The sequence below is a fragment of the Lethenteron reissneri genome, chromosome 20, assembly GCF_015708825.2.
Source record: "Lethenteron reissneri isolate LAM-NWPU_2019-01 chromosome 20, ASM1570882v1, whole genome shotgun sequence".
Classification (NCBI taxonomy): domain Eukaryota; kingdom Metazoa; phylum Chordata; class Hyperoartia; order Petromyzontiformes; family Petromyzontidae; genus Lethenteron; species Lethenteron reissneri.
Genome location: NC_083798.1, coordinates 7,270,367 through 7,412,571, shown reverse-complemented (window position 1 = coordinate 7,412,571; position 142,205 = coordinate 7,270,367). Strand labels below are relative to the sequence as shown.

General features: G+C 45.5%; 5 protein-coding genes across 7 annotated transcripts; 3 read left to right on the top strand and 2 right to left on the bottom strand.

The window, feature by feature from the left end:
- Positions 1-2,593: 2,593 nt before the first annotated feature.
- SLC40A1 (solute carrier family 40 member 1) lies at positions 2,594-13,283 on the bottom strand. Its single transcript, XM_061554731.1, is given in 11 exon segments — positions 2,594-3,839; positions 3,841-3,869; positions 4,600-4,849; positions 4,851-4,934; positions 4,936-5,231; positions 5,878-6,135; positions 7,355-7,481; positions 8,542-8,657; positions 10,688-10,847; positions 11,854-11,921; positions 12,144-13,283. Coding segments are annotated over 11 exon segments (1,782 nt in total). The 5' UTR covers positions 12,214-13,283; the 3' UTR covers positions 2,594-3,515.
- Positions 13,284-15,402: 2,119 nt separating this feature from the next.
- On the top strand, positions 15,403-20,438 carry OSGEPL1 (O-sialoglycoprotein endopeptidase like 1). Of its 2 annotated transcripts, none has more exons than XM_061554729.1 (8): positions 15,403-15,835; positions 17,847-18,078; positions 18,752-18,913; positions 19,277-19,481; positions 19,628-19,776; positions 19,872-20,002; positions 20,103-20,174; positions 20,259-20,438. In XM_061554729.1, exons 1-8 carry the CDS (start codon positions 15,546-15,548, stop codon positions 20,335-20,337), a joined length of 1,320 nt encoding a protein of 439 aa, XP_061410713.1. In that variant the 5' UTR covers positions 15,403-15,545; the 3' UTR covers positions 20,338-20,438. The 2 variants fall into 2 exon arrangements, with proteins under 2 accessions (XP_061410713.1, XP_061410714.1); XM_061554730.1 differs by having other exon boundaries at positions 15,407-15,466.
- Positions 20,439-21,452: 1,014 nt separating this feature from the next.
- LOC133344673 (uncharacterized) lies at positions 21,453-37,312 on the bottom strand. Its single transcript, XM_061554727.1, has 18 exons — positions 37,229-37,312; positions 35,310-35,419; positions 34,679-34,866; positions 33,579-33,697; positions 33,099-33,248; positions 32,501-32,971; positions 31,445-31,676; positions 30,998-31,078; positions 30,817-30,883; positions 30,522-30,691; positions 29,941-30,183; positions 29,746-29,844; positions 28,806-28,999; positions 27,890-28,064; positions 26,471-26,627; positions 25,426-25,579; positions 24,343-24,454; positions 21,453-23,805 (listed from the first exon to the last, which is right to left on the bottom strand). Exons 1-18 carry the CDS (start codon positions 37,247-37,249, stop codon positions 23,621-23,623), a joined length of 2,928 nt encoding a protein of 975 aa, XP_061410711.1. The 5' UTR covers positions 37,250-37,312; the 3' UTR covers positions 21,453-23,620.
- A 3,561-nt stretch (positions 37,313-40,873) lies between these two features.
- On the top strand, positions 40,874-60,166 carry LOC133344672 (rac GTPase-activating protein 1-like). 2 transcript variants are annotated; one of them, XM_061554726.1, is made up of 17 exons: positions 40,874-41,212; positions 43,621-43,733; positions 45,152-45,354; positions 46,452-46,594; positions 46,992-47,070; positions 47,831-47,884; positions 48,850-48,948; positions 49,297-49,456; positions 51,059-51,183; positions 51,864-52,031; positions 52,814-52,909; positions 53,982-54,180; positions 55,673-55,778; positions 57,529-57,661; positions 58,345-58,501; positions 58,895-58,991; positions 59,101-60,166. In XM_061554726.1, the coding sequence occupies exons 2-17, from the start codon at positions 43,643-43,645 to the stop codon at positions 59,174-59,176; spliced, it is 1,986 nt and encodes a 661-aa protein (XP_061410710.1). In that variant the 5' UTR covers positions 40,874-41,212; positions 43,621-43,642; the 3' UTR covers positions 59,177-60,166. The 2 variants fall into 2 exon arrangements, with proteins under 2 accessions (XP_061410710.1, XP_061410709.1); XM_061554725.1 differs by having other exon boundaries at positions 40,875-41,314.
- Positions 60,167-62,905: 2,739 nt separating this feature from the next.
- LOC133344671 (anion exchange protein 2-like) lies at positions 62,906-131,397 on the top strand. Its single transcript, XM_061554724.1, has 25 exons — positions 62,906-62,946; positions 63,395-63,443; positions 72,232-72,493; positions 72,992-73,062; positions 103,006-103,189; positions 103,645-103,985; positions 104,084-104,217; positions 105,214-105,419; positions 107,208-107,335; positions 110,339-110,522; positions 111,342-111,477; positions 112,373-112,565; positions 114,071-114,185; positions 114,550-114,734; positions 115,293-115,512; positions 115,886-116,152; positions 118,551-118,699; positions 119,050-119,244; positions 120,141-120,377; positions 120,893-120,982; positions 122,770-122,936; positions 124,628-124,881; positions 125,562-125,731; positions 126,297-126,470; positions 127,600-131,397. Exons 4-25 carry the CDS (start codon positions 72,994-72,996, stop codon positions 127,678-127,680), a joined length of 3,879 nt encoding a protein of 1,292 aa, XP_061410708.1. The 5' UTR covers positions 62,906-62,946; positions 63,395-63,443; positions 72,232-72,493; positions 72,992-72,993; the 3' UTR covers positions 127,681-131,397.
- Positions 131,398-142,205: the final 10,808 nt, after the last annotated feature.

Here is a 142,205-nt window from a genome sequence, read left to right as displayed (position 1 = left end):
TTGTTTTATTGTAAACCTCAGAATGAAAAACAACAACAACATATGCTGCAGTACTGAGAGCATATCTCAGTTAATTGACCATATAAAGAAATTGGTCCCACTCGAGTGTTTCCACCTCTAGTTGTATCGATGCCTAGGGGCTATGAGATTAGCAATTGAAAAACCACCGAGTCTTCGCCCCCATGCCCGTCACCTCTTTCTTAGCCAACCTTAGTTTTCTTTAAATCGTGGTCTGCTCAGACAATATGCATGTAAGAATGAGTGCGAAAGTGCTACCCCCTTATAGAGGCCCCTCGAGAATCTCCGAGATCACTCCGTGATATCCACTTCTGTGGGATGTTCTCGAACATGAAAGGTCACACTGCTCTCTTAATAGATCCGAATAGATGCTGCAGCTCATTATATAATGCCGATAGCACAAACAGTAACACATTTTGAGAAAATTACCCGAAAAAAAAGATAACACTATTGTTTGTGATAAAATCCATAGAATAGCTATGTAGTGATCCAAAAATAAAATTGCTTGACGAGGATTGTTTGAACTGTGGTGTTATTTTTTTTTTATAAAGGTGAGTGTTTGGGTCAATGTTGTAATTGTTTGGGCTGGGGTCCAAATGTTAAGTTCTAGAGTAATGACTCCCTTGCAGTGCCATCGTGACAAAAAATTAACCCTAGAAATGTGTAATGCACAATTAGTTGAGCAATGGACTACTATAACGCAATACAAATGCAAACATAGCAATTAAGATTTATGGTTGGGTTTTACAGCTGAAAGTAAATTGAATAAATCACCATTGTCCCCTTAGTGATAGCATATATTTGACAGAAAATGGGACGAAGATGTTTCTTTACAGCACACCTTCATGTAACTTGCCGAGTGAAAACAAATATTTGTTACAAAGATTACGTTTTAACTCATGGGTTTTTTTCAGCAAACACTTTATTATACTAGCATCATGAATTTTTCCATGATTTATTATATACTTGTACTGCAGTCGCCAGAATAAATGCTGTGCTTAGTATTAACCATACCCCTGTTTTGGCATGCACAGTTTATTGCAGGTGAGTGTTGCGAAGGTGCAGAAGTATAAATGGGTACACAAAATTGTGTGGTTCGGGTATAGTGGAGGTCCTCCCACCGATTCCAACACGTCTGGTTGAGTGTAAAAGAGTAGACCAAACATTTCTCTCAAGATGAGCCCTCTGGAGCCTCATCTAATGGAGGTCTTCATGCCAACAAGTAATGTGAGCAAGACATTTGAAGGGTGACACCTTTACCGACACTTTGGTATTATCACATTAATTCACTGCTTGAGCGTTGCTGCTTCAATTGGTACCGATGGTAGTTTAGGCCCATACGTTACGTGGGTCTGCTTTGTTTGAATTATTTTTCATATAAACAGTTGAAAGCGCGTGATTGTTCAGTTGTTTTCATGATGCATGTGCATATGATAAATCTTCTTTCAAAAATAAACCGTGACCCGAGAGCCCAAGGCGACTTTATTTTGAGAGAGATTCACAATTGGTCGTGCCCAGACATCAGAGGCAAGATTTCCTGAGGCCTCCCGCATGACCACGATATAAACGCGCTTCGTCCAATCGCTTACAGACCAACTATAGTCTTGCTAAATGTATGAATATAATGCGTGTTCTCCGCACCCAGCAATGGCAAATTGAAATAAGTGACTCAATTATCCTCGCTTTATTGGTGCTTAAATAATTGGTGAAATACTCATCATCTGCTTTAGCGCATTAATGTATAATTTTAGAAATCCGGAATTAATTAGCTCTCTCCTGGTTATTACAGAAAGGACATGGGTTGTAATTGGACGCACACCTGTGCACAGAAAGTCACAGCGTATTTGCGGGCATTGAAAAAATAGGGCCTTTTCTGAACGCAAACCATACACGGTTGGTACGTACAGTGCGAAAGAGTTCAACGTACACACAAGGCTCAATTTGTTTCATGCGTTGTGTGATTATAAGAGTTATGGAAGCTAATAAATAATCAAGCCTTGGGAAAATGTTCTATCAATTACCAAAGAAATTATCATTCACACGTACGTTCAACAAGTAGTACAATTGTGTGTAGTGTTATTAAGGACATTTAAATACAATACCAATACAGTTATAATGGCAATACTCTTTTCATTTAGTATTATGGTTCACCTTTGACTGAGCTATGTGCCACCTTTAGATACTGCTTCAAAATGTTATTTTTCATGACATCTTTGAAGGAAACATGCTGTGATGTTTCCATCACTGACAATACAGTAAATTCTCAAGATGGGACTCTGGCCAGTAATTTCTTAATCAATACACCATACATTGACGATATAATTACTTTATTCATATATTACATAATACTTAGAAATCGTCATATATACTGTAGTCTAAAACAGTCAAATGTACTCTATATTTTAAGTGCAATCACTGGAAACAAGTTTTTATTGTAAATTGAAGGTTATTTGTAAACATGGAGTAATATGCACCATTAATTGAACAAATTAAACTTAGTGACAAGCTCTTGTGATATTTAATGTAACGGTATCGTTCATGAACATCGATTACAATTAAAAATACTGAACCAACACCTTCTTTATTGTTTTTATTGTAAACACAAACATAGTTAAAGAGCAAGAGCAATGACTAAGGTAACAATCAGTGAGTTATTTTAGCACCATAATTGTTGATTTGATTGTGGTTAAATTAACAAATGAATAAAACAAATCTATGTTGTTGATCCATTGCTCTATGACGTGTAAATTAAAATGTTTCCTCATCGTTTGAAACTCCTTTCATACATGCTGTTCAAGTTTCAAGTTTTCAAGTTTCATTTATTAGGTATAGCCCTGTGAGCCATGCGACTCTTGAGTCAGGTGCAACCGCAACAAACAAAATATGAACAGAGAACATCTTAAAGCGACGAGGCGCAACAGAAACATCCTGGCTAAATCAGCAAATCTTTAACTCCCTGATCCTATTCTCAATTCCACGCCAAAGAGCTTCCACTTTTCCTCTGCCTATGACTCAGTTGCTTGTAAAAAATAAATATCGAGATTCTGTACAGCATCTGAAAATGTGGTCACATTTAGACGAAATATTAGTTAAAAATTGCATCATATTAAATGTTGACTTAAAACTTTCGTGACTGCAGGAATTAATATTATTTGGATCTTTCGGTAAAGTCACGTCATCCTCCTGATGACGATCGCTTGTGTTGTGATCGAAACGTCGTAGTTTTTATTTACTTTAATTTTTTCTATCTACGTGACTTTACCGAAAGATCCAAAGAATATGTATCATATTACATGAACTTTACATGCTACTGCGGTGCTGCCAATATAATTTGCAGCATAGAACACAGGGGTGCCACCAAATTCCACTCATTTTTGCACCGTTATCTTAAAGCAAGATCCACAGGCTGGTGGTTGTTTATACGGAATTTACCGATGAGCGTACTTCACCACCAACACCACCACTATTTGCTGCTGCAGCCATCCTCCTTAACCCCATCACATCCAATATCCATAGCAGATGAAGACGAACAAGCTGCTCCTGCCTGCTCCGTCTCCTGACCCTTGCCCGCCGTCGGTGCTTTGCCGTCGAGGTAGCGAGCAGATCCGAGGGCCGAGCGCGCCGTGAGCGTAGGCCAGGAAGAAAGCGTGGCCCATCACGACGAAGGCGACGGACAGCAGCACGAGCAGACCGAACGCAGGAGGCTCGGGCGCTAGCAGCACGGCGGTGAAATGCAGCAGGTCGAGCAGGTAGTTGAGCGAGCTCTGCACGCCGCTCACCACGCCGCGCTCGTGCTCCGCAACCGTCTCCTGGAGCAGCTGCTGTCACCGTCAAGTCAAACGACCACAGCCCTGCCGGTGCCGAAAACGCAGACAGACTCGTTACAATGCAAAAGGGATGTTCGGCAATTGGCTTAACTGTTGAAGTCAGTTATGCGGTCAACTCCTCAGGTCGGAAATGCTGTGTAGAGCTTGTAAGGCATAGACATAGCAGCGTCTTCACAATAGCTGTCCCAGGTTGTTTGTGTAATCAGGTGAGAACTCACGGGAGCAGAATAGCCTCATTTGCGAAAGTAAACCCAGATCGTAAAAAATAAAAAATAATAACTATGAAATGAAGCAGAACCATGACGAAACAAAATCAGAACAAAAACAACTAAACATAAATTAGAGCAAAAAACATGCATTCGATATAATAATGTTGCGGATGCCAAATGTATTTTCTTTTAGTCATGAACGAGATACTCCCCTGTTGTTGTGCTATTTTTTGTAAAAACAATTATGAAAATGTATTTTTCTGGGAAAGCCTCACATTATCTTAAGATTCTCAGGTGGGTCCTGCATTGAAATCTTTGTCCAATTCCATTCAAGGGTATTAGTGATATCACTCAAGTCTCATAATAATACATGTGGGAGTGACACCCCAGTAACATCGCAAGAATACTCCTTTTTGATCATTAATGAAGCATCAAACTTCTTTTCAGACAGCCCAGTACAAACATCTGGTATAGCTACTAGAGAAGATCTAGTTTGTCTTTTGAGATCTGATCTTTCTTTACTGATCACGCTATCGCGGACTCACCGATTCGAGCCGCAATCACTCCAGTGAAGAGCAAGGCGACGGACACGTAGGAGTCCGGTGGTGCAAAATCCGGCTCATCGTCCCACGTCGCATTGGGCGCGACGCTACTCGACATCGTGGAAGCCACGAATTCACTTTGATTGCGCTGCACGGGCGCATCTGTAGAATCCCCCGTCATGCCGACCCCGAGCGAGCGGAACGGTGAGATCGACAGGTCCAACGGGCTGCCGGGTGCGAAGACGGACACGGCAGCAGAGAGAAAGGGCCGCAAGCTGGGCCACGCCTGACAGCAGCCCTGTGCGCACCAGCCCCACGGCCCGACGCAGCTGAGTGAACTACCACCGTGCCCAGGAGCCCCGCGACCGCCGACAGTGCTATGAGAATGCCGAGCAGCGAGGCAGAGATTCCCTGGGTATAGGCATAGCCCGTGGTGATGCAGTCGAAGCCCAGCACCGTCATGTAGAGGCAGGCCAGTCCCACACCGGCCAGGTACACGGGCTGCCGGCGGTACGTCACCCAGCCACGCCACAGCGTGCGGAATGGCTCCGTGACGCGAAGCCAGCGGCTTGTGGGCGCAGGCGGCTCCTCTTCCGTGCCCTTGCCGATGAGGGACTTGGCTTCAGGTGGGGCTCCTGTGAGTCAAATCAGCAACGTGGCGATCACACAAAGCACCCAGCTGCATATTCTTAGGTTTTTTCGGTAAAGTCACGTAGGTAATTTTTTTAAAAAATTATTTAAAGTAAAATAAAAATGAAATAAAAATCACGACGTTTCGGAGGCAACACAAGCTTCTGTCTTTAGGTAGAACCGTCACAGCACGATAGCTGTATCAAGTGAGAGAAATTCCAAGAAAACCGTCCTTGTATATATACTGGTTGAGGGTGGGAGGAGCCAAGGCAGGCTCCTGGATATTATTATTATTGTGAAGTTGGTGCAGCTAAAGCCGCTGCTAGGAATGAGCCTTTGTTGTGTAGACTGGTTGAACTGGCAGGTTCCAAGAGTTGGTAAGGTGCGGCTGATGTAAAGGTGCGGCTGCTGTAAATGGGACTGAGCCCTTTGTTATGTAGAGGTGGTGCGGCTGAACCCGCTGCTAGGAATGAGCCTTTGTTGTGTAGACTGGTTGAACTGGGAGGTTCCAACGAGTTGTTAACGGTGCGGCTGCTGTGAATCCTTGCAGTCACGAAAGCTTCAAATCTATAATTAACACCCAGCTGCATGCATCCCGACCGCTGAGGCTTGGTGTGGCATCCATCGTCCCAGCAACATGACGAGTCTGACCTGTCACGTCGGCCCCCAGTGGCTGCATCTCGAGTGCGGATGCCGGGGGCCACTCCGCGTTGCCCTTGTGTGCCAGGGCGGGCACGGCGAGGTACACACGCCGCAGCAGCCAGTACTCGACGGCCATCGAGCCGAGGTTCCAGACGGCCACGAAGGCGCAGGCCACAGAGGACGAGGCGAGAGACACCAGCTGGCCCACCGCCAGTGGCGCCAACACGTTGCTAACTTGGTCGATGCGCCGCAGAATGGCGTTCATGTCTGCCGGGATAGGTAGCAGCATTAGTGTTGCATTTAGAGCAGTGGCGGCTCCTGTAAAATCTCTCAGGGGGGGCAAATGTCTGGATGATTGATAAGGATAAGGTCCACCCATGCAATGGATAAATTAACAGCTTAAGCATGTAAAGGCAACTTCACTTCTTTAATATTCATGAAAAATAAAGTGACTCTTACAATACATCTTGTTTGTTTCTATACTCACTATTAATACTAGGTGGCGACAAATTATATTGTTGGATGAAACGTGCTTACGTATGATGACGTAAGCACGTTAGTGCGAGCCCTCCCGGAAGCCATAGAGAATGCATTGGAGCGCCCGCCGTTCGAAAAAAACATCTTTGAATGTAAGTCTATGGGGCCACTCGGGGCGATTCTCAGCCGGAGTGAAATCGCCCAAAAAGAGGCGGTACTCCACAGAACGTGACATGACGCTGATTGGACTATATCCAGAGGCACAGTGACGGCTAGCGTGACTCTGTGGTTGAATGACATTGGTGGTGCGTCGCCCAATCGCCCTAATGAAGAAACCGCCCCTGATTTAGAGGGATGGGTAATGGCATTATTTCTGATTCACTAGGGGTGGAATGGCGATTTAAGCACTGCCCTTGGAACCTGGATGCCTGTGTTCGATTCCCAGCCACGGCCGATATCACTGGCAAGTGATGTCATCTCATTGTGAACCTTAAAAAATCAGCGGAGGCATTTTAGACATCCATACAGATTACCCCGAGGGTGTGCTTTGGTTACCAAACCTCCACATGGCGTTATGAGTTGCTATCCCAAGCAATACACAAGAAGAAGAAGTGGTATCAGAACTTGTCCTGGCCCTCCAATGGGTTAATTCAGCCTAGCATGGTGTATAAACATCAGCTATTGTTGCCTTTACAACTTCTCACTAACAGCACCGTAAGTGGTCAAACGGTGGTGAGCACATCGTGCTATAAACTAGACAACCTACATTTGATTCCCGGCCATGGCTAAAATCAATGGCGAATACTATCTAAACTGGTCCTGCGCACCTTCCCCACCAACCTATACCCTCCGGAGTGGTAAAGTTTGGTAAATTTCCCCATGACTGATACAATGTGGAGAGGCCCTTTAACTACCAAGTGGATTGCCAAAGGGCTATAAATGAACAGCACTAACATCAACAATATGTAAGGCTATACGGGAGGATCTATGTCTTTGTGCGTGATTGGACCTGCCAGTCGTCCGCTGTGACCCTCTGCCAGCACCACCACCCAGTCGCGCTGGATGGTGATCGTGGTGGCTGTGCTCGCGAGGTTGGCCACGTTTGCTGTGCCGATCACCACCACGTAGCAGAAGACCTTGAGTCGGTGTCAATCACTGCATGCAGGACCAGAGTAATACCTTTACACATGCAAAGCACTAGCCACCATTGTCATACATAATCGTTTAGATGGCTAGACATCCTGGCATCCTGCTTTATTCTGTGATTTGATCACTTCTAATAAAGACACTTCGCATTGAGTTGATGTTTAAATCTCCACACCTGTCTGGCATTTTTAGCTGGATGTTACCAAGCCAGCCATCTGCTGTTGAGTGGTTGGTGGTCTTGCTTTGACATCATTCAAATAGCGGTTCCACTTTGTGACATTGTCACGCCCAAATAGCGAACAGGTGACAAATACAATTAATAATGCCCTTCATCCAGGAAACCTCACTGCGTCTTGGGAGCATTTTTCATTCAGGTTTTGAATTGAGACATTTTGCCAATTCCAATGTGGAAGGAAACTGGAGTACCCAGAGAAAAAAATCTATGCATACGAGGATATACCATTCAAAGCTCGATACAGTTACATTCAATTCAATTATGTACTATCATCTCCTGACCAGCTAGCAGTCAAAATTTACAAAACTTGGTATTCAATTGCAGTCTCCCATCAAAGTACTAACCAGTCTCACTTCTGCTTAGCTTCCAAGATTAGACAAAGTCTGGTGCGTGAAGCATGATTTAGGCTTAGGTAAGTCATCCTAAATGACTATGTGTTAACATTAGTACTAAATGTTAGAAATGTCTTGTTCTAAAACAGATAATAATTACTCACAAATATTGCACCCTTTTGCCTTTATAGACTCCAAAATGCTTATTCTGTGACACTCTCTTTGAACGGACACATTGCATGCCTTCAAAGGAATTACTGACATCAGTGTGGTAATGTCAAGGAGTAAAATATTAATATGTAGTTGAACATTGTCCTCCCCATTCCCTGACCACACACATTTAAAAGTATATTGGATGAACTTTATGAAGGTGTTACCTTTACCATAAACTACAGACTTTCCATGTCTATTATTTACAAAGCTTATTTTAAACTTAAGGGCTTCATAAGACAGATATAATGTATTAATATCAAAGAACCTTACGATCAGCCAGCCATCCCATATGTTGGAGATGTCATTTCTATACATGAAGATCATCATCAAAACGATGCCACAGAAAATGACAGAGGAGTTTTGTATCACGAGCGATGTCTGCGCCACTGCAACACAGAAACAACAACACAGTCATACAATGGTGAACCCGTGTGACATTTCACTGGTAATATCATAAAGGACAGGACATGCACCACCAAAAAAGTGGGATTTTGATTTGAACACCCATCATTTTACATGTCTACAAGTGCCTGCATGTAAATTGTTGACTAAATTCCCCAAAACAATATTAATATTTGATCTCTTCGGAATAATTAATTGTCAATAATGATATTATTTGAGTCTTTTGGTAAAGTCAAGTAGATAGGTTCAAAAAATAATAAAAGAAACAAAAAACTATGACGTTTCGATCGCAACACAAGCGACCGTCATCAGGTGGAAAAAGGGGAGGGAACCCACTAAAGGCAACGCTGTTTACAAGGTTTAAAATGGGCGTGGCCCAGGCGTCCTGGCATCAGAACGAAGTGGGCGGGGCACAAGCGCCCTGGGGTCAGCACAAGCGGAGATGGTTATGTTCATGTGAAATCGTAATTAGGAGAGGGGGAGCCGCATGAGACGTGGATGAATTAAGAACTTGTGGTACGCCCAATGCAGGGGCGATACCGCAGGAACTGGAATTGCTTGTCCCATCTTTGGCAAAATAAAACTAACATCGGAAGTTGACAAGATGTAAACATCACAGCCAGTTATGACTTAAACTGGTTGATGACTTCCTTCCAATGATTTCTGAGTTTGTACCCATCCTCTCGGTTGAAATTGTTTCTGTATATATGGATGGCTTCATGAACGAATCTTTGTTGATATCCAGAGAAATCAATTTCGGGAGAGCCAACCGCATTAAAACAATGATCAGCCACGGCTGAGGTGTTGGTCCTCCCGTGTTTCAAATCTGCCTTATGTTCATGAACACGATCCGAGACATGTCGCTTAGTTTCCCCAATATAACTAATGCCGCAGACACAGCTTAGTTTGTAGAAGCCGGGTTTATTTCATGTCAGGGATATTATCCTTCCCAATTTTATGCACCGTGTTAAATCGAACCTGGATCTTGTGTTTGCGCATGATTTTGGAAATATTTTTGGTGACCCCTGCTATGTATGGCAAGGTTATGGTTTTGATTGGGTCCTCAGATGGCTCTTTCCCAATGGTTGGGGTGATAGCTTTACGGATTGTGTAGTCCAAATATCCATTCGTCTTGAGAGCTTGGTGCACGTGTTTCAGTTCACTTGCTAGGTGATGATGGTCGGAGATACATCGAGCTCTATGGTGTAGTTTTTTATGAGGGAATTCTTCTGGGATGGGTGGTGGTGGGAGTCGGAGACACATCGAGCTCTATGGTGTAGTTTTTATGAGGGAATTCTTCTGGGATGGGTGGTGGTGGGAGTCAGGTTTTAGGTAGGCATCATTACGGGTTGCTTTCCTGTAGACAGAGTAGCCCAATCATTAATCAGCTGATGTGTGGTGCTAGATTTACTTTCTTGCTACATCGCAGGACAACGAGAAATGGAGGTGGCTTGGGGAGGTCTTTATCCAGCAGTGATTTATCGTGGCTTATATTGGACCTTTCCGGCTTTCGAGAACACACATGCTGTTACACCGCTGTGAGACTACGCTTCTCTCTGCCTCACCTTCACCAACCCCCACTGACCAGCATTGTGACGTGTGGCCAAACAGGCCCTCATCCAGCAGCGGATTGACAGAAGGGCTGTACATGTAATGTAAGATATACTGCATATAAGCAGGATTCCACTCTGTGCCTCCACATATAAATACAATACGTGTTAAGTGCGGCTTATTGTAACTCCAGATCAATGGTATCGAGCAGCATTTGTTTAACCAAGCAAACTCTAGAGTGGTTCCAATCTTCTGGGTCTCATCAAAAGAGCCAGGCTTGTTATACAAATGCTGCCATGTTGCCCGATGTTAGTTGTCAAGAACAATGCAAATAAACCATAGGTCCCTATTTAACGCAAAAAAGCATTACAGAAAACATATGGACTACGCGTTATTGTCGAGCACTACGAATGTAAGCATGACACTGGGCAAATCTATGACGGCGCCGCTGATGACCGAGTACCCTTGATCCTGGAGTTGGTGTCCACCCAGTGGCCAATGAGGGCCCCGCATATCAGCACAGAGAATGCCACCACCAGCCCGTACGCTGCCGTGAGCAGCAGGCTGTTCCCGTAGAGCTCCACGAGGAAGAGAGCCACCGCAAAGTGCCACATGCGGTCCCCCTGTTCTCACGCAGCACCACCACCACCCACCACCACCACCGCACATGTGCTCTGCTCAGTGCGGTCACTTGAGTTTGGTGAAGATCTGTGCCATCCCCCCCCCCCCTTGACAAAATCTGTAGTGGTGCTAGCCCTTTAGGGATTCTAGTTCTACACAGATATCTGTGAACTGGACATCTGTGAAACCTACTGAACAGCTGTGAAAAAGAGCTTCATAGCTCATCGGATTACTACAGTAAAAAAAAAATCTGATTCTGAAAAAAAGAAATTCTGATATTATGTTTGGGTGCATGTATGTTAAACTTCTTTCGCACCGTACATAGCCAACCGTGATAATCGGAGGTGCGGGGGAAGGACAATAAACCAAATAAAAATAGCTGTTGCAAAGAAATTGGTTTCAATCTAGATTTAAAAGTGCCATAGCTCCAATGGCTTCCTAATATCGTAAGGAATGCACATATCTAAATGGTAGTACTGTTGTGTGAAACAAATAAAGTAAAAGGCTAATTACAATTATTTTAAGTGTTATTAGCATTATGGGAATGTTTCTGTTTACAAGCATCTGAGTTCCAGCTAATATTTGGAAGCACCCCTATTATGTCATCAATCCAAGGACAATTGAGTTACTTACTAGTGGCCCTAAGCTGTTAGTCTATGCCAGCACCACCAGTGGGGAACGTGCAGAGAAGATCTTATGACGATGCATTATTATATTACAGTATATATCTGACCTGTTTCATATATGAAGCTGATGCTCCCAAACTTATGAAAAAACAATCTGAAGATATAACAGATCAAATCATTAATATTGATTTAACTTAAATAATGGATATTGAATTAATACTGACTTCACTTAAATATCTGATTACACAGTATTTTGTGTAATTATAGCCTCCAATACATTATTACATGCAATTCATTACAGAAAAAAACGAGTTTTGCATTTAAGAAACACTTTTGTATTATTCATATGTACAGCAGTTCTATGTAATATTAGAGAACGCACCCATGTTGACAATGCATGACAGATGTAAATGAGAAACCTTGAGGACCTCAAGAATCTCAACGTGTTATCTGCAGACAAGGAACGTTTAATACACAACAAAGGTAAAGCATAAGCCACATACGTAAAAATGTTTTATCTGTATATCTTGTAAAAAAAATCTGTGCAAGAAATACATTATTCCATCATATTATAATACGAAAAAACTTTGCAACCGACAAAATATTCAATACAAGCATCAGTCACCACAAGGCACAATGTGGCATACAATACATCGAATTCAGAGACCTTACCCCAGCAAGTCACCGTCTCCGCATCTCCCGCAGGTAAATCTCTTTCACTATGTGTATTTCTGGAACTCATGTTGCGAGAGTTTCTCTTGAAATAAAGGTGGCAAACCTAATGTGCGGGTCTAGTGAACAGACACTATACAAAACAATCTTATATTTTATATTCGTATTGGATAATAAATTGTTACTTCCAATTATACCCCAACAGTACTCTTCACAAAACTGTGAAAACGTATACCCTGACAAAACTGTGCATGCCTACACAGGGCAGACCATCGCTGTGAAGTCGTCTATGAATCATCATCTACGTAACAGAGAATGCATACAAAGTACTGTGCTGTTGTAAACGTGATTCATAAAAAAAACTAGCATTAGTTGGTTCAAAGGTGTTCCATTTACTCCAGCGAGTTAAATATTGCAGGTGTCCATGTGCGCTCACCTTCTCACGTGTGGCGGAATCATATATTTACATCGCAGTGGACTTAGTAATAAATGTACGAATAGCCAAACGTGGCATACAATACTAAATGTACATGCTGCTTAAGCATACATTCAGATAAATAGCAAACATAATTTAACAGGGCAACGTATATCATACTGTGAGATTTAATGTGCAAACCCTCATGAATTGAACTGGCTAAACGTTGTAAATCCAGAACGTTCTGCAAAAGGTTTCAATAAATACTGATAATTAAGAATATGATTTCGTGTGGCAAGCAGTATAAACCTCTATTGGCAGTTTTCAACATAGTTACACTTCAATTTACATGATCTTATTCCTCAAGAATGTTTACTGCATGCACGTAGGTAATATATTACAGGGATGTCAACATATTGTAATTTAAAAACTAGGAGTCACTTTCAATAGACACAAATTATATATTGGTACAGTTACATTTGCATCTAGAACATCCACTGGAGTTGGTTCAGGGGCTTGCAAAAGATGAATCTGCCTATTTGTATTTGATGAGAAAATAAGCTCATCTACACAACATTAAGCTCATGAATTCTGCCTTGAGGCAACGGTTAGCACACTAGACCTGCAATCCGAAGGTCACTAGGTTAGATCTCCCAGCCACAAGTTGAAATCAACAAGTTTGTTAAATTCCTCCATACTTCTGTTCACCCAGGAGTATAAATGGGTACACCATACTCTTTGGTTTTTTCGGTAAAGTCACGTAGGTTAAAAAAGAGAAAACAAATAAATTAAACTGCAACGTTTCGAAGGCAACACAAGCCTCCGTCTTCAGGTGGCACCGTCACAGCAACGAAACGTCGTGATTTAATTGATTCGTTTTCTCTTTTTTAACCTACGTGACTTTACCGAAAGAAACAAAGAGTATGGATCCTTGCAGTCACGAAAACTTCAAATCTGGGTACACCATAGTTAGTCACTCGTGCGGTGGGGCAAAGCGTGGATACTCTCATCTCTTCCAAGACGTTAGGTCATTTTTAATCAGTAGGCCAAAAATAGCTGCTAGTAGAGACACTTATAGGTGCAACCCTGCAGTTGCTTGTTCATGCAAAAGATCAATCCTCACATTGGCACTAACCTCATAACACATGCAGTGCATCTGCCAAAATGACACAGGAGGTAGTTTATCTTTTATTGGCCTCTGTAAATTGAACTTAGCGAAGATAGCTGCATACGAGAACCTTTACCACGAGGATTAAAAGCCAGCACGTGATGGGCACGTGGTACAGGTACATTCTTGTGCTTCATGTGTGGTCACTGAGTTGCTCAATACATATTCTGCTTTCAGTATTTTGTATATATATTATGCCAACAGCGTTGCCATTGTTGAGTATATAATAATCCTTCTAACATATTATTTTGTTGTGTCATCTATTGTCATGTTGAGATCTGGATAGAGAAGTTTCCTGAAATAATGTCCAACTGTTGGCTCCGGATGATTGAGAATGGATTTTACGTATTATTTCCAGAGTTTGACAACTTTTCCATGAGTCCTGATCATTTTACAATATTGATATCTGATGAATCCAACTTATCATGTCCACTTACCACAGTTCCTTGACTATCCTAAATCGTTTTGGATTCTCCTTTCTTTGCAGATTCTTCAGCTTCAACTGTTACTTTCAGAAATCACCCGTTTTTGTCTTTAATTGTCCTTTTCTCTCTACAGTGTTTATGCTTCTGACTTTTGCTACCCTGCGATATAGCTTGTGATTAATTTACAGGGCAATTGCTTTCCATGTTGTTTCAGAAATCTCTTCTCTCTTCTAGAACTCGTGACTTCTTGAGCCACATCAATCAGGTATGGATATATGACAAGCACCACGTGACTCTAGGGACGAGATTATAATCCCACTTCCCTTGAAGAATTACCTGAGCACGATGCGTATTTTTTTTAGGTCCAGGTTTTTAGTTAACTCCATATTCAATTAAGCATTAACCACAACCAAGGGCACTTACACTTTTACTGCAACGACTTCACCTTGTGGTAAACTGCACTGTGCGTGCCTCTTTCGCTAGGGTTCAGCAGCGTCAGCACATTCAACTTTCCTCAACATTACACATATTCTGTCTATGTTCTACCTTACTCAAATTTGTAAAAGATAACACTCATCATGGCAGAAAATCCATAAAGTGTGAAAACTAAAAATATTTAACAACACACAACGGTGTGCATTGCATGTACAAACGCTCTCAAGCCTTATCCACACCACCAGTTTGAAATAACTAAATGTGTGGCCATTATCGTTTAGACCACACACTCAATACGTGAATAAAATGTGGCCACATTCCAACGGGCAGAAGTGAAACAGACGCAACTTTAGACCGGTTTTCGTTTTCATTAAGGCTCATCAATACAAGTAGAGTCATCAATGTTCCTTGTTGCATTATGCCTCTGGGTGCCCCATATATGAAATGGCTTTAATTTTCACTGCTTATTGAGTCATTGTTGCCTTCAGCTAAGTGATAATCGGACCTCGCAGTGAGCATCTTAGTATACAGTCCTGTACTATATACAGGGTGCTTCAATTTTTATTTTATACTTCTGAGAATTTGTAACAACACCACAAGAAATGTGCCTGCGGCACAAGCAGAGACTCTTTGACTTTTTGAAGCGATTAACAAACATTTGATTATCATTTCACAGTGTAGTATCCGTTCTTTTTCCATTAAAACAACCATAGTCCCATATGAGTGTGAACCTGTTTTGTATTTGCTATTTGTGGGGCTGAATGTCTCATCTCCGCCCTCTGCTGGTTTCTTGTCACAATACAATCAACGCCGCGTCCTTGGTTCAAGCAAAGTTGTCCCGGAGCAACATTTATCATTTTATCCAAATGCAGCATCAAACGTAAAATAGCCTAAAAGTTCAAACACACACACACATTCATATAATCGTAACATCACGACAACATCAGCAAAAAAAACCAATGACAATAACAACGACAACGATGAGCAACTTCACACGAACGCTACGCGGTGCGAGCCTCACGGTCTCCGGCCTCTCTCGACTAGTCGCCCCGCGGGGCTGCCGTTCGCCCTCGCGGGCAGAGTCCGGCGGAGCGAGCCGTAGGCCCCAAGCGGTGGCCACGGGCGGTGCACCTAGCCTGGTACTGGGCTTGGAAACGAGCTGCGACGAGACGGGCGCGGCGGTTCTGTGCGCTCGCAGCGGCGCGCTGCTGGGCGAAGCCCTCCACTCGCAGAAGGAGGTTCACGTGAGGTGATGGGAATGCCTCGTTCATAGATGTTTGTGCTTTATACCGGTAGGAACCTCCTGGTTGCACCAGCCCACAGGGGATTGTTGTGTCCGTCCGTCCGTCGTGAAGGGAGGGGCTGGGTGGGTTGGGAGGGGAGGGTGGGGAGGGGCTGGGTGGGGAGGGGTGGGAGGGTGGGGAGGGAGGGGCTGGGTGGGGAGGGAGGGGAGGGGAAGGGAGGGAGGGGCTGGGTGGGGTGGGGCTGGGTGGGGGCTGGTAGGGAGGGGCTGGGTGGGGGTGGGCTGGGTGGGGAGGGGCTGGGTCGGGAGGGGGCTGGGTCGGGAGGGGGCTGGGTGGAGAGGGGGCTGGTCACCCCGTGGTGCCCTTATAAAACTCAACGTTTAACCTACTCACGCCGGCTTGTGCCCGCCCTCACAGTCGGGCATATTTGCGGAATACACCACGCCGCCGTTGACCCTGCAGGCCATTGACCGAGCAACTCAACGTTCCTACCAGCTCCCTCCGCAGGAATGTGTTTTTGTGTCACGTTCGGACGCCACGGGGTTGCTATAACGCTGTGACTGTAACTTTCAATTGTGGGTTTTTCTTTCTCCTTCCCTCACACTGACTGACATCAAGACAGCGCTGTGTATTTTCAGTTTTGTTGTAAAAGTATATCCTGGAGCAGAGGGAAACAAAACACGTTTTCCATAAGTTGTAGCTATATAATAATGTCATGTTTTCACGTTTCAGTAATTTCGCTTTGCACGTACGGAAGCGGTTGCTTGCAAGTCACAGATTTCATAAATTAGCTGTAATTTTAAAATGATCATACAAGAATGTTCGTACGTTTAAAAAGTCAAAAGTTGTTTCTTGCTCAAATGAGCATTGAGGCGGTGCTCATCTGTTTGCAGCCTTGATCTCGTAGTGGTCATTCCATGTTCATATGACGGGGCGAGTCTCTCCATCGTACAGCCACTGTTGATTTCCTCACAAAGTGGTACCGATATTTTTACACAATTTTATTGTTTTGTTATCAACCCCCATGAGTGATGAGTCAATTTCCTGTAGCACTGATTCTTCACGTTCTGCCGACGTAGGTGCCACTGATTCTTCACGTTGTGCAGATGTAGATGCCACTGGTTTTTCATGTTCTGCAGATGTAGATGCCACTAGTTTTTCATGTTCTGCAGATGTAGATGCCACTAGTTTTTCATGTTCTGCAGATGTAGATGCCACTAGTTTTTCATGTTCTGCAGATGTAGATGCCACTAGTTTTTCATGTTCTGCAGATGTAGATGCCACTAGTTTTTCATGTTCTGCAGATGTAGATGCCACTAGTTTTTCATGTTCTGCAGATGTAGATGCCACTAGTTTTTCATGTTCTGCAGATGTAGATGCCACTGATTCTTCACGTTCTGCAGATGTAGATGCCACTAGTTTTTCATGTTCTGCAGATGTAGATGCCACTAGTTTTTCATGTTCTGCAGATGTAGATGCCACTAGTTTTTCATGTTCTGCAGATGTAGATGCCACTAGTTTTTCATGTTCTGCAGATGTAGATGCCACTAGTTTTTCATGTTCTGCAGATGTAGATGCCACTAGTTTTTCATGTTCTGCAGATGTAGATGCCACTGATTCTTCACGTTCTGCAGATGTAGATGCCACTAGTTTTTCATGTTCTGCAGATGTAGATGCCACTAGTTTTTCATGTTCTGCAGATGTAGATGCCACTAGTTTTTCATGTTCTGCAGATGTAGATGCCACTAGTTTTTCATGTTCTGCAGATGTAGATGCCACTAGTTTTTCATGTTCTGCAGATGTAGATGCCACTAGTTTTTCATGTTCTGCAGATGTAGATGCCACTGATTCTTCACGTTGTACAGATGCCACTTGTTTCTCATGTTCTGTAGATGCCGCCACCACCGCCAGCTATTGCGCGGCGTTTGAACTAACAACACTCAGGCCGAACAGTCAACTGGACATACGGACCAGGTTTGTTCGTATCTCTGGCGTTCCCTGTATGTTTTCCACCAGGAATGGTGGCATCATCCCGACGCTAGCGCAGCAGCTGCACAAGGAGCACATCGATGGGGTGGTGCAGGAGGCGTTGAGGGCCAGCGGTGCGAGCCTCTGCCACCTGCATGCCATCGCCACCTCCGTGCGGCCCGGCCTGGCGCTCTGTCTGGCCGTGGGGCTGGAGCATAGCGCCCTGCTGCTGGAGTGCGCCGGGCCGCACGTCAAATTCATCCCCATCCACCACATGGAGGTGCACTTGCGTGCAAACAAGGGCTGTTGGTACAAGGCATCATCACTTGGTCCGAGTGGGCATTCTACGAATGACCCCCCCCCCCAACCCGAGAGATTTGGGGAATATTTCATAATTCGTGGTCGTGATTTGATGCGAGAAGTAGCGTGTATGTCTCGTACTTCTTTGTTCTGACTAATTTGCACTGTTTTGTTTTTGTCCAATTACCTTATTGAAATACCAGCAGTTAATTTGGGGTATTAATTACATAATCTGTAATCAAACTATTCTTCCATGCATGAGCCAATGCATGTATTTCTAACTCAAGAATACATTTTAATACATCGATTGTTACATGCCTCATACCTGGCACTCTTATGAATGATTATACAGTACTATTATTGCAATCTTTGGCAGTCTACTTTTGCTCCTAAGTGTGGATTTTCTTTGTCAGTTCCCATGACCCAAAGTGTGCCTGCCTGTGGGATAGTTTGCTTGCTTTGCTTTATACCTACATATAGTAGATACTATCCAATATAAGCATTGTTGATTGACACATTCAACTGCCATTTTCTGATTCCAGAAAGGCCTCTTTGCGTCGATTCAGCTGCATTTTTTACCACAATATGACTTTGAATGTATTGCTCTCTCTCTCCTCTCTGGGTATCTGGTGCGATTGTTTCTATGTGGTCAGGCCCATGCACTGACAGTGCGGATGATGCAGCAAGTGGAGTTCCCATTTCTGGTGCTGCTTGTGTCAGGTGGGCACTGCCTGCTTGCTGTAGCGCGAGGGGTCAATGATTTCCTCCGGCTCGGGCAGACGCTGGATGAGGCACCTGGAGATATCTTCGACAAGGTGCTGACATGTGGAAATATTTTTTATATGCTGTGGCGATTTATGAAGCAATGGTGTTGCGTTTTGGTGGGTATTACATTTAGCTAGGACATGCGATAATAGATGGGTAAAATTAGCAAGGGAATAGGGGCTGATGGAGGAAAGGATTAAGAGAAGTAGAGAGAACATTTGATGGTGGGATGAGATTAGAAGATTAGGAGCTTACTGGATGGAGGTGGTAAGAGATTGTGAGGAGTGTAAGATATTGGGTGTGTTGCATTTTAAAACATTAATCTATTTATATATATTTTAAATGTACAATCATTGAAGTTGTCAACTCTTATCAAAGTGTTTTACAACACACATTATTTCTGTTTTCTGCAGGTTGCCAGGCGTTTATCGCTGCATAATATTTCAGAGCTCTCTGCAATGAGTGGTGGTCAAGCCGTGGAACACATCTCAAAAGATGGGAACAGAATGGCGTTTCATTTTAAACAGCCTCTTGAAAAGTACAGGGACTGTAACTTTTCATTTTCCGGACTTCGCACCCAAGTCAGCCAAACAATAAAGCAAAAGGAACTTGAAGAGGGTAATCAGATGCAGGGGAAAGACTAAAATGCACACTGTATGACTCTTTTTGTCCTAATAGCAGTTGAGTGAATATGCTGTATTTGGTTCATGTTCAGGAACTGTTGAATCTGTGATAACAATGCAAGTTCTTATGTATCATTACAGGAATTAAGGAAGGACAAGTATTAGAGTGTGCCAGTAGCATCGCAGCGGCTACTCAGTACACTGTGGCAGCACACATCGCCAAGCGCACCCATCGTGCAATGGTGTTTTGTCTGCAAAACTCCCTCATCCCTACGGACAATCCAACATTGGTGTGTTTGATGCAACTTTTTTGGCTTTACCACAAACGCTGCCGTCAAAAAATGTCATCCAAATGTTAAACAAGTACGTTTGGGTGGGCCCACAGGTGGTGTCAGGTGGTGTGGCAAGCAACAGCGTCATAAAGGAAGCTTTAGGGCATGTGGCTACTGCTGTAGGATTCTCTGTCATCTGCCCTCCCCCACATCTCTGCACCGACAATGGCATCATGATCGGATGGTAAGCACTTACTATTCAGAGTTATTGATTTTCAAATCTTGTCATGTCATTGAACTGATAGACAGTGCAACATTAGCCTTCAATACCGTTTTTTTTTCAGGAATGGTGTAGAGAGACTGCGTGCCAACGTCGGGATACTTCCAAATGCAAATGGAATTCGATTTGAACCCAGGTGAGTTGGCATCACTGGCACACAACTCTTGACTTTTAAAAGTAATGCATTGCGTGAAAGTGATCTTGTGATCTCACTTTACAGGTCTCCCTTAGGAGTGGACATTTCTGAACAAGTATCAAATGCTTCAATCCGTGTGCCATTGGTTAATCTCAAAATATAAGATACTTTGAAAAAAAAAACCCGAGGAGTACACGATGTAACACATTTACTTTGGAGTAATGGATTGTTGATTCTGTACTGTAATAAACATTTTTAATTCAATCTCGTGTATTTGATTTAAAGTATAGATACATGTCATATATAGCACCATTAGCCAACAGAATTGGTTATATCGGCTATGGGGATGGCACAAATGAGCCAAATTGTTGGTCTTTTATGCAATTTGTGAAATGCCTTGTAGAAAAAAGACAAGGCTAGTGTGGCACACTAATCATTCCCTGGGGTTAAGGGGGGTCCCATGAATAGCCTTTAGCCTTTCAACAACGCCAAGGCAAACATTCACTCCCAAGTACTGCGGGAATGAGTGGGGAATGAACATTTAAAGGACTCATTGACAAGACAAAACCGCAGAGCATTACAAATGACATGAATTCTGTGGCAATGCTTTTAACTCCCCGTGCCAATTATTAGACAACGGTCAGCAGGTGGCATCGCAGAGAATGAAATTGTTCGTGAACAGTGCGAAACTTGCTCAGTACACACGCAGGTGCTAAGGGGTTCGTTACTTTACAGTATTGCAACATGTCTACAGCTTGGGAATGTCTTTATCCAACAGTACTGACAGCTGCTGCTGATAAAGCTTGCTAGTGAGGCGTGTTCACGGCAATGCAGTTCCCTGGGTTTGAGCTTCCACATAGCTCATGGTCTACCCTTAACCGCATCTGCGCAAAGCATGGCAGGTGCGAATACCTGATCCACAAATGGACAATTTAAAACGCTCCAGTGTGCGACTGGTCATCCAGAACAAACCATACATTTGACGACACAATGCCCGATCCTGACACGGTTATTTGGCTTGTCTATTTGGATGTGAAATTGGAGTTGCTCTGCATCTAATCAGCCATTTGAAAGACGACTCCTGGAGCTGCTTACCTAGGGATGGGCGTTGTAAACCTTCCCACGGCTTTCAAAAGAAGTCCCATTATTGCATTGGATCAGCTACTCACGTTTCTCTCTCCACGTGCATCTATTGTGCTTTAAAAGAACTGACTCAAAAAATTAATGTTTGCACCCGATATGCAAAATTGCAAAATTATGAAACCAGACGGGGTTGACTTTAATCAGAACTGTTTTAATGTGAAGCATACTTAGTGTACTGCCTGCAGTTTTAAAGGATATTAGGGTGCAATATTGTGCATGTACATATTCTGTGTATGTATGAAATAAAAGCTGTACATTTTTTAATAGATTGCACCTGGATATCCTTTGCTCAGTATTCACAAGAATTTCTGAATCGTAACAAATGCGAAACGTATCGTGAATCTTTGGTTTATTAAAAGCTGAAAATATATTACATTATTTTTGTAATTAATGTATTCAGTTGTTACATGCATTGCAAATGCTGAAATTCTGTATCATTCTGAACTCAAGATATATATTAAAACATGCAACATTCACAAGGGTTTTTGCAATTAAAATAAGTATTGAACTATGTTGTCACTTTTATAATCACCATATTGTTATTACGGTAAATCATATTTCTGTATAAAATGTTAATGGTTGTCTAGTTTATGTGTCCTTTGTGGGCATTACAGTATTGCAGATGTGGTTTATTTAAAATGAAAGCACTTTCCAAAAGCACAATTGCTCAGAAAAATTAAATTATCTATGCATCGACTTAATGCCTTGACCTCAAACAAATATAATTCACATCAAGCAGCTTTTCCAAACTCAACCGCAAAATCAGATACGTGATATATGGCTCAATGTAATTTACTGCATATATATCTCTATCATGCATAGACTGGCATGGAGTGATGAGAGTAACATATCTTTTTTACTTTATCCATATTTGCTCCAACTTTCAAAGATCGTCAGTGCATTTGAGTTCCCTGTACAAAAATAACAAACCTTTTATGTTAGACACCAGCAGAACATGCAAGGCCCTGAGATGAATGTCTTGGATAAATGGGTCATCGATGCCATTGCTGCAAAGTATTTCAATGTGAGCATACAAGTGATTAAGAAACAAAAAAATGTAAATGTCAAAATGCAATCCAAGTTGGGGTCAGTAATCTGCGATTGTTTTAAATATAATCTTGCTCCTTGAAGCCACTTTGCTGAACAATCAACAAGTCTACGTAATTCAGGGACTGCCATGTATATTGCTCACCTGTGTAGGGACGCATCGCTCACTTGAGTTATCGACACGCAACTGAACATCACAATGCGTGCCATCTCAGTTACGCTGAAATCGACACCGACCCTGTTCAGTGGATCTCAGTGCTCACGCACATCGCTCCGCAGCAAATCTGTCGTGAAACAGCAGCCGGTCCCGAGTACAAAAAAAATTCTCATCAGCCCACACCTTCCGATACATTGGGATGTAAATCCAGCGCTGCCTGTTCACCTAAAACCATGCCACAGCTTCTGAATCACAGCAGCATCACTCCACACCACAAATGCAAATGAAGGCGAGAGATGGAAGCAAGTCTTGACTGCGGCCGACGTCAAAAATAAACATCTAATACAGGAGCCGACCGTCGAACCTCCCAATTTCAACCTTCCACGCTGCCAACGCTCGACCATCAACCGAATCAGGATCGGGCATGGCCAATGTGGCCACCTGATGCACAAATGGAGCATCAAAGATTCGGTGCGAGCACGGCCACATCCCAAACCATCAATCGCATTGTAAACACCTGCTGTCTTGATTCCTTCAAAGGAGGAATGGACGAGATCCACTGTGCTTAACAGCCAAGAGTGGATAACACATCTAAAATTACATCTTTTATCTGCTATGAATCCATACGAAAGTGACTGCCATTATACATTTCAGCTGATGTATTTCAGGTGGTGCATTGATGTCACTGTTATTATGCCAGTTAAGCTAGACTGTATTAATGGCATCATACATCTATAGACGTACGTAGATTCACCATGGCAAGAGGCCATACATTTAAGAGCTGATATTTAATAAACACACTTAACAGTGCTAGGTTATTGCTTTATGTTTCAACCACATATCTGGTCCACTTACCCTTCCAATCGGCATACTTTAAAGACACCACCACTTTTAACACTCTGAAACACGAGTTGTACATATCCTCTGAACCACTGGTCTTCCACATGAGTGCATTTTTTTCAGCCTGAAATTTTTAAAACTTCAGTGCACAACTTCCAAATTTCTGCATTTCGGTGGAACGTCTAAGGGTACGTGGCAGATAATGCACCAATGGTATATTTGCTCCATACCCAGTCACAGCCCACTCACGTCACACAGGCTAAGGACCGACCGTTGCCTCCTCCACATCGGATGCATCATTATTGCTGATGGTCCTCAGGCCACTGGCCCTGAGAGAGACGATGCTGGGGCAGGCCGTTAAGAGAGCCGACAAACCAGCGAAGGTGGCCCCCGTTTGGTCCAGGTTCAGCTGCGCGAGCACCGGCAAGCGCAGGTGTCTCAGGCCTGGGGAGGGAAGGGGGGCAGGGCAGTGCACAGCTCTTAATAAAGCCTGTGCCAAATATTTCTATACGGTACAAAACAGTGCAAAGAAATGCTATGCAGTGTCCTTGTGACACTTTAATCCATTTGTTAATTTATTCTTAAGAAAAATTAATGGAAACAATGTCATACCAAATTACCAAATGTTATGCCTTTCATGATTTTAATGAAGTGTCATTTATAAAAAGACAAAACATTCTCGGATTTGCCAAGCAATATGCAGAAATAAATGTTTAATTTAATTTACAGTCCTGTCAATCCACTACTGGATGAAGACCTCTGAAAAATGTGTCAATCACAGGGTTATTTGACAATATTTCATCAAGCTGATCAGTGCAGGCTGGTGAAGGTGGGAAGTCAGGAACAATTCAGATATCAATCGTCACTGACGTTTCGTGCACTGTGCTAAGTTCATGGCACAGTGTGCGAAACCATGCCACCACTCTGCCCTGAGTGTACTTAATTTCTGGCCAGTGTACGAATGTATAGAATGTGTCGCACCCTTGTCTGTGATGCGCGTGCGGCTCAGGTTGAGCTTGGTGAGGCGGTTGCAGTGGCGAATCCCATGCTTCAGGACACTGTTCCCCACATTCGTCTCCACCAGGCTTAGCACCTGCAGCATGAGAGATGTGGGAGTGCCACTGTGAGACGAGCAGGGCACTCTTCAACCACCATGTACATCCCTTTTGTCAATCCACTGTTAGATAAAGGCCCCCCCAATGCCTGTGTGGGTCATGGAGGGTTATTCGAGCATATGAAATAATTAACTAAATAGTTTCTTATTTTTTTGTATTAAACTTTTATTTTACCAGGTAAGGCCCAGAACTATATTAGCTCTTTTCAAAAGTGACCTGACCACAAATGATAGTTCAACAAAGTGGCATATCACGTGTAAATTGATAGCAGCCAAATACTCTAAACCCACGTTTATAAATGTGGGGGCAAAAACCGGAGGACCCAGACGAAAATCTACACGATCACGGGGAGACATTCAAACTCCAAATATATAGGCACCGTCAGGGTTGGGATCGAACACATATCCTCCTGTATACCAGGCACGCATAACACTCGTATGGGCTGGTGAAAGCAGGGACAACAGACGGTGAAGTATATACAGTAAATCAGCAGATTTTGCTGCTCACAAGCCATCATGCATGGTAGTCACCCATTCAAGCTCTATCCAGGCTAAAACCTCCGAGAACTGATGGGATCAGGTGAATTTCAGGTTAATTAATCACAGAGCTTAATACCATCATTCACCCACAAATATAAAAGTAAATGATTCAGAAGTCATTTCCATCTCTTATTGTCTCTCACACTGTATTTTCTGTAATATGTTTGGACAGAATACATCACCGCCAAGCAATTAATACCCAAGCACTTCCGATAATACATTGGCAACCGCAACCAAAATACATCTCTCACGATCAATTTGGAGGTCTACCTGTCACCCAGGAATGCATTAATGGCAAAAACATCTACAGCAGAATTTTCATAAATTATGTGATCTCTCTATTACCATAGCTATGTGGAGATAACTCTCTGTGGGGCATGAGCAGATGGCTAGTAATAGCGGCCAGTGACCTGCAGGTGTGGCAGGGAGACCACGTAGGCTGCCACACCGCGACTGGTGACGGGCGTGCGGTCCAGACTGAGTTCCTCGAGCAGTCGAAGACCACGCAGCTTCTCGAGGCCACAGTCCGTCACACGAGTGTTACTCAGCACCAGCTGCTTCAGGCTGGAACAGGGGACCAGGGTTAAAGGCAATTGTGAACAATTCATATCGTCTGCTAAAATAATTTTCAAGTCCTACGACCCAAAAATATTGTACATATCAGATAAAGGCTTCCGCACACCTTGTTGGTTATAGGTGTTGTGATAATGCAGATATTGAAGCATAGTACAATTAATTTTGGTGCAGTGCCTCCTGCTGGCAACTTAGTCCCACACCAGCCTACATCACCTATCCAGGCTGACCTCTGCATAGCTTCCGAGATCTGACAAGATCCGGTGCATTCCAGGTGACTTGGTCACAAGAAAAATATTAACTGGGCTTGAATAAGTCAGAGCTTATTTGAATAGCGGTGGTCAAATAACCATTTGCATGTATTGTTTACATCAGTGCTAAAAAATAATCCCCACTTATGCCTCAAAAGAAATCAATTACATGACATTTTAATATTGCCCAATTATTAATATTACATTTATTGTGCAGTGTACATCACCAGGAAACTTTAGAAGCAATAGCAGACTGCTGTTTATTATCCCAAGGGGACCTTTTGAGAGAACCCATTCACGTTGCATCTATATACGAAGAGGAAATGTACTTTTGTGACAAAAAATGAAAATCCACATCTGTTGTTGATCACTACAATGAGGCTTCTTGCAGTTGCTGTGTGCATGTGTGTATGCACACGTGTATCAACTCATAACACTTGGGTCTGTCCTGTGACCTCCTGTGACTTAAGACCTCAAGACTCCTTGTGGACTCGGAGTCCATCTCGCTTGGCAAAATAGCCATGGTGACATCACTGATATTTAGTGGTAAATGGAAGTTGCTGTGTGTGTGCACGTGCGGGTCCATGTGTATATGTATTAGTGGTTGTGTGTGTGTCCATGTGTGCATTACCCCTTGAGGCATGCAATGTGCTGTGCGCCGGCATCAGAGATGTGAATGTAGTCCGTGAGGTTGAGCTCTGTGAGCAGTGTGAGTCGCGTGATATGTTCCAGGCCTGCATCCGTCACGGTGAGCCTGCACGGCAGACGCAGCACGCTGAGCCTTAGCCCTGGTGAGAGGACACATGTAGGGCATGCGTGAGCAATGTTAAATGGAACACGGGTGGGATGTGTGTAGGGTGTGGACAAATAAAACGATGGCAGTGCCATACAATGCGCATTTCCGTAAAAAATATATTTTTTAAATAATCAATTTGAATATCGTTATCGTTAGCCAGATGACAGCCTCCCTAAAATTTTGCCATTGCACAAGCTACAGGGTTTTTTTTACACAGTTGAATGAAGCGGTGATGCAGCAGTTATCACATTGTGGTATGACCTGAGATTGATTTTTGGCTGCAGCTAATATCCGACATGGAATCAAGCGAATTATTAAATAATACAAATTACAATTCCTTATAGGGGAAACACATACTAATTAACTGATTACTAACGTAGCATATAATTACAATAACACACATTACATCTCATTACTAATCACAAAAATAGACTGATTACCAATCTTTTATACAATTACAATACTCCCCCCACCCCGCCTGAAATCGTCACACGTGCATGAGTTAAATGATGACGTCACCCTGCTGCTCTATTTAAGAACGGGAGCAAGTGAGGGCTTCACCATTCGGGCGAATTGCCTGATGATGCTGGATGTAATTACCAGTGAAACGCCGTACTCAAAAACTGTAAATGTTGTGGATTCACTCTTCAACACAACGGTGGGCTAAAGTAGTGAACTAGCAGTCTTTTGTCAACGTGACACTTTTTTTCTGATTGGCCGTGTCGGGTGGTGGAGGGTTACGACACATTTATAAATAACGCGATCTAACCAAACAACTTTATTATGAATATTGGTCGAGAAAGCCTACATGTTAAATGGAATCAAGAGGTCTCATCTACCAGTTGATTGATAAAGGGCCATGAAAAATAACAATATAAAACTATATATTATCCTATTGATCCAATAGTGTTTCTCAGTGCAGGCACTGTTCAGTGACTTACTTTACATGTGGATAGAATAGATAAGTAATCTTGAAAAGGTCAACCGTGAGAGGTCGCAATCGATGGGAGTTAAAAAAACACTGAGGTCAGGAAAAGTCTATTCTAATCCATGCGTCATTAAACAGGTAAATATCTAATATTTGGTTTACCAACCAATACAATCAGAGCCATAAACTGGAAAGGTAGTGCCATAACCTACTAGGTTATAAAGGCTCCACCCCGCAGGCTCTCCAGCTGATATCTACGTAGATGATAGCTGTAACTGCACAGCTTGAGCAAATCATTGCAGGCTTTCTATTGCTGTGTCACTAACCTGAGAGAAGACGCAGAGCCTGGTCGCCTTTAACTGAGCGAACACCAAACAGACTGAGATATGCGAGCGTAGGGTGGTCCGCTAGTGCGGCCAGCGACTCCTCGCTCACCGCCGTGTTGTCCAGGCTGAGTGCATGCAATGATAGCAGCTGGCACAAGCAGGACACGTCCACAACCTGGTGGATACAAATAATACATTGTGTTTTAGTTTTTTTTATGCTTTCCAACTAAGCATTAAAGGATGAGCTGTCTTTCGGAAATGTTTGGCTCACGATAACTCTCGTAATGGTCACCCAATATTAATAACATTTTAGTTTAAAACACTATAGAAAACTGATTACATTGATCTAAGGGTTGCCTAAAACCTGTTGATACATAACTGCACTATAATCATTTGCCTTACCGGCAAAGGCGATGATGTCATCACGCGACATCACACGTTTTACATTGTGTGACATCCCATTGGGCTGCTTGAAATATAACAGTATTGTCGCAAATCAAATACTTCCAAGGACAACCGTATACAGTAAAACCTTGGATTGCGACCATAATTCGTTCCGGAAACGTGTTTGTAATCCAAAGCACTCGTATATCAAAGCACTCGTATATCAGTTGTGATCATGTGACGCTCGGCAGACAAAGCGTATACGTACTACTCGTATTGCAAGACCTCGCTCGTTTATCAAATTAATATTTATTTAAAACATTTGCTCGTCTTGCAAAACACTCGCAGACCAAGTTACTCGCAATCCAAGGTTTTACTGTATTGGAAACATCACAGAATCAAAGACTACGTGTGATTTTCTTCCTTTTTTAATACTAAGAGAAGCTATTCATTTGATATGCTTAATTTTTATGCACGGCTGATCTATAGGAGCGCGCGATTGAAGAAGGCGACGAGTGACTGGGCTCCGTACCGCGGTGTTTTTGACGCTGAGTCCATGCAGTTGTGGCACGGTGCGCGGCAGCTCCCGCACGGTGGCCTCGGTGACAGCTGTCTGGTTCAGGCTCAACTGGACGAGCGACGGCGGCGCCTGCTCCAGGTACGCAAGCAAGCCTGCATCGGTCACTCGCGTCCTGTCCAACACCAGCTGCTTCAAGCTCCTCAGCTCTGGAGCATGATCAGTCAGGAAAGAAGTGTCAGAAGGTAGCATTCACTGTCTAATGTACACTTAAATCCACTGATGGAAGAATGCCTCTGCACACCATGTGGATTATTGGAATTATTTAACCATTCCACCACGATTATCTAAGTAGTTGGATGAAGGTGGGGAACATAAGTGCGGGAGCATAGATTTTGCTGTACTGCCCTCTGCTGTCCACCACTTTGACCCACAGCAGTCTGTAACACACCTGGTTTTGCATGCTGATTACCCATTCAAGCACTATCCAGGCTCAACTTTGCTTAGTTTCAGAGATCTGATGAAATCAGGTGCATTCCAGGTGATTTAGTGATCGGCTTACTTTACGATACATGATATTAATTACATAGCTGTTAGCACAGTCTAAATATGACTAATAGTATAACATTATACCTCCTTATATAAAAAATAAAAAAATCTCACGAGAAAAGAACACTCGTTAGATCAGTCTTCATTTTAAAATAAAGACTGATATCTAAAACTTCAGAGATGTCATTGCCAATGATCCATATTCATATGTAATAACTCGCTTTTATGGCAAAACAATGTGCCAGATGGCCTGCACGTGTACGTCAATGACGTTTTGAAACTTGCGGTTCAAGGTTGTTCTACATGATTATGAAAACGTCACTGTCGACTACAAGATTTGGTTTACAGTTCATCACATCAAAGAAACTATGAATGAAAAATTATGTACATCGTAAATCTGCATTACCTTTAATGTAAACGAGACACTTGTCGGACAGCATAACGCAGGACGCCAGGTTGAGGTGGTGCAACCGCGACAATGATGTAAGGCACTCGAGACTCCGGTCTGACAGAATGACAATGATACGTTTCAACTATCAACACATGCAAACTGATCTCACGTAGTGTGTCGTTGCAAGGAAGGTGGTGGATGTGCACAGACCAGTGATGAGTGAGGAGGAAAGAAGGCTTAGGCTCTTGAGGGATGGAAATAGCCGCAGCTGATGAAGCAGTTCATTAGTGGTGAGCGAGTAGCAGTCCAAGCGCAGGCACTGCAATGGACAGCCTCGGAACAAATCAAGGGTCCTCGGACGTAGCCTCTCATCCTTAACCAGATGAGCAATGATCTTCTCGGCTACAGATGGGTTCAGCCCGGCCAGGCTGCTGGTAAACTGCATGCTGGGGTCTACATTTAGAGGAGGAAGTGGGGAAGAACACATGTATAGCAATTGTTACAAAAATTGTGAAATAGTTCAGGTCACTGCATTCTATGTCTACACGTTTTATATATCACCAGATTTAGTTTCCAAATCAGAAAATATATATTGTTGTCAGTCAGAGATGAAGCTGAGCTTTTGTTTTCAGAGTAAAGTCACATAAAAATTCTATGTGACGCAAGTTGAATTTACACCAACACAATCACATATTCAGAAAATGTTGGTCTAAAAACAGAAATTCTTACATTTACATATGCACGTGCAGCTGTGCTAACAATGCACACAACATGTGGTATTCTGAGCTCACCGGTAATCAGCACACACACCGTGCTCAATGCCAACTCGCCAAGCGGTGAAATAACCCTGCCACGTGTTGGCCTCAGTCCAGGATCAAAGTTCACACTGGGAAAGGGGGGCAGCGCCATCTCAAAGTGCGGCGGCTGACGGTCAGGCCCATCACCATCTGCACCCTCATCCCTGCCAAAAGGGCCCAGGACATAAACAATTTAACATTGTGCCGCAGACGTCTGTGAAAAAAACTCACCATCTATCACTCCTATTCACATCCCAAACGCCTGTGCTGAATGAGTGCTGGTACTCACTGTAGCCGGTGTCCTTGCCCTGGGAAAAGATCGTGGTGCTGCCTGGCTCTTGGAGGAAAGCCCAGTCCTGTAACACCAGGTAGGGGTGACATCAAACACGAATGCATTAAGTGGTATTGTGTAAAGCACTTAGGTCATTTGCTGCGATTCTCTTTAATCTGTTTTCGTAGACGTAGCTAACCTTGTAGCAGTCCAAATCTCTCATGAGGATCAAAACGGTGGTCATCATGCTCCTCCATTGCATCAAAGTTGAGTCCTCTCGCTAAAAAACAGAACCAAGCCAGAAGTGTTGCCACCATTTATGCATATTGAACTTCTTTCGCACCGTAAGTAGCCAACAATGCTCAAGCAATACATATCTCTATATTACATCTAACTGTATATTTATGTAATCGATTCCTCATAGCTATTTGTAAAGAATCACTCATGCCTCCCAGTGATCAACTATAAATCACGATCTTGACTTTGATTTTTTCATCTTACGCTTGCTTTTTATTTTGCTTAAATGTAATTACAATGGAACCCGACAATACATTCTAAACATTGGTTCTCTATAATGGCTAAAGGATGGTGCACATAGCAAGCCCAAAGTGAACAGCCGTGTCAAGTTGCGTGAAGTTATGCTTACCCCAATTGTGATGGAAGCCAAACCTCTGTGGTAGCTGTCCATCCTCGTCCAAGTCTGGGTGGGGTTGCTCCTCCAGCTCCATCTGCCCAACGGAGCCGCGTGCTGCCTCCTGTGCTGCCTCCTCAGCCGCGTCCCCACTGTCGATCTCGATGTCCATGGCTTGATCCCTGCCCGATTCGTGGCTCCTTGGCTCAGTACTTCTCTCTGTATGTGCCCCGCGTCCCTGCTCTTGCTGTGTTCAGAAAATAATTAGCCGACAAGTTCTGCGTTAATATTCTAGTTCAAACAAGGATGCTTTATTCACGAAATTGCTTCCAAATTATTTTCCAGTTGACTTTAAATTACATTTTGCATAATGCTGCCCACACACAACTAATCACATTGGAAATATGGCTGTCCAGTGACGGGACAATTCCAAAAAGCTTCACACAATGATGACATACTCCAAGTCTGTCATTAATTACTTAAGAACTAGCCTATAGCCCGTCCAATGACGGGCGTATTGCAGTAAATGTGAAACATTCAAGTGAAAAGCAGACCGCGACGCCATATTAATTGAATCCATTCGTGTGCAATTTGTAAGGCCGCGGTGACAGACTTATTTCATTTAAAGGTTATAATCCCTTGTTCATCAAGATGTCCTTTTTACTTTGATGTCTCAACAGCGTTATGGAGATCGCGTGACGTGAGGGTTCTGCCTTTGTAGTGAGGGTTGTAAGTTGACGCCGAGGAGGAAGGAGGAGGCGCCTCGGCCCCCCATGTGGAGTGACGTCACCCGCTAATTATTATTAATGGAGGGGGGGGGTGTCCATTTGGAGGACGTCACCTTATAATGATTATTAATGAGGGGGGCTGTTCGATGTGGAGTGACGTCACCCGCTCATGATTATTAATGAGGGGTGGGTCCATCTGGAGGACATAACCTGTTCATGATTATTAATGAGGGGGGCTGGTTGACGTAGAATGACGTCACACGCATTACACACTGACATTCTTGAGCATAGTAGTAAATACACGTTCATTACTGTGTGCTGTATTACAAATGAGCTTAGTCACCTCTGCAGAGGAACATCCCTCACCCTCTCTGGCACCCGCGCTGCAGTCCACAGTTGTATTAACCGTCACGTCTGTCACAACAGGAGTGTCGACTCCAACAGCGTTGCCGCCCTGTGTTGTGATAGCTTCATTATTAACAGCCTCTTCATCTTGTGACACACATAAGTGGCCCTGTGTTGACTGAGTGACACCACCCTCTTCAGGCATGGGGCAGGCACAGCTTGGAGATGCATCTGCTCGGGGACTCTCCTCAGGCCGACGCACGCACAGTGTGCCATTGGGCACAAGCCCCAACTCTGCGAGCGTCAGCTCTAGTTCAGCGGTGCCAAAGTCCTGCCGTGGGTATGGCTGGAAGAGCTGCACGGGCAATGGGAGCCCAGGACGGTGTTCGCTGAGGTACGCTTGCACATTGCGCAGAGTGGACGCGCACGGGAAGCGGTCGCGCAATAACTCTCCAGATGGAAGGCGAATCTGCGTTGAACATCAAAAAAGCAGTGAGAAACATTTCAACAATAGCACAGGATTCTGTAAATGAAGCTTGTTGAACAGTGTGCTCAACACGTCTGTATGTTGTCAGTGGCGTAGGGAAAGGAATGACCTGTAGGAGGCACTGTCCAGACACACTGGTCTGGCGGCGGCCTCCAAGCACGCCGCCCCCCTCTGTGCTTGGTCCAGACCCAAGCGACGATGGCTTTTCTTGCTGCTGCTTTCTGTCCTCCTCAATCCTCTTCAAAACCATTTCACGCTCCTAAAAAAATCCCAGTTGTGAAAAACAGTTTGTCAATAGAACATAGTCCATATTAAAAAATATTCATGACATTTACAAAATGTTCCTTCCAATTTCGACTTTCCTGGTCCTTGAGTTCTCTCCTGGTTAAACAAAATAAACTTCAACTTTGTCAATACACAGGATGGCTCAAAAGTTTTTCAACCGAGGTAAAGTGAAACATTATTTTAGTTATCATCTCAGTAAAATAACTTTTGGGTTAACTTGTATGGTAATTGATATAGATGTTGACTAAGAGGGAATGTGAAATATGGATACTTGTTCTTTAGACGTGTCCTGCAGCTAGGATACCTTGATCTTGCGCTGTTTCTCTGCCTTGGCATCAATGGCTTCTTGCTCTCTCTGCTTGTCTCCAAAATTTTCTTTTTCGGGGTTCCGTTTTCTGGAAACCACCTTGAATTCTTGGCTTCCTGCGAACAAAATAAATATATATGCAGAATTTTTGTAATAGATAGTAAAAATGCTTTGTATTTAATAGTTCCCTTTATACAGGAAACTTAAATTTGGATGTTTTGCCAATTGCATTAATGCTACGCATCTGAGAAGAAACTGGATTACCCAGACAACCCAAACATATGCCGGAATAAGACTTAAAAGCTTCAGACAGATGGAATCAATTCATTCATGTACTACCATCTCCTGGCCACCTTTCAGCTTCAGCTTACAACACCTGGTATTCCTGAGTTATCTCATGCAAGTATTAACTAGCTTTAACTCTGCTTAGCTTCTGAGATTTGATGAGATCAGGTGCGACAAGGGTTATATGGCGATGGTTCTGACACTATGTTGGTCATCGTCGGTGATAAACCTTTTACACTTGTACGAGACAACTTTATGAATTTGCATACTAATATATAAAAACACAAAACCATGGCTGCACTCAAGCGTCTTGGATTTGTATTCAGTTGTTGCATCTGATTACAGTGGGGTAAATAAAGTTATAATGGATTGAATACACAATACTTACGAATATAATTGATAATCATGTACAAATGACAAACTGACAATTTTTAAAAGCTTTTGGGAATATGTACGATGGTGAGATAGCCAAGATAATGCATCATAAAGATGAAATGTCTTTTAACCGTCAACCACGACCGCAGATTACAAAACGTCACACATGCATAGTGGCCAGTGGTTCGCACGCTGCACTATGAACCCGGTCATCCGAGTTCTCAGCCATGGGTAAAATTAGTGGTGCACGATATCTGAATCAGTCACGGGACCATCATTAACGAACCCGCACACAGCACCATGATTACTGTAAATATGGCCAAACAACACACATGACTGACAGAGCTCGGGGAGGCCTTGATTCAGCAGTGGCTTGACAAGCGGCTACAATATTTATTCATACAGCAACGGTTAATCAGTAATGGGGAAAACCGCACCAGCTCCCAGCTGTGCAGAATCCATGCTCTGGGAAGTTCCAGGTAGCTCGGTTGGATGGTTGAAGGCTGCCATGGCGCCCTGGCTCACTGACGTAGCGGGCCACTTGAGGGAGAGTTGAGCGCTGCTGTCCGGCTGCCGCCTCACGCTGTCGCCAGGCTGCCGCCTCACGCTGTCGCCCTGAATTAGCCTGCAACAACAGCCACCGATCAACTTGCACGTACTCCCTATTGTTGTGGTATACGAGTTATGAAGTTAAAATGCATTCAAATTTAGCAATAAAATATGTGTTATATGGAACCAGTTGCTGGCTTTCACAGAAATAAAACTTAAACACTACTGGGTTTTGTAATATCATAATCATGTCATTTATGTATCTAGAAATACCTTTTTAAGGAAGGTACTGCATTGTGATATTTGGCCAAATTAATTAATGTCCGCAAAGATGTGCTCACAACGTACTTGCTGTACAAACACTAAATGTCAATTTTGCATCTCAGCAGGTTTTAGAGTCAGAAATCTGCCTTTGCCTCCCAAATGCTGGCTTAGTGGAATATGCCCCCCTTAGCCAGCCAATACACTAACACAAGGAAGTAATTCGCGATGTGCCAATGTAAAACATGCTGCACTGACCAGTCCACTGCATCTTGCAGTGACACGAAGCCCGCGCTCAAAGCCTCCCGCACACGGGACTCCTCAAAGCCCATGGCCGTCAGGGCCTGCATCACCTCCCCCAGTGTCTGCTGCTCAGTGAGGAGGTATAGGGGAGATACAGACACAGCAGAAGTGAGGTAGCGAAGTGATTTGTGAATTTATTATGGAGTGGAAATTTGACTGTGCCTGCCTTAGTGCCCAGACGTTAGTGTGCTTCATGCATACGGGCAATTCTAAAGTTGTGTAGATTTTAGCCACTCTATAAAGATGCGGGTATTCATTGGTATAATTAAGTGACTCTTTACTTGGGCATGGTATGCGAATTATGGTGGCGAGTAAGATCGAAACAAGGTTAGGCTAAAGTGGCACAGTATAAAAAGACTCATGGTTTACAAGGGCTCGCCGCCATCAGAGTATACATGGAGACATTTTTACTATCCACGGCTGGATGATGGTCTCCCCACGCTGTGTGGGTCCCAAAAGTTATTTTACCATACTTCACACCGCTCTGGTCAATGTGGGTTGGTGCGGGCGGGAACATAGACTCAAGATCATAGAAGTACAGTACAACTATGTATTTTTATCAATTGCCTGATGTTGGGCGCCACTGCTGAAAAGTATATATTAACAAAATAAGCGAGTGACAGTGTCGCGTGAAATGTCAGTTCTGATTGATCATATTCACGATAAACTTGCACCACATTACTTCTTCCCTCACTGGGTGGCCGAACGACGAGTGGGCTCGCTCAGGCGTGCACACCTCCCGGCCTTTCGTACCAGCAATCCTAAACTAAACTTACTCAGCTAAACAATATATTTGTTATTTTACCAAGCAAGGCCTATTGAGCTATATAGCTATATTGTGAAGCGATCTGGCCACAAATGACAGCTCAACAAAATGGATTATCATGTGGAAATGCACGCGAACACGGAGAGAAGAACATGCAAACTCCACATATACAGGCATCGTCAGGATTGGGGTCGAACCCACGATTTCCTGTATACCAGGCGAGGCGATTAACATGATTCATATAAACACCAGCTGTTATTTCTAGATTTGAAGCTTTCGTGACTGCAAGGATTCATAACTCCTAGGTTTTTTCGGTAAAGTCACGTAGGTAAAAATAAAAATAATAAAAATAAAAAAAATTATATAATTTTTACGATATAATTTTTGTTATTTATTTTTATTTTGATATCATTTGAATGATACAATTTTTATTTTTTAATTTTATTTTTACCTACGTGACATTACCGAAAAAACCTAAGAGTACCAGCTGTTATCTCAGCGCTACACAGCTCGGCTGCGTGTCCCGGACACTACTTGCCACCTGTTGAGTTTCAATATCCGCTCAACAGCGAGAAAGACAATCATTTTGTTCAAAGTTGTTACGGTGAAGGGCATCTGTGGTCGACTTTGGAATCTCTTCGCATCGTCTTTTCTCGAGTTCTCAAAACTTTGCTCAAATCAAGAGCTGCCATCTCGTGTATAACAATCTCAATGGTACCGTTTGTTGCTGGTCGCTTGCACATTTCTCAGCATTTCCTATTCTTAGCATGCGTGACATTTAAAGCAATCCCGTGGCACCCGCCAGCTCAGCAATGCGTTGTTATCACCAACTGCGGAAAGAGCTTCATAGCTCATCGGATTCACCCGAAAATAAAGAAGATTCAGCCGCAGCAAGGGGGCCCGTGATAAGTCACTTTAAAGAGTCTTGTTTTGAATAATTGACGAAGCCACGAACTCGCGCGAGGCGCACAGCGATCGTTGGTGAGAGGCCGCCAGATAAAACAAAACATACACACTTGACACGCTCCAGTCAACATCGTCTAATTTAAAAGTAATAAATTGTTTAACTTCATTTAAATTAAATCAAAGCCGTCCCCCCCCGCCTCACCTGCCCCGCTGTTGCGTCCATCGCCTTCCTCTCGCTCGGCGCACAGCACTCTGGGGCATAACTCCAGGGGGGGGGGGGGGGGTGGTAAACATTGCAAAGCGCGACGCGATTGGTCGAGAGCTCGACCAATGTAGCATACGTCACGAGGGGGGGGGGCGATCGGGCAGCAACAGCATCGCCGCACGCGATTGGCTGACGGGCCACCCCAACCAATGGGAGACTTAGTGGCGTAATCAGAAATGAGAATATTTATTCAAAAATAAGTAATATTTAAAAATACTTTTTAAAACACGCTTTAATTAAATGTACCTTCTTAATAAAACAATAGAAATAAAGTAATCAAAAAAGATTTTTTTTATTTTATTATTTCCCTTCTACGTGACTTTACCGAAAGAACCAAGAAGATGAATCCCTGCAGTCACGAAAGCTTTAAATCGAAAATAAAAAATAAGTAATATTTAAAAATACTTTTAAAACACGCTTTAATTAAGTGTACCTTCTTAATAAAAAAATTAAAATAAAGCAATAAAAAAATATTAATATTTTATTATTATTTTATTATTTCCCTTCTACGTGACTTTACCGAAAGAACCATGAAGATGAATCCCTGCAGTCACGAAAGCTTTAAATCGAAATTTAAATGTACCTTACTCGTAATGGCAAAACTCCACAACTCCAGGAAGTGGCCGCAAAGCTTGCCATAACGTAAGGGACCGTGGTGATTTACAGGCAACGTCAGTTGAGAGTGGACAATTAGACCCAAGCCGAAACATAAAAAATGCTTTTAAATATATACTTTTGATTTTTAATGATAGCATATAGTATTGTCATCAGTATGACGTAAGTATACCAAGTTTGCAGTCGATACCACATTGGGAAGTGGCTTAAAATTGAGTTACAAGAGTTTAAGATACGACAACAACAGACAGCGTGAGTTAGATAAAAGCGTGTAAGTAACACATTCCTGCGGAGGGAGCTGGTAGGAACGTTGGGTTGCTCGGTCAATGGCCAGGGTCAACGGCGGCGTGGTGTATCTCCGCAAATATGCCCGACTGTGAGGGCGGGCACAAGCCGGCGTGAGTAGGTTAAACGTTGAGTTTTATAAGGGCACCACGGGGTGACCAGCCCCTCCCCACCAAGCTCCACCCCTCCCACCCCCCACCCAGCCCCACCCTCCCCACCCAGCCCCACCCTTCCCACCCCCCACCCTGCCCCACCCCTCCCCACCCTCCCTACCCAGTCCCTCCCCACCCCCACCCTCCCCACCCAGCCCCACCCCTCCCTCCCCACCCAGCCCCTCCCCACCCTCCCTACCCAGCCCCTCCCCACCCACCCAGCCCCACCGTACCCACCCAGCCCCTCCCTCCCCACCCAGCCCCTCCCTGCACGACGGACGGACGGACACAATAATCCCCTGTGGGCTGGTGTAACCAGGAGGTTCCTACCAGTATAATAAGAATATGCGTTTACCCTTTCTGACAATAAACAGCGTTAAGATGTTCAAGCAGAAAATGGAGACCCTTTGCAAGGAATCGAGTACTGTGTTAAGCACACGTACTTGTCGTGAACATGCAATCAGAAATCGTTGTTTACGTGTTACAGTGCTGGAGGAATCCGATGAGCTATGAAGCACTTTTTTCACAGGCGTTCCAGTAGGGGCGGGTAAGAACGTTAGAACAACACATTTAAAAGAAGTAATAAGGGGTGCAAAGTTTATGAAAAGTACAAAAATCACTTTAAAATATGCAAACAAAACTAAATTACATATATATATTTTAATTTGACCAGGTAAAGTCCACTAAAAAATTAACAATTTTTTTTAAAAGCTACCTGGCCACAAGCTCTATAAACGGGACAGAATGCCCGGTCTTGCAGATGTTAGCCAATCAGAAACAGGGGGGCGTGTCACAGCACGCTATACCAACCAATGGGATTACTCGATCCATGGATCTGTTGGCAATGAATCGACGCAGCGATTAACCCGTAAATATAAATTAAACCGGTATTTTGGATGTGTTTATTATATTGTTGCGGCAATTTCTACATTAAATTGAAGATGATTGTATTTTGATATCCGTTTTTATGTTAAGCTTGATACTGAGTGTCCGATTGTATGTTCAACTTTATTCAATGAGTGCATACAAAGCAGTGGTATTTTTACGTCCCATTGTATATTGATTCTGCTCGTGTGCACAATAAAATTGCGGTGTAAGAAGTTTACTCCCTCGCTTTGCAGAACTTATAAGTATAGTTGTTTATATGCATTTTTTTTAAACACAGGCCTTTTGTCAATCTACTGCTGGATGAATGCTTCATCGAGCTTCCCCCCGACCCACCACCTCTCTAATTCAACATCAACATCATCGGCCAGGGTCTCTCCACTGCTGGATGAATACCTCCCTCCCCTAGCCCCCCCCCCCTCTAATTCCCAATCAACATCATCAGCCAGGGTCTCTCCACCGCTGGATGAATACCTCACTCCCCTTGCCCCCCCCCCCCCCCTCTAATACACCATCAACATCATCAGCCAGGGTCTCTCCACTGCTGGATGAATATCTGCACCCCCCACGCCCCCCCCCCTCTAATTCACCATCAACATCATCAGCCAGGGTCTCTCCACCGCTGGATGAATACCTCACTCCCCTAGCCCCCCCCCCTCTAATACACCATCAACATCATCAGCCAGGGTCTCTCCACTGCTGGATGAATATCTGCACCCCCCACGCCCCCCCCCCCTCTAATTCACCATCAACATCATCAGCCAGGGTCTCTCCACTGCTGTATGAATATCTGCACCCCTCCGCCCCCCCCCCCTCTAATACACCATCATCAGCCAGGGTCTATCCACCGCTGGATGAATACCTCCCTCCCCTAGCCCCCCTCCCCTCTAATTCACCATCAACACCATCAGCCAGGGTCTCTCCACCGCTGGCTGAATACTTCACACCCCTAGCCCCCCCCCCTCTCTCCACCATCAGCCAGGGTCTCTCCACTGCTGTATGAATATCTGCACCCCTCCGCCCCCCCCTCTAATACACCATCATCAGCCAGGGTCTATCCACCGCTGGATGAATACCTCCCTGCCCTAGCCCCCCTCTAATTCACCATCAACATCATCAGCCAGGGTCTCTCCACTGCTGGATGAATATCTGCACCCCCACCCCCCCCCTCTAATTCACCATCAACATCATCAGCCAGGGTCTCTCCACTGCTGGCTGAATACTTCACACCCCTAGCCCCCCCCCCCCCTCTAATACACCATCATCAGCCAGGGTCTCTCCACTGCTGGCTGAATACCTGACTCCCCTAGCCCCTCCCCTCTAATTCACCATCAACACCATCCGCCATGGTCTCTCCACTGCTGGGTGAATGTCTGCACCCCCCACCCCCCCTCTCTAATTCACCATCATCAGCCAGGGTCTCTCCACTGCTGGATGAATGTCTGCACCCCCTACCCACCCCGTTGTTAAAATCTGGGGGGGGGTTTGTTTCCGTTTGGTGACGTCACGACGAGCCCACGTTTGCCGCGCGCTGCCATTGGTCGAAGGCGCGCGGGTTTTGAATTGTTGAGGGCGGGGGGGGGCGGGCTGTGGTTGGTGGCCGTGTGGGGGGGGGCCGCTTCACATTCACGCCAATGCCACTAATATCAGTGGCCCGGGTAATCGAACGAGATGATTGGCTGAGCGAACCAAGTTGCAGTGGGCTAACCACTGAGTCACCGCTCACGCGGTGAGAGCTTTTAATTCAAATCAAATTCGTCCGTAGCAAAGTTTTTTTTTTGGGTTGACGCGTTCTAAAGTTGGGCATGTTGTAAAGCAAGCAAGCCGTGTTCCCCGAGTATGTTGCATTTTCACAGGTTAGTGTGAAGTGCCCATTAAATATGCAACGCGTTTCCATGCCGTCTGTTGAAGGCGCTCGGGTTTGAATTATATCGAGGGCGGACGAGGAGGGAGCCCCACGTGGAGCGGCGAGTGAGAAGCCGGGGTGAGTGCACAGCTACCACCACCACCCCAACGCCTTTGCTCAATCCACCACTGGATACAAGACGTTTTCCCGAAGAACAACATCGTTCACCTCTGCTGCGATGTGATTAAAACAACTCGACACGCGGGATGATGACACGTTGTTTTAGTTTCTCGTCGCTACGTCTAAACGCGCACGGCCGGCGTTTATTTTCGTTGTTCCGTCTGCCGGCATTGTTTAATGTGTCGTGCTAGTGCTGTTATTACGTGTTGATTTTTTAATACTTCGTAATAAGCGTGGTGTTTAAGTGCAAGCGTGTGCTTGCATTTATATTTCAGCTATAATATCACGTTCTGCAACGTGTGCATTGAGGCATACAGTCGGCGCTTTGAGCCTATATAACGCACAGCTTAATCGTGAGTGTAAAGGCATCGCTTATTCACTCTTTGTGGAAACAGTACTCTATACACGTTCAAGTAAGCAATGTGTTGATGGCAGTGGTACGGACGAAGCGACATACAACACACGAGCACAATTATCGATACAGTACCCTATTTGATTCGAATCGTGGAAGGGAAAATCTGGGTATTTTCTAATAGGATTGAGACAAATTGTGTAACTTCCAGGCTTCTGTTATTCCGCGGCCGAATTAAATGATCCCCCGTGCCGTGCTTTTAATAGGGGTATACTCTTAGGTTTTTTCGGTAAAGTCACGTAGGTAAAAATAATAATATAATAAAATAATGATAAATGAAAATAATTACATTTTACTGGAGCAGTTACACACCTGATGACTGAGGCTTGTGTTGCTTCCAAAACGTCGTGATTTAATTTGGTTATTTTCATTGATCATTTTATTGTATTGTTATTTTTACCTACGTGACTTTACCGAAAGCTTCAAATCTAGAATATAATATGGGTACTTTGAGCATCCTCCCCGCTGGTCACTTTGAGTTGTTGTAGTAGGTTGTCGGTGGGGGGCACCGGTTCAGATATCACGTAAATGCCACTGATATCCGTGGCCAGGTATCGAACTCGGGTGGCTGGAGCTACCAAGTTGCAGTGCGCTCACCACTGAGCCACCGCTCCACGAGGAGAGAGGTTTTACTTGAAACCAAAATCGTCGTTGATGCCTTCTAAAGTTGGGCATTTGTTAAGCGCTGTCTTCCCGAGTGTGTTGCGTTTTCAAAAGTAGTGTAAATATCCATAAAGTAAATGTGAAAAGCGTTTTTAAACGCAGCACTTTGGTACATAAAAAAAACATTTAATGACTTGCCGAGTTGCTTGTAAATAAGTGGGAGGTTGCGAAACCGGTTAACCACCCCCTGTCTGCGTGGTGGCCAGGAGATTCTAGTACGGGACAGGTTTTACTGGTAGGAACATCCTGGTTACACCAGCCCACAGGGGATTATTGTGTCCGTCGTGCAGGGAGGGGCTGGGTGGGGAGGGTGGGGCTGGGTGAGGGTGGGGCTGGGTGGGGAGGGGCTGGTCACCCCGTGGTGCCCTTATAAAACTCAACGTTTAACCTACTCACGCCGGCTTGTGCCCGCCCTCACAGTCGGGCATATTTGCGGAATACACCACGCCGCCGTTGACCCTGGCCATTGACCGAGCAACCCAACGTTCCTACCAGCTCCCTCCGCAGGAATGTGTTATTTGATCAATCGCTGCAGAGCTTTGTTAATCCCGGTACTGTACGTAATGAAATTGGGCAACGTCTGCAGACTCGAGGTTTCATAGCTGGTCAAATAAATAGTATTATTGCTTATGACCAATTCAACCGAAATGCGTCCAGCCTCGACATTTCCGAAGTTAGCCAGTGGGGTTGTCCCGCATTTATGTTGAACTTCTCTTGTACCGTACGTTTGAGCAATGATGATGCTCAGACGGGTGATCACGCCATGCACGAAATTGCTGCTGCTATATTCGGCGGGGGGATGCGTTGTGGGCAACGGGACAAGGCAGCAGCAGCAACATCTGCAGTTGCTCTGCTCCCCCCACCACTTAGGCTCCCAGACTGCATTTAGCAGTGTGGAGTGTCCGTATCTGTCAACCCACACGGTTTACCTCGTATTTTTGTACAGGGAACTGAGTGTTCAGCTCCATACGGCGTACAAACTTTTCAATACTAGGGGAAAACACATCTATTTGGGTTTCTCCCTTGCGACGGGACTTTGTAGGATGAACGTTGACATTTTAAGGGCACGGGGTGACCAGTAAGGTCTGAATTGGTCTGTGAAAGGGGAGACGCTGATAATGGGTTGACAGGTATGAGTGTCTAATAACCCCCATCGTGTGGGGAGCCCCCCCCCCCTCCATCCAACAAGTGCATTGCAATACAGTTTGTATCAAATAACCATATACACGCTCACCTGGTTAGAGTGATAAAAGGTCATCGAAGGTTCAACGTCATTTGTGTTTGCTTGCAGCTGCTGCTGCAACCCTGCGGAGATGGCGAATAGGATGACGGTGTCGTCTCTGCTCAGCCTCTTCGACCAGATCGTCAGTCAAATGGAGCTGCTCAGCTGCGGCATGGAGCCCGGTTCGTCGTTTCCCCTAAAGCTCTTGAGACCAAGCAAAATCTGTTGCAGCATGCACAAGTGTCGGCATATGTGATGGTTCGGCCGTGGTGGCTTGAGCAGCGGTTTCAGCCTAATTCCTGGTGTCCCGAAGCATTTGTGAAAATCTGGATTGGGTACGGATGGAGGACGGACTTACTGCCAGCTCTCGGCCGTGTGTCCAGGCTGAACCTCTGGGAAATGTTGGTAGCTTTAAGCATGGAACATGCAGCACCTGGCTGATGTGGATGTATGTGTTTTGAACTTCTTTCACACCGTACGTAGCCAACCGTACTAATCGGAGGTGTGGGAATGGAAAAAAATACGTAGTGAAGTCTGATATTAGCTGAACTTACGTGTCATCTTTAGAACGCAATGTACGAAATGTGTATTCGTGCTCTTGCAACGCACCATCACCTAATTGTACGAACTTATATTGGCCACCAGGTGTCATGTATGACCCAGAGGAGGTGGCACTGTGATGAAGCCGAGTAGGAACTAATGTTGTTCATCCTGTCCCAATGCAGGAATTAGAAAGGAACTTTCTCCCCAGAAATTGCAAATTCCTGGAGTTAGCTTGCATGTTTATTTTCTTGAGAATATAGTTGGTTGCCTCTACCCACATGCACCTCAAGGCTTGACTGGAACCTGTTATACATGCTATCTGCCTCTGGCTTGTACAGTGTATTGTTCAACAAGCTATGCCAAACAGCAGTAGCATGTCCGCAGTGTTTTAGTCCGGCCCAACTTGTTGAGTGAATGTGTGTGATTATGACTTGGCTGGTTATTTGACACATCCAGAGTTTAATGTATGGCTCTATTGCACTCTCACGCACATGACAGAGTGAGGAGGCCCTCATCCAGCAGTGGATTTACAAAGGGCTGTATATATACATGCCTTTGTTGTTCGTAAAAGAAATGTATGCGGTGTATTTGGGGGCTGTGATTTGGCCTATTGGTAGCGTGCTCGCCGTTTGTTGCAGGGGTTCGCTGTGCAATCTTAGCAGCTGCCCTGGTTAATTCTATGGGTGTATTCAGCAAAGATATTCGCTGTCTGCTTCACAGTCGACGTTAAATATCCTGTAATGTATATATATAAAGGAGTATGCCTTTCCTGCCATTGTCAGTCCACATTTGATAAGTTACTCATAAATTACTTGGCAAAGGTCGCATATCAACATCGTACTGACAAACTAATGTCCGCTTGCAGCCCAGTGCTGCATTCACCTTGGGACAGCCTCCACCAGGGGTCTCCTCAGCTAGACTGTACCAGCGGCATCGACATGGTTGAGATGAGATGTGAAACGAAGCGCTCGGGACTTGCCGAGCCATTTTACCGCTTTTGTAAATGAAAATCCTCATCCTCTCCACACCTTTGCTTACGACTGTGACGCTCGTGCAGAGTTCATAAAGCTTGCGCGCAGCTTCCAGGAGTTCCAGGTGCGCTCGCGAAACATGGGGCAGCTGCTCGCTGCCAGGGAGGAGCAGCTGGCCCAGGCTGAGGCGGAGCAGAAAGCGCTCGAAGTGAAGCTGAAGCACGCGCGCAACCAGGTGGACGTGGAGCTCAGGAGGAGGCACAAGGTGGAGGCCGAGTGCGAGAAGCTGGTGAGTGCGCTCCTTGTGGGGGAAGAAATCGGCTGCTGGACGCCACTGTGGCGAGATGTTAACTACCTCGTCTGGTATGCAGGAGGTCGTGGGTTCAACCCTAACACATTTATTTCTGGAGTTTGCATGTTCTCCCTGTGGTCGCGTGGATTTTCTCCGGGTTTTTTCCTCCACATTTAGAAACATGTTTTGAGCATTTGGTGGCTATACATTTTCACATGGTAAACCACTTTGTTGAGCTATCATTTGTGGCCAAGTCGCTTCTGAAAAAGAGCTATATAGCTCAGTAGGCCTTACCTGTTAAAATAAAAAATAGTTTAATTTACATAGTTTAGTTTGGGATTGGTGGTATGAGAGGCCAGGAGGTGTCGATTCCTGAGCAAGCTCACTCGTGGTTCAGCCACCCAGTGAGGGGAGAAGTCACGTGGTGCAAGTGGGTTTGGTTCGGTGTCCACACATCCCAACCTCGCGCTTCACCCATTATGACCCTCGTCATTTGCGCTCGACAAAGGATGCCGCTTAAGACCTAAAAATGGAACTTCTACGTGTACACGTTACATGCTTTGTCGATCCACGGCTGGATAAGTGCCTTCCCCGTGCATTGCAGGTTGTGGGGTTATTTGACCGTACTTTACGATGGTCCGTGTAGGTTGCTGAAGACAGGGAGCATAGATGGAGTAAAGTACAGTATAACAATTGTTTTTTATGCGCTGCCCTTGTCTGGGAATGTTGCTCCGGAGCAGCCTATAACACCAGCATCCAAGCACTATCCACGCTCAACACCTGCTTAGCTTCTGAGATCTGACGATTTCGAGTGCACTCTAGGTAATTTGCTTGCAGGCGTAAACAATAAAACAGCTTCCCAAACTCCAGTTGCGCCTATAATCAAATAAAGGTAACACGATTACACATTTCACTAATCTGATTACTAATGATTATAATACATGAAGACTTGGATTTTAGAGTTATTGAGGACTGGAGTATGGTTAACTTGATAGAAACGATGCTTTTCCTTGAGAGAGCTGGAAACCTACAGAATTAATACGTTTTTCTATGGCATAGTCTTAACACAAGTTTGCATGGTTGCCTGTCCGCAGGAGAGTCAAATGCAGCTGGTGAGGGAGGTGCTGATGCAGGACTTCAGCCAAAGCCGTCTGCTCTTGAACGAGGAGCAGAGAACCGCACTGGCCTTCCTTGGTGGATGCGGCCCGACTTCCACCACTCGCAAGTCGCATGGCAGGTCGGTCAATATGTCACGGCCGCAGTTATGCATCAGCCAAAGCACCTGGGTTTTAAATTTAATTTAATACTCAAATCGATACTCTTGTCGGTTAAGTTAATAGAGGAAAAAGTAAATGGATCTTGAAATTGAAGCTAAGACATTAAGGAAACCACTAATCTCATTCTTATTCTAATTAACCCCCCCCCCCCCCCCTTACCTGATTTTCCCACTGAACATCCTTGCAGCAGCATCTAGAAAGTCTGGATTTTGTGTAGGAAATCTGTTTTGTGTGGGGAAATTGTTTTGTGTAGACAGCACTGATGGCCATGCACTTTCTGATAATACATAACGTCGTTTGTGCTTGACATCCTGAGCTGGTATCTGTCATCATGGTAATGGCTTTCCTTTTTTGCAGGATGTCCGCAATCAGGGAGTCGGTGCTGTCTACATCCATGCTTTCCGAAATCAGTTATGATCACACAGACGATGACTGGGTACGTGCAATGCCTCGGTTAAAACATCGAGTGTCGGCAAAACAAAAGGACAGCCGTTATATTTGGTGGCAGAATGTTCACCAGAACAGGGAGCCAGGGAATTGGTGTCTGTTTCAGTGATGCGGTTAAGATGTGCATTGCACGGACAAGGCTGGTGCACAATACTCTGCAAGAGTAGATCAGTGAGAGGCCGGCAGTTCCCAGCACATCTGCTGGGGCATCCCAGGTCGTTCCTGCAAGTTCTATAGCAGGCGATTCTTGATTTGGTCTTTTCACAGATCTGTTTTACATGGTGCTTCGAGGTCAGGCTTCTATCCATGATAATACCTATATATAATGGAGTGGGGTCATAGTACTCTGGGCTATGACAGAAGGACTCGTCAAGGGTGGTGTCTGCTGCATGATCTGTTCAGGTGGAAAGCACTTGTGGTGGTTTTAGAAGTATTTGGTCAGTCTCCAGCTACGGAAATATGCCTCCAACATTGTTGTGCCAGTTTTCTTTTGACTCTGGAATCCAGATTCTATGAAGGTGGTGAAGGCAACAATCTGTTTTCTGGCTTGTTCAGGAGTAAGCTGGTGAAATATGGTTATGCAACTGCCACGACCCGCCCACCGTGGAAAAAGCCCTCATCCACCAGTGGATTAACAACAGGGCTGTACATGTACTCCCATCTTTCCGAGTGGATGTGGAACTTTTGTGAAACTCTCTGCAGCTAGGTGTGGTGTGTCTTGTGAGTGCTAATGATTCTTGTACATGCAGGATGCTGACACTACACAGAGGGTTGAGCAACGGGCAACGAGAAGAGAAAGGCGGGTAAGGAAAATGCAGGGGATGATCGTGTATATGCATATAGAGCTGGGACGATTCGTCGATTAAGTTTATTAATCAGCAAAAAATTGTAGTCAACTCCTTTTTTGTAGTTAAACATGCCCCTTTAAAAATGGCGACCGCCTCAATATCCTGCTTTCCAATGGTGGGAAACCCCCTACAAGCCATGCCCATCATGACGAGCCGATGATGTTACAAAATTCTAGATTTTAAGCTTTCGTGACTGCAAGGATTCATATTCTTAGATTTTTTCGGTAAAGTCACGTAGGTAAAAAATTAAAATTAATAAAAGCATTCGTGCTGTGACGGTTCCATCTGAAGACGGAAGCTTGTGTTGCCTCCGAAATGTCGTGATTTTTATTTTATTTTACTTTTATTAATTAAATTTTTTTACCTACGTGACTTTATCGATGTTACAAAGGCCTGTCCATCACCTAGCCAGCTGTACATGGGAGGAAAGAGGTGAGACTTTTTTTCCACAATTGTTTTTCATGTTATTTGATTAGTTGAGTAATCGAACCGAAAACCTGTAGAGTAACCCATTACTTATAAAATCAGATAGCCCATCTATATATGCACACACACACCTGTTGGGCCATGCTTATGTTCAATGCAGTCTGAATATATTTGATTGCCTTCTTAATTGAGTTATTACATTAATTATGTATGTATATATCATATAATATCCCCTCGTGCATTTTACAGCTGGCTGTGGGAAGGTAATGAATCATGATTCATGTCTGGAGAAAGCCATTTGTACATCCCTTGGTATTCGTTTGTATATCTGTCAAAAGTATGTGACTTGTTATCCTCTGACCCCAATAAAGCACTTGGTCCATGAAAGCACTTAACTGCCTCACTTGAGAAAATGCCATAAATTCCTCATGACCGCTGCTGTCAGTGCACGCGAGGTCTGAAACATGGCCTGGAATTCTTGCATCTTCCACCAGAGGTCTCTCGGGGTCGGGCATCCAGAAGTGTGGACCATGCAGCCCAAAAGGTCCTGCGTGCCTGGAGAGATGCCCACAGCAAAGGCATTCAGTGACAAGGTCTCTCACCACTTTACTTGTTTGGTTAAAAAATATGCCTACTGGAGCACACTTTTCAATGCTCATGGTCACATTTCAAGAATAATCGCAGGCCGAGTGACTCGGCAGTTTCGAGAGTACGGCTCGCATTGAGAAGGTTGAGAGTTAAAATCCTGGTCAGGGGGTTGATCAGCACATCATCCGTCCAGGATCTATTAAACGAGTCGGTGGGCTCATCAATTTCACAAGTACGCTCGCCATTCCACCACATTTAATGTATTAGAATTACATTCATGTTCAAATTCTCCTTCATTCCATTTGCCTAAATATTTTCCTTGTTTTGTTGTTTGCTGCTCCCTACTTGCATAGATAATTTACCAGGGTGAGGGTGAGGAGATGGATCTGAACCTGACGGGGCTCGTGCTGGACACTGACAGGATCCGAGCTGACCCCACGCAGCTCAACTTGAGCGTGGAGATGCTGTCCAGGCGCCGGACGAGCCGCGGCAGACGCCTCTCCGCTCTCATTGGTGCGGTGACATGGCCTAATGGGACACTTTTCAAATCCAGCAGCAGCTCCAATTAATCACTCACAATGAGGCCACTGTTCATGCAAATTATGCAATTGGGATTGTACAGAGCAATCATTTCCCTCTATTGCAAAAACAAATTTGGTAGGATCCTCCTGATATATGTATGTTAAACTTATTACGCATCTTGTGTAACCAACCGTGCTAATTGGAGGTGCGGTATGTATAACCGTGAGACTTTCCTGGGTAACGGCTATATCTTTATATCCAACTGTGAAGCTTGGTTAGAAATCTTCAAATATTAGATGAGATTCACAATGGGCTTCGTGCCCTTCTCCAAGCTCATTGCCATCCACTAGTTTTAACACTTTCCAACTACGATTGTTGAAGGTTTTCCATTAGCTCCCTCCGTCCATTCATAAATAACGAGGTGGGCCACTATAGATCTTTTAAAGATAATCCAATATGAACAAACCTGTATAATAAAGATGTTTTTGGGCATGTACCCTAAAGACAAATGGACACGTGAAATTTTTGTCCAAATTTGGAAATACAAGTCACCTATAAAGAAAAATTAAACTATTCAAATCCGTTTTGCCCTGACAACTAACTACCTGTTTATTGGTTTCCATACATATAATGAAACATTTCAGAAGGCAAATGCATATTGGAAAGTGTTACTCAATTATTCTATATGCATGAGTCATGAAAGAAATGTTTTTCCATTTGGAACTGTCGACCAAACTACGTCAGAAAGCCGCACCAACGAGGATCACACCATAGTGTATCCCTATGAACATTGTTTAACGCATAGCAATGGAATGGATTTCTGTTTATAATTCTCACAGCTGGAAAAAATAAATTTAAGTAAAATCCACATTTTATCCAATGGGATTTTTGTAATGCATTCATTGGTGACTGACAATTCGCTACACTAATCGTGGTTGGGGTGCCTGGATCCAAACACAGGGTGTTGGTGGGGCCGGCTCGGTGCTCGTGCGCACTATTAAACGCCGTGGCTACCTGACCACCTCATGCTCGTCTAGTTTCTAAAGCGGTCACAACTTCGTCGTTGTGGCAACAAAGATAGACCAATGCATGGGAAGCGCACTGTTACTACCATCCCAGTGGCTTCGTGCACACATTGGTCTGTGGTCAGTGTTATTTGTTCATAGTAGTCGAATCATTGATCCTCAACTAAAATGTTGTGAAAGGGTCATCTAGTACATTTATTGCTATTCTTATGGCAAGTTGTAAGCTTATGCAGCCCATTTTGTGGGTTTTGAGCAGATTATACGAAATGTATTTCAACTTATTGTACGTAATCTGCATGAAGATGTGGACATTAATTACGGTGTTTGAGGATTGCAAACACACATCTCTCCATGCCTCTTCGTTGCAAATGTTTATTTCTGATCCATATGTGTCAGCAGGTAGTATAGATTAATGAAAAACTTTGTTTTTCAGACATTGGTGTGTTGCTTACATCATTAAGTTAAGTTTTCCAACAACACTTTTCTTGTCAGGTTGCTGTATTTTTAATTGTATATACAAGTATTTCATCCATCAACATCTCGACGCAAACCTCATTGTGTGTGATAGAGCAATCCACCATGGAGAACTGTGGAGGGGAAACCTTGCAGGGTACTGTGTCCACGCTGTCCATGAAGAGCAGCCCCCCTTTTGGCACGGAGTTGGAACGACAGCACTCCTTTGTCCCCAAAACGGTACGCACTCGATGCAGCATTTGTTACAAAAGTGTATCCAGATCGGTCACGCAGCTTGTGGAGTTGCATACACGTTTTTGTGGCTTTTGTAAAATTTTGGAAGAAATGAAGACAGTGATATAGTCTGAGGCCAATGAACGATCCACTGTGGCTGTTGGGCATGCAGTGAATTACCCCATTCCCTCTCCTCCCAGTGATTCGGTGAACTATCACAATTTGGGGTTGCAATTCAAATTAGCCCAGCAGTGACAGAGTTTCACATTTTTAATCAAGCAGTCACCCTAGTTTTTACTGCGGGTGTATTAACCGTAAACGTACCTGCCATCTGCTTCACAGTTGAATATTCCTTGATGTCATTTGCAATAGTTGGCCAATGTGCGTAGGTGCTATGGATCAAATTTTAATCATCGCGACTTGAGTCATTAGATTCAGTGTAGCTTCAAGACTCCGTTTTTTTTTTACATTTTTACCGCTTGTATTTTTTCTCTTTATTTCTTCTAAAAGTCTATTGGCTCAGTCTAAATGTAACGGCGTATAATCGAGGTACCTTCGGCTTAAGAACCAAGTTAATTCATGAATTGATGCTTGGCTATGGGTCTGCCGGCCATGCACCATTTATGGGGGCATTTTTTTATTCTGTTTCTCTGTCGCCACTGCCGCTGCGGCCGCCGGGGTCACAGGTCATAAAGCCAGAGTCGTGTGTGCCGTGCGGGAAGAGGATCAAGTTCGGCAAGTTGGCACACAAGTGCCGCGACTGCCGCATGGTGGCGCATGTGGAGTGCAAGGAGCGCTGCCCACTCCCCTGCGTGTCACGCCCGCTGGCATCGGCATCCGCCCACCCCAGAGAGGTGCTTACCATTCCCCCTCCACCTCACAAAGAGTACCCGTCTCGTTAAAAAAAATAACTCTGACTCGCATTCATTCTCAACTGCTGAATGAAGGACTCCCTAACCTGTTGCCGTCTCTCAGAGTGTTGCGATGCAACAATCCATCGGGCTCTTGCACACGAGCTTATTTCATCGCTGCATATCTGTGCTTGACATTATCCGGATCGTATTTGATCCTTTATTCATCTTTTGCTCTAACAAAGCAGTGTTCTCATTTCCCCATTTACGAGATTCATTACTGTATGAGATATCAGTCAGTTGATAACTTTCATTGACAACCAAGTAAGATATTACTTAATTCATGAATAATAACGAGCAGCAGTTGTATTATTATTGTTGGAAGGGTTGTTTGTAGGCACATGTAAAACAGGTAAAGGTGCAGCCCTGCAATTACCTGCACATGCCACTGCTGGTGGAAAGGCTTCCACTAAAAGGAGCTCTGGAAAGTCCCTCTTAAGGATATTTGGCCTACTCTTCCACTCTGGCCAAACATCTTGTAATAAGTGGGAGTACTCACAATTTACCCCTCGCACGAGAGCTGCCGCTTGAAGAACTGCGGTGTGCCTACATCCATATACATACTGCTGGGTGGAGAGGTGGGGGGGGCATTTAAGAACATTTCCCATTGTGTCAACTACCACGCAGGAATATGAAATCGAACTCACGATCTCTTGATTGCAACTCAATTGTGCTAACCATTACACCGCGTCAGGATCCCAAGTGCACGTATTTCTTTACTTTAGGGGACCGTTGCAGACTTCTCGCCACCAACTGCGCCCATGATCCCATCCTTGGTGATACACTGCGTGGATGAGATTGAGAGGAGAGGGATGAAGGAGGTGAGATGCATGATGATCCTCGCGCTGTTCGCAGTCTATTGATCACAGAATTGACTTAACATTTGTAAGTAGATGCCATGGTTTTATAATTATGAAGGCAACTATATATTCTTGCAGGAAACATTGATTTCTTAGAAAATGGGGAATGGATCGTGAGTAAATGACAAACCAAATGTTTTTATGCATTATATTTTTATAACACGATTGCCCTTTATACCAGGGTAATTTAGCTCTGCATCACTCTCCAGAACCATACAAATAGAACACTCCATGGTCCCTACCCATTGCTATGATACTTAAGACAACCAATATGAAAAACATAATACAGCATATACAACATATATAACAAGTATTGAACAGTCGGGTAATTATAGCATCTTTGTAATAAATCTTGGCACCGTGGAGCAGATGTTAACATTCACCAATCATAAGGAATTCGCAGTGATTAACACCTTAATTTCAATGGAACATTTAATAAAGCATATTATGATACATCTCAGTGGGATAGCATCGTTAGCATGAGCCCTGGTGCAAGAGATGAAATGGGGCCCCTTGACCAGTTTTCCCCCTCCTCACAGCCTGGCACCTGGTCACCCTCCAGCCAGTGGGCTGAGGTTTCAGTTGCATTGCCTGCACACTCGATAGCTAGACCACTAGTGTGGTGTGCAAAATTGAGTTTGGAAACCCAGGCTCAGTGATGTGCAAGGACAAATATCCCTCTTATAGCCTTAACAGACTTGGGGCAAGTGGTGTTAGCGAGCACCTATGAAAGGCTGGGTGGCCAGCACCACGCCCAGCCTTTGTCTCCCTAGTGGGAATGTTTACACATTGCATCAGGTACTCATTTGAGGCTGAGTCGACCTCGGGGATGCTCAGGATCGCTTCAGATATTATCGTCACTGGTGTTGAACTTGAGTTGTAATCAAACCCAGGTCGCTGGGATCATAGCGCGGCCCGCTAACCGCGACGCGACCGCTCCCCTACGGAATGCATTGCTCTCATACACACACACACATCCTTACCCTTAACTCTGCAAGCAAATCCGGCGGTTGACACTCGTGTCCACTTGCAGGTGGGCCTGTACCGCGTACCGGGTAGCGACCGTGATGTGAAGGAGCTGAAGGAGCGCTGGCTGCGAGGGAAGGGCCTCCCCGCGCTGGCGCGTGTGGATGACGTGCATGTGGTGTGCGGCCTCCTCAAGGACTTCCTCCGCAGCCTCAAGGAGCCGCTGCTCACGCACCGTCTGCACCACACCTTCCTCGAGGCCATTGGTCAGTGGTTATCGTGCTACGCTGTGAACCTGGCGACCGATCAATATATATATTTTTTCTCCCAGGTCAAGCCCGCTGAGCTATGCAGCTCTTTTCAGAAGTGACTTGGCCACAAGTGATAGCTCAACGAAGTGGCTTGTGGAAATTATAGCAGTCAAATACTTTAAATGCATGTTCCAAAATGTGGAGGGGAAAGACTGGAGACCCAGAGAAAAATCTATGCGACTAAGGGGAGAACATGTAAATTCCAAATATACAGGCATCAGGGTTAGGATCGATCCCACGACCAGTATACCAGGCGAGGTAGTTAACATGTTGCTACCGTGGCGCCCCTGAGTTGGAGTCCTGACCAAGGCTAATATTAATTGCGACTGATGGTAATGAAAGGGTTCTCATCAACTGGAAGAGTGATCCTCATATAACCAGAGAAAACATCAACAGATTTATAATTCTTTGCAGGAGCAATCTTTCTTGGGATGTTTGGCCAGTTCCGTTTTTGAATATTTTATACACAGGGGGATGAAATCCAAAATACCAGAAAACATCCACGCGTAAAGTCATATAAATGTAGAATTTTTATGATGAAGGATAAACCCATCGGGGTGGAATGGGAATGCAGTCGGTTAGCGCACTGCGCTCTGGTTCCCAGCCATGATGAACGTCAGTGGTGAGTAATATCTGCTGAGGGCTCGGGTCACTCCCTTAACCAACCCACGCTGACCAGTGTGGCCAAATATGGTTAAATAAAAACCCATGACGAACATTGCATGTAAGAAGGCCTTCACCCAGCAGTGTATCGTCAAAGGGTGGTATTATAATAGCATCTAAATGGAATGTCATCACAAGATACTTTACAATTCGAAACAAAAAAGATAGAAAACATATGGGGTTGGTCAGGACAGGGAAACATTGAAGGTTAAATTAGTTCACGACATCCTTGGTCGCTGGCTGTAATCACATCATTTTTTTTATTGGAAAAGTGTTCAAATGATGGGGGGAGGTTATTGTGGTTTGTTTGAAACTGTTGCAACTGATGTATATCCTCATCATTGGAAAAGGGTGAGATGATTTAGGTACTAATGCCATGTTACTCTGAACTGGCACCGCTGAGTTCCTTTCCAGGTTTCAGCCATCTGTCGTTAAACATTGTACATAAGCAGACAAAGACACCTTCCTACATGTCCTCGAAACATAAAAGTAATTTTTACACATCCCGTCAGTCGAGACACATAAAGCAATGCACCATAGCCATCCCGTCGTGCATGTAAAATCAGTTTGTCCGAGTACGTATGACGCCATGATATTGTACGACTATCTTGAGCGTCAAAAATGGTGGACGACAATGTGTTGTTTTTCTGAATTGTAGTACAATCGTAATTGATTGACAATATCTTCAAAAGCAAAAAAAAAGTTACTTCAATATTTTACAAACGAATGCACGTGTGTATTGTGTCCTGCAATGTTCGTGTGAAATCGTGGAACTACCCACCAGCAATTTCAGACGAGGACAACCGCGCGGCAGCAATGTACGGAGCCATCGGGCTACTCCCACAGCCGAACCGTGACACCCTGGCCTACCTGATGCTGCACCTGCAGAGGTGAGGGCCTCATCTCTAACTGCCACAGGACATGACGTACTGGATACAGCTATTTTTAAATCCTTTAAGTTCACTTGCTTGCTTGCTTGCGCGCTTACGACCGTGCAAATCTTTCGGTCGTTTTTTAACCCACTTCCCGTGATCCAATCGAGCTGACATTTTGCACACAGACTCGTTGTGCGTGACAATTTATTTTCGTAAAAGAAAATTTCCAAAATTTTACACTTTTTAGGAAAATAAATTTCATATTTAATTTAAAATACCAATGTGATAAAAATGAAACTCTTACTCAAGAAAAACAGAAATGAATAATAAAATAAAACCGATGCCACGCATATAAAGGATTTATAGTGAAAAACTTTGTTTTTACGGGTAATTTTTAGTGTTATATTTTACGGATCATTTTAATGCCTCGTGTCGTGGTTTTCACACTCGACTTGCAATCCAGGGGTCGCCGGTTCGATTTACGGGTGCGGCATTTGAAACGATGGTGCAGGTTTCTTAAATCCCCCCCGCCTCTGTCCACTCAGCACTATAGTTAGTCGATCGGCAAGTTACATGTGGTGGGGTACAATATTTAGCCGGTGTGGATGAGTAGGCCAGAATGCACTCTGCAGTATATCTACACCTCAAACCTGTGGAGGAGATCCTTCAGCCAGCAGTGGCATAGGCAAGAAATTACAGGCTGCACCTTTACCCCATGCCGCACACGTACATGAAATAAACCCTTAGCATTGGTGTTGAAGTAAATGCTCTCGCTGTTTTGGTAATGTAATTCCCAATTGTAGGGTTCGTCATGTTCATTATGTAACATGAGTGGGAAGCCCGTTGAGATTTAACGCAAATGAATGACTTCGGGGAGTTTATTCACTCCCACTGCGATTTGATTAATTAAATTTGATGAATTAAAATTTCACAGTAAGACAATAATGTTTGTGTTATAATAATATAATAACAATGTCTAGCACGATAGTTACATTTTTTTTGGCAGTTGGGTATGACATCATTTTGTGTATGTGTAATGCGCTAGTGTAGCCCACTTACAATTTTTTGTGAGCTCTCCATCCTTCGTACAATCATACACAGGAATAACCTAATGCAATAATGTTAAAAGTAGATTGATGAAGCAAATGTAACAATTTCAAGAGGAGGTCTGTTGTATGATATTGCAACCGGGGGACGTGTCGGTGCCAGGCTATTGTAAATAATAGAATAGTCTGGTCAAAGGTCATATATTTTCAAAATGTCAAGCTTGTGCGCATAAAATACATATCACAAACTTTCAAATTACAATTTGGTGGCGTGGTCTCGGTAAGGTGGAGTATTCCAGACAGACGTATAGAGCAGTGGTTCTTAATATTTCCTGCAGCTCTGCACTCTTTGGTTCTCAATCGTTGAAAAAATATATAATATTCATAAATACATAGAGGTTTCATGAAACAAAGTAGTTCTACTTATGTGTTCGTGCTTAATTTGTGTTTCGATTATTTACTTTCTGGAAAAATATGGCATGTCTTGCATCCCCAAAAAGGGAATCTCGTACCTCCAGGGGGGGGGTGCGTGAACCCCAGGTTAAGAACCACTGATATAGGCATACCGCTTATTATATTATTTACATTATATAGCTAGGAGGCTTTATTTTCACAAGAGGAAGATGCTGCCCCTCGGTTGAATCCACTGAGGCTTGTGTGTTGGTCTCACATTGCATTGCCATTTGCCTGTGGCCTGCTTTTGCACCTTGCTTGTGAAGAGTGGCGGAGAGCACGGAGTGCAAAATGAATCAGTCCAACTTGTCCCGGGTGTTTGGACCGACGCTCGTGGGCCATGCCACTGCCAACCCCGAGCCCATGGTCATCATCAGAGACACGCGGCAGCAGCCCATGGTATGACCATCGCCACCGCCGTTTTCCCGCTCGCTGACCCTGAGGCTTGAGGTCACAGGATGTATATTACCTCTACAGGAATAAAAGGTGCTGCATGGAGGGCGAGGAAGGTGCTGGCACAGTGATTAGCGCAGTCTGCTATGAATACAGCAACTTGAGTTTGTCTCCTGCCCATGGTTAACATCACTAGCGAGTGGCATCTGAACTGGTTCTGTGACCCCTACCCCCTTCAACCTGCAGTCATCAATATAGTGCAGTATGGTCAAACAACCCCCATGAAATGTTGTGGAGAGACTTTCATTCAGCAGGAGACTGACAAATGTTTGAAAATAATAAAATTGATAACATAGATAAAGTACACCATAAATAATTCGCATGCAATTATTCGTTACGGACACAGCTCTTAACTGGGTGTGGTTCGTGGAGAGGTCAAGAAGTCATTGTGGCCAATGATGTTGATGCAATTACAGCTTGCCATCGCTTCTTCCTCATTCCCCAGGTGTGGCACAGTCTACACTGACCTCCCAAGGTCTGCTATTAAAATATTCCCCCATAACCATTTTTGTCTTCCCGAGAAAAGAGTGCTTCATAGTTGAGGGGAATCTTATTCATGAAGTAGAGTACATGTGGTGAACAAAAACATTTGGGCGACTCTGAGACAACTTTGTGCACCAATGCTGCAGGTGGTGGACCACTTAATGTCGCTCCCGGCCGAATTTTGGCAGCGTTGGGTAACATTCACAACATTTGTGGACAAAGAAAACAACGACAGCTCAACGGCAGCCGTCATCTCCAATGTCTACGCCAGTGTCTGCACGCCCCCGTTGAGAAGCCACTTCGGTAACGCACTTGCACGTCACAGCAAATAATTAATCGCAAGCCGCGTTTACATCCACTCGGTCTTTGGGTGCACCATTTGAAAATGTGATTGGATGTGTCCAACAAGAAGTGAATTCAGATAATAATTTTTTTTTTTTGATGAGATCACATCATACCTAAGATCTACTCCTAAGAGAACCTTCATAGCCTTTCCAGAATACTGGTTGATTTTTTTTTCATATTAACAAAAAAATGCAGCTGCACATTGCACCAGGATGGTTGGGAAATGACAAAACTGCACCGTGCATTTATCACGAGGACTGAGAATTAAGAAACTGCAGAGTAAAAAATTCTGCAGGCTCATGTTATAAATATTGATGATATTTAATTAGCTGTTGTGTTGTTGTGCACCAGGAGGCAACTTGCTTGGCCCCCTGGTAATACCGGATACACCAAAGATTTCGCCCCAGACCAATCGCATGCACCTGAGCAAGATCCCGATCAACACGATGTAAGTTCGCTCGCACTGCCAATGAGGTGATGAATGGGGCCATCTTGGAGAGTACGTCAAGGTGGCACGCTCTTTTAATGCTGTGACATTTGCTTTTATTTCCTGCCAGGAATTCTGGAAAGAATAGGCCGATGCCTTCGGGGAGGAAGATCGGAAACTACTGGTCTTCTCCATCCCTCACTTAAACTCTTCAGTCCCGGTGCACATCCGTTAACGAATTCCACGGATGGACCTTGGCCTGGGACTTTTATGATTGAAAAATTATGGATGCAGCTTCTGTTTGTGCTGCCATCAAAATGAACAGCAAATAAATAACAATACTGATTAGCAGAGGTGGGACAAAGTCATTGTTATGCAAGTCCAAGTCGAGTCTGAAGTCATCAAATTCATGACTCGAGTCTGACTCGAGTCCAAGTCACATGACTCGAGTCCACACCTCAGCTGATTAGTGCATACGGGATCCCCAATGGTGTTTTCCCTTTTCGTCACTCAAAACATGTGTGCTTAATGCCACTTGTGGTTCCTCGGCTGTGATGCATACAATAATGTGTGTGTGTGTGTGCTGCCATTGTATACGACCAGATTGTGTGCTACAATGTACAGTGTCACGGTCAAGCCGAGATGTATGTAGTTCCTGCTCATTGTGTGCATCAATCACGGTGTGCACGGTGTAGCACTGTAGCAAGTGCACATGTTGATTTGCTGCCAATTATCACGTGTTGGTGTGTGCGGTGTACAGTTTGTATTAGACGTGTGTGTTGAAGTGCTGTAGCAAGAGAGGGCACACTTTAAAAGTTGAACTTTTTCATATCACGTTTTTTCTTGCACATATAACAACTTGGAACAGTTTGTAGGTCAATGTATTTATTGCATTAATAATGAAGTGTGGCTGTTTCAACCAGCTCTATTTTTAGCACGTCGCAAAGTATTGCCCCGATCGCGTACTCAAGTGTTTGGTATCATCCATCTGTTATTAAAGCACTCCGTACCCAGCGCAGGCAGAGGTGCATCAGTTCGTGTTTTAAAATTAATGCACACAAAGCAGCACATGGGAGTGTTAGTCTGTGACCCTGAATTCCTAGACATGTAGCCTGTGAAAGGTATTTTCTGTGTTCTGTTTGACCGTAGTCTGTATTGTTTACACAAATACTAATACTTAATTATACTTGAAAATGGGGGGGGGGGGGGGTAAAACAAAAGTTGGAATGTGAATAAAAAAATAAAGGTTTTATTGGATAACCAGTCTGGATAAAAAAAGTTGTTTTTGTAAGTTTTGTTTCTTTTTAAGTGTACATGTTTCATCATCGTTATTGGACATGATCTGCCCACTGCTGGAAAGAAAGCCTGCTCACGTGATCGTCACCTTTCATGGGCTTGTGATGCCATAAATCCGTCCGTTGCTTTTCAAATTCCATGTTGGGCAGTCCCTCCATCGTTAGTCTCGATGAAGTGTTCTATGTTGAAATTTTTAATTATTAACGTACACTGAAAAACATCCTCGCTGGCATAAATAACATCCGTTTAGTGTATGCCTAAGGCGACAGCGCTACCGTCAATTTGTGATGGCAGCCTATCCAGGGCCAACCTCCACCCTTGATAATTGGTTCTTTACCCTTCTATCTGGCAACAAAACTGACACCTTTTTACAAGGAGTCATGTTTGCATAGACTGCAATACCTGCAGTCATAAATACAAACAAAAGACATAACTCTGATAATGTGCACTGTCCTTGAAGTTGATTGGTCCACACCCGAGACAGCTTTCCTTAAAGCTGTCTCGGGTGATTGGGTGTGGACCAATCAACTTCAAGGACAGTGCACATTATCAGAGTTATGTCTTTTGTTTGTATTTATGACTGCAGGTATTGCAGTCTATGCAAACATGACTCCTTGTAAAAAGGTGTCAGTTTTGTTGCCAGATAGAAGGGTAAAGAACCAATTATCATATTTTTACTGGCAAATGAGGTCCCCATAGTGTAGATGTTTGCCCCAACCTCCACCCTTGTTTGTTAACTCGATAGAATGACAAAATGTAATTGAAAGAATAAGACGAGAAAAATGTTATAGGTTCTCGACGAGACGACATGTCAAAATCTGATATATTTATCCGCCTAGGTCTCATCCATACTGTTGTGTTGAACCACCATACATATTCTTGGTTCTTTCGGTAAAGTCACGTAGAAGGGAAGTAATAAAATAATAAAAATAAAACAATTCTCACGACGTTTCGGCCACAACGCAAGTAGCCGTTGCGTTGTGGCCGAAACGTCGTGAGAATTGTTTTATTTTTATTATTTTATTACTTCCCTTCTACGTGACTTGACCGAAAGAACCAAGAAGATGAATCCCTGCAGTCACGAAAGCTTTAAATCGAAATTCCACCATACATACTGAAGGTCAAAACTTATCGTTTTGCTTATTCCCTTGTTACTATCGATGTTTGCGATTCCCTTCCATCATCTCTGTTCGGTAATTAGCACCTTGTGCAAGTCAAGAAAATGTATGAACTCATCGTAATGGGCCGTCCATAAATGACGTCACGCGATTTTTGCCTATTTAATGTGGCGCTGCACTCTTACGTTGTAGGAGAAACATTTATTAAAAAGTATATTTAATTAAGTAGAACGTGCTTATATTTATTTAAAGTTGCGCATTTTGATGTGGCGTCACATTTCTTAACCCCCACTCGTCACACCTCGTCATATGTCTGACCCCCCCCCCCCCCAGGTGCGTGACGTCATTTATGGACGGCCCCTAACCTCTTTTTGCAACCTACTGGTTTCTAGCCCCTCGTCTCTTTACGCACGTGGTTTCCGTGCTCGGTGATAGTTATTTAACAATGCCAAATGTACTCGTGGCACCCACAGTGGCTAACCCCTGGGTTGAACCCCGGTTTATTGTGGTTTATTGTGTGTGCGTGTGTGCCACGTGTTCATAACGTGGGCATTTATGGGTTTTGTTCGAATGGCTCACGCGCCAAATGTGGGGCCAGATGATTGCGTCTGCAGCATCATAAATCCCTCTCATTATTGCGAGAGCCGCGGAACAACAACGCGTCGCTGTTGACGCATAAAAAAAAAAACACTCGACGATACATGCTCAGCGCGGCGAAAATAAACGTGTCGTTCACAAGTCGAAGTTTACAAATGCACTATCCGTAACGTGAACTACGGCAAGATGAACACGCGGATGTATTGGCACGGTTGGCTACGTACGGTGCGAAAGAAGTTCAACATTCTACATTTATCTCCACGTTTCCTTACAAGTATTGGGATCCACGGTTGCACACTGGGAAATCTTAGGATGGAATTGTCCATTTGAATTATGATTATCTCCGTGCAGGACACGCATATCTCTGTGTGTTCTCCCACCGTCGGTATAAGGGGCCGTCCATAAATGACGTCACGCACCTAGGGGGTGGGAGGGGGGTCAGACATTTGTGACGATGGGGGGGGGGGAGGTGTTTGAGAAATTTGATGTCACATCAAAATGCGCAACTTTAAATAAATATAGACAACACGTTCTACTAAGTTAAATTGACTTTTTAATAAATGTTCTACAACATCAGAGTGCAGCGCCACATTTAATCCGCAATACAATGACAATAGTTTAAAGCGATTTGAAGCATGTTTTATATATTTTTTTTTTGGGGGGGGGCACAGCTTTGTGACGTCATAATTGAGGGTGGGGGGGGTCTGACTTTTTGTGACGCCGTGCGACGAAGGCGGGGGGGGGTCAAAAATCGTCCAAAATCACGTGACGTCATTTATGGGCGGCCCCTAACCCCGTGCATCTTTGAGCAACCGCGACACACGCATCACTTTGTGGATGGTCTTGCTGCTGGGGTCCCCCCCCCATCTCCCCCCCTCGAGTCGCTGATCACGTGGCAGGGAAGAGCCGCACGCCGCACGCATGGCGGCGGCGATGGGAGGGATGCGCTGAGCGCGTTCATTGCGGTACCAACTCCACATCCACACTCGCTCCTCTCCCCCTGTCGCTGTCGCACGCACAGACACACACATTGTGTCGTGGTCGTAACGTGTGTGTGTGTTGTGTGTGCGTAGCGGACAACGAAGATAGCCTCAACCTTGGACGTTATTCTCAGCACGTGCAGTAGTAGCTTGTGGTGTCTCTTATCGTCTCGCTCTTTCATTATTATTTTTATGTTTTTTTTTGTAATTCTCCCGGATGCTACATTTGTTGCGTTTCGTCGCAATGCCGGGTTCATTGCGGCAGTAGGACGCTGCGCTGTTATACCCGAGTTCGATTCGTGGTGGCCACGGCTCACATCAGTGGCATCTGAACAATACATCCACCACCTTCACCAGCCGTCGTGAAGTATAGTCAAACGATTCCTTCATCCAGCAGTGGACTGACCAAGGACTGTGTGTGTGTAAGGTGTAGCTGATGTGCAGGGCGTCTCTGCTGCTGTGCCTGTGCCAATCTCCAGCCGGTAAGAAGTGTATCCACGTCTTTACGATACAATATTGTGGTGGTGGAGGCAATCCAATGATAACGATTCGCACCTGAACTCTGTGCGCGTGTGTAAGTGGCGGACTATTCTGTTTGAGTGTTAAATATACAACATCATTGACGACACGCGCTTCCGTGAAATGTCTTAAGTCGTATTTAAAGTATTGTGTGTGTTGTGTGTACGTGGTACTGTATGCGTGCACGTGTACTGCGGGAGTCACGTGTACTGCGGGAGTCACGTGAAAAGCACGTGTAGTTGTATACTGTACAATGCACACTGCTCTCCCATTCAAACGCGCTGTGATTGGTGGAATACAACAATATAATGATGTGATCCTGCGCCTAAACGGGAACAAGAGCAACCTCCGTGCCTCCAGAGCTGGTAGGGATTAGGTTTGAACAGCTGTGCGGGGGGAGCATTTAGTGCTGATCTGTATTGTAGCAATTTGTTAAGCCGCGTGTTTACGTACGGGTATAGATGTGGCTGTGGAGTCGGTGGTGCAGTGGGTTGGCACACTGCCCTTCTGTATTAACCCGTATTAAAGATCGATTCCTAGACACGGAACAACATCAGCGGTGGATGACATCAGAAGCTGTGCTGCTGGAATTATTGACCCCGTTCACCAACCCGCACTGAACAGCGTGGTGGAAACTGAAAAGTATGGTATAAAATAAAATTAAAACCCCATTACTGACATCTGTTTTTCGTATTCCCCTTGCATGCAATGGATTCGGGCGACTATTGCGACCGCAAAGTAAAAAAAAATCACCAAATCGTGAATAACATCGCCACCCTGAGTCGTGATAATTTATCAAGACGCAGCAGTGCCGGATTAAGCTCATGCGGGGCCTGGAGCAAATGTTATAAAGGGGCCCTAAATAAATAAAAACACAAATATTAAAACACAAATTTGTCACTTACATAGTAAAGTAATTGTATTTATTTGTTTGCTATACAGCCAGATAATACGACAAATCGATAACTTTAAACACCCAGTCGTTCATAAAAGTTGAACACCGTATAGTACTATAGTAATAGAGCAAGTGGAAAATCACTTAACCGGAATTGATAGCTTTAAAGCATTTAGCGCGGGGCCCGTAGCATATGCTACTGATGTTACTAGGATAATCCGGCACTGCCAATACGTCTGTCTGTGGAGCCGATGGGCAATGCGTCTAAAGTGGGCCCGTATCCACTAATTTTGGCTGTGCGTGAATGAGACTGGCACAGAGATGAGATCAAGGGCATTCATGGTGGTTACTGTTCTAATCTCTCGCATGGCAATATTTTCCAGGAGCTAAATGGCAATGTGTTGAATGAACGCAGACAAATGGTTTACGATATGGTACACATACTCTTAGGTTTTTTCGGTGAAGTCACGTAGGTAAAATGAAAATAAAATAAAATCATAATAATACATGAAAATAAATCAATTAAATCACGACGAAAATAACTAGATAACTGCAGTTATTTTGCTGTGCCTTTTTACACATGATGAAGGTTCCAAAGAACACAGGATGAGATGTTACTATCCTTTGTGCAAGCACTTCCAAGAGTTCATGAACAGTGAGCCTGGTGAAATTTGGGGAGCGCATCGTCAGTAGTGACCCTTTGGTTCCTAGGGTGTTTCGGCCTTTCATACTATACACCCTCTCCAAAGGCGGCCAGCGACAGGGTGATCAATCCTACGCTTGCGTCCCATTCCCAATTAGTCATAGGAGTTGCCTTGTTGTTGATAGCCAACATCCCATGGGACTATGCATGGCAGGGGCGTCCTCCTCCCTGAGTCAAGCATTGTGGACTGCATACCTCCTGGCCCACTCACTTTGGGGCCCAGCTGGGGTCTTTCCTCTTCATCCAGAGCCACTGACTGCTGCCTTCTGCCGCCTCCGATACAGCTCTGATTGCCGAACGCTGGCTCTGGCCCTTAATTCCCAGGTCTCTAAGCAGTCTGGTTGTAGATGTTGCCACAAAACCTCTGCAGCCCACCTCCACTGGTCGGACTTCTGTGTTCCAGCCATGATGCCGTGCTTCGGCAGCTAGATCGGCATAGCGCAGATGTTTTCGCTCATAAGCCTCATCTACTGAGTCCTCCCAGGGTACTGTGAGCTCAATGATGAAGACCTTCTTGAGCGAACTGGACCAGAGCACCATGTCAGGTCTTAGGGTGGTGGTTGCGATCTCCGGAGGAAACACAAGTTGCCGGCCAATGTCAGCTAGCATTTTCCAGTCGCGGGCCAAGCATAGCTGGTCTCGCTCTATTGGTGTAGAGCCGCTCTTCGGTGGTTTAGCCCCTTCGCGGACAAAGGTCGTCCGTAAGGGGTGTGATGCTGCTGGGGGTGGTAGGGAGTTGGTGGCAGCTCGCTTGTCCTCCAGGGCGGACGCAAGGTTTTTAAGGACTTGGTTGTGACGCCAAGTGTAGCGTCCTTGGGTGAGGCTTGTTTTACACCCTGTGAGAATGTGCCTGAGGTTGGCTGGCATGGAACAGAGGGCACAGTCCGGATCTTCACCATACCATTGGTGAAGATTAACTGGTGTTGGAAGGATGTCATATGTTGCTCTGATGGAAAAGCTCAACCGCCTCGCTTCCATGGCCCACAGATCCTTCCAGCTGATCTTCCTCTTCTCCACACTGTCCCATCGAGTCCACTGTCCTTGTTTGGCAAGAGAGACTGCCTTGGCCCACCTTGCAGCCTCCTCCTGATGGCGTACTTCCTGCACTACCATCTTCCGCCGCTCTGGTGCAGTGGCCTTACTCCAAGCAGCACGGCAAGTTAGCCCAAGGCCTCCTCTCCCTTGCTGAACATGACCCACAATGTCAGCATGTCTGAGGGCTGCTGTTGCCTCCTGGACTGCTTTTCCTGGCCTCCATTTGCGCCCAGTTGCCAAGGTCGGCGCGTTGTTGCTCACCACTGGGTCTCGAGATTCATTCAGTGTCATCTGGAGCCTGGTTTTTGCACACTTGAATTCCTCGGTTAGACTGGTGAGGGGCAGCTTGAGGACACCATCTCCATAGAGGCCTATGGTGGTAAGGCATCGTGGAACTCCGAGCCACTTCTTTAAGTAGCTCGTGGCTCCTCTTTCCATCTTCTCCACTGTTGAGATTGGAACCTCATACACTGCTAGGGGCCACAACACCCGGGGTAGGAGACCAAACTGCAGACACCAGGCCTTTAACTTTCCAGGTAGCTGGGTGTTGTCGATGGACTGTAGGCTACTACTGATGTCTTTGCGCAGCTGTTGCACCTGGTCTTTGTCCTTCAGGCTTGCATCATACCACCTTCCAAGGCTTTTTACCGGCTGCTCAGACACTGTTGGGATTTGGTCATCTCCGATGAAGAATTTCAGGTCACAGAGTACTCCCTTCACAATCGAGATGCTGCGTGACTTGGATGGTTTAATCTTCATACGGGCCCAGCTGATGTTCTCCTCGAGTTTTCTGAGCAGTCTCCTGGTGCATGGGACAGTGGTGGTCAATGTTGTAATGTCGTCCATGTAGGCTCTGAGTGGAGGGAGGCGAAAACCAGAGTCGACTCGCTGTCCACCAGCAACCCATTTTGAGGATCTGATGATAACCTCCATTGCCATTATGAATGCCAATGGAGAAATGGTACATCCCGCCATTATACCTACATTCAGGCATTGCCATGAGGTGGTGAACTCTGAGGTGGTGAAGCAGAACTGCAGATCCTGAAAGTACGACTTCACCAGGGTTGTGATGGTGTCCGGTATGTGGAAAAATCTGAAGGCAGACCACAGGAGTTCATGGGGCACAGAGCCAAATGCATTGGCGAGGTCGAGGAAGACTACATGGAGGTCCCTTTTCTCCACCTTGGCCATTTGGATCTGGTGCCAGATCATGCTGGAATGTTCCAAGCAGCCAGAGAACCCTGATATTCCTGCCTTCTGTACAGATGTATCGACATACGCATTCCTTTGCAGGTACTCGGCCATCCTCTGGGCAATGATCCTAAAGAAGATTTTACCCTCGACATTCAGTAAGGAGATTGGGCGGAATTGGCTGATGTTCACTGCATCCTTCTCCTTAGGGATCAGGACCCCGCCTGCCCTACGCCACACTTTGGGTATTATCTTCTTTTGCCAAGCTGTTCTCATAAGCCTCCAGAGGAACCTCAGAACGTCTGGTGCGTTCTTATACACTTTGTACGGGACTCCATTTGGCCCCGGGGCTGATGCTGTTCTTGCCCTTCGAACTGTGTTTTCCACCTCTTTCCATGTCGGAGGGCTGGTCTCAATATGATGTTCCGGGGGTTCAATGGGTGGGATATCTGATGGGATGGCCAGATGTTCATGTCGCTTTGAGTCAAAGTTTGTTGTTCTCAGGTGCTCTTCTAGGTCTTTCTTTGTTGTTTTTAGAACTCCACTTTTTTCCTTCGTGAAGAGACTTTTAAGGAACTTGAAGGGATCTTTATAGAATCGAGTTCTAGTTTGTTCTTTCTTCCTTCTGCGCTTCCGTAGGTTCTCTGCTCTACGGAGGGATGCCAACCGGGTTTTGATGTCAGCCTGAAGTGCCTCTATGCCCTCCTTTTCCACTTCCGAGGCTTTCTTCCACTGTTTCTTAAGCTGTCTCCTTTCTTGAACGAGGCACTTGATTTCTTGTTGCCTCCTGGAAACTGGTGGGGTTGGAACCTTTCTCCCGCCTTTTGCCTCTTGCACTCCAAAGCTTTCTGCCCCGTACTCATAGATGATGTCCCCCATCCTCTCCAACTTCTTCTCCACAGTGCCTCGAAGTTTCTCGAGGGTCAAGGTAAGGTCAGTATTCACTGTTTCCCACAACTTCTTGTCACTGGCGCCAGGCCACTTCACATACGGTCTGTGCCCTGGTAGTCTCCTCTCGATTGCAGGTCTCGGAGGCTGGGTGAGTTCCACTCCTGTTGTTGGTTCCACCTCAGTTGTTACTTCGGTGCTTGAGTTTACGTCCTCCATGACAGTGGTACTGATGCCTCCAAAACGTCGTGATTTAATTGATTTATTTTCATTTATTACTATTTTATATTTTTACCTACGTGACTTTACCTAAAAAACCTAAGGGTATGAATCCTTGCAGTCACGAAAGCTTCAAATCTAGAAAGATATGGTACACAGTTTGTGTTGCATGATCGCAATCACACTCCTGTGATGTGTCTGTCATGTTCCATTCATGAAGAAGATGTCTACGTCGGCCTGTTGGTGTTCTGAAGTGGTTAACGGTTCCACTGGTGTCTTCAAAAAATGGGGCCGTCCATAAATGACGTCACGCACCTAGGGGGGAGGAGGGGTCAGACATTTGTGGGGGGGGGGGGGTTTGAGAAATGTGACGTCACATAAAAATGCGCAACTTTAAATATAGACAACACGTTCTACTTAATTAAATCTACTTTTTAATAAATGTTTTCTCCGACAACATCAGAGTGCAGCGGCACATTAAATACGCACTACAATGACAATAATTTCAAGCGATTTGAAGCATGTTTTATTTTTTTGGGGGGGGGGACGGGGGGCAGAGCTTTGTGACATCATATTTGAGCTGGGGTCTGACTTTGTGACGCCGCGTGACGATGGGGGGGGGGGGGGGTAAAAAAATCGTCCAAAGTCGCGTGACGGCCCCAATGTCAAACCAGGAGGTGCGATGTTTGGATCACGAATGATGTGTTTATTCATGGCATCATTGCTGTGAATTGAATTGGCCAAACATCCCAATACAGGGTCCCTCTAAAAATAACTCTTGAGACGCAGCTTTTACCAGTTAAATATTGGGAATTGCTACAGTTGCCTTTAAAACGCTATTGGTTGTGTTAGAATGTTTAGTTTCTTCTGAAATGCCAGCATGGAGTTTTTTTTGTTGTTGTTGAAAGTCTGCACTTTCACCGAACATTGATTGCCGCTGAAGCTTTCATTAAATTTTGCTGCTTCAGTGCATGTTGTAAATGTAATGCATTTTTCAAAGAATGCAGATCGTGCTTTTTCACAGATGAGTCTAACATTAAATCATGTATACATATTTCAGTATTGATACCATTTCTGACTATTACTATTATTTTTGAATCTTGTTACAAGACATCTGACTGGAATGGAAGAGTACCAAAAATACCATCTCGAGGAGCTGTCTAGAGCTCCCTCTAATGGAAGGCCCTTTCTCCGACAGTGGCTGAATATTGTAAGCCTACAGTATTCAGGTACTGCATAATGCTACATGCTGGGTGATCCATTTATAAATACCCCACTAAAATTATCGAGATAAAATATTGTATTTCAGAACCTCTCTCTCCATGTAAGATTTGGGGCAATTGCTTTGACAATATTCATCAGCTTCTTTGAGATGGAAGCACCTTTGAGAATGATGAGAAATCAGCAGGGAATCTATGTATGGATTTATCTGTATATACAGTGGACTGTACCAACAGTGTTTCATATGCACATTATCGTGATGTACACAGCGTAGAATGTGCATCGCTCTGCAGTGGGTGTCAAACAGTGATAGGAATTTGGCGGGAGCTGCTCCCCTTTAATGTGAGTGGAAAGTGGAGGCATGCATGTAACATGGCCCTTGTGCTGCCTAGACGCATGCAGCACCCTTGCTGTTCCCTTTATGCATTCCTCCTGGTGCAGTGTGTTCACTGAACCAAGAGGATATTCCCGCTAATGCTGTTTTAGCCATTGCAAAGGAATAAAACCCTTGTGCCCTGGCAGCTTTGCCAACGCTTGGCATCTCCAAGCTAAGGAACATTGCTCCATTCTGTTTGCAGCCGGACAGAGAAGGTCCCCTACACATACACGGTGTGTTCTATCCATATTTACTTTCAGCTCCTAGCCAATGGAATTTTAACATCCTATCGAGGTGAGGCAACTCCAATCAGGGAAATTCAGTGTTGCGTATACTTTTCTTTTTACTGGAATCTCCCATTGTGCATGATAAGACAAGATCCTCTGTCTCAGCTGGAGTCGGGCCACACCACATCGGTATCTCATTAATCTGCTGGTCCACTGCGATGATTCACTGTTGGTGACGTGTAGCGAAATGAAAGTGGCCTCATGAATTCACTTTGATAGACCAAGCCCATGTAGGCAGTTAGTGTTTCTTTGCACGCACGGAGGGGGGAGGGGTGTGTGAGCTGTGCCATGTGCATCAGCAGTGAAGTTTTTATTTCATGTGGACCTTCAGTGTGCCGTATTGTTGAGTGTATGTGGAAGAGTAGCATCGTGAAACCAAATGAAAGATAGTGATGGTTTGGGGGAGACCTTCGAAGATCCTACAGTGGATAGATCAGTGCAGATGACATTGTTCACTGTAAAGTGTACATGCACACTGTGTGAAATGAAGGATTCGTCATTCAAACCGCTGCTGATAGCGTTGGGGGTGGCACAGTTATGTTAATGTGGCATGTTATTTGTTTTCCTGTGTTTAAAACCGTTTGTGCTCACCTGGTATGCTGCCTAAATTAATCCACGACTACGCCTGTGGTTTAGGAGAAATTCTGCTGGGATTCATCTACCTTTTCACACTTTCTCGTGATACTTGCAGTCAGAGCTACAACTGAGATGCATTGTTTTTTCCTGATAGCTTGTGTACCAACTAAGGAGCCATCCATTTAGTATGTACGCTTGCATATGGGGGGTCCACTGACAATGTACGTACCCATAGGAAACGGGGGGGGGGGGGGTGAAACCTTGATAATAATTTGTCTACATTGGCCTTCAAATGAGTTAGATAGTCCGGCGGTGGACTATCTGTTTGAGTAAACACGTTAATATTATGCGTACTGGGAGGGCGGAAGGGGTGAAGTTTTGATAGATTTTGTGTGTACGCACTAAATGGATGGCCACTAAGCGGTTTAAAACGGTTACATTCCAGAATAGTTGCATGAATACTATAATTTTTTTATTCGTATGGGGGCAGTGCACATGAAAAATATGGTTTTGCATTTGGGGTAAAAAATATATGCAATATTTTAAATGAGTGTGTGTATGTGGGGAGCGGTGGCGCAGTGGTTAGCATACTGCGTTACAAACCCGGCGACCCGTGTTCGATTCCAGCTCATGGCCAACACCGGTGACGATTATCTAAAGCAATCCTGGGCCTCCCCTAGGTCGACTCAGGCTCAAATGAGTACCTCGTACAGTGTGTAAACATCGCCACTGGGAAGACAAAGGCGGCCGTGCGTGGTGCTGGCCACCCACCCCCTTGTGTGCCACGCCGGCCTTCATAGGTTCTTGCCAACAGCATTTGCCCCAAATAGTCTGTTAAGGCTATATGGGGGGTCTTTGTAATACACAGGAAAACCATGTCAATTAGCAGTTTTTCTTTCCTCTGCAGTAGTGTAATTTGCAGAAGTATAAGATCTTAAGCTTCAAATGTATAAAGTCACGTGTCCCATTTTGTTTACAAATCATGTGACTGCAGGAAAAGAAACACGTGCGCTGTGTTAATCTTTAATACTTTACAGCCTTTTTCGTGTCTGCATGCTTGCGTACTCGCGGACACTTTCAGCGGCGTCACAGAGTAAACTTCACCTTGCAATGTCTGCAAAGAAAATCTCATCCTACGATTCACAAAGGGGCGACGGTGCTCGTGTGAATAAGTGAGGTTTGCGGATCAGTGCTTGGTTGTGTAGCGCATCATGATGGTATGTTTGATGATTATAATTAATGTGCTTTTATTGTTGCTCTCACTCCCTTATTGTTAGTAACAGAATTTGTGCTCTGCCCAAAGTGCCACTATTCTTGTGTAACGTTTGACAGCTTGCACTGCGTCTGTTTCTCTTTTCAGATTATGCGGACTCTGGTATGTGCGTCTTGGTCCGACGTCAACACCGTGAGGGTTGAGTCTCGCTCGCCTGTATGGGCCCTGCCCCTCCACTGACTTGTGGCCGGCCCTGCTCCATGCTTTGGCTGCCATAGTAAAGCGATCGATGACTCGGACCTGCCAGAGCGTTGATAAAGAGCTACACGGTCAATGCTGAACACAGGAGTGCAGTGTGCCTGTCAGCACGTGACCCATCTACCTTCAGCCTTTAGTGGCTGAACTTTAGGTGAGTAACAACACGAATAGAAAATAGAGGTAGTCGGTTCTATTCCATCTGCTGGTGCTGTCGTTGAAACAATTCTGCAAGTTTCTTAAATTCCCTTTGCAGTTGTCCATTTGGCAGGATAAATGGGCACAGCAGAGTTAGTCCATCAGCAGTTGGGGTACTGTAGGAGTACTCTCACTTCTTCCAAGACATCTGACCAGCATGGAAAGCATGCCACATTACCCGTGAGAGAGGCTGTTTAAAATTCCCTCAGAGTGGAGGTCCTTCCGCCAGTAGTGGCAGGGGAAATAAATGCGGGGCTGCTCCTCTATTTTCACAAGCAGACGAAAGCTATACAGACTTGTAATCGCGCTACACTGGAGTTAGCATCTCCGTTGCTTGTAAACACCAACCTGTCTGGCTTAACACGTGCGCACGTGAATTCCTGCTGCTGGTAAGCATACCGTCGCTCATCAGGCTGAATATTAATTGTGGTTTATATTGATGTATTTACATCAGAGATGAATCGCCGCGAGCGGAGACAAGAGATGGACTTTGCAAACAGCGCCTCCAGCCCCGCCATGTTTCCGGTTAGTCTTCGCACGCGTCTTTACAGTTCTCTGCTAAAAATAATATACATTTTGACTTGCCGGCGTGCACGGCTCGTCACTCGTGCTGTGCACAACTCTTTGTGATGGCGCAGGGTAGAAGGTATGAATGCTTTGATGTGAAGTGGAAGTCCTCAAAGGCATGTGGTGAAGCGGGTAACGCAGGTAGTGACTTGTTGCCGTTCAGGATGTTTAAAGAAGGTTGTGGAGGCCCTTGGGGCGCTGCGGTGGTGAGATGTTAACTACCTCGCCTGGTATACAGGAGGACATGGGTTCGATCCCCACCCTGACGCCTGTATATTAGGAGTTTGCGTGTTCTTCCCGTCGTCACGTGGATTTTTCTCCGGGTCCTCGGGTTTTTCCCCTCCACATATAGAAACGTGCGGTTTTTCAGTATTTGGCTGCTATAAATTTCCACGTGGTAAGATACTTCATTGTGCTATCATTTGTGGCTATGTCGCTTCTGAAAAACAGCTATATAGCTCAGTGGGCCTGACCTGGTCAAATAAAAAAGTAGTTTATGGTTTTAAATAAGTTTTATATTAACAGCTAGAAAGGACAGTTGTTTAAAGTAATGTGTGTTCGTAGTGGAGATGCACTTATATATTGAGTTTGGTGATTGCTGCATAAGCCAATACTTGGAAGAAGGGATAGGAGAAAATGCTTTGAAAGTTGCAGGTCTCATCAAGGATAGTTTTTAGATGACGAAAACAGATAGAAATCCGTAGTGAATATGAATTTACAATGTATTGTTTCACTCATTACACACAAAGTACTTGCCACAAATGAACCACAATATCTTGCTGATCTCCTCAATAAACATACATCCTCGCAGTGGCTTTTGGCTAGCCATCAAACAAAAATGGTCACTGCATTGCACTAATGTGGATGCGCTTCTGCGACCATCTGGAAAGTTCATCCTTCCGATACTAATGCAATTTAAAATGTCCTCTTATTAAAGCCCGGCGTTCCGTTTGTCTGTTTGTCCATCAACTAAAAAGGGTTGAAAATGATTATTTGTTTATAACGATAGGGCATAATTAGGAAGACCTAAAACATCGTGGGCTGTCAAGAATGAAGGATGACTAATAGCGAAGTCATTGTTATCTTATCCGTAAGGCATAGCAGGTAATCTACACGAATTAAAAAACGATTTAAAAACGTTGTAAAAATAGAGGTGCAAAACCCAATGCCAATTAGAAATGCTTTATAATAACTGGAGGTAAATGCAGATACATTGTGATTTAAATATGCAGCATGTGTTGACATATGTTTTGACCTTTCTTAATATTAATGTAACGGTTTAAAACATTTCAGAGCAAGACAAAGTCAGAGGAAGTGAATCAGTTTCGAAGAAATCATTTTGGCTCATTACTGTTTTTGCTCATGTTTTGAGATATGTCTGTGTTATATTGTTTACGCTGCGAATTACATCATTAGCCCCGAGGTGTAAGGCATATCCATTTCAGACGTGTTGTGGGTACTGATGAAGGTCTATTAGATTAAATATCGACAATAAATTCACGTTTAACTATCTCGTCATCCTGTTGTCTGGCACCACTGCTCGTGTGTTCTACAGTAAGTGGTTGTTCTGCAATCTCACATCCACATTTCAGACATTTTAAATGTGAGTAATCGTTACTAAAATCATGATGTGGACATTTTTCGTTGGAATAGTTGGTCAACAAAAAAAGGTAGAAATCGGTTCTGCCTTAATGTAAGGTAGAAATGCTCATTCAATTGTACAATTAAATAATATGGTGGTGGACATGCAGATTGATTTTTGTGGCCCACGCTCGGATGGTGATGGTGCATTCATATCTGTGTGTCGAACCATTGTTTCATATGCCACGAAAAATACTATTTTTTAAACCATGGATAATTACTTTCAAAATACCCAATATGTATTGTTAGGATAACTGTAATGTTTTTACTGATGTTTCCTAATTTATTCTTACAGTATTGTAGAGTATTGCGTTGTAGAAGGAACATAGTTGAGCTCATTCACTTTGCTCCTAAGTGTAACAAATTGAGCCATCCCTATTTATCACGGGACCATTTAAAGATAAATTGTTGTTGATTGTTCTTAACTCCACAAGTCCTGTTTGGAGTTCCACAAATGCTCAATGCCTGGGCCTTTGCGTAATTCATTTTTGACACCGTTTACATAAATACAGACAAAGCGTACTTTTGTCGCTGTATTAAAAAGAAAATCGGCAGGATACTACCAAGTTCTTTTTTTTTCCACAAAACTTTGTAATGTTTGTAAATGCAAAACTCCTGAGCTTTTTTGATGTACAGAAATCGAGCCACATTTTGGTCAGATGACACTCACATTGCAAGTGTGTGGATGTTTTTAGAATGATACGACGCTGTTCGCTTTTGATACAAGGTAAATCATCATTGGCCATGATCAATCCGAAACTGGATGAATGCCTCCCCCAGCTGCCACCGTCTCTCATGATATTGCTGTGCAACAAACAATCCAACGGCACTTACACATTAACGTGTTTCATCGCTCCATCTCTTTGGGAGAAGCCCTCTCGGGCGTGTTCCGTTCCTCGATTAACCACTCCGTTATAATCCTTGACCATCGTCTATCATTCTAGCGCCATATCATGTCGTCATAGTCCCCTTGACTTTTCCTAACAGTTTGCTTGATCTTGTGGAGTGTATAGCTTTAAGCAATGTTTTAGAACACTGACGCAAACGCTCAGGAGGTTCCAGAGGACAACCGGAGCTCAAACAAAAACATGTGACCGGTGGGGTTGTTACTGAACATCGATTTTGAGACAACGCTGTCAACATCATTGTGAATGATGGTATTTAAAAAAAAGTATTTTTTTCTCACTGTTACTTAGGTTACTTTTGATGTTCTTTACAATTTTCCTTACAAAGGCATCTTCCTAGACGTATTTTTTTTTATTGCAGAAGTCTAAAGCTGCAACGATACGTGTTTTGTTGTTGCTGATTAAAATTGCATTCCCCATGGGTCCTTAAGAGGATTGACAGTAGCAATAAGCAGATTAGAGCACTCAAAAGTAAAATTACCTGGATGGGAATGAATTCTTTGGGCACAATTGTGCATTTAAAACGATCCCGTGTAAGCTGTGCATTACAGCACCTACCGGATTCCAGGACGATTAGCGTGACCGACTTTGCTAAATCTTGCGTGACTTCAAAACTTCTACAAAATGTCACATTGACAGGGAGAGACATCCGATGTTCTTGCGATATTAGTAATCCGGCTCATACATTAATGAGCCTGACCTTTCGGACAACCTGTTGCGCTCGCTAAAGTTATTCAACCTTGATGTGAAAAGACGTTTCATAATATTGCATTGGGACAAATACGGTGTGAACGTGTGTGTAATATATTCAGATGTGTGTTTCCCCCCCACCCCCGACCCTCCTCCGACCCTCCTCCCCCCCTATAAAGCTATAAATATCATGACATCTCTAAAGAGTATTTGATAAAGTTTAAATTCATGCATGAGCTACATCTTATTTACGTGCCCCTTAGTGTTTGTGCCGCCATAAGCAGTGCCCTTCAAAATCGCATGGTTCTTGCTGTTGTGGAATACGTACATTTTTTTTTACTTTAGCGACACATGCTGAAGCCCGTTTATTTACTGTCACCTTCTCGTCTTTAACCTCCTCCCCCCCCCCTCCACACGAGACGTCCTCCTAACCACCAGCCCCGTTTTTGGCAAACAAAACACCGCCACTCCGCCAAGCAAGCTTTACGCAACGCATGTGAGAGCTGGATCTTACTTACTCCTCTTCACTCCCTGTGGCGCATAAGGCCGCAACAAGCTCCACGCCATGCTGGACGGTCTTTAGCACCTTTCTCTGCTTCACCCCAAGACAGGCCCAAGAGCTACCCGTGGTAAAACGGAATGCCGCGACGTGCATGCAGATTGTGCTTGCACGTACGCATGCGAATGCCTGCACGGATGATCTACCAAACGTGTTGAAGTGCTTCTGCGTGCAAATTCCAGGCAGGCGGTGCCAACGTTTACGTAAACTAATGTTGCGAGCGGAGCTCACCTCTGACAATCAAGGTTCTTTAAATGGAAAAGTCCCGTGGCTCTTGCGATGAACCGTTGAGCTGTTCGAAAAGCTCTTGGTGGGGCATTTATGCTTCTATCTGCGGCGTAACTTATTGGGACTTTGCAGATTGCTCGAGCATGGTGCAGGTACATGAGAAAAAAGGGGTTCAATTTACAATAAAAACATGGATATAGTGATACCAAAGTTGCTGACAGCACATCACTCGGCTTATTTTGGATAGATGTTGAGATGCCATTACTGGTTTTGTGCATATTCTGCAGAATATGTATTTGAATGGCGAATGATTGGGGTATTATTTGGATTCCGTATGAATTTTTCACGACTGCCGTATGGAATTGAAAATCCTGCCGCCGCTCAATTTGGTGCCGGTCTCCTCATCATGTGGACTCCTGTAATAAATACTCTTGGCCAAAGCACCACATAGCTTTTGTTAGTGCACGACCTTCAACCCTGATTTGATTTCTGTCGCTCTCCAGGGATGCTGCCTGCCACAGCAGTTTGTGCTGAAAAAGCAAAGCAGAAGCTCTTAAAAAGTTTTTTTTTGTAATCTCGTGGAGCTACCGTTATTAACTGCAGTTGAATTGCTAGCACATGTAAACGAGCAATTGGTGTTATTGTAATTGCAAATTGTTCCTGTCAGTGCCAGTCGGATTTTGTTCAGGTCTTCTGTGGCACAAAACACAACTGAATATAATTGCCTGTTGCTAGACCATTGGAATACATCGAATGTAGTTTGGGGCACATACATTCTGTGAAACTATACTACCATTTTGGAAGCAAATTCTGTGGATTTATTAGATCCCCCCCCCCCTTCCCAAAGAGTGACTACTTGTCACTCACTGTCTTAGGTCACAATTTTACATAAAAAATGAATACGTTTATGTTTAGCGTTTACATCCTGTTTCTGTTGTCTGTCTCATTTGTTCTGCCTTTTTCGTTCCACTCGAAGAAAGGTATATTAGGTTATCATTTTCAAAAAGTTATTTAAGAATCGAATTGTGATTTGGTATACGATTCGATTATTTTATGTCTTGTTTTCACCATATCATTGTTTCGTTTTACGCCCTCTATTAGCCCTAATGTAATAGAATATAATTTGCACACATTGTCATAATCGATACACAATTGCACCCCAAGTGTTTCACCAATAGATGCACAAACTCCTGAAATACAATCTAGAAAGTTGGGCAGTGGTTCACTGGTTAGCAGTGGTTATCACAATGCACTTTTACCCTGGCGATCAGAGTTTGATGATTCCTGGCCACTGCTAACGTAAGTGGTGAGTGATATCTGAAACGTAGCTTCGTTCGGAATATATATATCTGTCTAGCTGGGGCTTCAATTCAGAAGAGCAGCTTGTGGGACCTGTGTGGTAAGACCAATTTGATGAGGCCTTTCTTGACTCTGCCAATAAAATCTCTTAGGAGGCTTGTTCAGTGCTCATAATATCGTCCATCAAGCTGCTGCCCACAACACATCCTGTCCGCTGGATATTTACAAGTTGCACAAGCTGCGCTAACCAGATAGAGCCAAATGACGCATGCCTGTTGCTTCCTTTTGTATCTTATATCTGCTTGGACCGCATAAAAAAAAACTGCACAATTTACCATTGAAACTTGAAAACATACAGGGATTTCGTAAATTGATATCTGACTGCTTTTAACGATTCTTACTTGTAAACAACCTCTCATTGAGTTGTTGTGGAACATTTTGGGTAAAGAGTAAGGTAAAACGCACCTCAAACCTGAGCCCGGTGTCGATAAAGCTTACACAACTACCGTATGGTCACACGCACATGCATACCAACCTAATTATAAGGCCACACCGCAAACTTTTGATTTGAATTAGAGGGAATAATTGGAGATTACGGCATGAACATAACTCCATCCAGCGCCCTCCGCATGTACAGTATTTTATACTGCCAGATAATATTGGTCTGGAAAACCAATAAACCCATGGGCTAAACTTTAGTTTTTATTATATGTGGAGACAGGAAATTAAGAATTATACTTATCTGATATATACCTTGTGGAATGTGTCCTCGCGTGAATGAGCTTCTCCTGGCTGAATACAGAAACCTGTTTAGTGTTACCTTACTAATTGATTTACTTGGTGTGCAACGATGCACAAGATATGCAATTCGTACGCTCACAATACAATCTTGCGTGTGAGAAACGTTTACGATTCATTCAAGTTATTTGTGAATTATATGCTGACGGTAGAACGTATTCGCCATCTTGGATTGGCTAATATCGTCATTATAATAGCCAATGAGATATTTGTAGAACATAACAGGGAAGGCTGTAAAGTTGCGGTGAAGATAATATGAGCAGAATAAAAGTCCTATATGGTATGGTGGTATGTATGCTAAAAAAAAAATTAGGATGGAAACTACCTGGAAAGTTGTAATGCAATATGTACTGTATAGCTAAGGCAAATGTTGATAGCAGAATAGGATCAAAATTTACATAAATGTATGTATGTTGAACTGCTTCCGCACCGTACGTAGCCAACCGTGATAATCAGAGGTGCAACTAGCACCTCCGATTGAGGCAAATGAGAGCAATATCGGGTTGTTTTGGAGAACTAAACCTGAACACGAAAAGCAACATAATGTGCTTGAATAAGAAATGGTTCATTTGGTGCATAGTTCCAATTGTGACTCGTGGAAAATAAAAACCCAATACTTTTGACAACATGCAAAAAAAGCCAAAAAATAAGATTAGCAGATGAATGCTTTGCATTGTACTGAGAAACAGGAAGATGTTTCTTGGGAAACGGATCACAAATAAGAGACATCGTTTTTGACTGTTCAGGAAATTCAGTGGGTTTGGACAGGGCACATCACTAGATGGACACAACTTGTGATGGAATGTCAGTCGGAGGAAAGAAAATGTTTGAGAGGATGGCCATTGCGGAGCTGGAGAGGAGGTCCATTTATGTGGAGAGCTGAGATGCATTGTGGCATTGCAGGACCATGATGCAACAGCCTGGGGAGGTCTTCACATAGCAGTGGAAAAAAAATCTCTGATTATAATATGCTGATTTAGGTTAACTGAGAGCGCAAACCTGGTGCATTGCTTCACAGTAATAAGTTCATGGGTTCAATTCCCCTGTTCTGTATGGAGTTTCTCCGGATTCTCCAGTTTCCTCCCATAGCTAAAAACACAATGTAACTGATGTTGGCCAAACATTCCAATCCTGAAAAACTTCCGGCAAAGTTACTCAATTAGAATTATATGAAGCGATATTGCCCCCTACTGAGAAACCTTGGCAGGACCCTGTTGAAAAATAGTTGAGACTCACTGAGGCTTTTTTGGGAAAACAAGCACATTAAGAATAATAAATAATACATGGGGCAAGAAACATTAAAATCGATCAACTACATAATTTTTAATTCGAAGTGTGACTGAGTCTTGACAATTCATTGACTATCTAATTAGGGGAATGGGCGAGGAGTTAATTCCCAATATTTACAGTACTGAATATGTTAATCATATCTTTAGCTGTGCATACACATTTGCCAAAATGATACGAGAACATTTTCCCCAATGAAAACGATGGGCGTTGCTATGGAGCTAAACGGATTAGCTGACGATTAACATTCTTTGCCCTTTAAAACATGTGTGCGTGGCTCAGATTTGCTTCAGTGTTTTCGTCCAATACTTGTGTATTGTTCTTGTGTTATCTCTCGCAGCGTAACACTCCGGAGGGTTTCTTTTCCCAGTATTTTTTTGGCAGGCCTCTTATGATCCAAGACTACGCTCTGTGCGAGCCAGTGACGGTGCGTGTATATGGGGACTCGTAGTGTAGTAGTGGTCGGTGCACTGCTATGAACCTGGCTTACCTGGGTTTTGATTCCTGGCCACCTGGGTTTGATTCGTGGCCATGGCTAACTTCGTCGGTAGCGAGTAATGTCTGGCAAAAACGATTGGGCAATAAATACTCCGTTTTGGTGGTGGCCTGGTTACTTACACTTGTTCTGGGCCTCCCCTAGGTCCACTTGGCCTTCAATTAATACCGTCTTCACAGGTGCTCGCTAACAGCACTCGCCCCAACATCCCATGTAGACTACATGTCGGATCTTTGTGTGTGAATGTGCACCATACTTTTGTCTCTGCATGCTTATGTGCTTACAGTGATGACTGGGAGTGTGTATGCAGGAAAGACTTGTTAACAAAATATTTCAATTTTTGATTTGCATAGAACAAATGTGAAAGCCGTAAAAATTATCTGAGTTAGCATCTTGATACGGCATCAGTTTGTTCTGCAGTAGTTGATTCGAGAAACACAGAGCTGTTATTTGATTAGCTGCTGTAAACTTAATACAGCTATGGAAAGTAGAGCCACCCATTCATTTTCTTTTCCATGTTAGACTTGGGCAGCCGTCCCTGTGAAGCACAGTGAATGGCAGGACATTGGTTTTGGCCAAACACCAGGCCTCTCAAATTGGAAGTTGGACGGTGCGCGATTTTGGCCAACGAGTGGCTTGAGATTGAGCAGTGGTGGCGTTAAGACCATTAGTGGAGGCCAGAGGCAGCTAAGGATTAAGGGCGGGAAAGGGAAGGCAAGTGAATTCCATGTTGTGTTTATCTTTACCGTAGGTCGCAGGAGGTCGGAGTGGGGGAAATAAATCGACCTAACGATGCATCGGTTCACCAATTTTAATATAGATTCTTGGGCCGTTGATACAAGCATCACATTTCTGAATGTCGCTGCCTGCGTTGATGTTGACGTTCCCCACGTGTGATCCTGCAGTGGGAACCTCCAACTGTACGGAATACCATCACCAATGCAAGTGGCAACAGGGATTCGAAAAACAGCTTTTACGATTCTAATACGATGCCTCTCAAGGCGGAGCAGTGGCTTTGATTCTGGAGACCTGAGTTTGCTTCCAGCTGTGGCTAACAAAAGTGGAAAGTGATATCTAAACCCACCCTCCTTTCACCAATTTGCACTGTCCACCATAGTGAACTATGGTCAACCTCTCCCCCCCCCCCCCCTACAATGACCGACACTGCTTAGGGAGGCCTTCATCGATCTTCGATTAGCGCGGTTGGCTACGTACGGTGCAAAAGAAGTGAAGCATACATACATCTAGCAGTTTATTTTACAAAGGGCTGTTATAAAAAAAATGTACATAATTGGTTCAGATGACCCCCCCTCCTGCTCCAACCAGCCACTGCATTCACCACAATAGCAATACTAAATATATTTTTTAAAAATTATTGAATCGGATCGGAATTCTGAATCGTGACAAGTGATCAGGTCGCGAGCGGCTCAAGTTGTTACAAATCTGTTGGCTGTATAAATGGTTATGGCTAAACTTTTCATTTTACCAGGCCAGGCCCACTAGGCTATGCAGCTCTTTTTCAGAAGCCACCTGGCCACAAATGATACCTCAACGAAGTGGCTTATCACGTGGAAATTCATTGCAGCCGAATAATTTAAAAACATCCTTACAATTCCTCACTCCCGTTAAATGCATGAGAATATGAGCATCAGGCTGAGCGCGTGAGCCTCTAGTGGATCGAAACTCCCGTAAGTTGCCTGTGCGGCTTCGCCTGCTCCTCAGCCTTTTCTTCAGCCACTTCCCTTTCGGTTTTAGTTTTCATTATTCTTTCCGAAAACGTCTCTCGCGCTGGCTGCGGGGCATCGGGCGGCTGCGTTTATCAAACCCTATTTTGTTTTCGTCTCTTGAAGAGTCATCCGTGTTCTATGGAACTGCTCGCAGCTGTTTAACGGAAGTCCTCGTCATCCTTTCCTTGCATACAAACATCCAGGTATAGCGCAGAGCTCTGATGCAGGGCTTACAATGCAAATAGAAACATGATTTTAAAAACACAAAGACTGAATTTTAGCTCTCTGTGATTTGGGAACAACTTAACCATTATATTCCAGTCATTAAATAAACGTGTTTTTCCCTCCTTAATGAACAGAAGGAGTTCCTTTAAAAATAAGTTGAACAGTGTAATAATGCTTTTAATGTTTAATGCTCTCTCCTCAATATGTATTAGGGCAGATACCTTAATGGTACAGTGGGCACCAACATTAGATGTGTCAACAGTCATTAAAATAGTGGGCTCATTGTTTGGCCGTACATTGTGGTCATTATAATGTGGTAATAGCGATCCATGTATCCTCTATCCTTTACAAGAGAAAGAGAGCGCGCGCAAGAAAAAAACATCTCGCTATAAACACACTCCGCCAGGAGACCGTAGAACAGAAGGGGCCATTGAGATGCGCTGCAAGCAAAATCTATGTACTGAGAAAGGCAGGAAGGAAGGGAAACTTGCTTGTACGGAAAGCTGTGTTAACCTAGGGGGGTGGGAACTTGGGTCCGAGTGTGAAAGCATTTGGGGCGCATGTATTGTCAGAGACGCGCATGCACGTGGCATCCAAAGCTGTTTTATTTGGCGCTTGGGTCCTGTTTGCCCCGCTGGAGGATAGGAGCCGGATGTCTTTGTAGAAGGCCCGTGGCTTTGTTTAGATCACACCAGAGGCTCCTCTAAGACAATATTCCGGAAATGCTGAATTGCGGTTCTATTGCCATCGTTTTTGTTTGTTTTGTTTCATTTTGTGGCTGTTGGCAAACACACACTTTGATTGTAGTCCCACTGAAAAAAATGTAACCTTTGGTAAAAAAAAAATACTCCTATTTATATTGTGGCTATTCATAATGAAACCTCTCAAAGCACAGTTTTTTTAGCATTTCAATGGAGCAGCTTGCATACAGGCTTTCTTTGCGCAGCGTGTTGACTGCTGGGGAGGTCTTTATCCATCAGTGGGATTGACCAAGGGCTTGAAAATTATCACAATAAAAATACAAAGTAATACTTCGATATAAAAAATAAAGTCAAAACTGATATCGGTTTTAGCGTGTGATGTGCTACAGCGGTTGAGCCACTGCAACAGCTGTTTTCTTTGGAACGATTCAACTTGCCGATGGGTGATGCGGTCGGCAACGCCGCCCTTGAGCTTCTGTTTTGATGAACAATTCCTCCACGCGGATTCGGCATGCCGTTTTTGAGAAATTGTGCATGAACCCTCCTCTCCCGCAGAGACTTTTACTTGCTTAGCTGCGTTAACTGCCTGTTAGTTGTTGTTTTGCATTAGAGGGCGTCTGCGGGGCGAATGAAGGTGTTGTCCTAATGCCCCCAGGCCCCTATCCTCTGACTGCGGAACCCAGTGTACACATGTAATGTATGTATGCATATATATAAGCCTGGCTGAAGGCGCGGTCAGGCAGAGGTGCTTCAATCGACTTGTGCGTGGGGTGTAGTCTTAAGCATGGACAATGACCAACCACAGGTATGTTGCTTCATCATCTTTGATGTGCGGTATCCCATTGTATTGTACATTGTATCGTTCAACAAAATTGCTTCGGGAGTCTTTGTCACCAGTTTGAGATGGTCTTCCGGGGCGCGGCAGTCGGAGCAATAGTGCAGGGTCCTTTGAAATGTTCCCCGCCTCCGTCCAGTGTGGAAAAGTGGGCCAAATTCCCTTGAGCGGGGCTCCCTCGAGCGCCCTCTAGTGGAGGCCCTTCTTCAGCTGAGGGCTTTACATGCAATGCCCTTCTTCACCGTGACTCTGTTCGGCTCCGCACCTGCTCAGTTTTCCACGCCAGCTGACTTTCCGCGTTCGCAAGTGAACGTGATAATGTACAGCATTTGCGAACACCCGTTTACTGCACAAAATTGACGCCTGGACTAGCATGTCTCAAGGACTGCAGTGTAATACTTGCCTGGGATTTGGAATTCTCGTCGGGCTATCAATTCAAGGGCATGCTGAATGTTGCCTCTTGTGAAGAATGTTGGATCCTCTAATATGCTGATGAAGAAACAGCTACAAAGCAATAATCAGTTTAATTGCACTATGTACTGATATGCATAGGTAGCATTACATATTAACCCTTTTAAGATTGGTTACCCTGGTCATGTAGCCTGATAGAAAATGTACATACATTAATCATCATCTATGTTCGACCACAGCTATAGATGAAGGTCTCCCAAATGTCTCCATCCCTCACACTGTTAAGATGCCATAATCTGTCTCACTTTGCATGTGAACTGATTTCATCACTTCACCTTGTAACCATCGGCTAATGTGACTTAATTATTCAAGTACATTTTCTCACCATTCTTGAATATAAGAATTATCTTCTTCCGTACGGCTTTTGATGTAGATGCAGAGCAACAACTCCAATTGCACATTCAGGTGGTCAAGCCAGATAACCGCATCAGGAGCAGCGGAGTGTGTCGCTGTGATGTCTCCTTCATATGTGTGGATCGGGCTTTGCGTTGTTTTATCTCGTATGGTCTGTTCTGGATGACCACAGTCGCACACAAAAAGAGTTATTCATTGTCTTGGTTCTTTCGGTAAAGTCACGTAGAAGGGAAATAATTAAAATAAAACATAATAAAATAAAAATTCTCACGACGTTTCGGCCACAACACAAGCAGCCGTCCTCAGGTGAAGGAACAGAGCTGTCGGAAAGACAGCGTCCCAATGAGACAGCTCTGTTTCTTCACCTGAGGACGGCTGCTTGTGTTGTGGCCGAAACGTCGTGAGAATTTTTAATTTATTATGTTTTATTTTTATTATTTTATTATTTCCCTTCTACGTGACTTTACCGAAAGAACCAAGAAGATGAATCCCTGCAGTCACGAAAGCTTTAAATCGAGAGTTATTCATTTTTAATTTGAGGCACGATTCCACAATTGAGTTAGTTCATTTAGTGACAATGCTTCTTAACCTGGGGGGTGCGAGAGATGCCCTTCCTATCAGTGCGAAACATGCCAGATTTTATTAGAAGGTAGATGATCGAAAACACAAATTAAGCACAGGCACATAAGTACAACTACTTTGTTTCATCAAACCGAAGTATTTCCATTTTGTATGATCGAGAACCAGAGGGGTGCAGGCTACAGTAAAGGTTAAGAACCACTGATTTAAATTCCGATTTAAAGCTTTCTTGGTTCGTTCGGTAAAGTCACGTAGAATGGAAATAATAAAATAATAGACAGACTCTGTCTACTCGACAGACCTGCTCTCCACCTGAGGACGGCTGCTTGCGTTGTGGCCGAAACGTCGTGAGAATTATTTTATTATGTTTTATTTTTATTATTTCCATTCTACGTGACTTTACCGAAAGAACCAAGAAGATGAACCACTGATTTAGTAAACAGGTCAACTAATATTGTTACAACAATTGATCTCACTTTTTTTTACGATGTCCACAGTTGTACCATCTTGTCTGGGAGCTTTCCATGTTTTCATACTGCGAAGGGCAGTGCTTGCCTTTTCAAGTGTTACATCTGGAACATCCTCTTCCTCTCTCTTTAGTGCTGCCTAACGGCGTGTGTGACTTCACGATGATATTGGTCCCGGTCTAGCACGGCGTGTAGAGTTTGTGCTGTTGTTAATTGTAGCCATGTTTTGATGTTACTGAGCCATGTCGTTTTTGGCCGTCCTGGTCGTTTTTTCCCTTCGATTTTTCCTTCCAGGATTTGCTTTAATAGCTGGTATTTGTGGTCGTTTCGGGCAATGTGGCCTAGGTAGTAACACTTCCTGCTAATGATGGGTCTTCAGCAGTTGCCTGTCAGTGCCCATATCTTGCAGAGCTTGTGTATTGGTGGTTTCTGGCATTCCATGGGATTTTCAGCATTCTTCGAAACAGCCACATTTCGAAAGCTTCGAGCCTTTTTGTTGCTGTTGTTGTCAGTGTCCACGTCTCTACTCCGTACAGCAAAATTGACCAAATGTATCATTTCAGTGTGTGCAGTTTCAGTGATGTACTCAAGTTGCGGTCTGCAAGGAGTGTTTTCCATTTAATAAATGCTTGTCTTGCTTGTTCAATTCTGCTCTTGATTTCGACTTCTTCCTAAGCTGATATATATGTAATTGCCTTGGGTATATTTTTTTGTTATAGGTATCCGCATTGAACGATGATGGTTCTATCATGCACTCCGATTCCATCTTGCTCAGGCTGCTATTTGTGATTTACCGCTCATCAATGATTATTTTTTGCTCCATGCATAACGTTTTTATGTTCAAGCAAATGCGTAACCATGCTTGCGCAGGGGGAGATGCGATGGATTACGTTCACTCGGCATGGGAGAGAATATGGGTTCAGCATGTCGTGTGCACGCGAGTCTGGGAAAACTGGTCTGGCTTGCCTTGCAGGTCTAACATATCTTTAGCTCAATGAAAGCGATTCAAGTGGTGCAGCTGTCGAGTGTGCAGGCGGTGCAACTGCGACGGGGCCCATGGACCAGAGTGGCGCAGACGCCGGGCTACGTAGAGGGAGGGAAAATGGAATAGGGGGCCACATTTAATTCCTTGTGCTATATGGCACATGCGATCCGTGCTGCACCACTTGAGCTAATGTGTGCCGTAAGTGAAATACACCAGTGCAGAGTTGTGCACCGCCTACATCACTGTCTGTGCTGCCATAAATAGCTGTGTACAAATGTAAACGTGCATCTTAGATCAATTTCCTAAATGCACTACTTTCCGATAAAAGAAACTTGGGATTGCCTTTTAAAAAATATACATCGTTTAAACAAAAAAAACTCCGTAACGCCAAGTATAGGACATAAATGTGTTGCAATGAACATCACTCGTTAAAAAAATTATACATCACTGGTTTTCATAAATCCAGTAATGGATTTGTATCACGCTTGCCAATGACACCATTAAATAATGAAAAACTGGGCATCCGTTCACTTTATTGATTGAATCTTGCAAAACTGTGCAAGCGTGCCCGACCACACTGCTATAATTAAGAATGATTTATAAATACAATGTGCTTTTATGTGTAATTAACGTGATCTGAACTGCGACTGTATGTGTGTAGGAAGAGTAAAACTAAAGTCTGCTACATTGATAAATAACACCCATGATCTCTGTACTGACCCAAAACGTGGTAAACCATAATTGTGGTAACTTCGAGAGCACGCAAAACACAAGGCTTCGTAAACATCTCATGTCTACCAAGCCAGACATGCTTTCTCTCTACAAATGAACAATTAATCCCTTACCCAAAACTCATAGTCGGTGTCTCCACATAAATACTGTACTTAGTTTTTTATCCAACAGCTTTTATTGCCTTTGCAGATCGATATTTTTAAGCGGCATTTGTGTAGACACGCAAACTGACTCTGCTGATGAGACATGTGAGGTTCACAACCTGCTTGCTTAAACGAAATGCTTCTTGATACTGTTGGTTTGCAAACACCAATGGACTTGTAGACTAAAACATATTTGAACTAACCCTTGCTAGGTGTGCGAATGCGCATTGAAAACGTCTGTTTGCAGAAGCTGCAGGATGCAAAGTTAATTCTGAGAACGTATGTTATTCTCTTTACAGTACCTACCAATCCATTCAGTGTTTCGCGTCTATGCCAAGCACATGTGACAAATAACAACGTCACATTTTTATTCTGTACGTCTTGTACTCGCTGGCCTTCACCGACACGCCAACACACGCTGTGAGCTCATTTGTCAAACGATATAACCTCCCCTCCGTCCTTCAGAAGCATTGCCAAATGTCCAATCTGATTAGCAGAGATATTTTTAAATTGCATCTTTGTTTAAGGCTGTGTTTTTTTTCTCCCAGAGCAACTACGTAAAGTATGCGCTACAGTAGTCAAATTGTTGTTGCTGCTTGTGTCATGGAATATTTCCGATTGTGTTCACATTGTGATGTCCTTTGGGGTGCGACAGGAGACCCGACCGTTTTCTGTGTAAATTTAAATCTGATGTTGAAACATTTTAACCAAACCCAACTTTGATGAACCCGTAACCAAATGAGTCACCGGTTGTGCAGTAAAGCTTCAGTATTTTATCAGGTGTAAAAGGTCAGGTTGCAGTCCAGCAATTACCTGCTCACGCTCCTGATCGGGGAAGAGCCTGGAGTAGAGTTTTTCTAAACAGCCCCCTAAGAGAGTATTTTGATCTACTCTTCCACACTGGACAGATGTCTTGGGGGAGAAAAGTGGGGGTAACCACACATTACCCCCCACAATGCGACCTTGCAATCGGCCAACTGTGGCATCCCGATGTAATCTGTTAGGTGGACAGCAGAGGGATGGATTTAAGAAACATGCCCCACTGGTATCAGTTGACACGAAGGGAGATCGAACCGGCGACCTCTGGATTGAAAGTCCAGTGTGCTAACGTTGACAACATGGCAGCATGCATTGAGCCATATTTTTTGTATGTTTACTGATAGTTTTATTGTTGTAGTGCTGCACTTGAATATTGCATACGTGTACAACAGGTACATACCAATATTTTGAGAGAATATGGTTAAAAAGGTTAAGTATGGTAAAAACAACCCATACTTCAAGCCGGGCATTGCATTTGCTTTTAGACAGTGTTTGCATGTAGTTTAGACTGGAGTGTCCTCAGATTTGCTCTAAGCGTGATGAGGAATGCATGTGGTCGACACTTACGGTTGGGGGGAGGGAGGGAGGGAGGTGGGTAGTGAAAGAAGGCAGTGGCAATTTAACTTTTTTGGTGGCTTAGCGCAGAGCGGCGTTACGCTTGAAACGCGACAGGTTATCCAGTACGGCATCTCTTGGCCGTATCGAGGCGAGAGCTGTTGGCGAGCTTAGATTAATGTGGCCCCCACAATGAGTTGCATGGTCGGTTTTGCACTGGTTCAAGCTGGACGCATTCCGACAAGCAAACGAAACCTCAAATTTGCTTCACGCGCACATCGCTGTTTGCGCTGAAGAATTGTGTTTTTTCCACGCTCGACGGTGACGCGATCGGTGATGGAGTTTCAAGTACTTTTTCAAGTGCTTATATCCTTTGGGTTTTGTATTTATGGCTTTTATTTTGGAGCTGGTGGGTTTTCTCTGCAGTAAATCCATAATTATTTCTTGCAGGGCTTTTAGGACGTCTCGGGTGAAAGCAGAATTCAAGTTAAGCATGAGCATCACGCTCATTTTCATGATAATTAAAGGAATATCAAAATGCCGGTTTCTTCAAATATATCTTAAACCATAGCTTCTCATGTACACTTCAGTAGCCTCATTTTATATATACTTTGCGTTTTCCTCTGTTACCGTGTGGAGTGTTGGAACCCTGTGAGGTGGCATTGTTGAAACACACACACACAAGTCTTCGTCCAAATAATGGCAAGAAGTGAGGTCCAGTGCTCCAAATAATCTGGGAACTCGACATTTTACGTGTTAGTAAAACATGAATTGAAACTATGGGGGACCCTTTTCGCCTGTATCAAGATATTCAATGAAAACCACAGTACTTGTGGTACAAAAAAAAGCAAACGCATTTGCTTTCATAATGTATGCATTGTCCTTGAAACTGATTGGCCTGCACCAGAGGCCGCTTCCTTTGCTGCCGTGTCCCATCAGTGCTATAGAAAAAGTTCCACCAAGAGGCAAAGAGTTCATCATTAATACTGGCAAAGGAGGTCTCATGATGTAGCTGCTCACCCCGAGCTCTCAATAGCCTGATAGTGGCATTGTCTTTGTACTGGTCGCCTTTTGGCGTCCTCTGGTCTAACACTGTTTGAGACGAGGCTCTAAAGAAAGCTGTCTCTGGTGTGGACCAATCAGTTTCAAAGACAATGCACAAACTGTCAGAACATGTTTTTTGTTTGCATGTTCACCACGAGTAAATGTGTTTTAATGCAGACATGATTCCTTGCGAAGGTTTCAGTTTGGTGGTTTAACATCTTAACACCTGTTTTATTGCCAGTAACGGGAAAACTATATTATCGTCAAGCAAATCTGTTTGCATTTGTTTACCACGAGTTTGTGTGGTTGCGTAGGCACAATGCCTTGTTATCGGTGTCTATTTGGTGTTTGAAGATATTAACACCTGTATTTACGTCAGAAAGGGTTAGGACTTTTTATCATTGAATATGAATTATTTTGGCATTCAAATGTAATGCACAATCATAACCCACAACCATTGCAGTTTTAGTTTCTTTTAAAATAAAAATTACGTGCATTTTCCTTTTTATAATCAAACTTGTTTTAAATATTCGCATTGAGAAAATGTATTGGGTTTGTAAAACCTGGTTTTTGGACTATGGTGCAAGCTTTGTGTACAGTACATTAATCCTAAGTAACATTGCATTTAACATTTACGTATTTTTTTGAAGGCATGCTCCATAAGTTAACATTCAATATTACGTGGTATATATGAAAAATATTGTTGCAATTTATCCCATTGAAATACATATCACTCACATAGTGTCAAAGTTGGAGGATAACTTACTCAACTTTCCAGAAGTTAGTCAGAAGCCCTAGGGATATCTGTTTATTTTACTATTTTTCAACAGAAAAAATTTCTTGCCAAAGCTACACCCGACTTCTGGAAACCTACAAAATACAAGTCCTTGTGAAAGTCACAGTGTTTGTATTTTTCCTATGCGAGTTGCCATACCTCCCACCATCATGGCTCCATCTTTTCCTAAAGCGGAACCCACTCTTGGCTTTCGTGGCACCCCGTTCTCGCTTGTGCCAGACACATTCACCTTTGTGATTCAATCCTCCAGTTCGTGGAATCACATGTGTGAAGGTAACTGATCATACCAGCACCAAGTCTGAGCCTCATGAGCACCCCCAGGATGTAATTGAGACGCATTGGCAGGCGTGCAAATGACCTGATCATTTTCCCACACCCTAAACCGATTACATAACAGGTGTCATTGTATCAGTGCTAATTGTGATAATTATTTTGGGATTAAGCAGATAAAAGAATAAAAATGAGGAGGGAGCTGTATTAAATAGCTAGACAGGTGAGAAATGGAATACTCTAATTAACCTTGGAAATATATCAGTAACAATAAATAAAAATCGAACGTTTACAGCCCTTTGTTAGTCCACTACTATATGGAGGCCTTCCTATGCCGTATCAGTCATGGGTGTTTGACCATAAGTCACCACTGGTCAGCTGGAGTTGGTGAGAGGAGGAGCGCAGGACCGGTTAAGCTATCGCTCACCACAGCTATTAGCCGTGGCTGGGAATCTAACTCGGGTGGCCAGATTCAAAGTGCACCACTGCATGCAACGACACTAGGCAGCCAAATGCATCGCCTTGGCGAATTGCTGCATTGTTGTTGATGGAGGCATTGGTGAGTTTCCATCAAACATTGGACAAAAGTGAACAATCGCCAACATGGGATTTGTGCCAATTGAAGACGCATGGAGATGAATGGCATTAACCGGTACAAATGTAAGCATCTATATTTACTTGATGTGATGCTCCATCAAGGCTGAAGGAAGCCATGGAGAGACAATTGTCTAGCTCTCCGATGTGTCTTAAGGTCATACCGTGCGTTCTTCGGCATGGTGTCAGATGTTTCGGCTACACGTGCTGGGAACTTCTACGTCGGAGAGCTAGACAGCTCAAATGCAAAAACATACGCAGCAGGAAAATGTGATTTTATTCCAAAATTCGTGATTTTATATTTGTATGCCTTGTTTCAGAACCATGTTTTTGCCTTTTATTAAAATCCAACTAAATCAAATATGTTTTTGTTAACATTTTCACTTAGTTCAAAACCTAATATTGGCAATGATTCACTCAGACTTGCACCATTGCATGGTGTAATTGGGCATTTAGTAGTGCTGCTCGCTGACTGGCGTTGAGAAATGGCATCGCTGCCCCGTGATTTGTGGCTCATTGGGCAATGCCTTGAATCACTGCCAATTCTCACTGTGTTGTGAGATTACCCAGGGTGCCTTGATGATAGCCATCATCGTGGCTGTGAGTGTTATTACCCAGAGTGCCTTGTGATTAAAGACAATGAAATATACACAAGGTACACGTGTACAGGAACATCACCTTTGTTGTTGGGATTAATTGGTCACACTTCACCACAATAGTCGAAGGGGCTTGGTAAAGTTGGGGATCAGAGACGTGGGAGCATAGAAGTATTGTATAACAATGGGTACCGCCACACGGTTCTCTGCTGCCCACCATGTAGCCCCAGAAAGTAGATGGTGCTATTAGTAATGAAGTAATTATTTTGTCATTTACAACCGTTTGTTTATGCACTGATCTGATCGGTGAAGGTCTTCCCATGCTGTGCTGAACATGGAGATTGACTTATATACTTCATTATGCTGGTTAATGTGGGTTATCAAGGTGGAGTCAGAGGGGGACAGTCTGAAAACTGGTTCAGGCATCACTCACCAATGATGTTAGTTTCCTGGAATCAGTTTCAGCTCGCTGAGGTCATAGCGCAGGGCTGTAGGAACTGTGCCACTGCTCCACACTTAACACCAACAGCAGTCTTAATAATCAAACAACTCGATATCCCTAGAGGTGTCAGTTTTTGCCAGTATTTGTATATTTTTTACATTACAATATTAGAGGGTCCAACCTTGCAGTTACTAGCTCGCACCGCTACTGGCAGGAGAGTCTCTGCGACAGGGGGCTCTACTGAGGCCCCTCTAGAAGGCATTTGTCCTACTTCTCCATCCTGGTCAGGCATCATTGAAGAGGTGGGAGTACCCATACTTTACCCCCCACTAAGCACCACCTGGCAATTGTGACTAACTCTGCTCATGCAAAGCTCAGTGATATTCTTACTGGTTCTAGCCCCCCTTTCCCTTCGTAAACCCGTACAAACCAGCATGGGGAAGTATGGTCGTGCAATCCCTATGCCCCAAAAATGGCATAGGAAGGCCTTCGTCCCGCAGTGGAATAACAAGGGATGAACATTCTTTATTATTACTTGAACCTTGCAGGCATTCATTTGTGCAAAAAAAAGATTTGCTGGTTTAAATAAATAAATGTAAAAGAGTGTTTTAAATAGTCATTCTCCACCTTTTTGCTTTGTTTCGTCGGGTGTGTGCATATGGGGACATCTAAATGTCAAAAAATCGGCGCTTCTTCAGCCGCCATGGCACCCAAACCGTGCCGAAGAACTTAACGTTGCAGGCCGTGAGCATCGTCTCCTTCATGGGTGGCTCACCACCGGCTATGGCCGCAGAGACTTGTGTTGCGTTTTGCCTCGTTCGGCGAGTTTTTGCCAAATAACAATTGCGGCTGCCGGTTTTTGATAGGCTCCCGCGAGCTATGTGGACGCCCGGTTTCCGCAGCCGAGCGCGTAACAGGGTTGCGGCAAATTGGCCACGCAGACGCCGGCCTGCTAATTGTATAAAGGGAGAGCCCCCGGCGTTGCGGGGCTGCTCGTTCGGTCGCCCGGGAGAAGTTGGGGGATTTGAGGGGCCGTCGTATTCATGGAGTGCATTCCGTATGCCTCTGCTTCTGTAAGTGACCTGCGGATTGTGGGCCCCCGCGTGGGCGTTCAAATTGTGGATCCGATGCGGTGCCATCGCTGTTTGTTGTAGTAGCTGCCTGTCGTAGCCATCTGGTGTTTATTTTAGAAGTCCGGTGACCGGTTCTTGCCATCTTGATTGTTTTGTTTAATACGATGTTGGCTACTCTGCATGGGTCGGTCGGTGGTGCGGGGTGGTAAGTTCTATTCCAGGTGGCTTCCAGCATTTTTGTCCTGGCACTTTTACGGCCGTTTGTTCTAATTTCTCGTGTGTTAGAATTATACAGCCATATTCTTATTCAGATTTTGGCAGGTGCTGTACATTTTTGGGACTGCGCCATTACCGTATTGTGTTTTTTTATGAAAGTATTGCCAAGTGATTATTTAAACAACTCTTCTTTTCCACGAATTTGTGTATTTATGATGATGGGGTTTTTGTTTAATTTAAGTTCACTGTAATCGGTTGTAACTTGTTTTATACAACTGTAGGCCAAGAAGGTGCAACGTGGCCATTTCAAATGACTCCCATTGTTTTCTCTCTCTGTCTATGACTAAGTCACTTGAATGTGTTCCCCTGATATGAGATCTGGGAAGCTAAGCAATGTTTAACCTGGATAGTGCTTGACTAGGCAACCACCATGCACAAACAGATTACCAATAGTCAGCTACTGGGCTGTGCTACATTGTGGGCAGCAGAGGGCAGTGCAGAAATACATTGCTGCACTGTTCTTCTATGCTTCCATGCTCCCCATCTTCACCAACCCGCACTGACCAGCATGGTGAAGTGTGGTCGCATAACTCCGATGAAGTACAGAGTGTGGGTAAGCCTTCATCCAGCCGTTGATTGACAAAACGGTTGTTAATGTGCCTCTCTCTCGCAGATATTCGTGGAACTTTATCTTGCTGTGTGTGGTGCGGCGTGCCATGGAGATGTCTGCGTCAGTATTTGAAAGTAGTTTTGATTGTGACTTTACTTTAGCAGTGTTTATTATCTTAGGTATGCGGTGTCGGTTTTAACTGAGTGTGATAACCATCAATGACTCATTAAGAACTCAACAAATTGGTAAAATTGTATACATTTGCAAATACTCAGCAGCACAGACCTTACCTGTGGAAGTAGATCAAAAAGTGTTTGTGTGTATATGCTAACGATTGGTACAGCCTGTTTGATTATTTACATACAAGGAAGTGATTGTGTGTATATGCTCGTGTTTCGAGTGGCATTGATAGACATCATGGGACCTCCTTTGCCATTACCAAAATATGAGAATAGGTTTTTCCCTTTTTTCTGGCAACAAAACAGGTGTTAAGATGTTAAAACACCAAACTGAAACCTTTTACAAGGAATCATGTCTGCATTAACCACAACACTTGTGGTTAAAGTATGTTTTTTTTTGCATTCTGACTATAAGTATTGTGGTTAATCTAGACATGATTCCTAGCAGGAAAGTCACAGCGGAGGTCTAATTACATGCATCATGTAGATATTTGGCATTTCAAGTGCTGCACTTTCAGAGTGAAATGTTTCTCATTCGCAAGAAAGTGTATATTAAGATTAATCTCCAGATCATTAAAAATGATAAAATAGAGAGGTAAAAGCATCGGTTTGGCTCTTCCAGCAGACCACTTTCGATTGGCTCTTCCATAGCAGGTGTCGAGAATTGAATGATTTTAACTTTTGGGTCATGTCCCCTCTTAGCCATGCAAAAAGCAAAGCTAAAGATTGCACCCTTAGATTATTGGACACATAGACGATAGGATTTTTAAGAATCATTTGGGGCTGCAGATAATAGGAGTGAGACTTAATAGGGCCATTAATAAGAGGATTTTAACCACACTCAGTTTTTTGTAATTTAAACAGTCTCAAGTGACCGTGTCACCCAATTAAATTTTCACCAGGTTGTGGAGCTACGTCAGTGTGTACAACTTTCACAAGCCCATGTTAAATATTGACTCTCTTATTCTTAGGTTTTTTCGGTTAAGTCACGTAAGTAAAACATCAAAATAAAAATAAAATAAAAATAAAAATATTTTGATGTTTTACTTACGTGACTTAACCGAAAAATGAAATAAAAATAAAAATATTTTGATGTTTTACTTACGTGACTTAACCGAAAAAACCTAAGAATATGAATCTTTGCAGTCACGAAAGCTTCAAATCTAGAATTGACTCTCTTTCCTTGTAGGGGTCCTCTTGGTGGAGTAAATGTATAGAACATATCCTAAGGCAGTTTGGAAAAATCATGCATACTCGCATCTAAAAAAATTCCAACATGCGTCTTGGAAATATTGCAGTTTGCAAGCTGTCTGGTGGAAGCCTTCAGAGGAAATAATATTTTTCCTCTAGGTTCAGTCCCCCAGTTTTTGAGTAGTCCTGTGATGCACCTGCAAGTCCCTCACAGTAACACAAATTGAAGCTCAAGGGTTTGTTCATATTACTGCAACTTAACGAGAAATTACTGATGGACAAATGGACAGCTAATGCCCAACTGACTTCATCCTTAGTTGTAAAGAGAACAGTTATTTCTGTGCATTGCGTGTATGGTAGCTCTTACATTGGCTGCATGTGTGATGTAAACCCATGAAATTGAACATCTACGCACGCGTACTTTTTACACCCCCCCCCCCCACCTGCGTACGTACGCCTGACGCACCTCCCACCCCCCGAATCCTATAAAACGGCCGATATTTAATCCACGTTAGAAACGATCAAGGATTAATAATATTAACGTGTTTAAGCAAACCGTCCACCGCCGGACTATCGAATTCATTTGAAGGCCAATGTAGACAAATTATTATCAAGGCTTCACCCTCCCCCCCCCCCCCCAGTTTCCTATGCGTACGCACATTGTCAGTAGACCCCCCCCCCCCATACACAAGCGTACTCATTTGGCTTAACCCCCCCCCCTCCTACCTCCATGCGTACGTACTAAGTGGATGGCCCTCTGCCATATGATGAAGGTCTGTTGCAATACACTGACCTGCTGTGTTGTAATTTATTATTGTGTTCAATGTACACAATGACATTCTCTGATAGACGTTACTCTCCATTATCTGTGGGCAGATTATGCGAGTTGCCCGAGTTATGTTTAACAAAAAAAAATCTATATATTTACGTGCACATTAGTTTAACACTTAGCAGCTCCTCACTGTCCCAGGGTCAGTGACTCTGCGTCGACACGACCGCAACTATGTCGGCAAGTAAACCGATGACAATAAAGAATGATGGCACATTCTACCACATTCTATGTCTTCACCCCAGTTCTATATAGGTAAGTGTTTTTGTTTTCTGTGTACCCACCCCTCCTCTCCCCATTAATCGGAGAATTGAGAGTTGATTTTCCATCTCATTGTTTTCAAATCAGACCGGACTCAACTTTTGTGGCAGGCATTCAAGTCAGGGAGGCCAGACAACAACCACCCTAACTCAACAAACGAGCCTGAAGCCGTCATTCCAAAAATCAACTTCGTCCAAAGTGTGGACAACTCATCCGATTAATTTTTAATTGATGGCATCGCCCGTTCCGAAGTGCAGCGGTGCTCGTCAAAACGATGCTCAAGTTGGCAAACAGGTCGTGCACCGAAGGTGCTGTGCATAACAAGGCGGGGATCGCGTTACGTAACTTGGATTTTTTTTCTCTCCCTCGCAGTCGTTTGAAGTCCTAAGTCTTGCGTGCTGCGCTCTAATGAGAGCTTAACTCGGCGATGTGTTGTGACGGCACTGGCATTTCATCACTCGGCCACCACGGGGCTCAGTCATTGTTCTGTTTTTCTGTTCCCTCCTGTCGGCTCACGAGTGACAATGGGGCAGAATTAATTTGTCCTTGTACTCGAGTGTGGATTCCGATTTGCGGTGTCGTTTCTGTGTCCGTTCGCGTAAAGTGCCCAGACTATTTTCGCTTTTCTTCGTGAACTTTCCTGTAAAAAAAAAAGCGTCGATTCTTGTCGTAAATGCAGGTCGTTGTTTATTTGTTCTTATATTACTGTCTGCAGTTTTGAGACCCCGAGGATTCTCGTCATCTCAGCAGATTACTTTTATTTGTCAGCATTCATCATCGTCCTGCACCCTGATCCGTGTATAAGTATTTGTGATCACTGTTGTCTTGTTGAAGCATATTTCCTAGTCAGATTCCAACCACTTGGGAATTCACTAATTACCGACCGTAAGAAACATCCATTCACTCATGAATCTGAAGTTCCTTCATAGATGTAGATGTCATAAATAATATCATCGGCTGGGGAAACTAAAGCTCAAATCTGTAAGGATTGTACGTAAACGTTTCTGGTTAATGATTGTGTTTGCTTAGTTAAATTATCGTTATTTTTGTTCGTAAAAGAATGGTCTTTTATTTTTTATGTTTTAAACCGGTTCTCTATTCCTGTAACATGTACAGCACAGACCGATATTCGCTGTTTGTATCACGACCTATGTAACCGAGATTGTGTCACTAAGATCTGTGCTGTACGACATTAATACTATCGCAGGATGCTCATGAAATCAAGCATAGCAGCTCATTGGGCCCTTGCTGCTGAAATGAATAAAATCAGTTAAATCTGAAATCACTCGTAAACATTTAATTGTATGGCCAATTAGTCATTTTTTGTTAATAAAAATTTTCATTTATTTGATTAAAAAAATGTCTTAACATGACATTTTGGGAAATGTTAATGTGGATAAATATTTTGTGTTATAATGTTTTTCTTTTGTTTGTTATTCATTAAATTGTGTTGTCTATAGCCCGACATGCGAAACATTAACTCCCATCTGTCCCTCGTGAATAATCATAGTTGAGTTCACTTTCATTCTCGGAGTCACACTTCTCTCGACTAGGGTAGCATCCTGTCACATGCCCTGTTTCTATCAACATTGGGTTAAAAAAAAACATCTAAAAATAATTAGTTTTTTTTAACATGTGTAATGTAGCACTCGGAGACACTGTCTTGTTCAAGTATGTTTTTCTATATTGATTGTCTATTATGGTCTGCCTGACTCGATCGCATGTTAACGCAGAGACACAAGTTGACTGTGTACAGTGGGTGACTTCATGTAACTGATACATGACATTCGCATATATAGCTGGCTGACTATATTGTAGCCGATGGATGAGCAGCTACGGCGACGATCTATAATCTCCCTCTAGTCTTCCAAGACGATAAGGCGACCTGCTCCCAGACGGTGAGGACGATCCACTCCCAAGGTGACGACAGCGACGACGGTCCAACCTCGATTCCCCACAGCAGCCATGAGCCCTGCTCCGCGCTGCCTTTTATCTCCCCCTCTGGCTCAGCCACGCCCCTCGACTCAGCCACGCCCCTCGACTCAGCCACGCCCCTCGACTCAGCCACGCCCCTCGACTCAGCCACGCCCCTCGACTCAGCCCCCCCCTCGACTCAGCCACGCCCCTCGACTCAGCCACGCCCCTCGACTCAGCCCCGCCCCTCGACTCAGCCACGCCCCTCGACTCAGCCACGCCCCTCGACTCAGCCACGCCCCTCGACTCAGCCACGCCCCTCGACTCAGCCACGCCCCTTGACTCAGCCACGCCCCTCGACTCAGCCACGCCCCTCGACTCAGCCACGCCCCTCGACTCAGCCACGCCCCTCGACTCAGCCACGCCCCTCGACTCAGCCACGCCCCTCGACTCAGCCACGCCCCTCGACTCAGCCACGCCCCTCGACTCAGCCCCGCCCCTCGACTCAGCCACGCCCCTCGACTCAGCCACGCCCCTAGACTCAGCCACGCCCCTCGACTCAGCCACGCCCCTCGACTCAGCCACGCCCGTTTTCCCCGAACTCTCTCTCGCCTCATTTGACCCTGCCTGTCCCTGTCGCTTAAATTATTATTTACGGCCACTAGGTCTGTCCTTACACATGTATCTGTGTAGGTATATTATGAGGTATGGGGTGAAGCTTGTGGGGAAATGATAATAATTAACATTTATAAAGCACCCTTAAACAATCGTTCTCGGGGCGCTATAATGGCAAGGCAAAAAATAGTTAACAACCAAGTCAAGAAGTGAGAAAGATGGTTGAAAATAACTAAAGAGATAACTCTGACAGCCAAACTCCTCCCCCCCCCCGCCTCCCGTGCCTATATAAAGCCACAACAGCAGATCATTTTTCTCACCTGAAGACGGCCGCTTGTGTTGCGACCGAAACGTCGTGTTTTCTTTCATTATTTTTTCTATCTACGTGACTTTACCTACGTGACTTTACCGAAAAAAAAACCTAAGAGTATGAATCCTGCAGTCACGAAAGCTTCAAATCAAGAGATAAAGCCATTTTAAACATATGCGTTTTTAGTCGTGATTTGAAGATTTTTTTTAAGTGTCCCGGAAGTCCTGACCTCAAAAGGCAAGGAGTTCCAGAGTTTGGGTACCGCAATTGCAAAGGCAATAATCACCCCAAGTGAGAAGCCGAGACCGTGGGACAGTTAGCAATGCACACTGTCCACGGTTCATAGCATGGTGTGATTCACACACCGTGCTATGAACCTGGGGACCTGAACTTGAATCCCGGCCACGGCTATATCATTAATGCCGAGCAGTATTTGAATGGTCCTGGTCCCCCTTCCACAAATCTGCATGAATCTGCACGAATCTGACATGATGTGGGGAGGCTTTCATCCAGCAGTGGATTGACAAAGGGCTGTACATCTATTCAATTATGTATCATTGAGATGGATTATGAGTCTCCAAACTGGGCGTTGCCAATTTGTGATCAATTTAATTTAAAAAAATGGTCCAGTCATACATGACCAGGATGAGCTTAATAATGCACTTCACCTGAGAACGTTATGTATTTGCGGTTTGCCGTCTGGAATCAAACCGTGACTCTGATCGACGTTGGCAAAGTGCTCTCGCCATGGCCATTATGAGACTCCCCATGAGCCACCCAATCCCCTACTTTCCTGTGACTCTTGGTGTCTGTTGAGTTTACGGGGGGCCAAAACAAACTCTAAACAAATATAAAAAAAAACGCTATGCAAAATGAGTAACAGTACGATCTGCTTTTTATCCATCGTGCATTCTGCTCTCATCCCTTCTGGATACGGGGAAAGGCTGCGACATCCGTCGCTTTAGTTTTGCTTGTTTTTGACTTTACTATAAGTATTTGTATGGGGAAGGGGCAGAGCCTTCAGCAAGGGAGGGTTGGTATTTTTATTATTTTATTATTTCCCTTCTACGTGACTTTACCGAAAGAACCAAGAAGATGAATCCCTGCAGTCACGAAAGCTTTAAATCGAAATTTAAGGGAGGGTTGCTTTTGGCACCTCCAGCCTCGATCTCTCCACCCCCCCATCGCTATGGAGCTGGTGGGAACACCGCCTTGCGGGAACAAAAGCACTCGCTCTGGAACACAACTTTGGTCGCTGGTATATCAGCCATTGTGAATTTGTGAATCGAAGAGTGTCCTTGGTGTCCGTTTACATCGCGCAACGCGCTTGCCGGACCGCTTAACAACAACATTTGAGCTGCATGTATTGTGTTTCGGGTGCGCGGTGTGTGTGTGTGTGTGTTTGCATGTCCCCGGCATTAATTGATGGAGAGATAGACGTTTAGTGTGCTCGCGCAATCCATATTCACCACGCGCGTGTTTGTGTTATTCATATTTTTGCCGACTGACACTAAAAGTAAACATGTTTTTAAGCAGTGACGTAGCTATCAAAGTGTGCAGGTGGCGCAGCTGTGCCAAGCCCTATAGGGGGCCCAGGCTCCCCTGTCCATTGCAGTGGGTGTAATGGACAGGTGGCCTCATACCCCACCACGTCATGCCAGTGTTTTTTGAGAGAATAAAAGGCAAAATATATTCAGTGAATCGACTCTTGTTCTTCTCAGATGACCTTACAAACTGTGGCCCTTGGCTTTGTGAAAACTCACAAAGGTTTCCTTTCCCCTGGTTTTCACCACCGCCACCTGTCTTACAGAGCTGCCCACCTTGGCTGTGCCGGTTTTGTTGTGCCGATGTGCATGCGATCTCACACTCGCCTCCTCCTCCGAGTGCACAAAGACAAAGATCCCCCATGTAGCCTTAACAAACGGTTGGGGCAAGTGCTATTCGCGAAAACCTATGAAGGCCTACTCAGCACGAGGCAGGTGATTGGCCAGCACCACGCCCGGTCACCTTTGTCTCCCTCGTGGCGATGTTTACACACCGCACCGTGTACTCATTTAAGTCCGAGTCGACCTCGAGGAGGCCCGGTACTGGTTCAGATAATTGTCACTGGTGTTGGACGTAATTGGCAATCGAACCTGGGCCACTGGGTTTGTAGGGTAGTGCTCTTACAGCAACATGATCCTCCCCTCCATGTACACATCGGCATGCACAGTTGTGTCTCCCTGCATTTCTCCATGTGACCAAATTTCTTTAATTGTGCTTGAGGAGTGTGCGTTCTGGTAAGTGCTTATTTGGATGGTGACCTCCAGTGCACACCCAGTGTCATGGGCGGATGCACCACCGGCCAACCGTCTGTCGGCTAAGCTGTAACACGGCGATCCGTCAATTTCACGGTGCCTAGAAAGAGCACCTTAGCTTGGCACATTCACAATGGTGACATCACTTCCACACTTCGTGGTGAATAGCGGCCGTCGCTGTTGCTGCAGTCAGAGAGGTGTGCGGGGGCCTCAGCTCCGCTGGCAAGAGGAGAAGAAGAGGACCTGGGCCGGGCCCTGTCCCGGGATCGCTCCTTCGATAACATCATCAGCGACGCGCACGCCACCCTGTCCGACGACGTGAGGAGGAACTTCAACGAGGACGACTACCAGTGTAGGCGACTCCGCACTCGGCAATGTGCCGCACAGACCAGAAATCGGACAGCGAGCTCCACGTTTAATACGTAGGGTTTTGCGACCAATATTGCCCACGATGCTTTTATACAGCATTTGGAGATATGGCTGAATGTAGATACAATATAAATCCAAAATATTTTGCATTGTTTACAGAAAAACCTCAACGTAACATTGTTCAAGGGACAGGAGCCAAATTTAAGGTTAGATGTGGAAAACTTTAAATCGGAGCACTGACTGTAATTGCCTCAATGGAATACAGTAAAATGCACAACAATATAACAATGTTTCACTGTATTTACCATTGCTTAAGTGAACTCAAAATATACTCTGTCGCAGCATTAAGTGTACATTGGACTTTCTCATCTTTCTGGGTCTATGATATTCCTTAATTGTTTTTCTCCATGCTCCCTCGTCCCCCCACTTACCCCGCAGACCACCGCCACTCGTCTCACAACATCCACAAGGCGTTCTCCTCGCACCTCCCCGCCCTCTCGTCTCACCGACGCAAGGGCCATGGGGCGCCCAAGGGGGCGGCCGCTGCTGGTAAGGCAGCACAGCGACGCGGCAAGGCCCGGTCGCCCGACACCCCCACCATCGCCGAGGGTCAGGAGGCGGACGCGGCCAGCCCCGCGGGGGCGACGGAGGCGCAGGGGACGGATGTCGCGATGGAGATCCCCGGGGACGCGGAGCGAGGGGAACGGGACGCCCATCTTGAGCAGGAGTGCGAGCGCAAGGAGGGCGACGGCTCCAAGGACGCGTCTTCTCCCGTCACCGTACGTTTCCCGATCGAGCCGTGTCGCCACGAAGTTGTAGCCTGGCCATTCTGCCGGTGGTGTGAAGTGGCCGCGCGTTGCTTTTGTCTCGCCCGTAGTTCAGCCTAGGCGATGACGAGGAGGAGGGTATTGGTGCGGCTTGTGGAGTCGCCCGGAAGGAGGAATCTCCAGAAGACGATGGGGAAAAACGCCGGCGACCATCACCCCAGCGAGCAAACGAAGAGCATGAGGGGTGAGCAGAGTGGAGATGATAGCCACGACCTCCGAGTGTAAATTATAACTCGGTCTACCCCCCTTCACGCCTTTGCTAGTCTGGCAGTTACCAAAAAATGTTTTGACCTTAATGAACAAGGAAGCACAAGTTCCACCTGAGGCCCTACTATTCTCTTTTAAAAAATGTAACAGACCGTTAAATGTGAGTTTTTTTGCACTTTGTCATTAAGATGCATAAATATAACTAAACTTGAGTAAAAAAACACTTCATGTGTGTGTGTGCGCATTGCTTCTAATGGGTTTCTTTGGTGAAGCTTGGAGAGGTGAGGTGAGGTGCTGCCTGCTGACACTTTCTAGATTATGCTCGTGCGATGAGTTGCTATGCCCATTGTGTGCCCCGCAGATGTAAACCTTGCTATTACTGTGGCCTCAAGAGTAAGAGGCCAAGTAAGATGAGGAGAAATTGGTCCGAGACACGCGCATAACGATAGCTGCTTCTCAAATATTTATGAGCTTTGCACGGGAGAGAGCGCGTTACCGTTATGAATGGGGCCCGGTGTTTTGTGCCTCACGTGTATGATGGAGTATTAGGTGCATTGCGTTGCGTCTGTTTTGACTTCAAGCGGAAGAAGAACAGAGAGGTACGCCGTTAGTCCGCTAACTACGTGGCCTTGTCGACTGTGTAGGTTCTTGCGGCCGTGCCGTATAGCTCGCCGACGTGTTTTCGGGCTGTACCCCGCATGCCTGATTTGACACGACGTCCGACATCTTGATCCACGTACTGGGAGCTCCTTCAGTTTCTAAAGAATCTCCCAACACGTGGCATGTTGTCCGAGGAACTTGCTTCGCGTGCCCGGAACTTCTCCCCGCGCTTGGGGAGCTTCTGCAGTTCTCCAGTTCCACTACGTGCCGCACAACGCGCATGGGTCGGTACAACCTGAAAACGCATCGGAGATCTGCGCTTGACGTCGTCTTTTACACGGCACTGGTTTTTTGTTCCATGGCGGCGGTGCAGCGAGCGGACACGGGCGGGGCATGGCGCGTGCCGCGCGGCGGTACCGCCGTCGTCGTCGTCGGCGGTGGCGGCCCACGGCTACAGCCTGAGCTCGCGACGCCGCATCGGCAGCATGACGGACACGGGCAGCGCGCTGTACGCTCGCGTGCCCACCGACGAGACGGAGGCCAGCACCCTCGGCAACGCGCACCTGGAGCACATGAAGAGTGAGTGGCGCGCGTGTCTCTATGCATATATGTTGAACTTCTTTCGCGCAGTACGTAGCTGACCGTGCTCATCGGAGGTGTGGGGAAACTAAACACAATAAGCAGCTTCATCTGACCTGCTGCGGCCTTCTGCGGAACTTCCAGGGACACGGGGTCGTACGCGATTGTTGGAGGTTCTTCGGTGCTCCTATGGGAACCGCTCTGTAATGATGTGTAACTCTCACGTGACGCCGTTGATGTAATGGTGGCGAATCACTTGCGCGACGCGTTCGGTAGCCATCCACATGTAGCGGGCGACTGCTGTTACCGGAGCTGCTCCGACACTGTTGGCTGCTGTGTCATCTCGTACGTGAATTTAAATTATTAAGTTAAGCTGGTTCGAGAGTAATTTGTCCTATTTATTTTACGTGCATGTGCGTACGTTGGTTTTTGGCACAACCACTGATGCGATGTCACTGTTACTTAGTGGCAAATATCAGCTGTTGCGTGTGCTCACGTGTGCGTATTTTGGATACCTTCATTATTATAGAAAAAAATACGTAAATAACATTCTCCGATTTCACAAGTTACACTCCTCCTTACATTCTTTCCAACAAAACTGTAGCCATGATTGAAACATGTACCATGATGTTATCTCTTTCAATTTGAGTTACAAAAGAAACGGTGCAACAAAAAAACCCCACAAGTGCCCTTGGAGTGAAAATTCAATCGAGTCCCTTTATGCACCCCCACGGGAGTCGTCCACACCCTGCGGACCCTCTCCCCCCCTCTCTCGCCGTTGACTCACCGCGCCGCATCATCAACAATTAATAGCGTATCACGTTGACCGCACGCAAATAATTTGTATGGACGGCGTGCAGTCATAATTTTTTTCCCTCTCGTCCGAAATTCAAAGTCCGGCTGGTCGCCTGCGCACGCGCGTGTGAGCGCTCATCACTCGACACACTTTCGTTTCCATTGCCCCGTTTGAATCGACGACTTCCCTGACGGTGATAATCAACGGTGAGCTTTGCCGACTCGCTCCTCCGAGGTCGAATACCTCCCCTCGTTGCATGGGAGGGCTGCCGTTTTGCGACGTTGGCTGCGCGAGCAAAGGTACCGGCGGCTGCCTGCGTTCAAAATTGCGTTGCTCACGCGCGTGTAATTTAAACGCCTTTCGGGGGCATTTAACCCAATAAAGGTAGATGTTCTCTTTGACTTAAGTACCGAAGTACGTATTATACAAAATGCAGCCAAAAAAGTTGCCACAATTCCCTTTGTTTGTCCAGGAAAACCTCAACGAGTCTTGACTGTCTCAGGACGGTCCTGCTGTATTGGGATTTTTGGTCAATTCCATTGTATAGAAGGAAATGGTAGAACCTGGGGAAAACCCACACACCTGGGGGGATAGCAGTGAAAGCTCAGCACGGATGGATTATGTTTGCTGTCCTAGAAACTCAACTAGATCTGCATAATATAAAACAAAAATGTAATGGAATCTTTCAAAGTGTGTGCAGATGTTCAAAAGTAGAGGTTCTTTTGTAGAACGCCCAAACTTAGGCATGCGCTTGTAACTATTTTAAAGATTCTCAGACAATCGTAGAAGACCTGACTTAAAATTAGTGTGTTTTATTGTAGCCAAACGCACTCAGAAGCAAACGGGAACATTTTCCAGACTGAGGTGCGCCTGTTTAAGAATGATGGAAGAGTAGCTGAGAGCAATGGCTGCCTAACTTTTCTGACCTTTGACCCCTGGCTTTTAACCCCCCCCCCCGCCCCGGGCTCTCTCTCTCCTCCTCCACAAGCCAGGCCACCGATTTGAAGACGTACCAGGGGTGAGGCGTCACCTTGTCAAGAAGAGTTCCAGGTCGTCGCGTGCTCACAAGGCTCACTCCAAACCGGGTCCCAAGAAGCTCTGTGACCGCCGGCCACACGAGGTGCTGCTCGTGCTGCTGCTAATGTTGCTATTGCTGCTAATGTTTCTATTGCTGTTAATGTTTCTATTGCTGCTGCTGTTAATGCTGCTATTTTTGCTGCTGATCTGCTATGTTGTGCTATATTTTTCTATGTTTCCACTGCTGTTGCTGCTACTGCTGCTTTTAGTGCTACTGATGATATTCCGTGTTCTGTTTTGGTGGTGTGTTCTGCTGTTGATGCTGTTGTTGTTGCTGCTGCTGTGCTGTGTTATGGTTTTCTGTGTTTCTGCTGCTGATGTTACCGTTTATGACGCTGCTGCTATTCTCTGTTCTGTTTTGGTGGTGTTCTGCTGCTGCTGCTGTTGCTATTGTTGTTTCAGCTGTTCCTCCTGCTGTTGATGCTGTTGTTGTTGCTGCTGCTGTGCTGTTTTATGGTTTTCTGTGTTTCTGCTGCTGATGTGGCTGTTGGTGGTTGCTGCTTCTACTTTGGTTACCGTTGATATGATGTTTCGTGTTGCGGTGTTCATGTGCTGCGGTTGCTCTGCTGTGTTGCTCTTGCCTCACCGTGTTGTGCTGATTGGTGTTGCGCGAGGTGTTTGGTTGTCCCTGCTGTTAGTATTCCGCAGCGTAATCGAATGCGTTTGCCATTTAACGTAAGGTCACGCAGGAAGCCGTGCCATTAGAAAATGTACGTCCGCCTGGTAAACTGCGAATTGCAACATCTCTTTGAACTTTTGAAATGCTACTTTGGTTCTCTAGTATATCTGAACAAACGAAATGCATCACGTAATTTTCGAAAACGAATCGAGCGTGTTTTACCAGAAAATTACACGTGCTCTCAGTTTTAAAGTAGACAGCACATCAACCAAGTTGTCAAGCAAACACTGCCTGTTGATTTTGTCCTACTCTGCCTGCGATCATTATGGCTACGACAAATTCACCCCAAATGCGCCGGATGTTGTTGAATCTCGGCGGCTGAGCAGGCTTGAGCCTGGTCGGTATTCCGATGGGTGACACCTGGGGCTTGCCTCGAGGTGTTGTAGGCTTCGGGCCGCAAGGTGAAAACCCAGCATGCACTCTCTTGCGTGCACGCTGGCTTTTCTCTCTCTAGGTTCTCTGGTTTACTCTCCCATGCCAAACACTTACCAATGACATTGGCCAAACATCTTAATGCGGGACCCTCCTGCAACACAGTCGGGGAGACCCTTTGAGGCTTTTCCACATAAATGGCATTATTTTTTCCCAATGGAGGAATGAATAACACTTGGACTGAGTGATGCAGTTTATCGCCGATCCATGCTGGCAACGTTCTGTAGAAGGCAATTAGTGTGTGCATGCAGTTGTTTCTGTTTTTAAAAAATTACATAGGCGAGCGGTATCTAATTTTCCACTTGCGTGTCCGGCCACTGCAAGACAGTGTTTCCTCTTGCACAGGCTTTGATTGGCTCCTAAGGGGTTTGAAACCGTGAAATTAAATAACGGGCGCACGGTTAGCCGACTAACAATCCAGCCCAGTCTGCCTTATGCATGCATAGCAACAGCATTACCAGGTGTTTTGATTAGCAGACCCGATTTATACATTTGTTGTTCCAGCTTATTTTAAAATCCTCTTTGGATTGATTTTCGCTTGATTATTAACATTTTTATTTCTGCTCTTTATCATTAATTTCATGGAAAATATCACTTTTGATAGCGACGTTTTTGTTGTTGTAAACACATTTGTTAATCGGACGCAGTAAGGCTCACACAGTGTTAGTCCACTGCGGAGAGAGCGAGAGGAAGCGGAGGAGGTGAGGGTTTACGGGCAGCGTTGCTGACATAGACTCGGTAAGAAATCGACGTTAATGAGAAGTACGCTGCAGTTACGGGGCCACCAGGGCTGGGGCTGAACGGGCATTGCCGCGAGTGGCGTTCTTGCTGGCGAATGCTGCTTCTATCTTTGTGCCGGGACCTTCGGCAGATGCCGTGTTAACCGTCGTCATCATGGTGGCTCTGCGTCTACTTTGGTTAACTTTACCCAGTCGCGGTCTTTTTCTCCGCGTTTCAAAATCTCATCTCCTGCTTTCTCGCTGTGGATTTGCTCTACAGGCCAGGTTGCGAGCGAAATATTATTCTTACTGCTCGGCGAAATGTTTATATTTCTGTGCTGTTAATTATATTTCCCTTCTTTGTGAAGTTATATTTTATAACTTAATCCTAAAAAAAAACTAATTATTTGTGCGTGTGCATGCCAAGATTTCTAGACGTATCTGTTTTAATGGTATGCTTCTCGTTTCCCTTTCTCTTTGGTTTTCCTTCACCAATGTCACCACCTCGTTTGCATCTGCTTTCCCTGGTACCTGCTGCGTGCTCACCTCTGACCCCTTGCCCTGGCTAGGCTGTGAGGCCGCAATACCTTTTGACTCGCTGTACATACTTTTTCTTCATGCCGAACTTGTGTGGCCTGGTTTCCCCCCCTCAATCTCTTCCTCTCTCTCTTCTCTTTTCCTCTCCCCTTTCTCCTCCTTTCACCATCCTACTCAGGTTTCTTTTGCATTGCATCTTTTTATTTTAACCTCTCATTTGTTAACGTGTTTATTGTTCCCTCTACTGAGTTATAAGCATAAAAGCCACACCATTTAATACAATAAAATCTTTGAGAAACGTTAGAATACTTGTTTTGTGAAGAGAAAAAAAAGACTGCCACTCAAACATATTACCTTGACCTATTTTCTTCGATTGTGCGGCCTATTAGCCGATGCAGGGTATTTTGTGACGGGCATCTGCTGCTGACTTACGCAAGATCGCAGAGTCGGCAAGTCATAATTTTTCACCTCGTCCCCGTGTATCACTCGATCGGTGCTTCTGGGAGAGTGTTGTTTCACATCCAGCCACGTGCCCTCTCCTGTAGAGAGAGCGGGCGGACGGGTGAACGGACGGTCGAGCGAGTGTAGGGCTCGCACCGCTGGTGGCGCGCACGGAGCCATGCTGCTCTTTGCTGCTTCACGATGGTACGTGCCGGGCCCCGCCCCCGGACGCGTGCAGGTGTTTGTGGAGCTCAACGAGCTGGTGATGGACCCGGCTCGCCAGGAGCTGCAGTGGAAGGAGACGGCGCGCTGGATCAAGTTTGAGGAGGACGTGGAGGCCGAGACGGACCGCTGGGGCAAGCCGCACGTGGCGTCGCTCACCTTCCGCTCGCTGCTCGAGCTGCGCAAAGCCATCGCGCACGGTAACGTCGTCTCTGCATCGTCGCTGCGCTGATGCGATTGTGGAATTGTGAGGTGGGGCGGAGGGAGGGAGGTGATAATGCTGTGTCGAAACACTTTCTTTCGTACGGCACTTTAAAAGCAACTGGTGAGTTTTATAAAAGTGTAAGTCGAGTGGCGTCTGGGGTTGCCAGACAGATTCCATTTGAACCTCCTGCAAAAGCACATGTAGGACGATGATCCGTGATTGATTGCACTTCAGCGAAGTCACAATCAGGAGCCCAAACTGCTGAGTTTCTGGATTTGTTTTTGGGATTTATTTACTCTTAATTCAACATTTTTATTTGTTGAACTCGAACCTCGTTTTTGTTGTGCTATTTAACTTTTGTGTTTTAGTTTAAGCCACTTGTCTCAAGTGTAGTTGATCGTCTCAGCCTCTTGGTCAGGTATGACTGCACACATAGCTTATTACAGCTGTAAAAAAATGGGTTGATTGCCATGTAGTGAAGACGTTAGAGGCCATATAAAAAGCTTCCGCTCATATGGGTAAAGAGACATTGAATAGTGCAGAGAACACTCATTCATTCCTGCTTCGCAATCTGGTTCAAGATGATCATCTGCTTCCAGGCCTAGTTTCTGATGCAAGGTGGTGCACCACTATATGTGCGAGTTCTAAATGAAATGCGTTTCCTTTCTCGGCACCACGCCTGTAGCACAAATGGGAATAAAAATAAAATAAAACCCAAGAATGGTCCAAGCACAGTACGTGGCATCCGTCTGTTTGTATCGCCATATCGCTGTAACATCCTGCTCCCGTACGTCTCGCATTCTCGGCCGCGTAGGGACGGTGCTGCTGGACCTGGAGCAGAAGAGCCTCGCGGGCATCACGCACCAGGTGGTCGAGCAGATGATCATCTCGGACCAGATCACGGAGCAGGAGCGAGCGAGCGTTCTCCGCGCCCTGCTGCTCAGACACAGGTGCACGTCGCTAAGCAAACTGCACGACCGCTCGCTCGCTCGCACACAGGCAGCAGACACACAGGCACACAGGCACACAGGCAGCGGACACAGGTGGGGTAACAAAAGAGAAGAAGTGAGAGCAGTTCAAAGACAATACAATGTCTCGCCCGCAGACGGGCAAAACAAGTGCGGTAACAAATACAAGGGCTTCGTTTTTTATCGGTGTCATCGCCCGTGTGTGGGTCATAATCATTACTGTTTTATCATATTCATATTAAGAATATTTATTTATACCGGAGGAGTCCGATAAGCTATGAAGCTCTTATTCATAGATGTTCCGGTCAGAACGTTGCAATAACTTCGGATCGTTTCAGCAACATTCCCGACATCACTAACGGCTGCCCCTCTACTGAACACTTTGTTGAGCAATATTGTTTATTTTAGAAGATCTGGCCCTGGATTATTTTAAGTAGCTGAAGTGATATTGAGTAACTTGAGCATAGTTTTGGGGCGCAATGGTGCAATGGTTGGCGCACTGCAACATGAAAAGCAGTGCCCCGAGTTTGATTCCCAGCCACGGTGAATGTTGTAGAGGAGGGATATCTGAACCGGTCCTGGGCACCAACCTCTTTCCACCCACTCGCACTGACCGGTGTGGTAAAGTATGGTCAAACAACTCCCACAACCAATGCGGAGCGGGGGAGGCCTCCATCGATCAGATCAATGGATTGACATAAGATTAAACATGACTTTATCTTATTAACTCACTCGCTAAGCCATTCCCCTCTTGGGAAACGCACATCAAAACTCGGGAAACGCACATCAAAATCGCGGGCTTCATTTCAGGACGCGTGCGAAAGGAATAGAAATAGCAGCTAACTCTGGGAGCGCGCGCTCGTCGCGCTCTCCACAGGCATCCGAACGACGCGAAGGAGACAACCTCCTCCTTCCTGCACCGCAACCTCTCGGCGGCGAGCCTCAGCTCGCTGCTGTCGGGCACCTCGGCCACCAGCGCCCACGGGGGACAGAACCACGCGGGGGGCGAGCCGTCCGTCACCCAGCCCCTCGTGGGGGACGGCGCCATCGAGATGAGTGATCTGCAAGAGGTGGGTGCCTCGCACAAAGACAAAGATTTCCCCCCCCCCCCACACCATCACGTAGCCTACGGAGGCTGTTGGGGCAAGTGCTGTTAGCGAGCACTTATGAAGGATGGCATGGCACTCGTAGGGGAAGAGGGCCCAGCATTATGCTGGGCCGCATTTGTCTCCCCAGTGCTGATGTTGTTAAACACCGCACCAGGTACTCGTTTAAGGTGCACACAAACGTTCCTGGGTGTGTGTAAGCGCTCAGCAGGCATAGGCTTGAAGTCCCAGTCTTACCAATCTTTGCTATGAATGCAGCATCTCACCACTTGTTTGCATTGCTGGGACAGTCGCAAGTGAATGTACTTTGCTCTCATGTAATGTTATCGTTCAAGGTGAGTGTTCTGTTCTTTGTGCTCCATCTATGAGATACCTGGAGCCCCCTCTGAGTCAGACACTAAAGTGAAGTGGTGGCATTGACTCAGAGTTGTTTTATGTGTACAGTCATGTTTTAATTGATAAGGTCACAGTCGCTTGTTCTAATGCATCAATAAATCGGATGGCTCTTTCATCTAAGCCTTAAAGCAAGATGAAAAGTCCATGATATAGCTCATCACTTTGGTATAGAGGACATCAATAAACATGATTTAATAATCGATTGTCCTATAAGCTAAAATATGAACGTTGATTAAGGTGGCAGTGTACATACATAAATTTTATATTAAGGCGGCATGCATCAATGCCTGACTCATTAAATGCTAACACTGAAATCTGTTTTGTGTGATTTGTGTTTGCAGCAACTTCGTTACATTTGTAGTGACTCTGATTGTGACTGTGTGGTGCTGGGCTTACGAAGCCACGGTGGATAATGTGTTGCCATTATGTGTAGCCCGCTTACTGGGCGTAGCACCAGCCCTAGCGGGGCTTGGGTGAGCGCTGGTCAGCGTGGAGGCACCACGTACAGTGTGCGGTGTCAGCCAGCCAGGGTTACGTTGGGGCACGATTCGCTGGTTGACCTGCCGACACGTGACCGGATGATATTGGAGGGGGGCCAACGGTGGACGGGGGCCGCTGGGCGGTCACGTGGTATAAAAGAGCTCTCAGGAGCCTTGGGGGAAGAGCTCGAGAGATCTAGAAGGTGGGCGGGGCGAGGGGCGGAGCCAGCCCCAGCCCAGGCCGATATAACGGGGGGCGCCGTGTGGGGCTCGAGGTTCTTCGTGTTGCTGGTGATGAAGATCCACGATGGGTAAAAGAAGCCTCTAGCCACATAGTCCGGGACCCAGCTTGTGGTCCGGGCCGGGATAGCGAACCGTGTCTAGTTCTGCCGTAGCGTGGCTAGATGAGCATTCAACACCCAAGTGTAGGCTGTGTTGTGTTATGTTGAGTTACTGAATAAATAGTGTTGCTCCCAAGACAACGTCTGTGACTCAGTTGGACTCACTACACATTGACTGGCAAGATCATAGGCTGACATTGAACGCCTCTGTCTTAACATCTCTTATTTTTATTACGTCCATTTTTTCGGACAGCAGAAGGACAGTGCGTCAACGGGAAGCGACCCCCTATCCAGGAATAAGTCTCGGCCAGACCTCAAGCTTCTGGAGAAGATCCCACATGGCGCGGAGGCCACCATCGTCCTTGTGGGTGGGCATCAAAGCAGTCTGCTCAACCACGCTCTGTGCTCAACACGCTCCACTCACCTGCCCTTCCCATTGACCGACACTTGCCACTCGCCTACATCTTCCACTCACCTGTACGTTCTGCCAAAGTGTGACTCGGCCATTGTGCTAACAGGCATTTGACCAGAGAGGCCAGTCCTGGAGTTTGGCTACCACACACTGGGCCCAACTTAAATCTCAACTCCAGAACTGGCTTATGACACAAAATGCCTGGCCGCCCCAGTGGCCCAGTCCAGCCCTTTCGTATACCTGCGCAGGCTTCTCCAAAATCAACTGGCGTCAATGCGCCGGTGGCATTGTGTGTGTGTGTCTGCCGCTTGTGTTCGCAGGCTGCGTCGACTTCCTGCAGCAGCCGGCGATGGCGTTTGTGCGGCTGAGCGAGGGCGTGGTGCTTGAGTCCGTGCTAGAGGTGCCCGTGCCGGTGCGCTTCCTGTTCGTGCTGCTGGGCCCCCAGCAGGCCAGCGTGGACTACCATGAGATCGGGCGCTCCATCTCCACGCTCATGTCCGACAAGGTGCCCTGCCCAGCATGCCCATCCAGCCCTGTGCGAGCTGTCGGTTCGCGGCATCCCGTTAAGTGGCAAGAGTAGTGGATAGTGCGTTGTTAATCCATGTGTAGAAACCGGTTTGTCATTGTTACACGAGTTCTCTGCCTATGGGCAGTTTCTTGACGCAATTTCCCTCCATACTGGCTTAACTTAAACTTCATTTTAGCAGCTTTCTTTTCCATGGCCATCGATAGCCTCGCATAATTTTATGAATCAACACCTTCTTATTACTTGTTATTTTCCCACTTATGTACCCCACTCTGTTTCTCCTTATGGCTGCCCAACTGATTTTCTCCATTCAACCTCAGGTGCTCATCTCACACATTTCCAGTCTTCTAATGGCTATTTTTGGTACACTATCAAGGCATTTACGAATCACTTCAATGCCTTTGGCAATCCATCTCATCAGCGGGAGCTTTTAAATTAATGGCAATGAGACCCTATCCATCTATCTTTCCTTCTGGCCAACCTTACCTCCGACCCCACGATTCTGACTCGCGACCCCTTGCCTCCACCCCTGGGTAGGATTTCCATGAAGCAGCGTATCTGGCGGATGAGCGGCAGGACCTGCTGACCGCCATCACCGAGTTCCTGGACTGCAGCATCGTGCTGCCTCCGTCGGAGCTCACAGACGAGGGTTTGCTGCGCTCCGTTGCCGCCTTCCAGCGCGACATGCTGCAGAAGCGGCGCGAGGAGGATGGGCGGCGCCACCCGCGGGAAGAAGCGCCTGTCCAGAGCATTAGTGGTGCGCTTGTGGGTGGCGGGGGGGGGGCTGTATGTGTGTGGGATGTGCATGGTACATGTAGGAGATCCATGCGGCACACTCCTAAGACGTGCGGAATGCACCGTCGACTTGTGTAACGTGTGGGACATGCACGAAACGTGTCGAGCGTGTGGATCGTGCGAGGTGCGAGCGAGACGTGTGAAGCATGTGTAAATATAGCAGTGAAATAGGCTGGTGTGAGTGTTTGTGCCAGATAGATTTTTACAACCTCGGACCGTGGTGGCTTGGTCAGAATCCTTCATCCAGCAATTAGATTGATCACGGCTGATGATGCATTCATGGCGCTGCGTGCTATGCTTCTGAGGCAGGCATGACTGTCCGCGTGCTTGGTCAGTGATGGCAGTGCAGAGCAATTTGACTGATCGGAGCGGGATGGAGGGTGGTGGTGGCGGCGGTGGCGGGCACCATCCTCACCGGGATGTGGAGGACCCCTTGCAGCGGACGGGGCGGCCGTTTGGCGGGGTGGTTCGTGACGCGCGGCGTCGCTACCCCTTCTACCCAAACGACATCAAGGACGCCGTGGACCCACAGTGCCTTGCGGCCGTCATCTTCATCTATTTTGCTGCCCTCTCCCCTGCCATCACCTTTGGTGGACTGCTGGGTATGTAAGAATGAGAGGGTGTTAAGAGGTGTGTGTGGTCGGGGGGGGTAACACAGCAGTTGAGTAGTGGATGCGTAGTGTTGAGCAGAAGTGTAAACATCACCACTGGAAGGACAAAGTGGCTGGGCTTGTTGCTGGTCACCCACCCTAGTATGCAGTGCCATCCTTAAAGGGCACTTCCTAAGAGCACTTGCCCCAGCAGTCTGACTTGTTATTTGGGGAAATCTGTCTTTGTACATCTGTGTGTGGGCATGTGATTGGTTCGGTGTATTTTTGTGCCTGTGTGCCAGGCAGAGATCTCCCAAGTTAGCTTATCAGGTAGGGTGGCATCTGTGTGTGAACTGCCCTGTGACATAACCACATGGGTTCTGCAGGATTTTACAGGTGGTCTCCCTATTTAATAGGGACTGTAATGATTGTAATTACTACCTGGGCGGCTCCTCCCTCAGTGTCCCAGGAAAGATCCTGGCAAGGATTAATCAATATTTTTTTTCCAGACATGCTGAGGAAACATTTGTGGAACTCTTCCAGTGAGGTTTCAGGCCCTTAGGCATCTTCCACAGATGCCTTATTCTTTGTCCCACTGCTACAGCAGAGGTGTAGGGAATATCAATGGGATCGGCATTGCTGGTGTATTTGTAATGACTCTTGAACAACAGGAACGGTAGAGGTGTCTTTATTGATTATTTAGGGCCCTTCAGGTAGATAACTTGGTCAGGGATGACACGCAAGTGGCAACGACAGTTAACCCTGGTTTCATGGCAGCCCCGAACCTTGGCTCTTGTCTCTTTTTGTTGCTGGCCCGGCCGTCACTCTGCCCCCAGCCAATGCCCCCTTTCTCAAACTCTCTAATCTGTTCCTGAACTTCCCAGATGGTTCCCCCTCAGTAATTACCTCTCCTGACCATGCGCTGTTCCTGAACCTGCACTGTTCCTGCAATGTCTCTACATATGCAGAACCACCTTTGCATAAGTAGCCAACCTTGCTAATTGAAGGTGTGGTGGTAAGACAAACTAAACGGCACAGTTTTAAATAAATTACCATTTAATTTGGATTTTTAAGTACATAGCGCCAGTGGCTTTTTAATAACGGAAGGACGAGCATTCCAGATGGCTGCAGAAGCACATCCGATTGTGTGCAATTCCCTCCGTTTGTTTGGTGGCTAGCCAAAAGCTGCTGCGACAAATTCAAGTTGTGGTTTCTGCTCCTTGGCATGGTTAGCAAACTATGGTGGTTCATTTGTGGCAAGCACTTTCTAAAGGGACAGGTGCATTGACCTGGTGAAGGCGTGTGATACTAACAGGCCTGGCAGGGCTCTTGGTTGTGCTCTGCCAGCAAGCCTTTTCACACTTCACAGTACACAGTTTGGCACAAGCACCTTGGTGACATCACCAGCACTGAGTGGCAAATCATGGTTGTTTGTATAACTGTGGTTTATAGCGAGGACCACTCAACCCTAAATGGGTAGCTGGGTTTCTGTCTGTAAATATCACTCAGGAGACAAAGGCAGCCTGGCCTGGTGGTAGCCCCCCACTCTCTAGTGTGCTATGCTGGTCTTCAGTAGGTGCTCTTGAACAGCACTTGCCCGAGTCTGTTAAGGCGACACAGTGGGTCTGTCTTTCTACTCTGTGTGCATCTTGGGAATGTCTATTGTGGGTATTTTACAGTATCCAGATACACTCCATTAATGGCATTTGTCCTTAATACCAACAATTGATATTTAAACTTGTCCTATATTTTTGAGAATTTTATTTTATTATTTTTTATTTTTATGATTTTATTTTTAATTTCCCTTCTACGTGACTTTACCGAAAGAACCAAGAAGATGAATCCCTGCAGTCACGAAAGCTTTAAATAGAAATTTGTCCTATATTGCTCATCATTCACATTGTATGGTGTTAATCTACATCATTGCTGGGAGAACTCAAATGAACAATACAAATCCTACTACCCCCATGTACACCGTAAAGTCTATAGAGTTGTCTGGGCTAAAACGCATTACACAAGAGTATTGTGGTGGGAGCATTTTTATAAAAATGTCCACACCACCTGTGTTGGTTCCACCTTGGTGTACACATTTTTGAAAAGCAGATGAATGAGTTTGCCTCCATTCGAATGTAGCCTCAACCAAGAGCCTGTGTATGAATGCATGTGTGCATATGTACGAGGTGTGGCCACATGGGTGCCTTTTGGCATACTTTATTTAAAAAGGCAGTTTAACAATTTCCCCCCCCCCCCCCCCCCCCATAAACCTTAGCAAACCAAAGTGATAAAGTATTTCATATTATTGTAGCAGTTACAAAACTACCAGACCTCCTGTAGTGGCAGCTGCCTAGCCCCTCACCCTCTGATGGAGTCTTAATGCAATCGGTACACCATTTTCCTCGTCCCAACACAGGCGAGAAGACACAAGGGCTCATCGGCGTGTCGGAGCTCATCATCTCCACCTCCATCCAGAGCATCTTCTTCGCCCTGCTCAGTGCCCAGCCGCTGCTCATTGTGGGCTTCTCGGGACCCCTCCTCGTCTTCGAAGAGGCCTTTTTCTCCGTACGTCTACTCCCCGGGGAGGTGGCAGTGTCATTGCCATCTCCTCCCTCCACCCGGTCCTGGCATTTAATTGGTGTTGGGAACATGAAGGGAAATTGGAGGCAAATGCACAGGTTCTGCTTGCCACCTCTCACCTTTGATCCCCATCCCAACGGTGGGCATCGTGGTAATTCGTTGCCTTGTAAACTATCGTTTACTTGTTCCGTTCGTTAAAATATGGTTTGCAGGACATGGCCTGGACACATGCAAGGTTTTGGTGAATATGACCGATTTTGCTTTGGATGTGGTAAAACTTATCCTGATCAACAAAAAATCAAATCCTGAATCCCCTCCCTGTTCTCGCCACATAGTTCTGCTGGTCCCAGGATGTGGAGTACCTGACAGGGCGGCTGTGGATCGGCTTCTGGCTCATCATTATCGTGCTGCTCACGGTCGCCTTTGAGGGCAGCTTCCTCGTCCGCTACATCTCACGCTTCACGCAGGAGATCTTCTCCATCCTCATCTCCATCATCTTCATCTACGAGACATTCTACAAGCTCTTCAAGGTCAGTGTGCAGGGTCGTTGGCAGCTGCTCCCACCGCAACATCGCGCCGACAAAATAAGAAGAGGGAAAGAGCGGCAACTTTGATCAACTGTCACTGTACTGGGCAGGGTGTGGGCTTGTGACGGGGGCAGTGGGGGGGGAAGGACTAACTGGGAGACATCTGTGGCTATAATTTGGAGGTCATGCCTGGAACAACAAGTCGTGTAATAATGCATAAATAAAGTTTGAATTGATCCATATGCTCAGTACAGAAAGTCATGTGCCTTAAAAATCAGCTGTTCACTGCATGTTTGCACCGTACCCAGCCAACCGTACTAATCAGGTGCAGTCATGTGTATAGCTACTGGTCAGGCAGGAGGGGAAGACCTTTCATGGTCTGGTTAATAACTTTCAGCTCTTCCCAATCCACTGCTGGGTGGCCTGCTAGTACCCGTCATTAGGTTTTATTTTGGACACCCCTAAAACTCATTTGGCAATGAAGGCTCATTTTTTTAAACGATGACCTGGTTACATAAGCGACGCTAGCTACTGTAAACAAGCCAAAAAAACTGTACATGGTCAAGTTCCAAAATTCAAGACTTGAAGAATGCGCCATACAAAATTTTTTTAGTTTGCACATACGTGAAAAGAAATCCGAGGTCCAAAATGTAATTTTAGAGTGGGACAAGGATGGCAAGTCTGTTACCTTAAAACGTCGTCAGCCTCGGTTATTCCAGGGATTAGGGGCTACCACACGCAAGCAATTTAACAGTTTTGTTCTCCCATGGAGGACGGAACAGGAACAGCGAGGAGCTTCATCCTGTCCAGAAAACATTTTAGGGGAAGGAAGTATTTGTCCTACATTGTGCATTCTCCTCATCCGTTTTGCGTCCGCTTCCCACACACCCCTGAAACAGGTGTTCAAAGAGCATCCCCTGCTGAAGACTTACCCTATAGGAGCCGATAGTGGAGTGTGGGGCAATGTGAGCATGGTCAATGGTTCGGCGATGGCGGCAAGGAACGGCACCGATGCGCCCACCAAGATGCCAAGCCAGCCCAACACTGCGTTGCTGTCTTTGGTGCTAATGTCCGGCACATTCTTCATCGCTTTTTTCCTACGCAAACTCAAGAACAGCCGCTTCCTTGCCGGAAAGGTACGGGAGCAAGAAACGTGCGCATTAACGCGCAGCAAATGAACGCATTTCGAACCCACACATACAATATTAAGTTCCTCATGTGAGACGGCTTTTGTTTTGAGAAAGATGTTTTACTTTGTTTGCTTTTGTCACATTGGCAACTCAGGTAATGAAATCGCCCTAATCTGTCAAGTTAAAATAAACCTGAAACCATTTCATTTATTAGGTATAACCCTGTGAGCCATGCGGCTCTCGACTCGGGTGCAACCGCAACAAAACAAAAAACATGAACAAGAAACATCTTAAAGCGACTATACGCAACTAGAAAAATCCTGGAAAAAAGCACCGTATTTCAACGCTGTGTGCAAAAAAATCCCAGTGGAATGCAAGTCAAACAATTCCTACCACACCAATCTGAAAACATACAAAAACAGATAACTTACACACAAACATGCACATTGACACTTCCGCACATACGTGCCACACTGTCGGCGATAACCGACAGTGACCAAAGTTCTGCACCGGTGCTGCAGGTGCGGCGGGTGATCGGGGACTTTGGAGTACCCATCGCGATCCTCATCATGGTGCTGGTCAACTACGCCATCCCTGGCACCTACACGCAGGTTCAGCCGCCCTCCTCCCCACAATGCTTGGCCTTCTGCTCCTTGGGCTTGGCCCTACCCTCACTCCCATTGTCCTTGACCGCACCGTGGCCTCGACTCTGGTACAGATGGCCACCGATCCATAAAGTTCCCATTATTTCAATGCACCATCAAACTACGGTGTAGTGTAGGCCTTTACTCACAGCGTCAAACTTGGCAGCGGGCTGTAAAGTCGACTCTGCGCCCCTCAGGGTGCCGTTTTGCACCCAATATTTTCTGTATGTGATGCATTCCACAAGCCTTGTTGTGTTGGTTGTACCACGTTTGATGCACAACTTTCCCAGTCACAACTTTACCATGTATAGATGTTTTTGGATTGTCCATGTTATTTGCTTTAAGCAGGTTTATCGTGTTAACTTGGTCCTCATGGAAACATGAGAAATGTGTGTCCATGGCTGCCTCTGGGAGTGCGGCTCCCTTCCACTCCAGACAGTTGGTGTCTCCAAGCCCTCTCTCCCCTCCGTTATGCTCTGAGCTCTCCTTTTATACACAGCCCCTGGCCATCCCTAGCCAATGGGAGAGCAGCTCCCCCCTAAACCATCGTTCCACCTGGCTGCCTACCTAATTGCACAAGTTTCCAGACCTTTGAAAAGCATAAATAAAAGTATAACCCGTAAAAACAAAGTTTTTCACTATAAATCCTTTATATGCGTGGCGGCTAGAGTCCTCTCGTCCTCTGGCTTGAGATGGCTGCCACCTATGGGTCAGATGATTGCATTGCACCGTTAAGCAATTGGTAATTAAATAAAATATTTTTGTCCTAAAAAGTGTAAAATTTTGGAAAAAAATTTTCACGAACATTAATTGTCACGCACAACGAGTCTGTGTGGAAAATGTCAGCTCGATTGGATCACGGGAAGTGGGTTAAAAAAACGACTGAAAGATTTGCACGGTCCTAAGCAAGCAAGCAAACTTTTTATAAAGGATTTAAAAACCAACGCAATTGTGAGCAAGAAATGCATCACCCTGCTGGGGAGATGAGTCATTCCCCCTCCACACGTGCAAGTCCTACAAATTGTCAACAAAGTGGTAATTCCACTTATTTGCGAGTGATCATCCACTTCACTTATACGTGCAAGTTAAGCTTATTATAGCCCAGTCACACTTAATTGGCTGCAGGAACGCATCTCGAACCAATGGGTGTTCTGACCACAAGACGATACTCAAGCATAGCAGTCGTCCCATTGTCAGCATGGTTAAAAGCCTGCCCTTGGAGTGGTAGCTGCACCATGTCACACTAAGCGTAAAACACTCCTATTTCTACTCATAACACATTGAATGCTTTGTTTTTTCATGGCCTCCTCTGGAGTTGTGGACCTTTGTCAAATGCCCCGTTTGTCCAGTCACTATTGTCTTGGCTGCATGCTCGATGGACGTGAGCAGCATAATTTGAAACGATTTTGAGAAACGTAGTTAATTTGTGTCAGAACAGTTTGCGCCGCAGCAGAAATCGTTTTGCAGCAACAGTCACGTTCTTCAGATGACCCAAAGTATTTAATATGAGCTAAATAAACAGGCTGGTCTGGAAGCCTTTGGAACATAGGGCTGCTGCCACTGTCAGATCGTATTTCCTATAGTGTTTGGTCTGGTAGCAGTTCAACATTACAAGTACGTCCTTATAATGGCTTGCCATGTTATGATGGCACTATAGAATATTTTTTTTTATTATTACATTGACATCAATACCGACACCACCCCAAATCTGATGCCGATGGCCACCACCCCGTTTTTACCGTTTGCGCGCGCAGAAGCTCGCGGTTCCAGACGGGTTCTCGGTGACGTCGCCCGACCAGCGCAGGTGGCTCGTGAATCCGCTGGGCATGCGATCGACCTTTCCCGTGTGGATGATGTTCGCGTGCGTGGTGCCAGCGGCGCTCGTCTTCATCCTCATCTTCATGGAGACGCAGATCACCACGTGAGTCCGCCCAAAAATAAATAAATAAAACTTATCACAGGAATCCAACCAAGCTGTGTGTGTACTCTATCCGGAAACTTCAGTTTCACAAACCAGCTAGACCTCCTTGACTGAATCAAGGTGCAGAGGATGCCTGGAATTTTGTAAAAGAATATGGCAAGCAACTTGTAAGTTCATTAAAAGGATGCTGCAAGAAAGCATTGTAGATGCATTCGGGAAGAGGTTGTTATGAATGGGACACGTGTGCAGGATGGAGGTGTGGGCAGCTTACCGAGACAGGCACTGGAATGGCATGCGTATGTTGGTGACAAAGAATGAACACGTAGGCTTTCGCGACCATATCATCCATAGGAGTTTTTTTGGGGTTAGATCGTGTAAATATATAAATGTGTCGTTAAACCCGCCACCACCCGACACAGCCAACTAGTAAGGGTTGTCACGTCAATGTTGTGGCTTGGATCTCCAACACACTGGTGTGGAATGAAGGAAGCAGTGGCGTGGTGTGGTTGCATCACTGACATTTAGCACGATCGCCTCCTTACTCTTTCAGCTGCAATGCTGATCCTAATTCCTGCTGTCACCGGTAATCCTAAACCTCAGTGCTGGGATAATTGCCAACTCTTAAGATACATTTTTTTTAACACTGTTTATTTTAACCTTGAAACTTGCAATGCTATTTTTTTGCTCCAGTGACCTTAGCTTCAACTCTAATTAATAATAATATTCTGATTGTGCCGAGAACATTAATCCACAGTGCATCGACTGTTGCTGCAGCCCCAATTTTATTTATAGGTCAAAAATAAATCGATAACAAATGGGAAGCAATTTATTTATCACCAGTTTTTTTTATTCAATAATACTGTCAGAAAACAATAACTCTGCTGCCATGCATTATGGACATCTATAAGATTCCACTGCGCCACCACTCCACCTATCCTATACATCTGTAAAATGCCTCCAAGGGTTGCACATCCAAGAACTGTGTTAGGAATTGCACATTTTTAAAAATAAAGTAAATAATGATGATGTTATTACCCGAGTTTTTAGCATCCCGGCTCCCGAGTTGTACTTGGTGAACTCGTTCCACTTCGGCAGCACAGAAGCCAAAAATTATCACTAATTTTAGTTAACTTTTCACACTGACAGAGGTTTTCCCTCCATGTGACAGGCAGGGGCAGGAGGAACACCCACACCGCTCCACTTGCGGCGGAAGGGGCAGTCCCCACACTCCCCCCACACGCGACTTTCTGTCCAGACAACGGTGTCACGAAACACCTCGATAATGCCATTACATTCCACCACATTTCACCACAATGTAAGCTTGCTATTCTGGCTATTATTATCGCTCAAGGCTAAGGTTTCATAGAAAGTTTCAGTTTGCCAGCAGGGGGCGTATTTTTTCAGTGTGGTTTTACCAAATTAAATTTTGGCAAATTTATTTGGAACGTGACACCAGCGTATGTGACCAAACTTTTTCTCGTATAACATCACGGGATCCGCAATGTCGACTGTGTGGCGGACGGCGCCTAGTTTTGGTAAATACCCCCCGCAGTATGAACCAGCGCGGGCGCTCGGCTCAAGCCACAAACATCTGTAACAAGTGGCGTGCCACTCACTGGCCAAATGGTGATCGTGAATGATCGTCGCTCGTACCTCCACCCCCCCCCCCCCACCCTCTTTGGACACCGCAGGCTGATCGTGAGCAAGAGCGAGCGTCGTCTCGTCAAGGGCTCGGGCTTCCACCTCGACCTACTGCTCATCGTGCTCATGGGCGGCGCGAGCGCGCTGTTCGGCGTGCCCTGGCTCACGGCTGCCACGGTGCGCTCCGTCACGCACGTCAACGCGCTCACCGTCATGAGCAAGGCGACGGCGCCCGGGGAAAAGCCGCGCATCGAGTGCGTCAAGGAGCAGCGTGCAACGGGGCTCCTGGTGGCTGTGCTCATCGGTGAGCAGTCACGTGGGCACGTGATCTACATTGCACACCTTTGATGAGGGGGGGGGGGTCTTCTTCATTGGAAGACTTAACCATCCATTTTGATGAGTTTCGTGCAGGGCTTGAGATGGGGAATGGTGATGATACTGATGCCTGCGAAATTAGTGGTGTCCTGGAAATACTTGGTAACCCACGACAGTTGTTTTCCCAGAAAGTAGCGCTTTGTTGAGAGTTGGCAGATTAATTAATGGAGCGAGTTCATTTTGCGGTCATCCGTGGGGTGGCGATCAGTGGTCCAAATGGGCCGGTCGACAACGGCACGCTGCTGCGGCACTTCTCGTAACACAAAACATGTTCACCGGGACACAAATCAGAATGTTTGAACCTCATGCAACGCTCGTAATATGGAAGATAAACCGCAGATAACATGAGCTGCGAGACAAATAGGGTTCAGACCAGGACACTCATAAAGTTTCAATTTTGACCACTCGTGACGATACACTACAGTACTATCAATCAAACATATGTTTGTTATGCTTTCCGACGAACCTAGAATGAGTTCTCTAAAAACACATCTGTGTTGTTGGATAATTATCGAATTTTTCCACGACAACCCCCCATTGACGACGAAATGGCCACGTGGCCGATTGTAACAACTGACGAGCCGTGGCTGGCGCCGCTGCCCCCCGCAGGCCTCTCGGTGGTGCTGGGGGAAGTGCTCAGGAGGATTCCGCTCGCCGTGCTCTTCGGGATCTTCCTCTACATGGGCGTTACGTCGGTCAATGGCATCCAGATGTACGACCGGCTGCTGCTCGCGTTCATGCCGGCGAAGCATCACCCGGACTCGGCCTACGCCTCCAAGGTCTGCGCGCTACTGAACTCCGAACTCAGACACCGAACTCAAACCCTGCTGCAACTCCCGAGTAATCGGACACTGAGGTCCAACCCTTTCCCACGGAATCAGAATGAAAACTAAACGAAAATAACTTTATCGGTATGTCTTCAAGTTAGAAAGGCGTATCGAGGCACCCACAAGGCCGTGCGGGAGAGCGTGTGGCACAGTTAGGCACCAGTTATCATAGAGTGCGGTCGTGCCGCTACAGTTCTTTCCTGCGAGTGCAATGTCTTTTAAAACAACGGCGCTCCGCTTTTCTCAATAAAATTAACGCAAACCGCTTGTGCGAAATTCGGTGTCGATCATCACCCTTCTAGCACTGTACCCTGCCCCAGTCCCCTTGGCACATGCGATGTCCTTTTATAGACTGTTAATGAAAATCCTATCCCCCACCCGAGCCGTAACTCTCTGCCTGAAACAATCAAGGTCAAGTCCTCCTCCATAATAACCAAACCCGCAGCTCTCAACCACGCGACTCGCGAACCCCTGACCCCCCCCCACCCCCTGACCACCGCCGCCTTTGTCGCCGCAGGTAAAGACGTGGCGCATGAACATGTACACGGCGATCCAGTTCGTGTGCCTCGCGCTGCTCTGGGTCGTCATGTCGACGGCCGCCTCCCTCGCCTTCCCCTTCGTGCTCATCCTCACCGTGCCTCTCCGCCACTTCCTGCTGCCGCGCATCTTCACGGCGCACGAGCTGCGCTGCGTGAGTGGTCCGCCGGCCGTCGCGCCGCCACGCGGGGACGAGAGGGTGGCACGGCGAGGTCGGGTCGTTGCACCTCGTGGGCGCTCGCCATCGCCGCAGTGTGGTTGCGTCGTGTCGTGCTCGTAATTCAGTGGCACAGGCGGTGGGGGTTTGTGCATCGCTTCTGAACTGGCCGACGAACTCGCTGGGCTAGTTCACGACTTGGCTTTCATTATGGTGCCAAGTGGACGTCTCAATTGTCGCGGTGCGCGCGTGCATGCTCCGACTGTTTGCGATTTCTCTCTCGCGCCCCCAGTTTCTCCCCACCACGTGTAAAAGTACTGAAGTCGGCCGTGCATCCCAAACAAGACGATGGTGACATAGTTTTGATGATCCGATGAGGCCGAGCAGAGTAATGAATTCAGTTAAAATATAACTTGCGCCATGCAAGAGATATGCGCTCATGATGCGTGCATGCATAGACAAGAGTGCGATGCACACAAAAAGACAAACGTCCCCTGTATAGCCTTAACAGCCTGATGGGGAGACCCAGGACCAGTTCAGACAATCTTACTGGTGTTGGCTGCGAGCGGAATTCGACCTCGCATTGTTGGGTTAGTAGTGTAGCGCTCCAACCACCATGCTACCGCTGCCTTCAGTGCACACATGGACACACGCTGATGTGAATGAGACGTGCATACAGGACCCTGCACAAAATACATTGTGAATGCTTGGTGAGGATAAACTCACAAAATTAAGATGATTATTTAATGTCTTGTAAGTAATTTACAGCTCTTTGTCAATCCATTGCTGGATGAAGGCCTCCCCCACAGCAGCTCAAGTCATGGAAGGGGGTGGTTATTTTACCATACTTCACCATTCTGGAGAGTTTGGGTTAGTTAATTGGGACCGATTTAGATTTAACTCCCCACTGATGAATTGAATGGAGGGCGGCGCCAGGCTTAATTGCGCAATACGGTAACCACGAGGTCACCACGGCTCTGGCGCACAGTACACGTTGCCACGTAAAGAGTTCAAATGGAGATGAGATGGGCTCACTGGCCGGTGCGTAAGCTCCTCTCCGTGACGTCCGTCCATGGTGCGGACAGGCGTAGTGGGTGATGCCGTTGTGTTTTGTTTTGGGGGGCAGCTGGACTCTGCCGACGCGGAGCCTCACGTGGACGAGGACGATTGGCAGGACGAGTACGCCGAGGTGCTCATGCCCGTGTGAGCAGCAGCAGCAGCAGCGGCGGCCGCCACCGTCGCTTCCACCTCGACCGCTGCTGCCGCCGACTGCTCCACCCAACGCCACTGGACGAAAGCACCGGGGCTTCCTCACTGCCGTCTCTGGGACACCAGCAGAATCAGCTGCTCGTTCGGCTTTCCGAGCGTGGAGAGAAGACAGGGCGAGCTCCTCTTGAGGAGCACGTGGACCAGAGAGGACGAGACGTGGAATGTTGCTGCTTGAGGGAGCGGACATAGAGAGCCGCTCTCGCCAGACCTATATATATATACACACACACAAGTCTGTATCTCGCTTTAATGAAGAGCTTTAAAAGAAGAAAGGTTTCAAAAAATATATCAGGAGCCAATCATTTGGTGCGTTGGGCGCTGAGCGTGCACGCAGTTTCAAGTGCTGGGCACGTTCAAGTGAGCGCGCGCCCATCGCCACAATGTGTGCACCCGGGCTCACGCGTTACTTTGTTGGTGCTCTTGACACTGCTGCTCGGCTTAATGCTCGCTCGTAGAATAGCAGTCGCGTGTCTCTTCAGAGACAAAGCTGTCATCGCAGGCATTTGCCCTCTGGTGGCGACCTTCGTTTGCCCGATGCTCTTAAGCTACATTTCAAAAAAACTTAACTGCGGTATTTGCACATTGCAGTTTCTTAAAACCAAAAAAAAAAATCAAACCTCGACTATCATGTTTTGCCCTTTAAAAGAAAGTATGGCTTTTAAAGAAAAAGTTACAACTATTTTATATCACTGGGGGAGTCAATCCCTGCTGTGGACCACGAACAGGGGCAGATTTGGACCATTTCAGATTTGGAACATTTCGGTGCAAAGATCGCTGCGTGCGGCATGCGTGCATCCTGTGTGTGGCAAATTTGTGCACGTGCACGCACGTTTTAAGTGATAGGTGGTGGGGTAGGGCTCCACTGTGCTTTGGAAAAGTGCTGTGTGAGCCGCCTTTGGTGAATGTGGACAGCTGTTACCGTCTAAGGGTGCTTGATGTGTTTGTGCCCAAGTATGCGTGCGTGTCGATATGATCTGCCTGCGTTGGTTAACTTTTTCGCGATACGTTTTTAATGAGGATAGCGGTAGAGAGATCCCCTTCCTGCCGAACTACGCGTCACAGGGTCAATTGGTACTCGGGAGCAAAGCATTCTGGCGCGACTTTGCACACTTTGCACTGTGCAGTCTTCGTGACAGACCACGGACGGTTGTGTAGCGAGTGTTTTGAGTGTGACCACGAAGTGGTTTGCGTGTAATAGGTGTACAAAATCGCGGTGTGCTCACTTTCGCAGCTCCATGTAAGATGGTGTTTTGTTCAACGTCGAACCGCTCGGCACTCTGGATCATCTCCGGCCGTGTCTCATCCGGCGATCCTCCGAGCGGCCGTAAAAATCGCACAACCGAGCGAGCAAAGCGAGCCGATTGGATGGTTGTTGCCGGCTTGGCAAGACTTGCTTTAAAAAATACACTTGGGCATTGTCCCACCCCCCTTGACACCACCCCCATCCCCACCGTCAGCAATAGCCGATGGCTTTCTAGGATTAGGAATTAGAAGTGGAGTGAGGAATCCCTTCTGTGCATGCGTGTAATATTCGAGGAATCTGGGTATGAGTGGCGCTACAGCTGTGTCTGCAACTCTCATTTCACACCCACCGTGCTGCTGCTGCTCTCTGGCTATTTTTTAGGGGGGGTTGGGGGCGTTGGTGCTGGGAAAAAAAAGTACTCTTATTTTGTTTATCCAAAAATATTATGGATGTCGGCAAACATTGGCAAAGCATTGCAGTACAATCATGTGTTTAGATGTTCGTAAGCTTCGTGATTTCTCAGAAGGAAGCCTGTTGATGTATGTGTATTATGCCCTGATGAGAATTTGACTTCAAAGCAAACATGTCTGTTTTTCGGGGGAAATTTGGTTTTCGATTGACACTGTAACCTATAACTGAAAAGAAAACCTAGGGCCTGATTTATATTATGCTGCTTGGTCAACTATTTTGTCACTGAGCTACCTTATTTCTTCTGTTTAGATTTTAAAATGTACGGTGACTGCTGCTTATAGCTTCAAAAAAGTCGAATGCAGGTTGCTTGTGACTTGGGACTTGACGGTGGGAATTAGCGTCTCACGTAACGAGACTGTGCTGATATTTAAGTTGAGTTGAGCTTCATGGGGATGAGGCTCGCCAGCATTGTATGCACCTATGTTGAACTTCTTTCGCACCGTACGTAGCCAACCGTGCAAATCGGAGGTGCGGGGGAAGGACAAGAAAGCATTGTGGCTGCTGTAGGAAGGCTTGGACGATCGCTGTAATAAAATATCAGAGGCTGTAACAGGTGACCGTCTATTGACACATTAAGCGGGGTGCTCAAAGTATTCTATTTATTTCCACGTCCTATCAGTAGGTGCATTCCTTTTTTTGTAAAATAGGTTTTAAGTTAAACTATACCAGTGCCAACAAGATGTTTTTTGTCAGTTAAACTGACTGCGTTCAGGGTTTCGATTGGATTGCGTGAATCCGCTGTCCTTTTTAAGCAAATGCGCGTTTAGCACGTGTAGTTGAAGGTTGTGGAAACATCGGTCGTCCAAGCCCGTGCCGTGCCCCGCGCAGTCGACAACTATGGATGTGTTCCGTCTCCCATGTTGGACGAGAACAAAGGAGCACAACGGGTCCATTGCTGGCCTGTGTCGGCCTGTGTCGGATCGCAATTGTTCCATGCAATCGTGTGAACCCATGGAGCCAAATCGGAGAGTGCCCGCGGGTATCACGACGGAATTATGGCAAGGACGTGCCTCAGTAGGCGTTGAAAATTTGAATCGGTGTCGGAGTGCGGACCGCGTGGACGAGGTCCCTCTTAAGACGGGGGTGGGGAACCTTTTCCTTACCGAGGGAGGGCCGAATTTGACTTTGAAAACAACTTTGGCCGGCAACTACACATTAACACGCACTTAAGAGCTATCCAAAAATAACACGTAAAATAAATGTGCGTGTCTACCGAGTAGAAAAAGGGCCGTTGCAGTGACAGACATGACTAGGCATTCTAAAATTAGAAACGAAGTGTTGCCAGCTCCAATATTCCCCTCTGGCACTTGATTAGTGCAGCTAAGGTGCTTGTGGCGCCTGATATCTCTCATTTGCAGACAATTCCGTGTAGCTGCAGACCGTATGAAATAAACCCGGGCGGTATCGTTCGCGCGGGCTGTCGGTTCCTCACCCCGCTCTCAGTCAAAGACTGGCTTGTGACGTATAAACTTTGAAAACCACTTTGTTGAAATGGCAGCGTTAACCATTAGCTTGTTTTGTCCAATAGGTGTTGATTATTTGAATGCTGGTTTTAAGGAAACAAATTATGTTTTGAATAATGATAGGAGAGGTGTAAACAAAACAGTGTACCTCTAAAAAAAATCTATACCACTTAAGACCAAGGCAGTTATACTTAAAATTAATAAATGATATTCAAGATGCACTAAATGAGGGTAAGATGAAGATGTATATATTTTTTGTAACCAAACATGGCAATTATGTTTGGATTGTAGGGGAGTAACGTTTCTTCATCGCCACCTCCAATTCCCCGTAGATTCTATGAATTGCCGCGATTTGGAATCGTGAATGTGTTCCACAATCCTCTCTTTCACTTTGCGGTGTATGCCGTGGCCTCTAATGGATGCAGGGATCAAGTGGAACTGCAGTACGTAAGAATATAATAAAGCAGAGATTATCACACACACGACTCGACGCATGTATTGTAAGCGTACATAATTATCTTAACCAATCAATCGGCGCATCGTTACACCTCTAGTTAATATTAGCAGTGGCTGTGATTGTGGGTGCGTAATGAACGGGTTAGAGCGAAGCCTGGTGACAGGTCTTATTCTCGTGTTGATGTTCTGGTGTTTCAAGAGTCCCTGTACGCTGTGCTGTAATTCACCGGGCTCAACATTGCGTTGTCATGTCAAGTATGAATGCACATGTTTAGCGCTGTTAAATTGTATATTCTTATACTGGTATGACCAAATAGGAAGAAAAAAAATGCACCCATTGCAATTCCAGTCCGGCTGCTGCTGTGTCAATGCGCGTGGGGCCAATTGTGCAGTTGTGATACCAGCTCAAGTTCACGGATGGTGCTGGGTGTTCTGCCGCATCGTTTTCGGTGTACATTGATGAGCTCTACACTGGCACGAGCTCAACATCACGTGGCTCTCAAGTAGAGTGGACTAATCCCGCCCAACTGTGGCGATTCAATGCATTGCCACGATTAAGTGGTGCAGTACGATTCAAGAATGTATTCATTTAACATTACGGTGAATGGTTAACACCTCCAGTGGCTGACCTCAGGGGTGACTTGACCCCTTTACACACGACATTTTAGGAATAAAAAAAAACCCATCGATTTCTTACACACCCGATTTCGATGTACACATCGCGAGCCCCAAGAGTCGATAAAGATCGGTGAATCGATGCATCAATCCACCCCTGCTCTGAAGCGGTTCAAATCATCTTGGCTTGCATGCACAGCGTGTATTTCTGGGACCAGTGGTCACAGTGCAAAGCTGTGTGGTGTGCACTAACTACAACTCATGGATGTACGTGACACACGTGTACTCGCGTCTTTCATAAGTTATTCATCAAAGATTGCTGGCTTCTCTGCAGTAATAATGCTCCGGATAAAAAAAAGACCCATACAATTGATGAGGCGTTTGGACAATGTTTCTGGGATTTTAATTAGCCAGACGTGCTGGTGTGTACGCCTGTGATACAGCGCTTTGGAGTTGGTGGCCAAGATCCGACGGTAACACATTTTAAAATGTATTTAAGTAGTGAGGACATTTCTAAGTCTCTGTAAGTAATGTCTCCTAATACTCCTTGAAAATCGAAACAATGTTCGGTTGCTGATTGTAAACGCCCTAACTCGTAACAATTGTGGTCAATAGGACTGGAATTGCGTTACGTTTGGTTCGTTGGTAGTGTTTTAACACCGGAATGAGCTGTGGTAGTTGAACACAAGGTGGCGATATTGGTGCAAGTTACCAGGGTGGCGCGCTGAAATAGTCTCGAATCGACACATTAAAACAATAATAATGCGGTGCAGATATTTGTCAGTCCAGTGCAGCGTGAAGACCTCTTCACGCCGTATTGTCACGAGGGTTGGTTTAGCCACAAATCATCACGATGGTCAACGCGGGTCGGTGAAGATGGGGCCCAGGAGCGGTTCAGATGTTAGCCGTGGCCTGGAATGGAACTCGGGAAGCAGATGTCCATGGCCACCCGTTTTCCCTTCACGCAAAGTCACCATTAGCCATAATCCACTGCTGGATGAAGGCCTCTCCAGGCTGCTGCGATCTCGCGAACCTATAGTGTAATCGTACACCTAGCACGTGCCCGTGAGCTGATGATAATCGCTCCATCTCCTCTGTTGACGAATTCACGATCACGTTCCATTCCGTGGGTGTCACGAACACAGTTTAAAAACAAACGTAGGCTGCCTCCCTGAAAACAAAAAAACAACTAATCATTGAAATTCTTTATGTAATACGTAGTTACGTGCAGAATGAAATCTACAACATTTGCTTCCAGACTGGTCGTGCCGCCTTTAATTTGGAAAAAAAAAAACAACGGACGCCGGTTTAGGCAACCTCGCTTTTCGAGCCAGAGGTCTGGCAAAGAGGCACTTCTCGTCCCATGATCTCATCATGAGGCCATGTGGACAAACCGTAGAAGAATAGAACGAACTATTGGCCGGTGAAAGTGGATGGCGGGGGCTGGGTGTGAGAACGGGAGACGCTCTTCACAAAGAGCTGTAGATTATTGTAATGACCTGCCCACAAGTAACTGCACACGCAAGATTCCATCTTAGGAAATTGCTTGGATAGGTTCTTATAGCAACGGGCCCTGGGTACACAGTCTGCAGTGGGGGGTGCCGGCTGGCTGCATTATACGGTGTGTACCTTTAGGGGCCACGGCGGTGAACGTTTAAAAAAATGTTTTTTTTGGCGCCGTGTCCGTGCTTGGGCTTGCAAGGACAAACCTCTACACAGTTCCGTGCCTCTTACGTATATAAGCGTGCACTATAATCCACACTATGTAAAGTATTTGAACATTTTGCGTCGAAAGTTGAGTGCCACCAACTCTCCACTGAAAAATAAACTGCCACTGGTGTTGAGCAGGGTCCAAAGCAAGAATTCGCCGATAAGCAAATCGCCCCGGAATGCGCCCGATGCTCATAACATCTAGGGAAGCGAAGCGGATTTCGGCGTGGATAGTGCTTCAATGGGTAACCACCGTGCAATAAATGTTGTTAGAGGCTCTGGGACTCCGTGGTGGGCAGCAGAGGACACTGCCGAAAAATACATTCTACAGGGTGGTGCAGATGTCTTGTGACCCCATTTTTGTATACCGATGGGCGTGAAAACAGAAGTGAATGAGCAAAGGAAAATAATGTTAGGAGTCGATTAATTGGGGGGGTCACAAGACATCAGGAGCATCTTGTACAGTGATTATTATACTCCGATGTGTCTGCTCCCCGCCTTCACTCACCCGCAGTGACTCGGCGGGACTGGTAAAGTAAAACTCACCCATAATGCAGTTTTTTGGGGGTTAGATAGCCTAAATATAAATGTGTCGTTAAATCCGCCACCACCCGACCCAGCCAATTGGTAAGGGTTGTCACGTAAACAGAACATGACAATTCGTCGCTAGTACAGCAACACCGGTTGTGTGTTGGAGAGCAAATCCACAACATTTTTCAATCCGAGTACGACGTTTCGCCAGTAATTACAACCGGAATCATCAGGCGGCAGCCGAATTTGACCTTACTAATTGGCTGTGTCGGGTGGTGGCGGGTTTAACGACATATATCTACGCAATTTAACCCAACAAAAAAACTGTCGAAAGCCTACGTGTTGAACTAAACTAAGTAAAACTCATATTTTTTTGCGCCATTCACACTAAACCTCGCGGTAACCCCCACGAGCCGCGTTGCCGTGGGGTGCAAAGGCCCCTCATTTAAGCAGCCGATCTACACATAACAGAGACGTACACGCACAATACATCCCACGGCGTTGTGCCTATTTGTGTAGGAATACAAATGGGCATGCTCCCCTTCCCGTGCATCCGTCATAGAACAGTTCAGGCTTATCTTTGGCTCGGCCGGCTTGTCTGAACAGCAGCAGCAACTACAACAACAACTACTACAACAAGAAGACGGAAGCTTGTGTTGCCTCCGAAACGTCGTGATTTTTATTTTACTTTCATTAATTTTAATTTCATTTTTTACCTACGTGACTTTACCGAAAAAACCTAAGAGTATGAATCCTTGCAGTCACGAAAGCTTCAAATCTGAAACTACAACAAGAGTTCGTCTCCACGACTACAATCCCAGCCTCGTGACTTTACAGCCAATTCTGGCTTGGCATCCCCCCCTCGCCGCCGCCTTCCCTTCAATCATTCCTCGCCTTGCGACAAGCTCCGTGTACCAAGACATTTCCCTCTTGGTTTCACACGCGTGTGCAGTTTAGCACGTGAAAAACAACAAATTGTGGTTGCTTTGTGTGCGCCCCCCCCCACCCTCCATTTTTTTTGCAAGGGTCATTGTAAAACGCTCTGTAAACACTTAATATGAATGGTCCCAAATCACAATAAACAAGTGGATATGCAGCATATAGTTTGTCACGCTCGTGATGGGTTTCCTGCCTTTGCGAAAATGCCGAGTGGCATTTTCAAAGGCTGTGCTCAAGTCATCATTATGAGCCATGGTCAATCCACTGTTGCATTATAAAGTCATCTCCCTGTGATTTCGTAATCCACCCAGAGCCTTCACACACAGCAGCATTCATAGCTCCGCGGTGTTTCCACGCCTCCTTCAACGCGTACTGCTCTATAGATGCCACCACCGAGGCAATCTTTCTTAGCCTTGACAACCATCGCTTATAGAAACGTGCCCTGCCCATTGCCACTTCGCTTTCCTCATCGAGTGATATCGCCAACTCGCTTATATTCTCTATGGGAACCTCATTTGCCAGTAAAAATATGATAATTGGTTTTTTACCCTTCTATCTGGCAACAAAATTGACACCTTTTTACAAGGAGTCATGTTTGCATAGACCGCAATACCTGCAGTCATAATACAAACAAAAGACACAACTCTGATAATGTGCACTGTCCTTGAAGTTGATTGGTCCACACCCGAGACAGCTTTCCTTAGAGCCTAGTCTCACATGGGTTGGACCAGATGACGCCAAAAGGCGCACAACTCAAAGACAATGCACCATCAGAGTATGAGAGCTCGGGGCAAGCATCTACACTATGGGAACCTCATTTGCTGCAGGTATTGCGGTCTATGCAAACATGACTCCTTGTAAAAAGCTGTCAGTTTTGTTGCCAGATAGAAGGGTAAAAAACCAATTATCGCTGATATTCTCTCATCCAGGTGTTCCTCATACGAAACTAGCCAGAGTAATGAAACACGACCTGTGTTTTGAAGTGTTTCAACGGAGAATTACTACGTGAATTACATTTGTCCACTGGAATGAATCGTTTATTCTTGCACTATAAGCTGGGTGATCTTTTCCCCAAACTATATTGTTTATCTTTATCTTATATTGTTTATTTTTAACAGGCACTTTCGTCGTGTGCTGTGATTTACGTGCCTTTTCCCCATCCCGATATGCTCCCGAACATAACTCTGGATTTGGATGGAATCTGCGCCGCGTGTAGCTTATTTCAACTTAAAACTCGTTCACCTTGTCCTAAATTAATGTAACGACGTAAATGTAGGTACATATTTAGCCCGTTCGAGAGCAGTCTGCGTTCTTTCGGAGGGACGTCCACATCTACCCTGTCCTTTCGATTTCCCAAGCAATGTTTTTTTTTGCGTGTGAATTAAACAACAACTCTTCCGATGAAGAATGTGAATTGTAAATCCCAGTGTTCAATGTCTGAGAGATACTGCAACTGTAACGCCCCTCTTGTGACAGCTCTTATCTTCGTTTTCAGATAGTGAGGTCACCACTTTCTTTACATAAATGAGGTCATGCTTGTTGTTCTAAGTGTGCTGGCGTTATGACGGGCACATTTTGAGTAGCACAGCGGACACTGAAACCCACAGTGTTGTCAGACGTTCAGTGCATTGTCGTTCGCGGTCATTGAACGAACCAGAGCGGTTTCTCTCAAGTTGAAATTCAATCCTCGCATCACAATTCCATTGCGCTGCCGTCAACTAGACCTGTACATTTACTGCATATGCCCACATTGATGAATGCAAAATATTATAATTACCGGCGTAGCAGATTTCCGTAACCACCACCACAGTGACCCTTGGGATTTCAAAAAATTTCAGCGATTCGAGATCGTGACTTGATTTGCGAATCAATGATTGTATATATGGTCGATGTAGCGTCCTCTAGTGGCTGGATGAAGCTGACGGGAGTGGAAAAAAAAACATTGATTCTTACGCGCAAGATGCGATGCTTATACCGTATTGTGAGCTTTAGAATCAATATTCGTCGATGAATATATGCATAGTTTGGTCCTTTATATATCGAACGTGATCGGAAAGCACAAAAGTAAAACACAGCAAGACCCCACTGAAGTCAATAGTTTCGCAATGTCAAGTCGAAATTAACAACCCTTGATTTATAAAAACGTGTATTCAGGATGGCCACACCGCTGCTTTTGCATTGTAGTAAGAAGAAGAAGAAGAAAACAACCCCATTCACCCTCTTGATTAATTTTGTTTTTAAGTAGAAGCACGGCTCTCTCCTCCTCCCCACATGGAGTGGCTGGCGTGCCTTTGCAAAACGTTACGATGGCTGCAGATTTATTGCGTGTGACGCCTCGCAGCTTTTATTTCCAGTTCAAGAGTTGTACTTGTCATGTTGAACTGCCTCCAAGCCAAACAAGCACAGGCCACAGGATCTGAGAACGGCAGCAGCTATAGGTCTGAAAAGGCTTCCAGACCGGCCTGTTTACTTAGCTCATATTAAACACTTTGGGTTATTTGAAGAACGTGACCGTTATGGCGAAACGCTTTTCCGCTGCGGCGCGCACTGTTTTGACACAAATGGACCACGTTTTTGAAAATAGTTTCAAGAATACTGCTTGCCCACGTCTGTCGAGCATGCAGCCAAGGCAATAGACACTTGCAGGGCTGGATTTAGCGATGATTAATGGGACATTTAACCAAGACACATAACTCCAAAGGAGCTCATGTTTTTTTTATATGTATACAAAATATGTTTTGACTTAAAGCTTTTGTGACTGCAGGAATTCATATTCTTTGAGTCTTTCGGTAAAGTCATGTAGATAGGTTCAAAGAAAAGAACAAAAAACTACGACGTTTCGATCGCAACACAAGCGGTCATCTTCAGGAAAAGGGGGCTTATCTTCCCGAGGCAAACTGTTTATAAGGGTATGAGATGGGCGTATCCCAAATGTCAGCAGCTAATGTTGATGCAAGTGGTGGGCAGCCAAGCCGACGGAGGTTGGGTTTTCACCAAAGGGCTGCCAGGTGAAAATGAGCATGTTAATGAGAGATTATCATGTTTATGGCAAATGGTAAAGCACGCAAACCGAGGGGTCGGCGCGCAAAGTGGCTGTTAGTGTGAATCCTGTGAACGCACAACTAACTTCGGAAGGTGGTAGGATGGGAACATCAAAACCAGTTATGACTCAAACTGGTTGATAACGTTCTTCAAATGACTGCTCAGTTTGCACCCATCTTCTCGGTTGAAATTGTGTCTGTGTCTATATATATATGGATGGCTTCATGAACGAATCTTTGTTGATAGCCATTGGGCTTGCAAAGTATCTTCGTCTTGGAGAAATCTATTTCGTGTGAGCCCACCGCATTAAAACAATGATCAGCCACGGCCGAGGTATTGGTCCTCCCGTGTTTCAGATCTGCCTTATGTTCATGAACACGGTCCGAGACATGTCGCTTAGTTTCCCCAATGTAACTACTGCCGCAGACTCTTCTTCTTGGTTCTTTCGGTAAAGTCATGTAGAAGGGAAGTAATAAAATAATAAAAATAAAACATAATAAAATAATTCTCACGATGTTTCGGCCACAACGCAAGCAGCCGTTGTGGCCGAAACGTCGTGAGAATTATTTTATTGTTTTATTTTTATTATTTTATTACTTCCCTTCTACGTGACTTTACCGGAAGAACCAAGAAGATGAATCCCTGCAGTCACGAAAGCTTTAAATCGAAATTTACTGCCACAGACACAGCTTAGTTTGTAGACACTGGGGTATTGCATGTCTGGGATCACATCCTTCACAGATGGGATCAGATCACGAATTTTCTGTACTGTGTTAAATCGAACCTGGATGTTGTGTTTGCTCATGATTTTGGAAATATTTTTAGTGACCCTTGCTATGTATGACAAGGTGATGGTTTTGATTGGGTCCTCAGATGGTTCTTTCCCATTGGTTGGGGTGATAGCTTTACGGATTGTGTAGTCTGAATATTCATTAATCTTGAGAGCTTGGTGTACGTTTTCCAGTTCACTGGCTAGGTGATGACGGTCGGAAATACATCGTAGAGTTTTGATGAGGGAATTCTTCTGGGATGGATGGTGGTGGGAGTCAGGTTTTAGATATGCATCCATATGGGTGGCTTTCTTGTTGTTGAGCCATCTGGTCTCTTTTCGATTAGAACATCAAAGAATGCTAGCTTGCTGTCCTTTTCCACCTCCATGGTGGATTTGATGGCTGGGTGTATGGAATTGATGTGGTTGAGGAATTAGTTCAGAGCTGGTCGGCCATGTGGCCAGATGACGAACGTGTCATCTATGTACCTCTTCCACAATGACGGACGTAGAGTGGATGTCTGGATGGCATCTATTTCAAAATTTTCCATGAAAATATTAGCTACAACTGGAGATAAGGGAGAACCCATTGGGGTACCTTCAACTTGTTTGTAGAAAGTTCCATTCCAGGTGAAGTAAGTGTTGGTGAGACAGTGTCTCACCAGGGTTGGTACATCAGCATTCAGTCCCTTGTTGGACCAAAGGGACTACATCGAAACTAACGAGCAAATCACATGGAGATAATGAGATGTCCTTAATTAACGATACCAAGTGAGCTGAGCTAAGTACAGCTGAGGTGGTCTTACCAGTTAATGGTTGTAAGGTCTCAGACAGAAATCTGGCCAGTTTGTAGGTGGAGACGATATGACGAAGGGGTGTACCATCTTTATGGATCTTTGGTAATCCATACAATCTGGGTGGTCTAGCAGCAGAGGGTTTTAAGGAAAATCGCTTGGTTGGTTCGATTAAAGATGTCGAATTGAATTTCGATTTAAAGCTTTCGTGACTGCGGGGATTCATCTTCCTGGTTCTTTCGGTAAAGTCACGTAGAAGGGAAATAATAAAATAATAAACATAAAATATAATAAAATACAATTCTCAATTCTCACGACGTTTTGGCCACAACGCAAGCAGCCGTCGAATTGGTGATGATGTTGTTGCTTATTGTTGGTTATATCTATTTAGTCATGTGATTAATATTGTCGGTTTAAGTTTCATTTGATATAAGTGTAATGCGGGCGTAAACGGCCCTCCGGAGGTGACGTCAGGAGGGGAGGAGTTAGGTCACGTGGGGGGGTGAGGGGTTAGGCTATAGAAGGAGGGGAACCGGAAGAGGACGGGAGTGACGGGGAACCAGGAACAGAGAGAGGCCACGAAGGGCGAAGCGGAGGGTGGCGAGATCGCCACGAACACGGGGGAGCGAGGATCGGCACCGTTGGCCAGCGGTGACCGACCCGAAGCAGCGAGGAGGCTGCAGTCAGCAGCGGGGCTGCACAGAGAGTCAGCAGCGGGGCTGCATACAGAGTCAGCAGCGGGTCTGCATACGGTAGCAGCCAGAGGGTCTGCACATAGGGGTAGCAGCGGGAGTCTGCATAGAGGTAGCAGCGAGTCTGCAGGGAGGAGGTTACAGTAGATGAAGCAGAGAGTCAGAGGGAAGAAGAAGCTATAATAGCAGTGAATAGCCGGGGGCTACAAATACAGAGTTATAACAGAGTGCCGTGTGGGTGAAGACGAGAACCCAATAAAAGACACGAAGACAGAAGGAAGTGTCCGAGTCCTTTTATTACACTGGAGTCAGAAGTGAAACGGCATGGCGAAACAACTGAGGAAAAAGAATATTCCATCCCCGGCGTCGGCTTCATCTTCGGACGACGACGATCTTCCTCCTGCGGTCGGCTTCACTTCGGCGGAGGGAGAGATCCGTGAGGGCCCGGGCGTCGAGGAGGTGGCCCCTTCGTCCGACCCATCTGCGTTGAAGGACGAAGATTTAAGATGGACCCGGATGGCGGAGCAACTGGCAACCCTAAAAACCGTCATCACAGAGTTGTGTGACCTTGTCACGCCAAGGGCGGCGTTGGAAGGTGATGGTGGTGATCGGCAGGAGCCCGGGTCGTCTTCGATGGCGCCGCCATCGGCCACGCGGCGTGAAGACGCCATCTTGGGCGTGGCGCACCACGGAAGGCGGGAAGCCGCCATTTTGGGGCCGCCGCGAGGATCGTCCGCCATTTTGGCGACACAGCGTTGCGACGCCTTGCTGAACTTACCGCCGGAAGAGTCAGCGACGGACGGAAGCAAGCCAAGGAGTCGCAGTCGTCACCTTACAACCGTCAAAGAGTTCTCCATCGGGGGCGCTTGGAGTGCGTTCGCCTGCAGATTTTTGGCGGCGGTACGTACGGCAAGGTGGACGGACGCTGAGGCACTGGAGGTGCTCCCGACTCTTCTTGATGATGAGTCCGTTCGTTTTTTTCGCTCTATAAAAGCTGCGAAGAAGAAAACTCTGCGAGGGGTGTTCGAGGAAATGGCGGACGCGTACGAGCCACCGGATGACGCCCATCGCCGATTCGTGCAGCGGCAACGCGCACCTGAGGAGTCACCTGTAGCGTACAGGGGCGCCGTGTTGGAACTCGCTATGGCCGCTTACCCGGAGACGGAGCCTGACCTGCTGGAACCACTCATCTTGGGGAAGATGTTGGAGTTGTCCCGAGATCTCGGCATTCCTATGCCGGCGTGCGGTCACGAAAAACTCACGTCCCGGACCGCGGCCAAGTGTTTGGACGCCCAGTTCAATCTCCGCCGCTGGAAACAGGTGACGGCGTGGACGGGCGGTCCTGTCGTCGATGGGGGGGCCGTAGGGTGGGACCCTACGAAGGCCGTGTACGTGCCGGATGCGACCGGCCCAAAGGAGTTGTCGGCCGCCTCCACTCCGTGGCCGGCTCGAAGCGGGCCAGGGCCGCGGGCTCCGCCGCCGGCGCGGCCGCGTCGGGACGGGGTGCCCGCTGCGCGCCGCCCCGACGTCGACTGCTTCCGCTGCGGCCGTCGGGGCCACTATGCCAGGGACTGCTGGGCCCGGGTTCCGGGGCCGCCCCAGCAGGAGGCCTCGACAGCGGACGCCCCAAAGAAAGACCCTCCGGCACAGGCAAGTCGGTGCGCACCAGACACCCGGCAAGGCCTGACACCTCACTCATCGCCGTTGTTATGCGACGCGGATGTTGTAAAATACGGGA

Bases quoted from the DNA above. Each gene is read 5' to 3' on its own strand.
- OSGEPL1 (XM_061554729.1), top strand. From the start codon at position 15,546: ATGACAATAACAACGACAACGATGAGCAACTTCACACGAACGCTACGC. The intron at 19,482-19,627 runs GTAATCAGATGC...GTATCATTACAG, and splicing joins GCAAAAGGAACTTGAAGAGG to GAATTAAGGAAGGACAAGTA. The intron at 20,175-20,258 runs GTGAGTTGGCAT...CTCACTTTACAG, and splicing joins GGAATTCGATTTGAACCCAG to GTCTCCCTTAGGAGTGGACA.
- LOC133344673 (XM_061554727.1), bottom strand. From the start codon at position 37,249: ATGGACGCAACAGCGGGGCAG. The intron at 35,420-37,228 runs GTGAGGCGGGGG...CTCACTGAGCAG, and splicing joins TGGACGCAACAGCGGGGCAG to CAGACACTGGGGGAGGTGAT. The intron at 26,628-27,889 runs GTTAGTGACACA...TCCTCTCACCAG, and splicing joins GGCTCTGCGTCTTCTCTCAG to GGCTAAGGCTCAGCGTGCTG.
- LOC133344672 (XM_061554726.1), top strand. From the start codon at position 43,643: ATGGCGAATAGGATGACGGTGTCGTCTCTGCTCAGCCTCTTCGACCAG. The intron at 52,032-52,813 runs GTGCTTACCATT...TCTTTACTTTAG, and splicing joins CATCCGCCCACCCCAGAGAG to GGGACCGTTGCAGACTTCTC. The intron at 58,992-59,100 runs GTAAGTTCGCTC...ATTTCCTGCCAG, and splicing joins AAGATCCCGATCAACACGAT to GAATTCTGGAAAGAATAGGC.
- LOC133344671 (XM_061554724.1), top strand. From the start codon at position 72,994: ATGAATCGCCGCGAGCGGAGACAAGAGATGGACTTTGCAAACAGCGCC. The intron at 112,566-114,070 runs GTGGGTGCCTCG...TTTTTCGGACAG, and splicing joins AGATGAGTGATCTGCAAGAG to CAGAAGGACAGTGCGTCAAC. The intron at 125,732-126,296 runs GTCTGCGCGCTA...TTGTCGCCGCAG, and splicing joins ACTCGGCCTACGCCTCCAAG to GTAAAGACGTGGCGCATGAA.